Source organism: Rhamphochromis sp. 'chilingali', assembly GCF_963969265.1.
Source record: "Rhamphochromis sp. 'chilingali' genome assembly, chromosome: 14".
NCBI lineage: Eukaryota > Metazoa > Chordata > Actinopteri > Cichliformes > Cichlidae > Rhamphochromis > Rhamphochromis sp. 'chilingali'.
Window position 1 is genome coordinate 2,579,920 of NC_137941.1, and position 138,030 is coordinate 2,717,949.

The 138,030-nt window shown below is 42.8% G+C and overlaps 1 protein-coding gene and 1 long non-coding RNA gene across 5 annotated transcripts; one reads left to right on the plus strand and one right to left on the minus strand.

The window, feature by feature from the left end:
* The first annotated feature begins 10,782 nt into the window (after positions 1-10,782).
* On the plus strand, positions 10,783-104,447 carry LOC308409961 (neuropilin-2-like). Of its 4 annotated transcripts, XM_080902956.1 has the most exons (18): positions 10,793-11,638; positions 23,368-23,548; positions 35,394-35,575; positions 42,284-42,511; positions 44,519-44,674; positions 44,765-44,934; positions 48,311-48,466; positions 58,143-58,287; positions 63,321-63,496; positions 64,234-64,401; positions 65,441-65,585; positions 78,868-78,942; positions 81,205-81,369; positions 85,865-86,133; positions 86,236-86,332; positions 87,859-87,891; positions 100,047-100,109; positions 100,821-104,447. In XM_080902956.1, exons 1-18 carry the CDS (start codon positions 11,563-11,565, stop codon positions 101,144-101,146), a joined length of 2,811 nt encoding a protein of 936 aa, XP_080759082.1. In that variant the 5' UTR covers positions 10,793-11,562; the 3' UTR covers positions 101,147-104,447. The 4 variants fall into 4 exon arrangements, with proteins under 4 accessions (XP_080759083.1, XP_080759082.1, XP_080759084.1 ...); XM_080902957.1 differs by lacking the exons at positions 100,047-100,109; positions 100,821-104,447 and adding an exon at positions 92,872-100,021 and having other exon boundaries at positions 10,783-11,638; XM_080902958.1 differs by lacking the exon at positions 87,859-87,891.
* Positions 104,448-126,870: 22,423 nt separating this feature from the next.
* On the minus strand, positions 126,871-127,599 carry LOC308410080. The gene is made up of 3 exons (XR_013974122.1): positions 127,358-127,599; positions 126,975-127,042; positions 126,871-126,901 (listed from the first exon to the last, which is right to left on the minus strand). It is a non-coding gene; the product is annotated as an uncharacterized lncRNA (long non-coding RNA).
* Positions 127,600-138,030: the final 10,431 nt, after the last annotated feature.

Consider the following 138,030-nt stretch of genomic DNA (forward strand, 5'->3'; position numbering starts at 1 on the left):
TTGAAACAACAAAAAAAGAGAGAAACAGAAAAATAATGAGAAAACTGGAGAGAAGAATTTTAATTAGTAACAGATTTCTGTGACATGAGAAATGTGCGTGTGGTAAATTACACTGCAGCTCATTTCTTACACAAATGCATCAGGACATCTTCTTTATGAATAAAAGCAACTTTGTGGCCAATTTATGCACATTTTTCAGATTCCACTTAATGTGTGACTGTTATTTCCAACGAGCTTAGACAGCTCATAAATCTTTGAAGTCGTGTGATTTTGAGACAATCGAGTTGTCGTTCACGTGCGACTTTTATTGTCTGGCCTGCTGCTGGTCAGCAGTTTAATGACCTCTGAGCTTCTGACCCAGAATTCAGCGTGACGGTTTAATGATCACACACGATCACTCCAGATCTCTGTTATCAATCTAAAGGTGACCTGACACAGCACATGTTACGCTCCCATGGTCGAGTGTGTGTGTGTGTGTGTGTGTGTGTGTGTGTGCGTGTGTGTGTGTGTTGCCTTTTGTGTCCACTCAGAAACAGCACACGTGCTCAGTCAAGCTTGTATGATAGCATTATAGGAGTGCGCGTGTGTATCTGTCTTCAATCTGTGTCATCAAGCCATTCAGTGTGTCATTGTGCGTGTTTGGTGTCTGTTAACACACTTTAGTAGGTCTGGGAAATGAAACAGCTGTTGACCCACCACCACCACCACCACCACCACCACCCATCTCCTGCACTGATCTCAGATGCTGTCCATCAGCCAAACTCCTCAATCAATTAGTGTCCACTAATATCTGTATGTGTGTGTGTGTGTGTGTGTGTGTGTGTGTGTGTGTGTGTGTGTGTGTGTGTGTTTGTTGCACGGGGGTAACAGAGGATGCAGTCAACCATGTCAGTGAAGTGGCCCCAAATGACATTTGTGGGCCAGTATAGCAACCCTTCATTTCCCCTTCTCATCTATTCTTGCTCAGTACACACACACACACACACACACACACACACACACACACACACACACACACACACACACACACACACACACACACACACACACACATCCAGATCCACACAAACTGGTTTTTTTCTGCACAGCAGATTATTATTGTAATCTGACAATTCCAGGTGTTAAATCTACCAGCTGCAAGAAATAGGATTTTACAAGAAGCATCACATTCCATCCATCCGTCCGTTTTTTTTTTTGTTTTGTTTTTATCAGGTCTCATCAGCTGTCCCACCACCACAAATTCATCCATCCACCCATGCGTCCAGCTAGTCAGCTAGCCAGCCATCTGTCTATCCTCTCCTCTAAAGCAGACAGAAAAAATGGGATTTTCTCCAGGAACCAACTTTGTATTCCTCCTTTTCCCCCAATCCTCCTTCCATTCACTGTCTATCTCTGCCAGATTGCGAAAATAGGATTTTCCCTGGAAGTAACTCCAATTATTATATCACCTCCTCCCCCTTCTAGTCCTCGCTGCTCTCCCTCCCTCTGTCCTATAAATAGATACCCAGCTACAAAACTGCATTTGTTCGCTGGTAACTCCCTCTCTAATTGACATCATCACAGTCTTGATATTTAAGTTATTTTATTTTTTACATTTTAATTTAGTGTTTCTGGAGGTGGAGTTATTTTAAATCTGTGATTGCGAGCATATGTCATCCTCCCACTTTTTTTCATGTTTGTTCCAAAGAAATAGCTGCTAACTTGCTGCCTGCCAGAGTGAATCATCGTGTTATTATACTGTAGTGCATTAAAGGCACCCTATTATGAAATAAAAAGTTTTGACCTTGTTAGCATGCTTGTGTTTGTCTGTTTTTTGATATGCTGGAGCAGAGCAAGCAGCCGTGACAGCACCATGGTGTGTATGCATTTCATTTGGACTCACAAGTGTCTGTTGCTGTTTTGCTGCCCTGCTGTCTGTCCTCTAAAGCAGAGACAGGTGAAGGTAAGACTGCATTGCTCAAGCTGACACCAGGTCATTCCATTGCTGTCGATGTTAAGAAGTGTTAATCTGAGTAAATGCTTTGTTCTCCATTGTACTGCAGGTATTGTGGGATTCTTAAAGCACCCTGTGACCTTTTCTCAGCACCCTCTCTGTATTTTCTCCTCCTGTTAAGGTGTAGCGCTACAGATGCGCTTTTTTTGGCAGGAATGAATTATTTTCATGCCAAATATATAGTTTTGATAAGAGGAGTTGAGGTTTTAGTTGTTTAAACAATGACTGGATAAGAACTGTAACCCAGGAGTACTTCACTGGATTAAAAAGCCTGACTTCTGCCTTTACATGAACGCTTGTTAAAGTGATTCCTTGAAAATTATGTAAATGAGAATCCTGTTTCTGGAATTGGCGTGCACCCCCCTGAAAAAACCACACTGAATAATCTTGTTTCCCCTCTATAACCTGATTACTTAAATTCATGCAAATGCACCGTGACCACTGAATTTGGCACTGTGGAAATCTGGTGGCGCAAAATTCTAATCTGGCTCAGATTTTTCCTGCAATGCAACGTTTTGTGCACATTCCTCGAAGAAAACGGCGTAATTCGACCGACATCACTGCTGACTTGATGAAGGGTTTAATCGGCGCGACTGTTCAAACCTGAGCGTTATGTTTACCACAGTGTTTTGGGTTCTGTGCCGTGTTTTTGGCACTTTATGAACCATTAAGCTCACAGACGTATGACTAAAGAGAGTCCCTCGCATTTTTTAACACTGTTATTTTCAGTCTTAACACTGCTTTTGTCCAATATCCTTCTCCATCTCTCCTCGCCCTGCTCCGTCTGCTTTTAGCTTCTTATATTTCTGTATCAGATATGATAGTCGTGACATTTCTCTATCCCTCGGTTGTTCCAGCCTTCCCCATCATATTCCCCCAATCCTACAGGAGTGGCTGCATGAAGGTCAAAAAAGTATATATATATGTTTTTTAAATCACCTATAGGAGATGGAAATGTCACATGTACTGTATATGAGCTGGTTACAGCAGACTTAGTGCATGTTGTTCAAACATGCTCTTTCTAAGAACAAGTCCCCAGGTAAGAAAAAAGAGGCCCTATTGTGCTGTGAACCTTTTATCTGTTTGTGAGTGTGGACAACAGCTTGATGAGTTCAGGGTGTTAACAGTCAGGATTAGCACACAGAGGGTAGAGAGGACAGGAAGCACAGAGAGGTGCCACAAATACTGTAACGCACAAACAAACACACACTGATACAGTTTGTGTAATGAGCCTCTGAGGGGTTAGAGGCCACTTAATCAGCGTTAGGTTTCCTGACCCATCATTTATCATTATCAGGCTGCTCTCTCTCCACATTTGTGTGCGTGCATGTGTGCTTTTGTGAGTTCATGATTAAGCTATTAACCATAATCCTATCAGTGTGTGTCATCTAAGACAGACAAGAGTCACCCCACCAAGAAAACCACTGCTATTGTGCTTCACACAGCCAGAAGGCTCCACTCGTCAAACACAGACAGACTCACTAACAAATCCCCTAAGGCTGTTGTTACTGATGATGTCATTAGACAGAGAAGGATGCTGGGATCTCAGCATCCTGTCATGTGTGTGTTCGTTCTACATACTTGTGAGCAGTGACCCGTTCTTCTCTTTAATTCCAGGGTTACAGTTGAGCAGCTTGCCCATAAACAGGTCCGCCCTTTGTTTCCCTTTAACAATACCACCATACATATGAGTGCTCTGTCTGCAGATGGAAGGTGGTGGATCGTGCAAACGGTGCATGCGTGCATCTCTTCCCCATAAGTAAAAGCAGAGTTAGTTCTAATTACAGAAACTGTGTCGGCAGTGGCTTAAACAGAGAGGAATGGGGCGACCAATGAAGTGATCTAAAGTTAGAATAATAATAGAGTGAGGGGAACAATGGAGGGTGATGAAAAGGGGTGTAAAGAGCGTAAAGGGCTTTTTTCTTCCCCCCTCACTGTAAGCTGTCTCGTCAGACAGTGACTGATGCTGCTAAACACAGCGCCTCAGCTCTCACACGGAAACCACGTGACTGTAAAACTTCAGCTTCACAGGAAGGAGGCTGTGTTCAGACTGATGTCCCGAATTAGTGCCTTTATTTGGAAGTGCGGTATTTTTCTCTACCATCGGATAAAATTCGAATATTTAAGGCTGCAGCATGTTTATGAAAAAATTTTGGTTGTTTGCGACGGTTCTGTGATTACTTAGACATAATTCATCAAAGCAATCAAGAGGAAACAGACTTTAATGCCAAACGTATCATATCTGATATGAGTTTCTGTGAGTCATCAGTGTGATTTTTTTGCCCTGAAAAAAGGAAAAAAGTAACAAAAATGCCTTCTGTAGCAAAAATGACACAAACTAAACTCATATGTGCCAATTTATATTGGATTTATTTTTTCACATTTGTCAGAATGTTCAATAAAAACCTTTTTTTTTTAACATTTTATTTTCTCTCAGTTCTTTGATGCTTCACCCTTTAAAGGGTTGAAATCTGCATGACAACCAAGAAAAAATAAAAATGTGTTTTCATTTTCAACAACTCAGCAGATAAAAGTCATTTAGAGACTCACCTGTAGAGTCGACGAGCGTAAAACAAGTTATTAAAATAAAAACTCTAAAGCTGTGAGCTAGGATTTCTTGCTTGCCGTACAATTTATTCTTCTTAAACAATATGAATATCACTTTGATACCCACTCCACATGCCGACGAGTACTTACAGAGTCAGTTTGACATCTTAGCAGCACCTGCTTTTTCCCCACTGTGGAACGCTAAGCTACTAACTGCTGCTGCTGCCGTGCTACCAGCTGAGTCAAACATCCAGAGAGGACACTTATCTCCAAACCACACAGAGAGAAAGAGAGAAAAGAAATGGAGGGAGGGCAGTGGGTAAATAAATATATATATATAGCAAGAGAGAGGAGTAAATGAGAAAGTCAGGCAGAGTGGAAGAAAATGGTATAGGATGAAAGAGGCCTGCAGACAGAAAAAGTTCTACAAGGAAAGCAAAGAAATTGTAAAAGAGTGGAAATAAAGAAGAACGAGAGGGCAAAAGTTGCACGATGGAGAGAAAGAAGATAAAAGGGAGAAAGATGGAAGACATGAGACGCTTGTAAAGAAAGCCGGACAATACAATTTTTAGAAAGAGTGCAGGCATCATTCACAAACTCCCCGCAGCTCTGACGGCCGACTGTGATCAATGAATGTCTGTGTGTGGGGTTGTGCGTATATTAGTGTCTCTCTATCGTCTTTGTGTCCTTGCTAATAGCTGAGTGGACTCCCTGCAGTCTCCACAGGCTGTACTGTGATTATCGCTGCTTAGCTGCGCACCCACACAGAAACACACACGCATGCCGACACAGCTCCAGCTCTAAACGAGTATGTCAGTGTAGCGCGTGTTAACTGTTGACACACTAATTTACGGTGGCCTCCCATAAGATCTGCTCAGTAATATGGCTTATTGATGAGGCCGCGGGGAGTGTGTGTGTTTCCATTACTGAGAATTTTCAGCATGGGGCTAAATGGGTATTAGTGGCGTGTGTTACTGCAAATTTTGATATTAATCTGATACCAAATACATACTGAGCTAGTAACGCTGATAGCGTCATACTTTCAACAAAAGATAACTTTCAGCTTATAAGGGCAGCTTATGTAGGGGAGAGCAGCGTGCCACGATTGTGTCAGGGTTTATTACACCTGGATTCAGTTGCTGTGTGCGACCCCCAATCACAGCAGATGGCCCCGCCCCTCCCTGAGCCTGGTTCTGCTGGAGGTTTCTTCCTGTTAAAAGGGAGTTTTCCCTTCCCACTGTCGCCACAGTGCTTGCTCATAGGGGGTCGTATCATTGTTGGGGTTTTCTCTGTGTGTATTATTGTACAATATAAAGTGCCTTGAGGTGATGATTTGTATAAATAAAACTGATTTGACTCTGTGTGTTTATGAGACTCGCTGACAGATGTGGGTGAGGTATCATCATTTCGTGTGTGCCACATTGTTGTTACAGAGTCCCTTTTTCCTGTTATTCAGTTTTTCTGGCTTTGTGCTTGGACCATATTTATGACTGTTGATTTTAGGAGAGAAAATAAAAGAAGAGATGAGAGGTAACCTGATTCACGATGTGGGAGAGATCTTAGACAGGAAATTTCATTTTGGACTGCGGTGAAAACCTGGACGAAGTGCAGCCCTGCAGAGTCCCCGGAGCCTTCAGACGTCAACAGGTTGACACTACACACACTTACTCAGAGATAAAAAATATCTAGCACTCTGACAGCTTCCAAATATGCACTCAGAAATCTTTAAAGTCGTTGACATACAGACACTTGCCCAAACATTTACTCCCTGGCACGCTCACAGGCACAAATGAGGAGAGGTTGATGGACACAGTGCTGCTGATCCCTCTTTGGTGGCTTTTAGAAAAGCAGTTTCAGAGCGTTAATCAGAGGGGATCAAAAAATCTGGGGAGAGCGCTGCCCTGGGCCCTTGCAGGCAGGACTAGCTGAGTGTGTGAACAGTTTGTGTGATTTTCATTTGTTCCCAGCAGACCTGGCAGAGCTGAACTTGATTCCTGGGATCTAATTTCTTTGGAGGAGGGCTTTGAAAAAACATGGATATTGCTGATATTAGAAAGAGGAAAAAGCCAAGGAGCTGATCTACATCATTCACCTCCCAGGAAAATATGCCTTCCACTCCAGGTCCTGGGAAAACAGATTGGGGAGATGTGCTGTTTTGATGAAAAACCAGGAGTGAAAATTAGAAATAAATATTGAAAGAATAATATTTATAAAGTACAACGAACAAGAAAGAGAAGGACACGATTAATGTGCGAAAGGAAAAAAGTACAGAGCAGACGTGAATGGAAAAGAAAAGCCTAAAAATAAAGAGGTGGCAAAATAAGAGACGTGACGCTGCAGAGCGATGGTGCTGACGAAAACACAAATTGAGAAAGCAATGGAGTGAAAGACATGAATTCATGAAATCATTCGTCAGAATAAGTGAACTAGAAAGAGAGAATAGCAGAGGTGCAGCGTGTTGGCGAGGTGTGGACATTGCTTGTCGACAAGACCGCCGACAAGTTCTTCCCTCGACGCAGAGCAGGGATCGCCTTACCCTCGGCTGGCTTCACAGCTCTGCAGAAACACTGTTTATAAGGATGCGGTGATGTTTTACCCAGCAGGTCGGGTAAAAAGATCAGGACTGTGGAACGTGTAACAGTTACTAAATAGCAGTAAATGATTCATCGTGGCCACACTGTTGAAATGTAGCATCAGTGACTTCTTATACTTAAGACATCTGTGTTGTTACCTGCAGGACTAACTGACTCAGGAAACGTAGAGAGAGAAATGCAAACATGCTAACGTCATAGCTCAGTGTTGCGTTACAGTGTTTCCTCTGTTGTGATAAAAGTTACACAATTTATTTATTATAAATCAGAAGGAGGGAAACGTGTGCTCACTGTTCTGCTGCACTTTAATAATTTCATGTCTTTAAAAGATGTTTTCAAAGACAAACGTTCAGTCCACGCGATCTCTTTGCTGAACACACTGAGCACACACTTGGTTTCTTTCCCCACATTTACAATCAAACGCTGAAATCCTGTAAAGACACAGACTGTCTGTCACACTGATTTTCCGTCTCCATGAAGGATCAGGCTGAACAGTAAACTTCAGGTCTGGAAATCAAAGCCGATGTGGGGAAAACTGTGAGCTGGTGAAAATGTGTTAACTTTCAGTGCTGCTCTCTTCAAGGCGCAGGCCTTTGTTGTGGCTTTACACACTGAAGTAAACTTCTCATCTGCGTTTGAGGTGTTGGTGGCGTTTGGAGCCGCTGTAATATTTGCAGTTTACTGACAAATATTATGTCTTGCTGCGTTATTTGTAACAGCACACGATCAAAGAATCTGGACTATATTTTTCTGATGACATTTCTAGTTTACCGATCACTCAAACAATGTTCTGAACATGATTGCTATTCCCTCCAAAAATCCAAGATATCCGATCCAAGATGATATTTCTTTCCATCGAGTCTTTGGTGCAAACGGTCTGACCTATTCTAGCATCTTTGAACGTTTTCTTATTTCATTTTTATCTTAATTTATTTAACTGTTTTAAAGTTAAATAAGTTAAGATAAAACATTTTTAAAATCTTTTCTTCAAAACATTTTACAGTCTATTTAATTCATTCATTAAACACACAAACTAATGGCTGAACATCTGGATTTAGGAGCTCAGGAGTTCATACAGTCCAGACACTTTAACACCTGCTCCACAGCTGGCAGCTGTAAGGAAACAAATATTTATGGCAAATGCATCAATGAGAGAAATGCCAAAGCATCAGTGCATGGTAATGACTCTTTGTAAACTAAATAATAAACAATGGTAAGTGTCTTAGATATATTTGTACCCCCCAAATGTCACTTTATCGTGACTCCAAGTTGTGTTGTGCAATCAAATGTACCTTCATCACAGGCAGGTGGTTCTCTGAGGTGGAAACACTGGCACGGTTGGTGCTGTGAACAAACCAGCAACAAGTCTGTCAGTTTCCCCAAAACTGAGTCTCGATGATGTCATTGGTAACTTCTTGGAAACCCAGTCGACTGTTTGGCAGGCGGCAAAGGTGTCATGGATCAGCAGAGCCTAGTTTCACAACACTGTGTCAGTCATAAAGAAGAACGAGCGGAGGGGAAGTCCAGAAGGTTTGAGCTCGTGTGGCGCGGTGCTGTGGATAAGCTGAAGTTATTTTTCCCGAAGGATTCTCAGACTTCCAAAGATTTTCCTTTAGCATCCTCTGCTCCCGTCCTTTAAAAAAGAACTAAACTAAAATCCACTAAAAAAAAGACATTTTTCAGTCATATGCAAAAGCTGAAAAATGTTTAGGAATCAAGACTTAGAGTTAAAAACTGCTGCTGAACATCTTAGCTGCTGCCTGACTGCTCAGAGTAAATCATGTTTGCAAACCGTGACTCTGAGCGCTGGGACAGACGATACAGCGACATTACCACGTGACTGCAGTGCGCTTTCATCACCTGACAGATTCCAGGGGACCGGACCGGTTTCGGTTTCAGTGGAAAGACACAGCACGAAAAAGGCAAGACGGGTGAGAGTGGCAGGTTACAGAGGTCGTACACTAGAGGGACCCGAGCAATGAGAAGGGTGACAGTTACTCACTCTTTCCCTCACCCTCTCTCACACACACACTGAAATCTGTCATGGAAAAAGAACTCAATACCTTTAGGCCTCCGGAGATGTTAGAAAACATCTGAGTGACTGTATGCGTGTGGTGTGTCGCTGCTCTGAGCTGAGATCACTGATTTACCTTTATTTTGCTGATTGGAGGACAGGAAACATAAATATAGACTGAACATTTACCTGCTTCCCTACGCGACTTTGATTTGGGAAAACAAAATCCCCACATCCCCCTTTCAGGCTGCTTGTTCTCAGAAACTCTTGTGTCAGAAGAAATATAAATATTTGGCACATGATGTAAAACGCATCGGCAGCCGTGTGATTATCGTCTCTGTAATAAAGGAGTTTTGATGGGGTTTACTTCCCACATGAGTTTTTTCACTGAGTGGTCAGTGGTGAGCTCAGCTGCGTGGATCCGTGTGCGAATTTGTGTAGGGTGTGTCCTGGGAAGGCAATGCAAAGAGCTAAGATTGGATTGGTTTTTTAGACCACAGGCTTTGGTGTTGCTAAAACCAACACCTCCCACTGACATCTATTGCATACACTATTATATATTGTACATATATTTATTAGTTTCAGGTTGGCCATTCTTGTATTTTGCTCGTTTGTGTTGTTGTGTTTGCACATCTCTGTTGCTTGTGGGGCTCGCACACAAGAATTTCACTCGCATGTGCTGTGCCAGTGTGCCTGCACATGTGATGTGACAATAAAAAGTGATTTGATTTGATTTGATTTGATTTGAGTGAGCAAATGAGCGAGGGAGGGAGAGAGAGCGTGCACGTGGAAAGAGAGTGAAGTGGTTTTAAGTCTTAGTGCGTGTTCAGTAAGTAGACAGAAATCCAGTCACCTTTCCATTCAACTTCATTACCACTGCAAGTGTGTGTCAGCACATGTCCATGCTTGTGTGGTGAAAGCGTTTGTTTGCATGCGTCTGTATAGCTTTCCTGTCTGTCCTCCGCCCCTCGTTTAGATTCTGTTCAGCACTGACCCATGTGCCCTTGGTAAACAGCTTTTTGCCCTGGCTTGTAGACAAGGGCTTATGTGTTTGCATAAAGGTGTGTATGAATTTTTGCATCCCGGAATTCAGCCTTTAAACCACAACGGCCGCTCTGCATGACAAGTAAACCTCTCTCATAGTAATCCCGAGTCAAAGTTTACCGGAAGATTCCCCTTCGTTCTGATTGGTCTATACATGCAAACCATACATGGATCAATGTTTCCCCTGTAATGCTGTAAACCAGCACCAGGTACCTTAAATCTCCTGGTGCTATACTACAAAGCTCATAAAGCTGTGCTGTGGGCATCTTCTCTCCCAGTTTTCTGCCTCTCTTCTTTCAAACTCGATTCCCTTTAATACCAGGAGGACTGGAGGAAGACATGTGAGCAGAAAGGCGAAAGTATGAAGCCACAGAAAGAGAATGAAGTGGAACATTTTGGGGAGAAGGCAGAAAGAAATTTGGTAAAATGAAAGAAATGGTGAGAGTGGGAACGATATGTTGGAGGTAAGAGATGGTCAGAGAGAGAGGAGATGAAATTGCTCTTTAATCAGTGAGGGGCTATATGGAGGCGGGCCGAGGTGCCTACTGTAATCCGATACACGCGCACGCGCACTGCGTGCACGCGCACCAAGGCAGGGGACTGAGTGAGCGGTCCTGCTCGCTGCCACAAACCCGGCGGAGAGTGGAGGGAAAGGAGCGCGTGCTACCGGGAGAGAGAGAGAGGGAACAGGGCAGAGCGTCTGAGCGCAGACACGCACAGTTGTGGGAGGACAGCGGAGAGGCACCACGTTTCTTTCTGCCTACCAGCTTTACGCACGCAGATCGAGCTGCTCGGAGATCCTGCGTTGTCTTTTGCGCATGAACGGACCATTACCGGGAAACTAGATCGGAACACATTTAATTTCCTTACCAAGAAAATGCGCCTGAAGATATTTGCATAAAACAATTGGAAATATTTTTAATCCAAGGAGGAAAGACGCGAGTTACTTTTCCCCGTTTCCGTCGCAGTTAGCGCTCTCTGATGATCTTTTTGGTTTCTAGTTAATTTAAAACGCACAATTTTCTTTATTTACTCTGCTGATCTGTTTCCCTGCGCTGCCGACTGTGCGCACAGCAATGGATTGTAAACCGTGTTTAGAGTTCAAATTGCGTTTCTAGACAAGTTGCTCTGGTTGAGGAGAAGTGGCGGCACGCACTCACACTGCATGAACTGTTTATTTTCTCCGGCGTGTTATTCTTAGAGAGTCGGGTGAACGCTGTCCGGCTTTTGGATTTTGGACACAACCGTGTTGCACGTTAGAAAAACAGATAACTGTGGAAACGGTCAGGGAAGTGCGACTTGGAGCCGTGTGTCAGATAAAGCAAATAAAACCACACAGGAGGAGAAGACGTGTTTTATTCTGAGGGAGAAAGATGGATTTATTCGTTTGGCTCTGTGGATGTATTTTGGCTCTTCTGTTACCTTCAGCGGTAAAAGCCGGGGAAGGAGGTAAGTTTGATGCTGTTGCTGTCCGCCTAAATCCAAGCGTCACACAAGGTGTAAAAAGAGAAAATAAGAGCAGTTACACATCACAAAACGAATAAAAGTTGTTTTCTTTCAGTGCAGTGAAAGTAAATTCAGGGAAAGCATCATTGCGCAATTGGTGACTACGGGCTCGAGCCAAATCTCCGCTCCGTTCCAAGTAATGCGCTGAAACGGCGCACTGCTGAGGGACGTTGATTACTTTCATCACATTTAGGAGACAGACCCGCGCTGCTGGACGGCCTGTGAGCCAGCTCTCTCGGTCCGGTGCAGGGACAAACGTTAGGAAGTACGAACGGGCAACAGAAATTATTTTGTCACGATGACTTTACAGATGAAGTACCTTCGTCACCAGCCGTGTTTTTTTTTTTAAAAAAATTTAATCCAGGGCTGATTTCGAAGGGATGCTGGTTTAATCAGCGTTGATTTTATCGTCTTAAAAACATCAGTAACAACGTTCAGTAATAAAAAGATGACAGATCGAAATCTTCTGTAAATTCCTGTCGGGAGTAATTTTGTTGTCAGCAGTTCTTCTTCCAGCACGTTTCCATCTCTTGCGCTCTTCTAAAATTCCTCGAAACTGTTTTTACTAAAAGGAAAAAAGCTGAACGCATTTCTTTACGGTGACTTCCTGTCATTCCGGGAGCGCGGAGAGGTGGCGGCCGGTGTGACGGGACTGCTGCCTCCGTGTACCGGAGGTCAGGTCCGGCCCGGCGCTCCACGGAGGCTCGCGTTCGCTCCCGAGCCCGTGTGAGCGACGGGATTTGCGGCTGTGTAACCCGACCACGAGTTCACCTTCGAGTGCATAAGCGGGAATATGATGTGAGAAGGGAACACGCATTTGCTTTTTACTCTCTGTTAAATGTGGAGAGGCAGAATCTATCGCTGTGTGCGTTTTCGTCTCCAGACAACCTTTACGCACGAGGAGGATAGCCACAAAAATCTTTTTCCATATGAGAACTTGATGCACAGACGATGTTTTAAGTCTCTTTGGTTACAACGAACCTACTTGTCACCACATAAAACACTCGTTACCCAAAGTTTCTGTTACATCGTCACAGGCAGGGGTGTATGGGGAGTTCGACTCAGCTGATGGACACTCAGGACTCCGAGTGGTCTGACTCAGTTTACGTAAATTTAAGAGCTTAGCTACTGCGGCCTTTACCAGGAGACTGATGACTTTTGTTTTCGCTGCACACACTGATTGTTAGCACTGGTTTCTCATTGCTGCCTGTGCAAAGACCTGAATACTTGGAGATATACTTCTAGTCTCTCCTCGAGTTTCACTTTCTGCTTTGTGGTGAATGCATATGTGTAAATCTAGAGAGAGAGAGAGAGAGAACCGAAAGGGGGTGGTTGCAGGGAGGTTGGTGGCATTCGAGGTTTTACTGCCTTATTCCGGAGGGCTTTTGCAGATCTCATGACTTGGATTGAGTGGCCCTGATTGCCAAATGTTGTTTTGGAGAACCACAGAAGTACAGAAGGCACAGGGAGGACATTCTTTACATACAATTCACTTCTGATGTGAGAAACTGTACGGTGGAGCATCCTGCTATCTGTGGGCATTTTTACATTAGGTTAAATCTGAACTAGTAATTTAAGGCCTGTGTGAGGTGATGTGAATGTTCAGATTATTAATACTATAAATAATTAAAAACTGCTGACTTTGTGCAAAGCATGCAACGGTTCTGAGGCTTTCCTGTCCAGAAGAAAGAACAGCGGGTCATTTGATCAGCAGTTGTTTGTCTTAAAATTAGTCACATTTATATTCAACACCAAAGCAGGAAGTATGTGCTGCAGTCCAGCACAGGAAACATTCAGATGGAAACTCTGTGGCATTCAAGGAAGATGAATGAGGTGTTTAACTTCAATGCCACTGACTGGAGTTTGTTCTTTTTCCAGCTAAATGACGCTGACAGTGGGGTTAAATATGAGAACATGTTGATATTCTGTTCTTTTTTGACCTCTTACTTTATGTTTGCTGACAGCAGGTGAAGCCTGATTTTCCTGGGGACCCCCTCGAGCTCCCCTCGAGGTTTCCCTGCAGGTACACTGAGCATCTCTGGAACAAACACACACATTTTGAGCAGTAGGATATGCAGAATGGAGCTTTCTCAGCAGTTAACTTTTATAGATGCCTCTACTTTGTTCTCTCTGGAGAGATGAGCAAGGAAAGCATAGTGAGACTAAGAAGTGTATATATAGAGAGACGCGGGAGGGATGGAAGTACAGAGGGAGGAAGTAACAGAGACAGCAGAGACAGAAACAGGCAGAGGGAAGCAGCAAAAAGCAGTGAACGAAACGGAAGAATGATTTTTAGCCTCGCTGTTTGATCCTGTTTCTTCATTCCGTTTGATCACAGCTGTGCCTGGAAGGGAGATAAACGGACATAATTGGCCACTCAAGACCAGCTGTCTACCTCCATAGTGTCTCTGCTGAAATATGGTGGATGATGAAACAGGATCACCATGATACTAAGTGTAAGAAGTGTGCTAGCGGTGGTGGTGAATTGCCCACAGGTACGCATTAAGGTTTGGTTTATGTGATTGTTTTTGATGGCTCCAACCGGCCTGGTGTGATTTTAAAAGTCTGAGCAGTGGGAAGAATTTCCGGAGGTGAAGTTAACAGCTCCATTTACATGCAGGGGGATAAATAAGAACGTCTGGCAGACTTAAAGGCTTACCGTCTAGCAGGTGCTTCACCATCCACGTGAAGATGTTTTAGTTTGGTCGCTGAACATGAAACAGCTTCTCCTGTACGTGCACCGTGTGCTGTGAGTGTGAGTGGGTCTGTGTTTCCCGGTGGGGTCAGCTCGTAGTAATTAAATGTTACATCAATTTGGGTCATAATGCTTTGTAAGCGTCAGTTGGCCACCAATAAAACAAATCATCCATGTCATTCACATAATGGGGTTATAGCTCAGAACCTAATGAACTGACTCGCTGCCACAAACAGTCATTCCACGTAATTACAAATCCAGGTTTTAACCTGAAACACTGCAGATATTAGAGTACGCAAATATGAATTCAACAGTATTTTCTATAATTGCACAGGCCTTTATAGAGCTGTGGAAAAACTCAAACAGCCTGCTTATCATTAAGAGCAATTAACGATCCTTAAATCAGCTTCCTGGTGAATTTGTGTGCATTCTCCATAATCTGTTTGTTTTGAGTTATTCTTTTCTGTCATATTTGTCGACTGATCCACTGATTCTGAGGGTGTAACGTGCGAGCTTTCCCCAACATGAATTGGAAACTTTTCTCCCCATAAAGTACACGCAAAAAATGGAGCAATAAAAAAAATGAAAGAGATGCATTGAGCAAGAAATCAGGAGAGTTTGGACGTGTGCAAGAGAGAAAATGAAAGGGAGAAAGTATTACGGGGCATTAGTGAAATAAGAGGAAGGCAGCAGAGTGTGAAGCAGTAGTTGAGTGGAGCCACCTGCAGTAAACTAACCCAGATTTATTCTTCTCTGAAACGCACAAGAGAGTTTCTGGGCAACGTACTGCACATTTTATTAATAAATATGTACTCCTATTATGATACACTGAAGGTGAAGGATTTAATTTTCTTCATGTGATCTTGATAAGTATAAAATGACATTATAATAAAGGGATGTTTGACACTGAATATGAAATGTTGCTTTACAGATGTCAGGGAACAGATCGGACTAAGCGTTGCGTTGGCCTGTGATGGTCAGGTTTATTAAAACATTTTATCAGATAGCTGAGTTTGCCGAGCTGGTGCAGGTGACACCTTAGAGCTGATTTCATTTTAATCATCTTGCAGGCAGCAGGTGTTTTCCACCAGGCCTCAGGATTAAGCGTTACACGTATTCATCAGGGACTCAGATCACCACGGCGGCTTTTTTTCCAGTTTTTTAAAAGAAACAAACAAACAAAAACAAATGCATTACATGCCACTGAGCCGTGCAGCTAGAAGAGAAACAACAATCACATGCATCAAGCACGATGACATTAGTCTCTCAGTCATTAGAATAATGATAGCCTAAAAACAGAGTGGTTTTTCCATCGACATCAACAACCTAGCTGCAATGAGCGAATAAACATTAACCCAATTAACCTTTGGCACAGTCGCCCCTTCTCTTTCTCTCCTCTCATCTGTAAAAGGGAAAGGACAATTAGTGGGTCCAGCAGGATGTTCTAATTACAGTTATCATGCCATTAGTAAACTGTTAGTATTCTAGTGTCTTCATTGGCCACTGGTAATGACTGGAGTAATTAGAGAGGATGCTGGGAGCGAGTGGGTGTTCTTGTGTTTGCAGCCTTGTGAAGAACATTTGTCCTCAGAGGGAAAGGGAGATCATGGAAATCTTTCAAATGAGGATATTTGCCTGTTCCCACTTCTTTTAAAATCCTCGCACACAAAGAAAAACCTGTGTGTGTGTGTGTGTGTTTGTGAGAGAGTAAGCCAGGCCTTCTGTGTCTGCAGCAGTCCCTCCGGAGCGCTGTGGAACGAAGCCACAGGTTGTTTTCCTTTTTCTCTCCTCGTCACACCGAATCATCCTGTTGTTTTCTACTTTTCATGGCACTCCAGCTCTTCTTTAATAGTGCGCTCTGTGTCTTTCTCCACACCTCCCTCTGTCAGTGTTTTCCCTCACCCCGATTAAGAAACCTCCCTCACCTTCTTTTAGCCCCACTTTGCCACGGTGGAAAATCTCTTTACTGTTTCAGCCGCTCACTTTCTGTCTGGTCCCTGGAACTCTGTCAGTCTGTGTTTTCTCGTACTTTGGAGATCCATTCACACGACTCGCTAGAGACGCTCATTCATACGCTGTTTAAAAGGAGCTCTTTTCAGTGACTTAAAGGAATACGTCACATTTACGGCCCACCGATCAGCAAAAACATTCCTTACATAATCAATTTTTTTATATACAAGATACAGGATGATTGATAGCAGCCTTCACTACAATCATAATATCAAAGTTAGCAATTTTATTCAGCCACACAGCAGGGCTTAGATGTAGCTAAAGAGATTAAAGAAGATATTGACTAAAAAATGTCGAAATATATGAAAAGTCTGTGTTAAATGTGCAATACGTCAGATCACTGGCTTGGAAACACTAAATTTCTGATAAAAATGTAAAGAATGACCAGTTATGTGACGTGCATGCGATGTAATGCAGCGACAGCTCAAATCATTGCAGACTTCAGTCCAGCACACAAAAATGAAATGTGGTGCAGGCCAAAGACCAGTTTTGTATTTTCTAATCAGTCTTTAGTTTGACCTTTTGTTTTTTAATTCAGTGTAGTTTTTATTAATGCCGTCAGCGTTACTCTCGTTAACGCCAAATCTCCGTTAGCGAGTTAACGCGGATCCCCCCGTACGTGGGGCTGCACGGCGCTAACGCGTTGATGAGCTAACCACGCTAACGTGTTGATGCCGTGCAGCCCCACGCGTGGGGCGATCCGTGTTAACTCGCTAACGGAGATTTGGCGTGTTAATGCGGTTATGGCATTTTAAGGAGATTAACGCTGACAGCACTCGTTTTTATTGCTTTCAGTGTTAGTTTTGGTCTTTTTTAGTTGTTATTGTATTAAAAGTATATGTCAGAGGTGAGATTTAGGGAAACGAGTGCACGTATTACAATAAAAACACAACTTTTTGAAAGCAGTGACTCCAGAGTCTCACTAATCACAGCCATCATCACCTCATCAGGCAAACGAATTATATTTTCTCCACATTTGAGTTTAATTCTTGTTCATTATTTTGTTTTAGTTACTAACAACAACCATTTTTCTTTTTGCACAGTCATCGTCAGGTCGGTAAACACATGGATGGATTTGCATTTGCAGCCATTAGAGAGCCAGGGTTTATTTTTCACCTTGTACCGCCTCACCTGCACTTAGAACGTCTCCCACAGCCATCCATCAGCATCAGCTGACACTCCCAGCTCCAAACTCAGATCTTTAGCTTCTTCAGTGATAGCTGGCACGCTCACACTGATGTTTGTTTGCTTAGAGAACTTAAGGACTCGAGGAATTCTACTGACTGCACCTTTAACGGTCTCCTTCCCTCACGCTGCTCTGCCTCTGAGAGTTTTTCCAATTAGCCGCTGCTGCTCTGGTATTGATCTGAAGTCTTTCTCTGTGTCTTATTTTGTCTATTGTTAGATTCTGTGTCTACTGTCTAAAGCCCCGTAGATCAGGGTGTGCCTTTGCTCCTGAGCAGAGAAACTTGATCTGATGTCGGTGCTTTTTCTGTATCACACGCTCAGCTTTTTTTATGAGTCACTTTCTCCCTTCTCCTCATTCTCCGATCACGCTTTCCTTTCTTTCAGATCCTTTGTAGTCTTCCACTCATCCCTCCCTCTGCTTTACACAGATATAAACACACGCTCACTCTGTGGTTTTCCACTGAGTCTTAATGCAGGGCACCTGGAGAAAACAGCCCCACCTGTTTGTGTGTCTGTGTGAGTACAGTATGTGTGTGTAGGTTATAATTTTTTTGGTCCGGTGAGCTTTTTCTGAGCTGCTGACTTTCTCCTTTCAGCTGATGAGAGACAGATGTTCTTGCATTACTCTCCCTTTCTCACTTTCATCCAGCTCTGGCTTTTTCTCCTTTGCTCTCTTTTCTCTTTCTCCGTCCATTCCTGAGGTTTCCCAGGTTTGGGGGACTAAAAGCACCTGGGTATGATCCAAACAACACATTTCACTTTGTTATTTTCAGTGTCTGTCATATTCCCAGAGTCACACCAAAGGTTTTTAATTGTGTTTGTATCTCTAACGTTTAAGGATTCAGTGTCTGCAGCTTTTGTAGGCGTTTCACAATGTTTGTAAATAGTGAATGAAATGCAGAGAAAGATTGGAAAACTGCAGATGCAGATGGCCAGAACATACTGATAAATTTAAGGACCCGACTCTTTAAAGGTCACCGTAACGAGGTCGCAAGTCTCGAGCGAGAGCTGAAAAGTGTCTGTTTAGAGTCAAATCAGACTCCCTCAGAGGGAAAACGAATCAGTAAGAGCTTAAAAACAAGGTCAGAAAATTTGCATTTGGGGCCAACAAACAAGGATCTGGTTCAACTGTGCGAACCAGCTTCATGGAGAAGAGTGTGCACGAGTTTGGGTCTGTGGGAACTGTCATAGATTCCTCTGTGGGTACATCTGAGTGTATGTGTGTGCTGAGGTGGGAATGTGGGGAAAAGTTGCTGAATAGGTGTTATCAAGGATGCAATACTAAACGGCAGAGAGCCATAAATAATGCAATGACCTGTCTTATATCTGTGCTCGACTGCTTAGCACCATTTACTGCTGCTTATCGTGTGTGTGTGTGTGTGTGTGTGTGTGTGTGTGTGGTCTGTATTCAGAATGGGGATGTTCAGTGGTTGCATTTGTTGTGAATGTGTGGTGCAAATACAGCCTCTCCCTGAAGATCACACATGCTGATGCGGTTGAGAGAAAAGCTTTACTGTGTGAAAACGAGGGTCAAGAGGAGGAAAGTGTTTGGATAAGGCAAGGACACACTGCGCCAAAGAATACGCCGATGTTTTGATATGGCGCCTTGTGAAAGTACCCGCTCGGCGCTGTAGTATCGGCCAGAGCCTAGTTTGATGCTACGCTGTAGGATTAGACCAAATGATAAAAAACCAAGTCAGACAGGACTTAACGCTGATTCAGGTTTCCACGGTACTACAGTCACTGTAGCCTCTTTTCCACTAGCTAGCTTTTCCCTAGTTTTCCATTAGGTGGTAGCACTCCTTCACAGGAATCAAACGGCAACGACGCACATGGCCACACCCAAACCTGGAGTCCGACAGAAAGCTGCAGGCCGAGCAGCAGGCGCACCATCGCCTCGATGTCCTCCAATCTTGTGTTGTGTCGCATAGAAATGACATCACTGGACTTTCAATAAGTGCCCCTCAACTGTAATGGAAACCAACCATTACAGTTGAATCAAATCTAGTGGAAAATAAGCTTAAACCTATGAAGAGAACCTCTGCTGTTATAAACTCTACTCTCTGTGTTAGTGTAATAAAAGAAAAACGAGTAAAGCAAGCATTGCTGTCTCCCGTCTCCTGTCGCCGGCAGCTGCTGCACTCATCCTGTTTGCCCAGCCCCACTTCACCAGGATGGACCGTCACCTTTGCAGCTGCTCGCAGCAGGCTGCTCTGTGACGATTAAAGGATGATTCTGTCTTTAACCTATTTGGTAATTCTTGACGTGAAGTCAGGCATTTCCCCCACTCAGCATCTTCTCTGTTCTGACACACATTGCACTTTTTTCACAGCGTGCACGTCTGGGTGGGGAATACAAATTAGGATTATAGCAGGTTTGCTTTTGGAAGCTGTATTTATGCACCTCCCTGTTTTACAGACATAAACCCGGAGCCGTGTCCCTCCCTTTGCACGCTGGCCTGTCGCTGCAGGGGCCTGACGTTTCACCGGCTGTATATTTACATGTTTCGTGTGCAATATGAAATTCATCATGAATGGCACTTCATTCTAAAGGATCTGATGTCATCCGTGCCCTCATCGCCTCAATTTGTGTCACTCTCTGCTCTGTTTGGATGCAGTGTTTGTTGAACGACTTTGTGTATGTGTGCACGTCCGGAGATTAATAGACCCTTAAAGTAAAGCAGACACTATACTTCATGCACACACGGCACCTGCCTAAATATCACACCGGCCTTATTCATCAGACACTTGGAGGTGCTGTCTTTATCGGCCGTATGCCAGAGGTGAAACAGGGAGAGGAGAGGTAGCGAGACTCAGCCAGAATATATATATATGTATATTTAGCATTTAGCTTTAGCGGCTAACACCTGATACCAGAGCTAGCCTGTATCAGCTGACAGCTCAAAATCAGCTGATACCTTTATGCACATCCTATTGGAAAACCTCATATAGAGAATGTTATGCTACAACTGCTGCTACCTCTGCAAGCCACTTTGCAACCCACCTCTACTCCAGTTTCTCCTTTTCATGCCATTTTTGTCAGTGTCTTATGTCTTTTAGATGCCTGCTCTGTACCAAGAGTTTAGCCCCCCCGCCCACCTTAAGATCCCACATGTGGAAAACAGAAAACTATGGATTTCAAATAGGAATAACCTTATTTTAATCAAAGTGGTCCTAAAGGATACTATTACAATGACGGAGCGCAGCTCCTGAGGTAAATGCTGAAGTGTATAGTTGCACAGGTATTTGTTTAAAGCATCCAGCCAACTTTAACCACAAATGATTTATGTGTAGCTGAGTCAACGTCTGTGGAAAGAACAATTTGGTCAGCTATTAAAAACGAAAATTTAAAAAAACAACCTCTGGATGTGCCAGAGTCGATTTCCTTATCCTTCAGATAACATCCAAGCAGGAGTTCATTTATCAGTCAGATTTGAATCCGCAGTCATTGATTTTACACCCCTTGCATCACCTCTCCAAGAGTTTTCATTAGCTACGTTTAGCAAAGCAGCGTGTGCTAAAAGTGGTGTTTGGCTGATGTCGTTGTGAGATTCCAGAGTGGTTAAACACTAATCCAGGTGGTGCTGAGATGAAATCCATCTGGCTGGGTTACATCGCCCACGTAACCCTACTCCTGTACCACTGTATGTCAGGAGGACATAAACAGGACTCGTTGGTTCTCAGCGCCAGAGACCAAAGAGAGGCAGGCAGAAATGTTGAGATACGGAGCGGTTATCACTAATTGTTTGCAGACAGAGTGAGGTAGACACCAGATACAGATGCCAAAGTGTCACTCACGGTGTGCGCTGAGCGCTGAAGTCTTACCGGCTCTTTAATCCTCTCTTACTGACTGTCTGATACGCAGTCAGCCATGTGAGTGTGGCAACAAAGTGATATTTTCGACGTGCGTTTTTGTTTGACCTTTTCTTTTAATTAGTTTCGAAGATGGTGCCCGATAAAGTGTTTATGCGTGCGTGTATTAATGTTTGCATATGTTGACTCCACTCAGAGTAAGTTTACAGTAGCCACACTATTAATAGCTATGGCTTTAAAACATGCTGCATTCTGCCGAGCAGTTTGACTTGGCTATGTCATCCCTCTCAGCACAGTGGCGATAAATAAAACGTCACGGCCCAGCGGGTGAGATCGTAGCAAAGACAGCTCACCTAACCTCCTCCTGCTGCTCTTCCTCTGCTTTTTTTCTTTTGAGGCGAGTTTCTTGATGCATATTTAGTCACGGCTGAGAGAGCAATAAGCTGCTGACTATCAAGAGCTTGATTGTGAGTTTGTTTTTCCTTCTTTTGAAAACAGGAAATTATTTTTAGGGGCTGCTCACCGGCCAAATATTTCCCATCAAGCAGCCGGCGCTCACAGATGCTGTTTTCACTAGAATAACCTGGCCTATTGTAGCCATCTTTTCTTCCTCCAAAATATTTGCAGAAAATCCATCTGCTTTGTTGGAGATGCTCTGATTGATCACATTTTTGGTTGCTGAAATTCTTCCCTGGATATTTGAATTAATAGTCTCTTTTTTTTAAACAAAAAGCACTTACTATTAATTTTCTGCCAGTGCAGAAGAACAAGTTACTCGTGTTATATACTTTAACCCTAACCTGGATCACTTGGGTGGATGTTATTTTGGAGCAGACTAAAAAACGTGGCGGTTGACTGTTCTCTGTCTGTCGCTGGCTCAGACTGCGCCATTATATCGGACTCAACAAAGCTCGCATTCAGCACGTACTCGCCACGATGGTTTAACTTGTGTTTTGCAGATCTTAAACAATGAAGAAGCTCGGCATATTTAGCCTGTGCAGTCCATCAAACAGGAGAGCCAGCATTGTGCACAATAAGTGCCAAAGATTTCATACAGTGGAGTTGTGTGTGTTGTGCCGCTGGGTGTCACAGATATGTATGAGTTACCCATCTATGTCAGGGTACATCTGCGGCAGTGAACGAGGAGTATTGTTTATGATGTGACACAGACGTATGAGTGCTGACAAGTGGGTCCGCTCTGTGACAGTAACTGCTGCATCTGGAAGTGTGTGTCTGCGTGTGTGTTTGTGTGTCTGTGTGCGTGCATGGCAGTCCTTCCAGGCCAGAATGAAGTCTTTGTGCTTCACGATGCTGTGTTGACCTTTAACACCGCACACACAGAGACACACTCATATCCTGTCTCTGCACACACTGCTCTTATCTGCATTTTATCTGTTTTGCTTCATTTATTGTGAGAATTCATGCACAATGAACAAATATGCTCTGAAATAACTGGAAGTTCACTCGTACTCCTGGTCAGTATCGATAAGCAGACAGAACTGTAGCCCCGCCTGCTGCTGTGAAGGTTATTACAGATAAAAATTAATATGGAAGTTTATCTCTCGTCATTGTTTTATTATTTGTCTTTCAGTTGTATTTTATTTTTTCACCTTTAGTCTTCTGGGTCACGTAGCCTCTGCCCTCTTGCTCCTGAATTTCCCTGAAAACGTTAATCGGTGAAATGTGTCTGTGAAGGTTCTCAGTCATCCAGGTCATCGTAGTTAAAGGAGCTTGCAAAGAAAAGCGTCTGGACTTCTTTAAGTTACTTGAAGACGTTTCACCTCTCATCCGAGAAGTTAATCGGTGAACTTAATCTAACTGTGAACTCGTGTATTGACCTGTGTTAACGTTTCAAACACGCAGGATGATTTTGGTGACCAAAGCCTATAAGTAATCATATTATCCACTCGAGTTTCCAGACTTGTGTAAAACATGATTTCTCCTTATCTCTCTCTGTTTCCATCCAGCATCTGAACCATGCGGCGGCAATTTAGATGCAAGCGATGCGGGCTACATCACCACCCCCGGCTACCCTCTGGAGTATCCACCTCACCAGAACTGCCGCTGGGTCATCACGGCCCCTGAGTCTTCGCAGCGCATCGTCCTGAACTTTAACCCGCACTTTGAAATAGAGAAACTGGACTGCAGGTAAGCGAAAAATGCACAAAGGACTTGATATATCTTGCCAAAAAAAGGAGTAAAAACTAGCAGATTAAGAGATTTAAAGCTGCTCGCTAAGTTGCAGCTAAGGAAAGACGAGAAGTTTTGCAGACGGCTTTTTGTGTGAGCCAGCCTTTCTCTGTGTGAGAGTTGCAGAGTGTTTTCGGTGAACTTCAGCCCACTCTCCTCCTGTTTCTCTGGCTTTAGCTATCCCATAATAATCACTCTGGGACCTCCCTGGGTCCCCTGTCTCTAATTATCAGGGTCTAATTACAACACATTTACTGTTCCAGCATGGTTTTCACACTTTGGAAGAATTAACACAGATTAGAGGATTTGGTGTCCATCATTGTTTTTTGGCTGTTTGGCTTCGGTTGCACACCGAGGCTCACAGAACGAGGACATTTTGACAGTCTGAAATAAAAATACAGCAAGCAGTGATAAAGGCAGGCTGAGTAACAGGCTTCCACCAGGGTTTGAGTCTACTGTTACCTCCACTTTGGCTGCAAACAGCTGAGTACAGAGGGAATGATTTGCCAAAGTCATATAGAAAGTTCTCACTTCAAGTTATGAATGTATTAACTGTCCAATGCTTTGACTTAAAAGAAACTGCTTACTGTCACATCATGAGTGAATGCATCCTGCAAACAGCAGAGGAGACCCTTTGGGGCGTTACCGCCACTGTGAGCGCGCACGCACACACGTGCACGCTTTTCAGCCTACGCCTCCGTTCCCGTGCATTCCCATCCAGTTATTAACATTTCAGCCGTATCAATTATAGATAGGTGAATTTCCCCACTCAGATGTACCAAAATCATTCAGACATTCCTTTGTTGGAATTGAAGCATCAATATTTCAACCGGCTGCCTGTTTGTTGAGAGGCTGAAAGGTTGAAAAGCCCGCTGTGCTTTGCTCAGTTTTGCTTCTTTCGCGCTGTGCTGTGGAAATGAAAAGCATACTTCTCTCTCTTGTCTCCCTGCCCCCAACATTTTTTTTCCACTTTTACTCTGCATTCACTTTGATACATTAGATGCTCTTTCTCTCTCAGTTTTGTCTCTCTGACATATCTATCCTCCCTTCTTTGCTACATCTGCACTTCCTTTCCCCTTCCTCTCTGAGTTTCTCGCATCCATTTAAACCCCGGCCATTTCCCAGGAGGAGGAAATCTGCAAGAAACACCAGCAGCTGATTTATTTATTGTGGTGCATGCATTCTGATTGTGTACATGTGTGTTTGTACACTGCCTTTAAATAACTCCAGGTTGTTCCCAGTGATGACAAGCACCTTTTTTGCAAAGTCACCGTGCAGATTATGCCATTAAGAGGGAGACACTGTTGGTGGTAACATCTCAAGCTTACAAGTGCCCTACAACTCAGGGCTATTTAAGTCTGCAGGCACTGAGTACGTGCATGTGTGTGTGTGTGTGTGTGTGTGTGTGTGTGTGTGTGTGTGTTTGTGTAACGGTAGGCTGAAATTTAGCTGTTAGGTTCAGAGGGCAAAGAGGCCGAGGAGAAGAGGCTGCCGGTGTGCGTCTGTGTTTGTGGGGGGAGTGTACACACAAACACCAGCACAGCCCCCTGATGTCTCTGTCATTTAACACTGTTTGGTCATAAGGACGTTATAAATGTGTTTCTTTTCTTGGACGTGCAGATTTTCAGCTATGAGCAAGTGAAAACTGCCATTAATCTTTAGTTTGTGGGGACGAAAACACACACATTCACATTATTGGGACAAAGGAGTCATCTGTGTTAACAGACAAAGAGTACATTATGAACAAGCATATGCTTCCTCCCATACTTTTTATCATTAAAACAACCCCCTCGCCGTACAGTAGCATCTGTCTCTCCACCAACACTGAGCTGCGACAACAGCACGGTTATGAATCTGCATGCCCGGCCAGGCAGGACTTCTTTTATTATGTCACTACGATGAAGCAATCTCATCTATTATGGGCCTGATTGCAATTTAAGATGGGAATCTGTAATCTATAATGCATCACATTTTGTCAAGCACTCCGGTGGCTCTGCAGAGAAAATCGATGGAGTGGAAGCCAGAACAAAGAGAGATGTTTTCATTAAGATTCATGTACAGCAGTAATTTAAGTGCAGGGAAACAGCTGAGGGGACTCGGGGAGATGAAAAGGAACGACAGGAACATCGGGAACTCCGTGAATCAACATGGCTTCCCTTTTTGCATCACGTGACCATCACCGTGGTAACATGTATGTCCATGTAAGTCTGCTGTATTTGTTATACCTGTGTGTATTTTTAAGTCAGTCTGAACTCGATAATCTGACTGAAACTGTAGCTATTTGTGTCTCTTTATGTAGCTTGTATAGATGATGAAAGATATTTCATATTCAATTATTTAAGAAAGTCATTTCCAGTTTGTTACATTTACTCATTTATAACAATTCGAGACTTTATTGTCAAGTCTAAGCATACAGGAGATACTGTTTCTCTCTTACCTTCGCATAAAAAAGCAATTAGGAATATTTGAAAAAGATAAAAGGATACTCGAGGGAACATATAAGACACTTTTAAACGTTTGTGGTATGTTTAACCAAAATCACAGCTTTTTACCGAATCGTAGTCTCCCAGGTGACAAACCCACGATTTGCTCCGTCACCAGCACTGATGACGGATGGCCTCAGAGGCATTTCAAACGACTGCGGTCTTCATCTGCGTTGCCATCGACCTCTCATAGAACAACAGCACTCGCTGCCCTGAGATGAAAATGTTCTGCTTTATTTCACCTTAGAGGCACGCATGCTTGGTGTCGCTGTTATTCAGCACACCCAACAGTGCAGTATGAAGCACTCAGGAAATCAAATAGGTTTATAATTGCTCAAAACTGAAATGCCAGCTGTCCCAGAGGGCGATGGGAAACAATGCTGCTTGGATATGTGTCTCTCCTGGAAGACATTCTGAGCGTTGTGCTTGGTCGGACACAAAAATAGTTTTGTAATGAATGGAAAATATCTAGGAGGGAGTTCAAACCCAGCCTCAGAATATAGCATGAAGATGAGCGTGACCATCAGAAATCACCACACTAGGTTTTTCCTTCAGCTGAATGTTAGAAAATTTAGAGGGAAGTTTTTTAAAGCCTAACAGATTTATGAAAAAGTGTTGAGCACCAGGCAAACGATGGTACAGAAGTCCAGCTCTCTCCCAGGTTTTTGGCTCTAGTTCTTCAACCTGATTGTAACCTAAATATATTCTGTGTGAGTGTTCACAGTATTTGTGAAATCCAGGTAAAGCGCTTCTCTGGATTGATGTGAAACTTCTGGGATTGTCAGGTAGAGTTTCAAAGAGATGCTTCCTGAAGTTTACCGTATGAGACAACAGCTGGTTCACTGCTTCAGAGCTTCCTGTAAGCTCACTGCACTGCTCTGTCGCTGAAAGCAAGATCTCTATTTTGGAATGAACACACACACAGACACACACACACATACTGAAAAGTGCAGCGTCAGGGTCCATTGGGGGCAAACTCAAATCATCCTGACAGCTCCCTCCTCTCCTCTTCCCGTCTGGCCCTTTTCCCGTTCCCTTCGCACTATTTATCTCACCCTTCCTTGCCCCTCCCACCCTCACACTGCCGTCCAGTAGACCCCATCTATCATCTTTTATCCACCTCCATTTACCTATCCTCTTCTCTCCTTTTGGGTTCATCTTCTCCAGTCTCCTCTCTCTGTTTCCAGCTAATTTCTCCTCTTTTTGTCCCTCCTAAACCAAATCATTATTGAGCATCGCATATCAGAAAACATACACTTCCTTTAAATGCTTTAAATGCATCTGCTCTCTCTTATTCATGATTCGTGCCTATACATCACTTCAATTCCTTTTCTAAGTCAGCCTCCTCTTATTCAGCGGGACCACACCCTGTTAAGATGCTATCTGCTAATATTGAAATGACATGCAGCATGAGGCTTCCATAAACCTGCATAAGGAGCAGAAGCAGATGCTGGGAGTGGATTCTGGCTCTAGAATAAACCCTTATAGCGTGTAAAAGGCAGACAGTCACATCACCGTTTTCACGGCTGCATGGCTTAAACAATAAGCACGAAGTAAAGCAGTGAGTTAAAAAGTGATTTATATGACAGAGAAGCACCAGCCGACATTAATGCTTTCACTAATGATTTAGACCTTGTCTTTGTACTCTGCCTCAATCAATCATTTCACTTCACGCTAGCTTTTCTCTTCTCTTCTCTTCTCTTCTCTTCTCTTCTCTTCTCTTCTCTTCTCTTCAATCTGAGGTGTATCAAATACAAACATTGCTAAATCAGTAGTATTGTGATACTGTTATTTTGTCACACACACACCTGTCTGGTGAGCAAAAGTCCCAGCGACGCGACCAAGAGACGAAGTAAAGGGAGAGTGATGTGATGTGACACTAGCCTGAGGGCAGGATGGCAGAAAGAGAAAGGTGGGAAGAGAGATGAAAAGCCTATATGACAGAGGGAGGAAGAACATATGGAGTGACAGTGGCTGTTCAATTACCAGCTGTGGGCATTTAGCAGCTGCCTGCAAGTTTGAATTAACATCACAGTCACTACAAGCAGGAGAGTCAACGTCCAGACAAGTATCCCAACACAGACGAGCTGACGGTTCTTCTCCGAGCCTGAATCTGTGCCACGACACATAGTTTGAGTTTATTTACCTGCTTTTGAGACGGGAAAACTACCTTCAGGCGGATGCCTTCCTCCCCTGCAGGCTGGATCACGGCCATGCTGCCAATTTATTTGTAGAGAGAGGGGTCTCGTTGTTGTTGCTGCATAGTAGTTTGTTCATCCCTCATCTGCCACTCAACCAAATAACAACAGCTTCTATATGCTGAAGCAATAAACAACATCTGCAGTTACTTACAGCTCCTGTATAGGGCCCTATTTGTGCTAAAATGACGTTCACGTGCTGACTCGATGCAGGGCAGCACATCTGGATGGTGAGCAACGCAGCCAGTTGACGAGACCTACATAAATGTTTTGTCACGAGCTCAGTCCACACAGAGTGTGTGCAGCGTGAAGCCTCACAGTCACAAACTAATGAGACTTCCTCCGTTTAGTTTTGTCTCTTCAAATGTTTCCATGTGATCTTTTCTCGATTCTCAAACCTCAGATTCTATAAAAGTAAGAAACCAGAAACAACAATGATTTAAAGTGTCAAAGTGTTGCTTTCTCAGGTTATTCTTCTCCAAACTAGAGAAAATGCCTCGAGTACATAACCAGTGCAGAACTAATAAGCAGACACTTCAACCCCAGTGGAAGGTGGGATTAAGTTATCCTCCACTGCTTGAGTGACCTGATGTTACAGAAAGAGAAATTAGAAGATTTGTTGAGTGATTTTAGGAAACGCACATGAACACATGCACACACAAGCACGCACACACACATACACACGCCTCAAGGTAGGGTAGGTAATAATGATAATATCAGTGCTCTGATTTACAGACACTCCCCGGTGCCCTGAAGGTGTCCCTGCTAATCTTGTGTGTGTGTGTGTGTGTGTGTGTGTGTGTGTGTGTGTGTGTGTGTGTGTGTGTGTGTGTGTGTGTGTGTGTGTGTGTGTGTGTGTGTGTGTGTGCGTGTGCAGTAGTGAAGGACTGAGCCTGATCAATGTGTGTTAAAGCCATAATGAGGAATCGATTGGTTGTCGTGGAGACTACTGGTGGACACATACACATCCGCACTTATATATATACACACAAACTCACACTGTCCAGCTGTCTGCAGTAACAGTACTATTACATGATATCAGTGAAGTCAGTCATCCTCCTTACTCTCTGGTAACGGCTTTGGTGACAAACTCACTGCTGCTTTACGTTTCCACAGGTATACACACAGGTATGCACACAGGTATGCACACAGGTATGCACACAGCAGGGAGCCACAACAATCAGCTGTGAATATTTCGAATAAGAAATAAGTGGGAGCGCTACATGATCTTTTCCTTCGTTCTGTGAACGCTTTACAAATACTTCGTTTCGACATTTAGCCTCAGACTGTATAAAAAAGATGGGCGGAGCAGCTGCAGCACCACCTTTTGGTTTTTGCATTCACATTTTGAAGCCTTGACTTCGGGTGTGTAGGTGTTACAATACCTTACAGTGGTGAAAACCACAAGCGCACACACACACAGCTACTGAGTGCAGACCTGTGTGAACAAACAGGGTTTGAGTTTGTTTTTGAATGTTGGCACAGATGTAACTGATCTCAGGTCAGCGGGCAGCTGGTTCCAACGAACCGGACCTTCCTCGGCACGCTGGGATCTGATCCTGGGCCAGTTCACTGTCCTTCAATCTCATCTTTTTATTCCGGAGTAAACATATTTATTGGAAATGGTGGAGCATTAACTTATTAGCATGCTTGGTTAAAAAGGAACATCCATACACTGTATGAGTGCGTTACACAGCTGCTAATTCCTGCTGAGTATCATGGAAATGAAAGCATGGCACAGGTTTTATTGAAAGTCCGTTAGTACAATGAAACACACAACAAACTGCATTATTTAAGATTTGTGTTGAAAATGCTTTAAAAAGATAATAAACCACAAACGTGGCTGGAAGGTGCAGGTCAGCGAGGGTAAAGCACAGCAGACAGCTACTGTGTCAGCATCCAGCAGCCAGCCAAAGCAGCCATGCTCTTAACTTTACACAATAAAGTTTATGATAAAAGTACAGCCCATGGAGAGCTATTATGAAGGGGTAAAGTGGCTATAGAGAGCAAAACACTCTAAGCGTACCAGGCTGTGGACATGCGCTGTTGCAAGAAGCACTTGTGATTCCCAGGGGCTTGCTAAAACCACCAAACCTATAATTATTTCTTGTCTTGACAGTGAGTCGATAGTTTTATTCACTTCCTTTTGAACCACTTTAAAATATCACCGATATGTTTAGCTTAGCTTAAAGTCCGTTGCAATGTTCACATGACTAAAGCTGCAAAGTGTGTCTGCATGCATGCACGTGTGAATTGCTTGAATATGAAGTTAATGTCATTTCCCTTAAAAACTTTCTCAGAAGCCTATCAAGCTAACATATCATCCCCCCAAAAAACATTTAATAGATTGAATTTGCACCAACGCTTTAACAGGCGTTTGTCCTCTCTGTTCCCTCTCCGCGAAAATCCTGTCACACTTAAACGCCCACCTGGCCCGGCTTCAGCTCTCTTTGTTGTCACCGGCCGTGTGTGCTGCACAGACGCTCCGTCTGCCTGTAAGGGCGCCCCTGATGTTTGAAAGAAACGTGCAGGTGTAAGAAGACAACTCCCAACCCAAAAAGAGGGAATGTGTGGAAGGCAATTAAAAGAATCAGGGGTGGAAGTTCATCTGTATCCAAATCTTTCGCTTGCTTCCCGGCAGGCAGGCTTTGGAAAAGCCTTGGCTTCTCTCGTTTCTGAAACATCCCCAAAACACAAACAAGCGCAGGCACACAAATCTCTCAGAATGTCAAATGTTAGAGGTGGTTTAAGGCCTTCTTTCACAGCTCAATTTGTGCTCACAATCCTCACTTGTCCTGGTTTCCAGTGTTCCCTCCCATGTTATGCAAACAGCTCGTTAACAAATACATTTTAGGGAGAAGTGTGGGAGAAGCACATTTGGGGTTCGTGTTATTCCCCGTGGCAAGTCTCAGTACATCACTGATTGGCCTGCAGTGAAATGTATTGGGGTGATGGGGTAAGATTAAACAGTTTGTTAGAAGCTGTGAACCTCCTACACACAGAAAGATTGGGAACCCTTCTATAGATCAGTGTGCATGGCCACAGGCTCTGTGTGTGTACATGTGTTTACATGTGCATGGAAGCAGGTCTCATGCGAGCGTGTAGTAGTCGTGTAAGTACAGAGCTGGAGGGAGGACGGCTGGCACGAAGCACACCTGTCTCTGTCTGTCTTAGGTGTGGAGCTGGCAGAGTGAATGCAGTGTCATGTTCCCTCCCAGACTACATCCACGCTGCACCGGCTAAATCTCAAATCTTCTCCTCTTCGTTTTGACCCTGCTTCTACACCTGAAAACTGAGCTTTTTCCAAAATGCTTTCCAAAAGTGGATAATGCCGGCTCGAGGACAGCTGGGCCTCGGAAAAATTATCATCTTGTTTTTTTTGTTTTGTTTTTTTGCCACCTGCCTATGTATCTCGCTCGTAATCTCATGTTTTTCCCCTATAAGTACAATTAATGAAGCGGAGTTAAACATTAAAACATGTAAAAGCTCTCCTAATCCTTCTTCACCATCTCTGCTTCTTCTCTCTTACCCACACACTGGCTCTTAGCCACTGGTTATGTGCCTGACAACATTAAAACAAGCCACGCAGAGGAAGAGAGGAAAGAATGACAGTAGAAAGAAAAGAATAGAAATCACTAGAAACAGCGCAGGCCAGAACAAAGAGAGAAAAGGAGATCTTGTGCTGGTGTGAGTAACTGTTAGACAAAGTTGTCAGTGCTAGAGAGGGGAGGAGGAAACTGTCACCACAATGAGGCGTTCTCTTGGGGAAATATGACAGGAACTCTGACACGTACACGTGCGCGCGCATCCACACACACAGATGCGCGCACACATGCTCGCAGTGCGCTGACAGCTCGCGTCATAACTGTGTTAGTTCCTCACAAAGCATGATGGGAGAGTGGGAGGTGTGTGACCCTCATTATGTTGGGAGGTGGCTCACCTGTCAGACTGCACGCTCACACACTGCTCTTCATCGCTATTGTTCGTGGGGTTTATTGTACAAGGCAAATGTTATGGCGAATGAACATGTTGGAAAATGCTCGCTGAGAGTATAACATGCTGAAAATGTTACTCTGTAAAAAAATGTACCACCTATTACTATGGCAGGATGTGTCAAGTAATGAGAAGGAGCACAAACTAGAAGGCGCTGACTAGAGTTAAAGGCATAAACTGTACTTAAAAGATGGACACCGCCACCTTGACTTCACCTGTAGGCTAGCAAACCCCTGTTTGGAAGCTTTTAGCATTTATTTTAGTATTTGTTTTAAATTTGGAACCAGAAGTAATCATATTCGGATGAGGGAAGTGCTTATTTATCAGGTTCATTTATCACATTTATACATTGTATGAGTGCTAGCCCTAATTAACATTGTAGTTGTTAATTAGGGCTAAGTAACATAGTATTAAATCACTGGAATTGCAGTTTAAGAGATGAGTGGAAGAAAATGGATGGATGGGATTGCAGAGACTGTTTGGACATGCTGTGAGTACACTTAACCTCAGACACAGTCATGTTTTTGTATCAGTCTGTAGGCCTTTCTCCTCTAAAGTGGAGTATTTTAACATGGGAGTGCATGGAGCCGGCCCCGAGTGCCCATTTGGCGAACTGGAGTTTTTGTCACGTTGTCACACATTTTTCGACCACAGAGGTCGTGTCTCTCTTAAATCCTGGCACCTCATTATGAGGTTTAGAGTCTGGGCTGAATAGTTTTTGTAGAGTTATCACTATCCTTCTAAATGACAAAAAACATCTATCTGTGAATGTGTTTTGGCCTCTTTGTCCACAAACAGCAGCATTCATGGCCAGCATCGGAGTTTTTCTTAATAAAGCTTATGGATTTTTATTCCTGGAAAAAGTACTCTGTTACATTACGTGACATTACTCCATACCATGGCCTGTAATGCACTATAGCATATGAAGTTAACAATATAAACCTTAGGCTACAGTCCGACACACCAACACGAATCCCTATCCTTCTGAGGACATGAATTTTCTTCTAGTGTTTTCTTTTAGGGTCGTTGCATTTCTATTGCAGAAGCATTTACAGGCTGTAATGGAGGCTTCAGCGCTGAGTGTGGCGGCTCAGCACTGCCGTCGTTACCTGTTTAATTACAGGCTCTGGCTGCTATGCTGGGGTCTGCATACACTCTGCTTTAACACCAGTCTTTGGATGCAGTTTGCACTTTACCATCACACTCTTGTCCTTTCATACAATAAAAATAAAAATAATTCTCACGTCATGACCCCTTAAAAGTTGTAGACCACGCTGTAGTTTTCACTCCTCCCTGCACGGGAACTGAAATCAGCTGATCATAGCGCTAGTGCAGATGTGTGCGCATCCTGCAGAGCGCTGAGGAACGTTTGTAACAAAGTAACAACATGAGTGTAACTTTAATGCGCATTACTAATGCATGCTGACAAATACTGAAAAGACCAACTGGCCTTATATATGTTTTTAACTTTAATATGTCTGTACTGCATGTTTAATATGCAGTGGTAAATGATCCATTAATCCACTGTCTCACTGGGAGGTTTTCTGTTTCCACTGTAAAGTATTTAAATGTATAAACCTTTTAGACTCCAGGGTAAATGGAAGCGTGTCCATTTGATTACTTTAGAAAAATGTTGTAAGCTCAGTGTTGAAGCAATTCATGTGACTCATGTGGTCAGAAGTAGGCGATGTGATGGACAAACATCTACAGGGGGAGGTCAGCCAGAGTTTTGTTTTGCTGTAAGAAAATTAGCTGCTGGAGGAAATTCTATTGAGGAAGCTATTTTAGAGCCAGGCAGGTGTGTCTCTGGTATTCAGACACAGAGGCAACGCTCCTGCTGCCGCTCCGGAGATGGGCCGTAACATTTGTGCTCAGAAAACATGAAAGAAAAAAGAATAAAAATAGATGTGCAGTCAGTACTAGCGTTTTACAGAGGAAAAAACATTTGCTCGCACCCATCTGCTGATCTGTAGCAAATAAATGTGTAATATTGAAAATAACCGTGAAATTCGGAGACAGCGCTATTAAAAAGTACCAGATATGAAAAAACAAGGAAACTTTCATTTAGTTGTTGATCATCTTGATTATTTGTAGTTAATTGTGTATCGCAGTGCTTCCTGTCTTATTTAAACATAAACACAGCCGGAGGGAACAGCACAGACATGACCTAAATCCTTTTGAAAATGTGGATTTGTCTTTGAAAACAAGCCGAGCAACAAACACGATCCACTCACATTTCTGCGAGACGTAAACCAGAGTCATTCGGTCCACATTAGTCAATTTGTACCATCAAAGGGCCTCGTGTCCGTTCGCGGTTCAAACAGTTTGGCTTTTGTGTACGTTTGTGACTTTGACCCTTTAACCAGAAATCTTGTGATTTATGGGAAACAGATCGATCGCTGTTTAAGTGCTGCGTTGTTTTGTGCTTTGAAAGCCATCAAACTTGTAAATATATTGTGTGAAAGTGGGAATCTGTTTGTGGGGATTTCTAAACTGCATTGTGTGTGACATCATGCAGAATAAAAGAGTGCTCGCCATATTACTCACACGTTCCTTTTGTTTGTACTTATATTCTGCAAACCACGAAGCTCAGCTGTTGGAGTCTGTGATCAGTCGGTTACAGAATCTTAAAAAGGTTTCTTTTTCTATTTTGCTTCACGCAGGTGGTGCTTTTCATCTCGCACCATATGTGAACTGCCAGCTTCTTCTGCTGTATTTATTTGAATCGCGATGACACCCATGCCGCCGCTGATAGTAACTGTGCTTTCAGAAGTCCCTCTAGCCCCTTATAGATGCAAACAATCTGCTCTTTGCTTCCTTTTTACAGTCAAATCCAATGTGATGCCTGCCAAATAAAAAAGAAAGGAGAAGAAACTAATAAGATCAGAGTAAAAGCAGCTTGTGGGGAATTTAACAGTTTTCTCTTCCTGTAATTGAACCATCATTTCCTTTCCTCCTCTAAACACCTCATCAGTCTACTAATGTAATGCTTTCAGATGTTCTCGAATATACTCGTGTATTTTAGGCTGAACGTGATTGGTGAATGTGTGTTTCTGCCTGCGACCGAGCTCTGAATCGCCACTGGAAATTCTGCCCAGGTGTTTAGTGAGGTGTGTTTGTGTGTCGCAGGTATGACTATGTAGAGATCCATGACGGGAACTCAGAGTCAGCTGACCTACTGGGGAAGCACTGCAGCAACATCGCCCCCCCGCCGATCATATCCTCAGGGCCTGCGCTCCACATCAAGTTTGTGTCAGACTACGCCCACCAGGGGGCGGGGTTCTCGCTCCGCTATGAAATCTTCAAAACTGGTAAGTTTTCACTTACGCTGCTCTTTTTTTTAATATATATATATATATAAAGAGAATAAAGATCCTTTGATACTGAACAGTTTGTATTCAGTGGTTGAATCATGGGCGGATGTGGTTAGCACATTTGTGCTTCTGTGTGGAGTTTGCATGCTCTACCTAAGCCAGGCTGCTCCAGTTTCGTCCAGCAGCCCAAAGACATGATGACACGGACTGGTACTGATGGAGTCCCTGCAAGTACACCCCATCCCACAATGCATCGGGGCAACGTGGGGTTCAGTATTTTAACCAGCAGAGTGGAGGAGACAGGGGGCCACTGACCTGATTGGTGGGTGACCCGCTCTATCACCTGAGCCACAGTCACTCAACATACTTTTTTCTGACTTGTGTGGATGCCTGCCTTTGTCATCCTCCAGCCTCTCCCCCTGTGTTGGCTGCGATAGGCTCCAGCCCAGGTGACACGGATTGCAGACTCAAGCTTAATAACCTGTAATGACATTTATTAAATTAGAATTTAAACTGCCAGGACAACCCCAGTACGACACTGTTGTACGGCTGACAAAGCCCTCTTCATCGGCACCCATAAAGTCTATCCAGCACTCCCAAAAAGGACATTATCACTGTAAATGACCCGCACACGCGGGCAGCCTTAACAGTGAGTGAACAGGATTTTATAAGAACTGCACCCATGAATAGGCTATTAGTAACTGTATTACAAGCTAGCAGAGGATCGAACATGCTTCATTAGGCGACCAAGACTCGTTTATCTCCCTGGTGTCAATGGAGACAGAGCGAAAACCACAAGAGCCGCAGCCGAGGACCCTCGAGAGCTCTTTAGTCTGTCCAGGCAAGACATCTCTTCCTTTCATGGCACTTTGTGTGTGTGTAGAAGTGTGTGTATCCGACACGGCTCCCCTTCACGCTGCTACGGGTCAGCCAAAGCGAGACCAATTGAGATCAAGGGCATGCGAGACAGAGAGGCGCGTAGCGTCGGCCCCATGGCCATCTTGTCCCGTTCCCCCTGAAAGCATTCCACACATGCCTGCTTAATTGAGTCCTGAGCCCTGCTCCCCTGAGACACACAAACACACACATGCACACACACAGAGGGCTGAGGTTACTAACACAACACGTGTGCTTGTTGGTGTTTCTCACTTGCTGGCACCAGCGTTTTGGGATTTCTTGTCTTTCCCTCCGTGCGTGCGTGCATGTGTGTGTGTGTGTGTGTGTGACTGTTACACAAGACAGAGTCCACCTGATGAACATGAGTGTCAGCGTTCACACTCAAGCACCCGAGGGAGAAATAGAGAGCGACAAAAAAAAAGAGAAAGGCAGATTTGTGAATCAGTTACTTTGTTTTGAATTTATCATCAAGTCATTTCTCTTTTTCTTTGCGTGTAAACATTTGTTTGTGTCTCTTTTTAATCTTAACTCCATAATTCCAACACATTACTGTAGTTCATTCAGTAAAATGTATGTAATGTGCAGCTTAATGAGCAAGAAAAGCATTTTTTGTTCATCGCATTTCTCAGTTTCTGCCATTTGTGGTTTGGAAATGCTGATGATGTGTGCAGTTAGGCTGACATTAAAACATTACAAATACCTTGTTTGGGTATTTAGCCATAACTACAATCACACATTTATTGTGTTTAAATGGTCAAACGTTTTATTTGAGATATGAGAAATACTTTTAACTCATTCTACTTATCAAATTTTAATATGTAACCACTTAAATCCAACTCCTATGAATCCTCTGCAGGACTTTTCTTAGTTTGTGTGTGTGTGTGTGTGTCCAGCCTTTTCTGGCAGTAATGATGGAGCCATTTGGAAAATTCAAGCTGTTGTCATACGGCTAACAAGATCTTGTTATCCTGGAAGGTGCAACTGAGCGTCTGGTTGTGTGGATGACTCGATTTTGTGTGTGAGTGTATGCTAGACAATCTGTATACCCTCATGGAGAACCATCTAAATTTATATCTGTTTTTGGCACCTGCACATTCAGTTCTGTTCAATGAAAAAGAAAGATGAAAAAGCTTCTCTTCTCCTCTTTTCCTGCATTTTCACGGCCTCCACTTACGGGTAAATATAGTCTCACTGCTTGGCACAAAAATATGTGGAACAAAACAAGACAGAAACTTCTTGAGAAGAGCTTTAAGTTTATGCATTGTCCTCTTTTTTAAAAAAAACATTCACCACAGCTCTTCTTCTTTTAAATTGTTCCAAAATTTGAATTTATGACTATTTTTTGCTTTGATGTAATTCATCCGTTCACTTCGTTGACCTTTCTCTCATTTTATTTGATTTCTTCTGTCCTGTTTTTCCTCCAGTAGCAGTAAACATCGTTGCACCGAGACACTGTTTACTGGGGTGAGAGCCCTGCTGTTTCTTGGAAGAGGAAGGCTTGATTTCTCAGGAGCATAAAGTTTAAAATTAAATTAAACTGAATCTTTCCAATTCAAAAAAAAATTCTTTGTGAATCTGAAGCTCACACTGAAGTCTTTGTTATAAGAAAGTTCAGTGATTCGCTCAGTTTCAGTGCCCTGTGTTGTTGGATTGTTAGCATTTCAATGCCTTAACTCGCTTGGCTGAACATTTAGAAGACGCCTTGGCTGCAAACCCTTCCTGTTACTGGGGTGTGTTATGGAGTGAGGAGTAGGTTTGCATGGAGAACACAGGCACATGTAATGCATTCACACATACATGTACACGAACATGGAAGGCTCACGCGTGCACGCCAGTAGCCGCCATTAAAGTCGAAGCACATAAACAGACATAAAATATAAACAACGGAAATGTCAAAACAAAATGATGTGCTACTGTTGTTATTGTTTACAGCCCTGTTGCTATGGAGATTGTAGTAAAATTCCAGCCAATGGAAACACAGCCGACCAATCAAATTTCACTGTCTAGGCAGTGTGCCCCCAGCTGTTATTGTGACCCAGAACTCACCACACACACACGAATTCAGTGATGCAGGCTGAAGGGTTACTCACAAATGCAGGGCAGCTTGCGTGTCTGCATGGAGATGTTAATACACACACACACACACACACACACACACACTGCTTATCTTTGCATTAGTGGACATTTCACTAATTAATAGTGTAGACGCACCCTGGCCTGAACTTCAGCCGAGCCTAACCTTAAACCTTTAACACTAACCCAAAACCGAACGCTCACACTGAGTTAAAAACGCGACCTCGTGGGCAACAGTTTCTGACCTAAATGTGAAGTGATTGAAACTGAGCAAAACAATTTCTGTGAGTAATACAAGCACACCCACGCACACCTTCCCACACATGCGCACACTCAGCCACCTCTCTCTATACATGCACTAGGCGTGTAATGTGGAAGCTGTCGTGACGATCCTTCCGATTACCGCTGTTGTTTCCTTTCTGCCTAATGGCTTCAGGCACTTCCTCTCTGCCTCTGTCCAGCTACCCATCGAGTCAGTTCATTAGACTGTTAAACCAATCACGTTGCTCCCTCCTGCCGTCGCTGAATTTTATTGAAGAAAGTGGATCCAGATCTGACCTAGCAACAAGCAAAAGGTGCCCCGAGCTTAAAGGAGTGCAACAAAGAGCAGAATTGTCTTTAAAATATTCAATAAATTTACAGTTAATTAGGAATCTTTCACTTATCTGCAGAGTTTCAGCTCCAAAACAGATGCAAATATCAAATTTCCAATGTTTCACTCCGTTACACATCACTGAAGAATCACAGTGTTTTGAACTTTTAGTAAACTGGAGTGGGAGGACTACAGGGATGGCAGTTAGTTTTCATGTCAGAGTGAGTTTATAAAGAGAAATCCTCAGTGATGCAGTGACAGAGGCTCAAATGTAATGTCAGAGTTTCAGCGCCACCAGCCTCCAACTTAAACAACGCTGCAGTGGAATCCAAACACATATGGAAAGCAAGGCTGCGGGTGCGCTGGAGCTGTTAAACTGTGTGTGGTCGCCTTTCAGTGTGTGTATGTTACAGTAAATCTGCTCTGCATGTGGACGTGTGTGTGTTTGTTAGAGATTGATGAAAGGAGAGCCCGAGAGCCTGGTGAAGGCTTGGAAAGGAGCTTGAATAAAAGTAGAGCTTCACATAAACAAACCTGCAGATTTTTATGGGAATTATATTTTATGTTCACATTTTAGATAAAAGTGTTTACATGCACTCACAAGCTTATAATTTTAAAACACACACTGAGAAAGTTGGTCCCATCTCTCAGTGCCTTGCGAGCCTTAAGCACCATCAACAAATCTACCCAGCAACACACACACACCCTCATGCAGACACACACACGGCACGCTAACCGCAGTTCCCCAACCCTTACAAGTTAAACACGTGTTTCTTTCACACCTACCTGCTTCAAACAGATGGGAAGGAAGGTGAACACAAAAGGAAATCGGAGAAGGTGGAGGTAGAGAGCGAGACGGGACAGACTGGAGGAAGATGGGAGAAAGGAGGGCACAAGTGTTTTTGCAGAGTCCACTAACGTGAAGTAATGAAAGGGGAAAAAATCACTGCGGGCAGAAAACTGGTCAGGCGTTTACTCTACACATGCGCGGGCACTCGCACTAATAGTCACACGGGCTCGCGCTATTCAGTGATGGACTCTGCAGGGGGGCCAGACGCAACGAGCGACAGTGTTTGTCTCTGGGTGAGCGTGTGTTTGCTCGCATCTGAGGTCACCGCACGAGGGAAAAGGTCACAATAACAAGAAAAATAGACCAGGGAGGAAGAGGAAGAACTGGGATATATGCATGCAGGCCATCTTTATCAAACTAAAGATAGATGACGTTGTGGAAAATTAATGATGCCAGAAATAAAGGAGACAATCGGTAAACAAAGCAGAATGTGAGAAAAGTCCACAGACGATGCTTTGGTTTATCGGAGCTGGCATAAATCAGTCACATGTCCCGGCAGATTTATGCATTTGCTGAGTGAAATTCCACAGACTGAAAAAAAGCAGGGAGGAGACAGAGACATGTGTTGTATTTTGTTCATTCGCAAATATAGAAAGCTACGATGAGCGATCGTTGTGGCCATGTGGACGATGCTGTAAGAACAACTAAGCATCTGTGGTGTCTGAAGTGTTCGTGTGCGTGTCATCAGGGCCGAGTGTCGACTATGATCAGCAGAAACATTTGGTTAAAATGTCTACTCGTCTTTAGTCATTCAAATTTCCTTTACACGCTGACTTACGCTCACTATTAGCTGCAGTGATCCATTACAGCGGGTCTGTTTATCCACAGTACTTTGATACATTTAGAAACATTTTTGCAGCTTCCATGTAATTTTGTAACACAAGTACAAAGTAAAATGTCACCTTTAATGTCATTTGATCAGATAAAATATACATTCAGTTTATACCAAACACATTTTCCTTAAAGATTAAGCATTTAATCACATAAACCTTTGATTTTATATATTTATATATTTTGGATTTTACTCAAAAATGTTGCTTCATGTTTATTTAGGGTGAATTTTTTTTGAGTGCACGCCATCTGTTTAGTTATGCATGTAAGTCAGAATGAAACAGACTTAAAGCTGCAAAAACCCGTTGGGTTGCTGTGAAAAGCATAAAACACAAGCTGTTAGCACTAAAGAATTCAGCTGAAACGTGTCTATTGTACAGGTTGTTGCAAACACACGTAGTTTAGGTTCATTTTTACAGTGCCACAGAGCTCACAGTGTTTTAGTGTCTGCTAACTTCTCTTCATTAACTCATGAGAGACATGAGTTACCCTAAGAGGCTTAGACAGTGTTTGGTCTTATGGCTGGGTGGCCTGGAATAATGGTCCAGTTGGTGCAAGCACACTGTGTGCGTGCATTAATAGAGAGGGTAACACCGCCCTGTCACAGCATGTTTATGTGTGCGTGACTGTGTGCATGTATTATGATGTCTAAAGCTCCTCTTAACTGCTGGACCACCCATCCATGACACCGTCAGCAGACCGTCTGTCTCTCTCACTCCTCTTATTCTGTTTGTCTCGTAACATCTCCAGTGTTGCTAATTTTTCTTAAAGATTGCAGCGGGTTTGAAACTCTCTGTGCTTTTTCCCAGGAATTGTCAGCAATAGAAAGTCTGGCTTAAGTGCACTTAAAACGTGGGCCGATCCTTTTCTTTCTGCATACTGAAACTTGGCATTCGGTGCAGAATATTAGTGCTTTTTTTGTGGTCTTGCACAACGTGGAAAAGTTGGGGATTTACCACCTTAGAAAGGCAATATTTAATATGAGTTGACTTTTTGTGTTTGTTTTTTTGAGCTGGAAAAACAAACAAAGAAATTAGCCGTCTGTTATCTTACAGCTTTGTCCTCTGTGAAACCATCAGCCTGTGTCTGTCCATGAGATCGGCCTTTATGTGAACTCGAGCTACTTAAGCACACTCATTGACACTCTGTAGCCCCAATCATAGACATATATTATGTGAAGTGGATGTTTTAGTATCTAAATAAAACTGAGATAGCAGAGCTGGGAGTTATGAAACAGAGAAACTGATTTGAGTTTAAAGTGCTCGCCTCTAAAAACAGCACCTCTGGGTGCCTGCCCGGAGTAATGTCATTAGTTTGAAGTGTAATGAGCGTTGACATTCTTCTCTAAACAAATCTTGTTCCAAGATTTTTCCAGTTAATGATTTAAATCAACATTTAACCGCTATTAACATGAAGTTTTGATTAATGTACACAACGTTTTGTTTCTCTGTCTTCATCCCAGGTTCAGACTGTTCCCGTAACTTTACCAGTCCCTCGGGCCTCGTCGAGTCCCCGGGATTTCCCGACAAATACCCCCACAACCTCGAGTGTGCCTTCATCATCATTGTCCCGCCCAGAATGGATGTCACCCTCACCTTCCTCACCTTTGACCTGGAGAACGATCCCCTGCCAGGTGGAGATGGAGACTGCAAGTACGACTGGCTGGAAGTTTGGGACGGGCTCCCGGGAGGTACGACATTTATGCTTCGGATCTGTCGGATCGTGTGATCACTGCGTTATTGTCACGGCTGCTGCGATGATGCTGATGGAGATGTCAAACTATTTCTCAGCCTTGTCATGAGTCAGTGCAGAGAGCAAAGTGAGTAATATATGTGCTCTGCCCTGCCTACATCATTATTGACCGAGGTGGAGTAGCAGCTATTTTAGAAGCTATGCGTTGGTAGATGAAAGCTAAGCTTACAGGCAGGATGCTGGCACCCACTGTGGAGAAACAATGCAACTTTTCAAGGGAAAAAAATAGCAACTGTTGAGCAAAGGGAGAAAAGAAAGGGAGTGAGAGGAGGAACAGTGGAGGGTGGGATATTTCTGGTCTAACTGCTACAAGAACTGGAAGTTTAGAAGGACTCCAACTCTGAGGCGCGCAACCCTTGGACTGAGTTTCAAGCAATGGAAGAGGTAGAAAGAAACAGAAGGAGAAAGAGAAGTCATCGACTGCTGGGAACGCTGGAGCAAAGGAATGACCTCTGGTCTACCTTCGACAGGAGGAGTGGGAGAACAAAGCTGGGCTGGAAAGACGTCCAGAAAGAAGCATTTAAATATTTGGAAAACTTTGCCAATTTTATTTTAACTTTTAAAACTTTGCTTTAAAAACTGTCATAGTATAGACACAGAGGATATTAAACAAGTATTATAAAACCATTAAAAACATCAAGCAAAGACTGACTGGAATAACACAGCGCTTTCCTTTCTGTAAACATGAATTTCGCCTTAGGCACAATGGAAAAACAGAGACACGATGCACATTACGGAGGAAGCAGCTTGAAGGGATACTAAAAAAATCCCTTTCTTCAGGGGTCAGAGAGAAGAGAAGACTTCTGCTTTGAGTGATGGAGGGAGGCAACGGGAAATACAGTGAGATGAAGAGGGTTGGAAAGGGAAGGAAATTTACTGGGTGAGAGTCAGAGGTGAAGGACTTTTAGTGTCAGGAATAAAAAAATCCTCGACAGGAAGAGTGAAAAGGCAAGCGGAAAGAGTCTGTTTTTTTTAACAGCAAAAGGTGAAAGGAGTGGGAAGAGGGAGGAGACGCTGCGAGACAGCCAGCTGACCTAAAAATCGATTTATTCAAAATGTAAAGGGAACGAGAGCCTGATAATAAAACAGCGCTCACTCGATTAGCGGCAGAGACACCAAACGGTTGTTTTCAGTTTTTCCTCTGTGTACACATATGCACGAGTCATTTCTGTTGAGTTCGTTTTTATCTCCTAAAATCTAAACCCATCCATCCAAAATGGGAAGCCAAAAATGGAACGGCAAATATGTATAATCTTTAAAAATATTCAGTGTTTGCCTCCTCTCGTCTTCTCGTCTTCTTTTCCTGCTTTCCTTTTCTCTCTATTTCAAATATCCACCCATTCCAAAAGGGAAGGGGAGAAAATCAATAGCACTGATCGATCGCCGGCTATTTTCTCTCCTCCTCCACAAACCTTCTCATGTGTATATGTGTGTGTGTAAAAGAAGAAGGAGTAGCAGGATGAGTCAACTATTTGTGTAACACTCACACACACACACACACACACACACACAGACCCTTGGGCTTTAAATCACACTCATCTGTTTATGTTGACATATACAAGTTGTGGTATTAGAGAAGAAGACAGTAGAGGAATCACTTAGATCTGCACACACACACACACACACACACACACACACACACACACACACACACACACACACACACACACACACACACACAGATGTACAGTATGTGTGTATTTGTATATATTAGTGCACTTTCTCAAACCGTGTCCAGATGGATGAAAGGAGGGAGGTGAGGACATGAGGGGGTGGAGTGATGAGCAGATGCAGGAAAATCAGTGCAAGTCATGAAGGATACAAATAAACAAGCGTGAGGTTAAAAGATGAAAAACATAAGATTATAATCTCGACCGCTGGATGAGTGCGAGGTTCAGTAACACACAAACAAATAAATGATGACTAACTGCTGTTTGATTGACAGTGGGCCCTCTGATCGGTCGATACTGTGGGACCAGGGTGCCTCCCGAGATCCAGTCATCCACTGGGATCCTCTCTCTGTCCTTCCACACGGACATGGCCGTGGCTAAAGATGGCTTCTCGGCTCGCTATAACATGACGCACAAGGAAGTCAGCGAGAGTAAGCCGGAGTTTGTAGCGTGTTTTCTCTCAAAATAACGCAAACGAAACACGGATATTTGTCAAGATCTGCTCCCCCCTCCTCTTACAGCCTTCCACTGCAGTAACGCGTTCGGCATGGAGTCAGGAAAGATCACCGACGACCAGATCGCGGCGTCGTCGACCTTCGCCGACGAACGCTGGCTGCCGCGACAGGCCCGACTCAATTACAACGATAACGCGTGGACGCCCTCGGACGACAGCAACAAGGAGTACATACAGGTATGAGTGTGTCCATCCAGAAACCTCACACGGTTCAAAAAGCCGCTCCTCGAACACCTCGACCTCTGGAAAGATTATTTCACGGACGTTTCATTGTTTTATTTCCAGACCCTAATCCTTAAATGCAGAAGTTTACTCTGCCTAAACTAAAAACAGACTGCGCTCCCATCTTAACACCATATTTTTCCTCGTGTTGACATATCACACATAATAACTCTACCGCAGATATATTTGTCAGCGTATGTGGGAGAGCAAGTGAGAGAGAGAGAGCGAGTGGGAGGTGTGGCGCTATCAAGGTTTAGCAGCTCGATGCCCGGGTAAGGCATTGTTTCCTGTGTTCCAGCTCTGTGCCAACTTTGTGCCATCCCTGAGCTTGAGTTATGAGGCTGTCTGGGTGAGATGGGAAGGGAAGGCGAGGCCGACTCACCCCCTAAGACGGGGAAGACTCAGGCGGGTCAGAGGGCTGCTTTTCAGCCAGACACCTTTTGTAAACAACAGATTACCTTTTTGGTTGTCACGTAGGGATAGCCTCACAAAGCCAGCACGCAGATTTAGCGTTGCGCTTTGCAAAGGGACAAATACCTTTAGGGGGGATTGGTTTTGCTACAGGTGTGTTTTGTAGAAGAGGCTTTAACCTTTAATGTAACTAAGTAGTAAACATGGGATCTTTACTGGGGTTTCTTCCAGTTCTTTAAAAGGAGAAAGCATTTATAACTCACCAGTATGTTTAAAGCGACTCTGTTTTTAAAGCCATTTACTGGACTCATTTACACATGTTTCCACATACATATCCTCATAGAAGTCCTGAAAGCTTCCTTATCCCCCCATAAGGAAGCTTTCAGGACTTCTATCGATCAAAGAGCAGGCCGAACAGTGAGCCTCGACCCTGATATGGCTGTTTCAGCAGACGAGTGACTTTCGAGATTGATTATCACTTAAACCTGTTTGACCTACGACCCCTAAAGCATTGCCTATTGAACGTTCTTTACAGGTTGCATTTGTTAACTAGTTAGGATCAGCTCAAGCATGGATTGACTAACCGCTGCATACCTTCTGTGTTAATTTTAGTCCTTTAAGGGATACAACTTCCTGTTTCAGACGTATGACATTCACACTTTCCTTATTTATTTTATCTTTATCTTGGAACCTTTTTTGCAAGATGCTGCACGCCAGATTGCAAACTGCTGACCTTAACTTCTCCTACAGTTTTCTGACTTGCCTGGATGCCAGCTGCAAGGCTCAGTTTATTCCCAGGTTTCCTAAATTTACTACACAGTCAGAGTGCAATACGAGCGTGGCTTGCTATGAGAGCCTAGCATCCATTTGTTTGTTAGCAGTGTCAGTAACTCAGATATTTATGCATTAAATGTTTTTAGAGGAAAAAATTTATGTATCTTTAGTGGCGGGCTGCAGAGATTAAACATTATTAAGCACATATTGTCTATGACAGACAAACGTCTCCTTTATGTTAGCTGGACCAGTGTCACAAACACAGTAGTCACAGACGTGGATTAGAAGCAGCACTTCAGACCTCATAAAAACACAGGAAGAGATTGTGGCCAAGAGGAAGTGCACAACGCCTCTCACAGCTGAAACCTCACACCCTCAGGGCCACTCTCAAAAGTAGCTGACAGAAAACAATTTGTATAAAACACATTATTTCATTTCCATGTTTTTCCTGTTTTTCCTCGGACGCTCAGACAGACGATGTGATCTCTCCCGGTTTGCGTTGGGTTTGTGTCTCTGTGGTCGGGGCATCGTGTTCCACAGAGGCTCTCAGCTGTTCCTCTGCATTAACACCTAGCACAGAGCAATGCCTCTGCATGCATGCATGCATGCGTGTGTGTGTGTGTGTCTGCCTTGATGAGCAGCTGTCATAAATGCCAACGTGCCTCTCCTTCTTGTATCTTGCACCCTGTGGAGTCTTACAGCTTAGTGCTTGTGAGTGCAGGGCTGAGTTTTCAGATCAGGCGTGCTTTAATAAATTTAGGATAGCTCCTCTATTCTATTCTATTCTATTCTATTCTATTCTATTCTATTCTATTCTATTCTATTCTGGCCTGGCTCACTGAGGTGTGGTGCAGATTGATGATGCGAGTGCTGGTGGCTCTGTTATTCTAACAGCTCTGTGATTGATGAGGGACCTTCCTTCCTTCTTTGGGAAGTCTCACTTAGCCCTCAACCCCCCTGGATTTCATTCTCTTTTCTCCCTCTTCCTCCCATACTCACCCCGCCTTCTCCTCTCATCTGTTCCTCTCCTCGATTTCGTGTTATCGATTAGTTGTCTTGGTGGATCTCTGTCTGGCCCTGCCGGTGCACGCCTGTGTGTGTGTTTGGTGGAAGTAATCTGGAACACCTGTCTCTCTGACAGATAACAAACGCAGCATTTTACCTCCCCTGGTGTTTTGTACGATACCTCAGTGGGACATACAGCACACACTCGCACAGCAAACACACACAACAAGTTCTGATTAATCTGCAGGTTTCTGCAGCTCCAGTCGAGGAGAGCAAATGTTGTAATCTACACTCGAACTTTTCTCATCTGCTCCTCTGTGTGTGTGTCTTTAAAAATATGAAATACTCGGGTTAAAGAATCACAGGTGTGCTCTGATCCTGGCAGGTAACTCCACTAAAGCTTCAGTGATTTATATTAATACATTTTACTTCAGGTATTTTCAGACCAGCAGTGTTTGTTATAAATATGCAGCCGTTCATTAGCAGTGTTCAGTGTCTTCCCAAACACCATCACTTATTGTTTCGTTAGACTCCTTCCATATTGAGAGAATTTATAACAACGTCTTGTTATTTTCCGTTGTTATTTAAATACCTTCATCGCTCTGCTGTGTTTACTTGTTTTGGGCACTATGGAGCAAATAAATTCGAGTCTACTTCAGGGACCTTGAAATCCCGGAGTTTGAAGCTTCGCATCCTACACAGTGCTCCCCATGTATAATGCAACGCAGCGAGCAGCATGCCAGCCACGTAGCGTAGCATCCACAATCAGGACGGGGAGGTGATTATAGCTATTGTATGGGAGGAAATTAAAATGAGCCCCGGGTCATTACTATCGATCTGCCAGGAGAGAGCCGCAGAGTGGAAAGAAACCGAGAGGAGTAGATGAGGAGGGGAGGAGAGAGTGCCGAACGGGGGAGATGGATGCAGATAACTCCAGGTGTATATTTGTGGGATTATTTTTGTGTGTCTTCAACTGCTGTTGCACTTAAAAGGTCTTCAGACATTTCTTTGATCAACGATAGCTTTAGAATGAAATCTTACATCTTCAGTACATTTGAGTCTGAGGATTTCTGTGTTTTCTTTTACTTTGTCATCATTTTCTTATTAAGTAAAAGTTTAAAACCTTTCTCTCCCCAAACAGGTGGACCTCCATACTCTGAAGGTGCTTACCGGCATTGCCACACAGGGCGCCATTTCAAAGGAAACGCAGAAGAATTACTTTGTTACCTCCTTCAAGCTAGAGGTCAGCACGAACGGAGAAGACTGGATGATCTACAGACACGGCAAAAACCATAAGGTAGGTTCAAACACACGAGGCGGGAGCTGCTAACCGGCGTCGGGCTCCGCTGGCATCTTGATGGGAGAGGTGGACGGAAATATGAGATGGATTATATGCAGCAAGAGTTGACCTCAAGCCCAAAATTTAACTGGTGTCTGCAATTACAGCCTTTCCACTGCCATTCAGTTGGCCTCATTTAAGGCTTTATGACTGAGCCAGAACCAGCACGAGTCTCCAGGCTCTCGGTGATATCTGACATCATTGTATGCAACTGCATTTACACTGCACATTCTGCTTTCCCATCCCATCTGGTTTCTTTTAGTTTCTGGTCTGAGCTCTGCCTAACGTTGACCTGATTGGGGCCGGGTTCCAAGCTGTTTTTCTCTGAGGTGTTAAGGCATGATGTGTCATCAGTGTGCACGCTGCAGTCTGGCCAGCCAGGTAGAAATAAAGCAGACGGCATTAAGAGTCTTAATGGTTGAGACTGCAATTAAAGTAAAAGAACATTCCAGTGGTTTTGGCTGGTTTTTCCATCAGAGGCGTTCTCCCCCTGCCCGTGGTCACACATGTTTGTCCTGCGGTCTAACGCCACGTCTGACTTTGTGCTGTAAACCTTTATTTCTTCATGAATGCTAATGCATGCACGCAGTCACATATGCATGCGCTTTGCTATGAGAGGGAAACAGGAGCTCCAGTCTAACCATGTGGAATTCCTTAGTGGAGATCCCACAAGACTTACAGCAAATGTTAACTCCCACAGAAGTGATGGTGGGATAAAACAGCACATAATAAATGATGATGGATGATTGAGGAAATGAGGGAATTTCTTCAGTTATATTTACAACATATTAAGCTTAGTTAACTTTTATTTTTAAGGAAAAAAGCTAATATCTTTGGTCATTTGTGTTATGTGGTAATAAACGGCATCTGTTTTACAGTAAATGGAAGGAATAATCTTTTACATTTCCTGTGGAAATTTGGACTACAATAATAGGAGCTCAAACATGATGTCAAAGTCGATGGTCTCATTAACTGTCCACAAAAATCTAGGCAAAAATAAAAGTTTATAGCTTTTAGAAAACTTCTTTATATATATATTTGATTTTTCCCAGGCATGTGTAAGTGTAACCGATCATATTTTAGATTAATATCTCCATCATAAGTTACAGGCACTGGCCTAAATGCTCACAGCACACAGCAGTTTATCTAGGAACTTGGATAAATCAAGAGATGACAGGTTTGTGATATTCCTGGGAAGGGTGAGGCTGAAGCTGTGGGAGCGAGAGGGTTAATAGTGTTCTGCAATCATTGGTGAACATATGCATGGGTTTTTTGAGGACCTGCAACATGGCTTACCAAAAATGCAGTTCACTCTTTCTCCTACCAAAGCTGGAAAATAGTGTCATTTTCAGCAGTGAATGTCTCCCTGGGACTGCAGAAGCAAGCATGCTAGTGCAAAGAGCTGGGAGACACAGGGACGCCGCACAACTGTGCACTTTTTAGCTATTCTAATTTTTAATATAATGCTTCATTATTTCAAGTTTGGATTGGAGCGCATTTCTAATGCTTTTGCATGTTTTATGCATGCATCATTCTCAACTACAAAGGTATAACTCAACTGCAGATCTTCATTTTTAGTGGCGCTAAAGTAAATCCACCGAATAATGAGCCATGATACTGTCCATGCAGACACGCAGCAGCTACAGCCCAGTTTCACAGTGACATCGGGCAACGAGACAATAAAAACATCCAATATGCAAAACAGATTAATGTGTCGAGGCTAGTTGCTGGTGTCACCGCGCATAATCCTGCTTGTTTCAGCCACAACCCTGGAAAGCTGTTTGGAGCTGAATACCAAGGGAGACATTGAGTTGCACGTGTGTGTGTGTGTGTGTGTGTGTGTGTGTGTGTGTGTGTGTGTGTGTGTGTGTGTGTGTGTGTGTGTGTGTGTGTGTGTGTGAGACGAGGAGGGGATTGCCATAAATCAGCAGCACACACACACACACACACACACACACACACACACACACACACACACACACACACACACACACACACAGGCAGGGTCTTTCTAGCTGTTCGGCTCCCTGGTGTGCCAGTCTGTGCCGTAATCTGAGGCTTCGGCTCAGTGTTGTCCAGCACCCCTTTTAATCCACATCTACACACCACTGTCTCAGTGCCATAATAAGGATATTATGCAGATACGTACAAATATTGTGAATGTGTTGTGGCAGCATTATGTTAGATCAGAACAAAACGGCCGAGTGGATGATGGTCATTTATCTGATGATGAAACGATGATGTCAACATCTTGTCCTTTCTCGGTTGACACGCCTCAGACGGCCACTCAGCACTGGCCTTGCCCTGCTGACTTTCTCTATCGTCTTTCAGGGGTTGTTGTCGTGAGTTTGTGTGTGTCTGTGTTTTAAGCTAGAAAGATATAAATCACTCCACAGCAGTGGCCAAGACCTTTTTGGCAGTGTGTTTTATTCTGCAGTTTGTAAAATGCTGCGTCTGCATTAACAGGATAATTCAAGGAAATTGTATTTCATAATTGAAAGCAGATCCTGGATCAGTTTATGCGATAGATCACAGTTTTCCTTTTGTCTCGCGGAAGCCTTAAATCAACACGGCTAAGTTATTAATTTTGAGAAGTCGTAGCTGTTTTAGCCATCCAGGAAATAAACAGAAGTGCCCCGACTGTACACCTATCCATCCATCTCCCCTTCTTGACATTTTCATTCACTTGCCTCTTCACTAGTTCTCTCAGAAGCTCTTCATCCATCAATTGCTCCCTCCACGTCTCCTCGTTCACTCACTTCACATCTTCCTTCGGCCTCTCCTTACACTCTCTCCGCTCTCACAGCTCTCCATCATTCGCTCTCCCTCCTCCTCCTGTCTCTGAGAAAGTCATCAGGAAATACGCCGGCACGTTTGCGCCGCTTAAACAAATGCCTTTTGTGCTTGGCAGCAGCGATGCTTCGGTTTGTGTGCGTTAATTTGGAAGAATTATTGAGTTAGTGTTTTATGGGCAAGAGGCATTAAAGCAGGACAAAAAAATAATGGAAGCCACATGGATAGTTTGTTCTTGCAAAACCACCATGCATGAAATAATTAAACATATATAGTGGAGCACAAACACACCAAACAGCACACGCAGACATGTGACTAGATGCATTTACATCCTCTATCTTTTTGCATATTAACTAATCAGACACTTCTTGTGCACACATACACACACAGGTATGCGCACACACTGTGGCTTTAAACATCTGGGAGCCTGCCTGCAAGGGCGGTGCTGCTGTCACACAGCATCGTGATGATTTGTGTGATCTGTAATGTATTTGATAATGTCATTAAAGGCCTGTCGTGAACCAGATGGGGCATATGGAATACATGTTAACTTGGAGAAACTTTTCAGGCGCAAGCATGGAGTAATATCCAGACTTAATTTGTTCCTATTTGTACTTACAGACACTACCAGAGGAAAAGGGGAATGACAGACAGATGGGAAAATGTATTTGTTATTCTTATTGTGAAGCAGCGATTTGCCAAGGTTTAATCGAGAGGTCGTTGAATTTGCATTAGCCACAAAGAGATTTGTACCTGTAACTTTCTGTGTGGCGCGTTGTGCGCACGACAAGTAAGGCAGCAGTTTTCTGCAGCACGAGGCCTCGGCGTGAGAAATTATGTCGTCTCAGTTGCAGTTTTTATCTTTAGGAGCTTGAGAACTTCTCTATATATCTAGATTTGAGCTTGACGTGGGACAAGTGTCATTACGTAGCCCCACAGAATTGCTGCAGGCAGACCTGTCTGTGGCCATTACAGAACTGGACCTCGGCCAAGACCAAAACCTCCTATTCCCACTTTAATCTGTGGGAGGGAGGATGGATGGAGAGAGAGGGATGGAGGATGGAGACGTGGGTAGAATGAGCAGGAGAGAGAGGGATCGTGATGGGAGGAAAGTGTAGAAAAGTTGAAAAAAAAAATCAGGAAAAAAGCAAAAGGTTAGGCTGATAGAGAGAGGAGAGACCGAGCAGGAGGAGGAAGAGAGGTGGGAGCAATGCAGGTTCATAGGGGAACAAGTGAGTGAAGGAAAGAGGCAGGCGGGGGGAAAGAAGTGTTCATAGGGGAATCATGGAGCAAAAGAAACAGGGATAGATGGATGAAGCAGGAGAGGGGGAATAATGAGAATAGCAGACAGGGGTGTTGACCACAAATCCCTCTGGATAGTTCAGAGGTCTCAGCAACACAGCCTGGAAAGATGTCAGGAGAGAGAAGGAAAATAAAGCGACAGAGTAGAGGGAGGTGAGGGAAAAGCAGAAGGGAGGGCCGGGTCAGCGCAGAGCAGGAGAAAAGAGTTTGTGACAAATGAAGAAAGAAAAGCTCGGAGAAAAAGCGAGAAAAGGGACAACAGGGGATATTACGAAGGTGCCGTGTGTCGTTTGGTCTGTGAGATTTGTGCATTGTTCTGCCACACACACACACACACACAGACACACACAGACACACACACACACAGACACACACAGACACACACACACACACACACACACACACACACACACACACACACACACACACACACACACACACACACACACACACGTGCTCAGATTCAGCTGTCAAAGACAGGTTACCTCCCCGAAGTCTCCGTGTGCGCCAGCATGTGCCTGTGTTTGGCCTTCTTTGATGGAACGAGAGGAGATGGGGGGTGTTTTATTATTTTATAACTCAACGCATGCACATGCACACGACGCACACTCGGCACAGACATTTGAATAATTCAGCGCGTCTGTGCCGGCCCTCTCTGGCTGACTGACTGTGGCCTTGCGTGTTCTTTACTTTCCCGTGAGGTGAGCGCACTCGTTTGTCAGTCGCCTTTCCTGTAGTTACTCGCTAGATCTGATTCGCTGCCTTTTGCCTGCAAACCAGAATCTGCTACCCAGAACTCTATTGTTATTCAGCGGAGCAGGTGTGTGTAAATGAAGGAAAAATGGTATTCACTTCATGTCGGCCACCTTTGAGCTTCACTGAGAAATAAAAGTACTATTTGAAGTTTCTCATTATGTTATTTTGTTAAGAGTATTTCTGTTTGCTTTTGTGTGTGTGTGTGTGTGTGTGTGTGTGTGTGTGTGTGTGTGTGTGTGTGTGTGTTGGAGACAGACAAAGGGGGGAGGAGCATCTGTTCACCCTACTCTTTGCCAGTATCAGCTTCCCTTGTCTTCTTACCTTGGTGGAAACATCAGCCCATTTACAAATGCAGACAGACTCTCTCACACACACAAACACAGGCTTAATAACCTGAGCTGGGCTGCAGGTGTAGTCCATTAGCTGATTGTTATTGAAGCCTTTTAGACTGAGACTGTTAACAGTGTATTTAGTTTGGTTTAAGACCTCAGGGACGCTGCGTATCCCCTTACACCTCTCTGTGGAGTCTCGCTGCGGAGCCACGACCTGGGAGCCGTTACGGGAATGCGATATTTTTGTTTGCATGTGTGCGCAAACTCACGTGTGTGTGTCATCTTTGAGATGTTTCATTCTGAAGTGTCCCTGCTCTTAAATTCACTTTATTATGAGACTGATGTGCGGGCAGGCACCCGTCCACACAATCAAAAGTTCACATACTTTGACTTTTAACAAACGTGGCAGCATAAAATATGGCCTACGTGTAGAAAAACATATTAAATTTTTAACAAGCCGGTCAGGTTATAAATATTTATGGGGCTATTTCTTACCAGGAGAGGCGCCTGACAGCTAGAATGGCTGGCCTCTAAGGTCTCCCTGTGTCCGAGCAGGTTAAATCCAGGTGTTCTGGCTTTCTCCTGAATCATCTCCCGCATGATTCTGAACTGATTCTGCAGTGTGCATGGTTTGTGTCTTAACCCTGTGAAGGACGGGCAGCTGTATCCCATATTTTTCCCAATATCAGCCAGGATAGCCTCCAGCTGCCCCGTGACCCTGCAAGTGGTAAAGATATAAGTTCACAGTCCTGATGAAGACAGTGACAGCAGTAGCTCAGCTGCAGCATGCGCAGGTACAAGCTGCAGCACGCGCTGCAGCACGCGCTGCAGCACGCGATGCATCCCTGATGACCCTGAACGAAGCTGGTAACTGAAACAGTAACAGAACCAAGTTCGTGTCAAAGTTCTTGCTCACAGCTCCGCGGAGCCAAACACTGTTTGTGCAAACGTTAAGCTGCAAAAAAAGCTGCAGGTTAGACTTTCACGCAAACATACACGTGTGCAGAAGTATCCACACACACGTAAAAGTGTGTGTGATTGTATATGTGCCCACTGAAAATGTTTCAGTGGGCACCCTGGGAAATCAGAAAGCACCCGCCAGCCCCCAACTCCTCAGAGTGAGACTTCATAATTACACTTTTACACAGTGACACACACACCCTGACACACACACACACACACACACACACACTTGTAATTACAGTCTGCTACCACAATCCCATTAAGTCTTTGGGGCCTGTAGGCATTTTTCCATCATTTAACAGGTCACAGTTTCTAGTATGAATGCTTTTGTAAGGGCGTGAGTTCACAGAGGCCGACTTTGTGCTGTACACCCACTGGGTCACGGGTTCAATTCCCAGCTGGCCTGGTGGCCTGCTTCTGTTCTGTTCCAAGTCACAAACTCCTTTCATCCATATTTTGTCACCCCTGACGAGTCCTGCTGTTCAATGGATTGTAGACAGGAAGAAAAAAGTGATTTTTATCTTTCACACACACACACACACACACACACACACACACACACACACACACACACACACACACACACACACAGACGCTCACACGCACACACCTAAAACAAGGCAAACATCTATAAATGCGTAGCCAAGCAAGTAATTGCAATGCCTTTGGCTCTGTTGAACAAGGCTCACCGCTCTGTGTAATAAACACGCTATGATGTTTTCAGCATTAATGTAACATAATAGAAAGAGTGTTAAGGAAAAAGAGGCTTATTTGCTCCTGTAATGAAACAACAGCATGGATTATCTTCCTTGAATTTACAGCCGTTTATCATCAGCGAGAGACGAGATAGAGACATCGGAGAAAAAGACAGAAACGAAGGGAGAAAAGGAAATGAGAGAGCAGAACCCCAGCTGTTCTGTCCTGCTGGGAGACCAGCGGAGATGGCTGTTGGCGAGAGAGACTGTCAGATAGACAGAGATATAAAGCCTTGATGTCAAAGACAAAAAGGGTCCTTCTAGCTTGCATTCAGTTTCCTTTTATCTGAACTTGTGTGCTCAGAGCTCAGAGGGCACCGTGTGAGAGCAGAGACACATTACATGCATGTGGGGGGACAGTGGTGTCTGCACGCAGTGTGTTAGCGCATGCCGTGTGTGTGTTTGTGCATCGGGGGGTTACGATGTGTTTTTCTTCATGCTGTTTTCCTGCATGTGTGTGTGTGTGGTTGAGTCGAGAGGACGTGAGAAGAGGATGCTCTCCCACATACTTACGCCCGTGATTTATTGCACACTGCATGCCCTCAGAGTGTGTGTGAGTGTGTGAGTGAACCTTTGCACCCCTTCCCTCCTCGGTGAACAGTCACTTTATTAATTTTGTGGCTTTATGTAATCACGTAGAGGAGAAACATTAATCTGCTGCCTTTTCACCTCACATTAAGTTTCATTAAGTGTTGTCTTGAATCACAGCTGTGGACAGAGGCGTAAACTTAACTACAAAGCAAAAGATTATTGTTTTTCATCATGCCACGGTTTAAAGAAACTAGATGGTTGTATCATATGTGTCATCTTTCTACCACTTACAGTCAGGGGAAAAGAAAGTGCTCACACTTTCACTTTTTTTTTTTTTTTTTCCGCCTGTCCCATTTGGTTCTTTAGCCATCAGAATTGTTGTCTGAAGACCAACAAGGATACCCAATGGATTTACTTTGCCAAATGGATCATCGTGGCATTGCCGTATTGGTCCATTTGGTCGATCTTTGTTTTTATTATTTATTATATTTTATTTTCAGATGTTACAGACGGGACAGACATGAGTGAGGGATAGGAAAGGGAGAAAGAAAGAGGAAGGAAAGGAAAAACAGAAGGGGAGAGGGACAGTGAGAAAGGGGGGGAGAAAAAAAATAAAAATCTCCTGGATCACCTGTTGAGAGAAGAATAGAAAACAAGCAGAAAAAAAACAAAGCAACATACTAAACACAACACCATCGCATTAATCTAGCTAAGTGTAAACAGCAGTAAATACTAAATATTCAATGTTGTTGTGCAGCACGCAGGACAGATGTGCTTCGAAGTAGCAGCCAAGAAAGGTGTAATTTGGGTCTACGAGCAGTGAACACCCGTGTGTACACCTGTGTGGATCAGCGCGCTTGTATTCCAAAGGTTTCTCCATGTAATGATCTGCTAGGGAGTGTGTGGGGGGGCCACAGCCCCGTCCTCCGGGGTGTGAAGCGGGTATGGAGGAGATCAAAACTCCAGACATCCAGAGGCCCCTCTGTTGGTCTTCCATGGTCTCACACTTTCACTTCTAAGAGTTTACATATCAGGACACAAATGATCACGTGGTCCTCAGCAGGTCAAGTGCATACAGCATCGGATTAATATCAACAATATTAGATTGTGTCATTATTTATTTAACAGAAATTAACCAAAGAAGAGAAAAAACTCAACTCAAATATCTGTGAGCTGATAAAAGGACAATAATTTCAGTTTATTTGGCCAATGTGTAAAATTAAATTAACAGTTTAAAACATTTGAAGGTTAATCCTGCTGTACAGAATAGCTGGGATTTAAGATAAGATAAGATAAGATAACCTTTATTATTATCATGTGTATGCAGTACTGTGCACGAATATTAAGCCGCCCTCATTTTCTGTATATTTTGCAAACATACATGGAAATACAGCAACAACTGAGTTTGTGCAATTCTAAATAGTCTTCAGGAGTCGTTCTCCAGGCTTCTCGGAGGTCATTCAGAGCTCTTCTTTGGTTGTTTCTGCCTTTTGTACCTTTCTCTGATTCAACACTGCTTCAATGATGTTGATGTCCGAGCTCTGCAGAGACCAGTCCATGACTGATCATGTTCCACTGTGTTTGTTTTCACAGCACTGCCAGAGTATTGGGATCATTGTTGTGCTAAAAAAGGAAGCTGTTGGCATTCAGACACTCTTTACATGGTTTTGCATGTTGGATCAAAATCAGTTTTATCAAGATCTCCAACACCGGTGGCTAAAATGCAGCAGCAAATCACAAAAGAGCCTCCACCGCGCTCGAGAGATGGCTCTCGTAGCGTGCCGAAAGATACGACTTAAAACTAGTTCTTTGCTACATTGCCTCTTCTTGTTCATTCCCTGAAATAGACGACTTTTTCATGTGTCAATGATTCATAGGTCAGGATTAAGCAGCTTAAAAAACAAGCAAAAAAGCATTTCTCTGAAATTGGATCAGGCAAAAGGACGAGACTGAAAATGAGTGAAAAGCAGCCAATGTCCTTCAGGAAGCCGGAGAACTTTGGCTCAAGAGCATTTAAAAAAAAAGACAAAGTCTGGCTCATTGGAAGGAAATAAAAGAGAGATGACTTTTGCACATCGCTGTATGCAGCTCATAGAAGTGTGACTCAGCAATATCGGGCTGTCTCCCATTATCCTTACTGAGCTCCAGTTCTGCAGACGGACTCCAAACGTCGCACTTCTAAATGTTCCTTTCTGTCTGCAGGTTTTCCATGCCAACGCTGACGCCACGGAGGTGGTCCTCAATCGAATCCCACAGCCGGTCCTGGCCCGCTTCGTGCGGATTAAACCTCAGACGTGGAAGAACGGCATTGCGCTGCGGTTCGAGCTCTACGGCTGTCAGATCACGGGTAAGACAGATGGTGCTTTTTTTTCCTGCGGAGTTTCTCAGACTTTCTCGGGACAGGGGTCAACCTCCTCCTGGGATTCCAGCGAAAACACAGAAGTCAGTTTGTCAAGTGCAGGAATATGTGGAAGGTTTTTCTTTATTTGTATAATCTAATAATAAACAGGTTTGTAATTTGTCCATCCATTAACTCCTATTCATAATTCTGTTCATGCCGCCTTCTTGTCTTTTTCTCCTTTTCACATGTGTGCAACACACCCACCCTCGTGTGCACTCTTGCCCTTTCATATACATACACCCCTTCTCTGTCTCCCCCCCACACACACACACACACACACACTCAGCCCTAATAGAATAATACTAGAGTGTGATGTGTGGGTGATAACATCAGAGAGTAACAGGCTCTCAGCTTTCATCTGCAGCCCTGGCAAACAAACACGATTTCAACCAGCATAATCAGCTCAATACTATAAATAGATAAAACTTAATTAGACTGTCTGTGTTTGTGTGTGCGTCTGTGCGTATATGGTAAAAGACAGAGAGTTTCAATCCATTTGAGCATATCTGTGTGCATGTGTGTCCCGCTCCACTGTATCATTATTAGGTTAGGGCCTCTCTCTGCTGCCATCGTAGCGGCCATTGAGAGGGACAGATATGCTCTTATCCAGGAGGGCTATTTCAGCACCCACACAAATCACAATCACACCGAAACAATATGATACTGAGTGTGTGTGTGTGATAGATAGACAGGGATGTGGAATATATCAGGTATCTTGCCTGTGTTTTTATTTTTTTACTCTATTTTAACACCTGAAATTGCATTATATATCACTCTGCCTTTTTCACTGCTTTCAGGAGTGAGAGCATATATAACCCCCGTTTTTTGGGGCATCGCCCTGCCTTTTGCTCATCCCTGCCACCTTGCGATTCCTGTCATCCATCATGAGAAAAACATTGAGTTTATATGCAAAGTCTTGACACTTTCAAGGCTGGTTTTTGTAACGAGGGATGTCAGAGTTTGATATTTCCGAGGCTCGTGGCGAGAAGCAGAAACTGTTCTGCTGCAGTTTCAGGGAAAATGTCCATAACCTGCTGAAAAAGCCCAAACATACCTGCTAATGGCCATGCAGTATCTTTTCTGAGCACACAGACATGCAGGCAAACACACAGTCAAACACACTGCCAGGGGGAATGTGACAATGCCCTACACAAGCCTATAAAGGCAGACATAAAGCAGTCAGTCACTGACATGTCATTAACTTAAATCACACTTTTATGTCTTCTGCTCTACTTTTTCCTCCGTCTCTCTCTCGTCAGTATGTTTTTCTTCCTCTGTCCTTCTTTTACCTTTGCTGACAGCCACCATTCCTTCTTCCAGCATCCCTTCTTTAAATCTTCCCGTCCCTGCTCTTCCTCCCTCCATCGCTTCTCCCTTAATCTCATTTTATTTTAGCACCGCAGCACTTATCAATCATTTATTTTTAGCACCTTTTACTATTTTTCCCAGCAGGGCTTGTGTAGCGTGTGTATTTGTAGAAACTACACACGTGTGCGTCCAGCTGTGCGTATGCATCAGCTAAGTAGCGCCTCGGCGCCGTACTTGTGAGACCCCGTTATCAGAAACGGCACAGTGGGAGTTTGTGTTCACCTGTGTGTGGGCGAAACATCAGAGCATACGTGAGAGGAAGTGGGCTTCTGAGAGACCTTTACTGTCCGACTGCTGTGTGCATGTGCGTGCATTTGAGAGCTGAAACTATTTCTGCTATGCTATCTGTAGAGGTGATATGCTGCACTCCTACGTTAAAGGAGCTGCTAAAATACACTGATGCAGGAAATAAGAAACACAAAATAAATGACACGGGAACAGCGTTTCCTTCTAGCTAATCTGTTTTCATGTCTGCTGTAGAGCTCGAAGGAGCCATCCAGCCTGGCTGGAGCTGTTGTTGTTTATTGTTGATTCATTATTTACCATTCTGAGGCACAAACGTCACGGCATTAAACATTCATCTCCGTGAAGACCTGAAGAATGTCACCATCAATCACCGTCAACCTTCACTGTCAGCCGGCTCTCTCTCTTTCCCACTTGCATCTCCCTCGCTCCCTCTTTCTCACCCTTTCCTATTCACTTGCTGCCTTTTCAGTCCATCTCCCCGTTTGACCTTTTGTCTATCTCTTTATCGTCCCTTTGTCCTCTAACTCCTCCTCCTCACCTTTGTCTTCCTTTCCTCCATCGCTCTTGTCTTCATCCCAGATCAGAACTGGTCACTTTGGTTTTTTTGGTTCCTTTTGTGTTTCGTCATTATTCATGGCAGTACCATATTTTGATGCTTGTCGGACTAAAAACCATTTGTCAGTGTAATAGACAGTATCCCTTTGATCTCCAACATGCTTTCATTAAGTGCTCCCATTTGAGAGTTCTCTGGCTCAATTCCCCATGAAGAATCCCCCTTTGGTAGGCAGGTTAAAATTATGCATCAACTTTGCAGCAGCAGGAAGGCAAAATAATGAAATGGGCTGATGGAAAGCAGCTCAAAGGCACCGCGCCGCGTAACACACAAGTTGTTGTTTGTGTCACAAACACAAGATTTTGCTCCCAGATTAGATCAAACAGTGTCGCCAAAATATTCCAGACCTGAAAGCGACGTTCATTTATGAAGGATTGTTAAAAGACAGATGCTTTGGTGTAGCAGGAGCCTGCAGACGGAGAACAGTTTGGACAGTCCAGCATCGTTTGAAGAATCATGAAAATATCAGATTATGGCCCGTTATGTCCAAATTACTTACCAGATACAGTCCTGTGCAAATGTGTCTTTGTATTTTCTGTCTTTGTTACTTTGTTACTAGCAGCCTGTCCCAAAATTCAACTAAAGAAATGTCTTTAGTTGGCTCAATAAAAAATAACAAAGTTTGACAGACATGAAATTGGATTTTTGCACCAACAAGGTGATTCCCAAAGTGCGATTAGCTGTAAACTTGGCATATCTCAGCCTGGTGTGCAGTGTGTCCTTAAAAATTTAAGAAAACTGGACCAAAGTGGCGGACTGAAGAAGAAGTGGTGTGTCCTGGACTGGACTGACTGTGGCTACAGGTCTGATGGAGCGATGAATGCAAATTGGACATTTCCAGTTCAAGTCGTTGTCAGTATGTACGCAGGAGGTCAGGAGAGCGGTCCAACAGTGAGTGCCAGTGCAGTGAAGGCATATCCTAGCTGAAAAAACACACAGTGGAGCTTCAGTCATGGATGGGTCTCCCCAGGACTCGGACCTCAGCATTACTGAAGCAGTGTAGGATCATCCTGACAGAGGACACAAAGACAGAAACATCCAAAAAGAGCTTTAAATGTCCTTCAGGAAGCCTGGAGAACCGTTCCTGAAGATCCTCAGGGAAATTAGAAGAAAGCCTTTTTAACGAGGAAGGTGGTCGACATGTGCTGTACCTTTATCCCCAACAATACTGCTCCAGATGGCTCAGTAACCCGAGCTCTGGAGGGCCGGAAAATTTGTCTAAAACGATGCATGAGCACTCAGGTATCAGAAACCCAGTGGAGTCCTGGGTGGCATCCGTGTTTGGACGGGTGGATTCAATCTACCTGAGGAACTTAGATGCCATAGAGTGGGCCGAGGAGTGATACAACACGAGGTGTGGTGTCCTTTTGGAATGTCAAAAGAGGGATGTGGAGATACAGAAATTCTTTTATTGCTGCCATATAATCTGCATCATTATAACTGCATTAATAACATTCTTTACAGCATCATTGCATTTAATAATATTTCTTACAGATACTGCATTACAGTTGTTTATTGAAGATGTCCATTTGAGGATCCTTCCATTATGTTAACTTTTATTACAAGTACGGTTAGAAGTATTTTATGCACATTGCATATCTGTGCCTATTTTGAGTTGATGTTCGGTTCATTAAGGGTCTTAAGCTTCACTGCCGTGACTGTCCAGGTGATCCATGCTGAGGGAAACTAGAACATAGAAGGATAACTGCATGCTTACAGTACATATAATACATATAATCTAGGAATAGGCCTGAGCAGAGGCCCAAATGTTTCCAGCTTCTTGTTGCAAACCTGTTGCATTTTATTCTACTTGGTAACAGATGAGCAGAGTCAAGAATTAGCCTCAGAGACCCTGAGGGCTTAAGATTTTCACCTTGTATGGAAGGTGTTATCAAAATGAGAAGTTCTATGTCTGTTTATAGCTATTAAAGATGTACAAGATGTACGATTAACTGTGACTAATGTCAGGAACCTATTTTAATCTGTCATTGACGCCATGGGGGGGGGGCGTGTACCCCACTGCTTTATAAGTGTCCACAACATGTATTTTGGTCAGAAGACATATGTTGATGTTTTCTCCGGGCTGTTAATAAACTCAACGTTTGATTGCACTTTTCTGGGGCCTCCGTGGTTTGTGACACTGCTCTGCATTGATCGATTTTGCGACATACCAAATATTGATTTTCAAGCGTTGTGCAAACTCCGTTGTTGCCCTATAGACTCTATTTCCATGTATGTTTGCATATCGTTCAATAAGTTGCTGCAGTTGTTTCTTACGAGCGACATATAAAGAACCGAGTGCTGTATATTACTCCAGAGGATTTCAGATTTTTAGCTTCCGGGCAGCCTCTAATATTACATAACTAGTTTCATATGCAGCATGAAATTCCCAGCGGTAAACATACAGTGAGCTGTAACAGCAGAGGACAGGAGAGCACATCACTGCATCAAACTTTAAATTCATAAAATCAACCATTTAGCACCAGTGTTGTTGCTGCTTTAATGTTTTTAGCTGCTGACTGATGTTTGAGGCACTGAGTCAGAGGACGGGAATGTTTTCCAAAACGTTCCCAAACTGCTTTTCTTTTATTAACAAAACGAAAAGAAATGAGGGGTATCAATGTTTGTTTTGTGCACTGATTGTAATAAGCTGGCAGAATAAATAGAAATCATCTTTCCTGCCTTAAACTTGATAAAAAATCCTCAGCGGTAGCATTAAGCACTCCTTCCTCTCTGTGTTCTGATCTATCAGATGCCCCCTGCTCAGAGCTGCAGGGCATGTTGTCTGGGTTGCTTCCTGACTCGCAAATCACTGCGTCCTCCATGAGGGACATCCACGGCTCCATGGGGGCCGCCAGGCTGGTGGCCAGTCGATCAGGCTGGTTTCCCAACCCAACGCAACCCATAGTTGGAGAAGAGTGGCTGCAGGTATGTCGCTATAGCCTAGCATCATTCATCTGCTCTGTCTTTTGATTTTTTTAAACTGTGTGTGAGCGGCGAGGGGTGAGCTGTCAATCACAAGGAAGCCACGACGTTGACCAAAACCTGCTTTGTCATAAATTTTACTCTTAATGGCAGCACAGTATAGGAACGCACTTCAGTTTATAACGGAGAACACTTGAAACCAGACACTGAGACCATAAACGTCAGAACATCAGAAAAGGTCGTCTGAAGTGATAAATCAAGCGGGGGTGGGGTCAGTTTCCCAGAGACTTGTTTTTGCAACTAAAGGAGCCATAAAAAAGCATCCACATCTTTTTTTTATAATGTAATCTACGGTTTGGTCAATCAAATACTGCAGGCCGGGCTTTTCCACACCTGCACTGGCGATCACAACATCCACCGAACCCACAAAATTACTGTAAAATGACACACGTGACAACAGCAGGGTCTCTAAACACTGATGGAGTTTTCAGCCATCGTTTAGATTGCATTTGTGAACTGACCTTGGTCATGAACTGCTATTGAATAGAAAGAAGAACCCATTTCCAAAGGCTGAATCTTATTAAAAGTTCCCCAATGGAAAACCAACGTTTGATTGATTATATGCTCGGGAAAGTCACAGTTGCCACAATGGGCAGGGGATCTGGAAATTGATCGGTTCCATGGCGCAGAGGGCGAGCGAGCAATAATAACTTTGTTTAACTTTGTTTTGTGTGCTGCAGGTGGACCTCGGTGTGCCCAAGATGGTGCGTGGCATTATTACCCAAGGTGCACGAGGCCTGGAGGGCAGTGCGGAGAACAGAGCATTTGTCAGGAAGTACAAACTGGCTCACAGCTCGAATGGCAAAGACTGGACCTACATCACTGACAGCAAGACTGGGTTTGCTAAGGTAGAGGAGAACACACACTCTCTCCTTGTTTTTGACACAAACGGGGGCCCCCTCTGTCCTCTGGTCCGCCGTCACTTCTCACTCATTTGCAGTTATTTATAGCCGTCTCTCAGCCGAGCCTTTCCCCCTGTCTCCCTCTCTTTCTCCTCGTCTTTGTCTTTTTCATTCTTGTCATTTTTCGCGAAAACGCCGCTTTATTACAGCCTCGGCTCCGATAATAATTCAATTTAATCACCTCGCTCGTCATTCTTCGTGCTTCTGTGTCTTCCTCTCCCCGAGTCCTGCGCTCTCCCTCTCTTCGTCTTTCATCCTCTATTTGTCTCTCATGGGTGTTAATTAAAAATGTCTTTCCTGCATCACCACTCAGCACTGCTGGCGTCTAACGCACTGCGAGACGGGCACTTTAAACTTTGTTCTGCTTTCTGAGTCTATGTCTTAAAACGCTTTAATAGTACTACTGAGTGCCTGGATTTTCTCCTGATGCTAAAATCCTGTTTTCTCTCATCTGCCTGTCTTTTTAAATGAGCGTCCTGGGAAATTCATCTTACGGTTTTTAAAATTTCAGAAATGGGGAACACAGAGGATACAGTTCAATTAATGAAACCAATAGTACAACTTTCACGGCCCACGTTTTTTGAAAGGATCGCTGTAGTCTTGTCTGTATGAAGCTTGTAATAAATCTTGTGCTTTTGCCAGAGGCTTCTTCTGCCTCAAAGACGATTTGGAAATCAAAGGAAACATCTTCTGTCTGTTGTTTTTTTGACACATGTCGCTCTGGGCGGGGAAACAATGCTAGTTAGTGTCTTATTTATCAAGACTTCCATTTTTTTATTGGTTTCTCATCAGGCGGGATAGTGAAATACCAACACTTGACTGCCTCCACTGGATTTTCTGTTGTTTTAGGAATTTTTTAAAATGGTCAAACAGATTTGGGCACCAGGCAAAAATGTATTGCTGACTGCCTTTGAAACGATGTCAAAGAATTTAGCATCAAATGCAGTGAAACTGTTTCGTGCTCACCTTTCACATTCTTCCTCAGATCTTTGAGGGCAACGGCCACTACGATACTCCCGAGGTGCGGAGGTTTGACGAGATAGTGACTCAGCACATCCGAGTCTTTCCAGAGAGATGGTCGCCCGCCGGGATCGGCATGAGGATGGAGGTTCTCGGCTGTGACCTGCCCGGTAGGAGCGCACACACGTGGATGATAGGACAAACTACACACAGATGAAATAAAGTTGCATGCGTGGATAATGCAGGAATGAAAGTGGAATACATCTGCACATATACGATAAATTAAACGATCATATTTCAAAACCAAACACGTGCTCTTTAAATCAGAGATTTTTGTCTTTGTCCTCGTCGTCTTTTTATCTGCCCTGTGTGTGGCTTTGTGCTCTGATATGTACGCACGCTACAGCGACACAGTTTTCCTGGTGCTGGACTTGGATTTTTTCACTACAATGCCAGAATCTCAGCTTTAATTCAAGGATTCAAGCGTGTCATATGAAACCAGATGTTACATTTTAAATACTTGATGGCACATTCTTTGTCCAGAACCTGTGGACCTGCAAAAATGTGTCAGTTGCTTTCACTGTATTTGTGGGTTATCATCCATCTGTACTGCCTGTCCAGGCAACTTTGCTGTATTTGGTGGAATATGAGCAGGAAGTTTGTCCCTACACTTGAGAATTCATCCCAGTGGTTCTTTCTTCTTATGCATCATCAGTAAAGACTGGTGGCCCATCATTATGAAGGGTGCTTCCAGATGGGGTTTGTCTTGCTTTTGATACTGAACACTGGTTTGCACCTTGTGCTGAGCCTTCTGCATTTCCCTCTTCAAGTCCTCTCTGCATGATGCACTTGGATAATAACACGCTGACCTCCAGGAGAGTACTCTTTACCCGGCAGTGTTTCTTTATCTATCCTGAGATCATTTGCTGAGCTTTACATGTAGCTGAAATGACTATTGAACCCTTTATGTTTCCCAAAGCAGCTCTTAGGCTCTGAAACTCTTAAACTTAATAATAGCTGCACTGTGATCTTTGGTTCTTCCCTCTGTTTGCTTGTGAAGAGCTCTGTGATTTTCAGAGCAACTAAGATAACAAACCTGTGTGTGTGTCCAAACAAACGTACATATATATGAATAACTGTAGTATTTGTGCTTCTGTCATGGATTCTCCAACATATCGGTTAAAGTTAATCATCTTGCTCTGCGGGAGGGTTTTCCACATGTCTGGACAGGGATTAACATGTCTAGGTCATGGGACTTTTACTAATAGTGGCCAGCTGTGGACTATATTGTGTTCCCAGCCCATTATGTTAGCAGCATGTTGCTAGTGTGTCGTGAAGGATTAGGTGAACTTTGGTGTTTTCCTTTTCCTGTTGTGTTTTTTAATATTTTAGCGGAAGCCGTTGTTTATCAGGAGTGCTTCTTAGTGTGCAGTGTGTGTAAAGTGATGAATGTGGACCATTACTCTGTGTGCCACTTTACCGAGCTGTGTAACTACAATTTATTATAATATGCTAGCGTTGCATGGACCTTGTTAGCTGTGGCAAGCATTTTTTTTTCAGCTCGACAATAATTTAAGCATTAAAGCAATCCATTGTACAAACCTGACACTTTTTTTCTTCTGCTTAACTTGAGCAGTAATAATGAGCTGTTTAAATTTCCACTAGATGAAGCAGAGACAATGGATCCAATGTTATTAAAGCTGGGATGTTTGAATGCATGATAATATGATCGTGTCCTTTAGATAGCCAGTTATTACACAGTAATACACAGTAACAGCAGTTGAGTTGTGTTTTCATAACCAGACCTCTATACCTGCTGCTGTTACGACCAGTCCTCTCCTTCCCCGTGCTCTCTGCTTCCAGCGTTTTCAGATTTTACTGCTTCAGTCAGGTTGTGACAGGTGAAGACGAGAACAGGAAATGACACGTACCTGTTCCCAGTGGACACGAAGGGGGTTGTTGCTGCGACCGATGGCTCCAACTCTGTGTCTCTGAGCACGTGTGTGTCCATTTGGGTTTCCAACAGAGAGAGAGGGGGGAACCCGAGGGGAACGTTATATCCCAGATGTGTCAGGCCTAACCAGGAGGCCGGTGATGATGGGGACAGAAGGGCAGCCTCTTCTGTTCTTAATACAGCTTCTAACAAGTGACCGTGGACGGAGAATAATGCAGATTATACAGGAAAATCACGGCGTTTCAGGAGGTGTTGAGTCCTGACATGACACCATCGATGTGCTGTAGCATGTGGTGATTTACGTCTTTGCACTCGATATTTTCAAACTCTTCATGAAGCCTCTTTAAACTTTTAGTCTCTCCTTCAATGAAACAAGAACAGAGATGTCACTGGACATCGTGGGCCACATAAGTGTAAAAAGTTTAACGACACAGTTAATCTCTGACATAATACAACAAAGTGCAAGTTCAACAGTCTCAGTTATTCTGCATGATAAAGAAATGCTGCTGTAGGAAATGAAAGAAACCAGTCAGCACGACTGTTTCAGCTGAAGTGTGAAACTACAGAAAAAGTTCTGGGAGCTCGTTACCCAGACAGTCCTGTGATTATAAAGCACAAAGTTTTTTAAATGCACAGAAAATGTTTTTTCTCTGTGTAAAAAACAACAAAACAAGTGCATTTCTATAGTAGATGGTGAAAACTAGGATTTTTTCTGGCGTTTATTGGTTATCTGTTAGTTAATTACCTTTGTGTAGTATGAAAGGCCATGGGGGACTTTACTGACTCTTTATCAGCAGGGAAAGCTGTGACAATACAATTAAAAGTCTAAAATTTATGGCCTTGGTGGGCCGATTTTGGCTCCCGGGCCTTATGTTTGACTCACCTATACTACATTAAATATGCAGTCAAAGCCATTAAACTCCATCTGCTTATATTTAACAGTTTTTCCAGTTAAACCTTTTGGTTCAAGCGTAACACAAACCTAACAACGAGGACCCGGGGAGGACCCGGGGAGAGCTGCTTTTTCTGGCCATAAGAAAAAGTAAAATATGCATAAACAGAAGTAACGTCTGACACGAGCGCACTGGTTATCCTGTTCATAAACTACGCGTGTGATAATCGTGCACTCCATATCTGCACCACCATCTCCATGACTGTAGTGCAGATGCACATCACTGCGGTTGTGCTTGCCCTGGTTGTCTGCTGGTCTGGCTTTCGATGTGTGCGCGCCAGATGTTTGCCTTCTGGTTGTAATCCGTGCATTACACACGATAACAGTTCACTTCCACTTCACGTGTGCAGCACAGTAACCATCCAAACTACAACACACAACCACACACTAAGATAATTGTACGTCTTTAGTGGCTTAGAGAAAGTGAGCATTATTAAATTTCACTTTGTGCGCGTCTTAAACGGCCTCCATCCTAACTGATGTGAGGATAACGATCCAAAAACGATCCAGTCATTCCGACCTGTTTCCTCCTTGCTCCTGTGTGTTTTTGTTCTACCGGTTGTTGTAAAAGAAGATTAAATATTAAATATTCAACGGTGCATCAAATCAAATCAAATCAAATCACTTTTTATTGTCACATCACATGTGCAGGCACACTGGCACAGCACATGCGAGTGAAATTCTTGTGTGCGAGCCCCACAAGCAACAGAGATGTGCAAACACAACAACACAAACGAGCAAAATACAAGAATGGCCAACCTGAAACTAATAAATATATGTACAATATATAATAGTGTATGCATTTCTGGATGTGTATACTAAATATTTTCCTACGTGTGTGTGTGTGTGTGTGTGTGTGTGTGTGTGTGTGTGTGTGTGTGTGTGTGTGTGTGTGTGTGTGTGTGTGTATACACATTTTTACAAATTAAATAGTAAAAAAATAAAATAAAATAATAATAATAATAAAATATATAAAATATACAGAGTTGAATATGTGCAAAACAAGTGGCATTTATATACAGTGTGGAGTGCATAATGTTGAAGTTCCAGTAGTGAAGCTGAGGTGTCTATGACGTGTTCAGCAGTCTGATGGCCTGATGGAAGAAGCTGTCTCTCAGTCTGCTGGTACGGGACCGGATGCTGCAGAACCTCCTTCCTGATGGAAGCAGTCTGAACAGTTTATGGCTGGGGTGACTGGAGTCCTTGATGATCCTCCCCGCTTTCCTCAGGCAGCGCTTCCTGTAGATGTCTTGGAGGGAGGGAAGCTCACCTCCAATTATCCGTTCAGAGCACCGCACTACTCGCTGGAGAGCTTTGCAGTTGTAGGCGGTGCTGTTGCCATACCAGGTGGTGATGCATCCAGTGAGGATGCTCTCAATGGCACAGCGATAGAAGGTCCTGAGGATGCGGGGGCTCATGCCGAATCTTTTCAGTCTCCTGAGAAAGAAGAGGCGCTGCTGCGCCTTCTTCACTGTTTTGTTTGTGTGTACTGACCACGTAAGATCCTCAGCCAGGTGTACGCCAAGGAACCGGAAGCTGCTCACTCTCTCCACAGCAGCGCCGTTGATGGTGATGGGGGTGTGTACTTCTCTGCACCTCCGGAAGTCCATCAGTTTCAGTCCAGTGAACACAGCTGTTTACACCTAAGTCAGAGAGTCGCAGACATTCACGTTCGTCCTTCTCACCGAGCTGACGTGCACACAGTTACACGTTTTAAAAAAGGATCCTTAATCTTCTTTTGTTTAGCGAAACACGGAGATGCACACTGACATCCTCACACTCCAAAGCTTTGCATTGTTGTGACCTTTTCAGGAACATTTCCACATCAGCAAAACTCTAGATTCAGCAAATATAAACAGAGACAGCTGCACCTATAATTAGGATTCCCCCTTTTTTCTTCACACTTTAGCACAAATAGTCGAATCGCATCCCGCCTGTCTCGCCGCTCAGGAAATAGTGGGCTTGCATTAATGAATTCATTAATAAATAAGCAGCGTATCGCCGTCATACGCTCTCCAACACAGTCGCAAACATTTACACTTATTCCCGGGAACGCATCGATCCAAGCAGCCAGTTTAACATGCAGCTAACACTGTTCTCTTTTTCTGGGGACTGAACTTCGTCTATACTGAGCCTGTTCAAGCTCAGCTCACAGTTTTTTATTGAGTGAATCGAGTTTGCTTCCTGGTAGTTTTTGATATAAATAGAAACTTTTCAGCCTTCGTCCTCACTGAGATGCTTCACAACAGTGCATACAGTGTACTCACAATTACTATAAGACAAAGACAGTGTAACACACTGTCAGTCATAGCAGCAGCTTTAACGAATTTAAAAGGAAACTGCTTTTCCATTACTGCCCCTGCGTTGTTTTCCTTTTACAGTGAAGCACGCTGACCTGGCCACAGGGCTGTAAAACAATTTCCTCACATGAGAGAGACAATCTCAGTGCACAATTGCAATGAAGAAATCCAAAATTACACATCCGAGGCTCTTAGGGGGAACGCAATCATGTCGTTTACCATCTCATTATTGTGCCAAACTTTCGGTGCAAAAACAGAAACAAAAGCCAGAATATTATTGCGGGACTCGTTCTAATCATTCACGCTAGCTACGGAGGCAACGTGTAATTTAGGTCTCGTAACCCCGACTGTTGGATCTGAACTCTGAGCTCGCACGCTGCCAGTTTTGTTCATGTTTTAAATGAGTGAGCTATCAGAACATCTGCTACACTCTCATCTCTTTCACTCCACACCTAGCTGTTGGCAGGCACGTATGTACACACACACACACACACACACACACACACACACACACACACACACACACACACACACACACACACACACACACACACACACACACACACCACCTGTTTGGCACAAAGATGTGAGTTTGGTTTTAGTTGTGTAAATACATGCTTAGTTTCTCATCACATTTGATAACTACATTGTTATGGGCGGGGTGCTTGAGGAAAATAATGGAGACAATGACAAACACAGACACGGAGTGAAAGCGGCCTTTGTCCGGAGCCTCCGAGTGCTTAATAACAGCGTTATTTTTATTCAGCTGCTGCTGCTGCTCTCGGGATCACGGAAGTCTTAAAATACCGCCAACCAGATTGCGACACAAATTATGCTTCCTTATTATTATGTTCCAACAAAACGGCAATGATTAGCACGATAGGAGCCTCACTCGTGGCTGATGAATGCTGCTTTTCACCGCAGACTGTAAATGAAGGATAAGCATGGCTTGCAGCTCTGCAAGAAGAGCCACAAACATGCACTCTTTCTCATGGTCAGCAGGGGGCGACTCATCAGAAGTCAATGGGCTCAGATCTCGATGAGTGTCTGCACAGTGTTCATTTTGCAAATTATGATCCCCATTCGATTAAAAAAGGAGGAAAGAGCAGCGTGTGGCTGATTTGCTGTGACCGTGAACTTCTCCTGCAGTTTCTTGGCCTGATCGCCACCGCCTGCCTATCATGTCACCAAGACGACGACGGCATAAATGGCTTTGCTCGCGGCTTCACAGAATAATGTTACATTGGCCTCATGTATCTTTTATGTACGGTTTATGTCTTTTTATTAAAAATATGGACTCTAAAAGAGTGCTGTGTGAAATTCTGCAGGATGTGGGGAAGTACGTCGAGCAGGGAGGGTTTGACGGACTGTCCAAAGAACAGAGCACGTCGTCCTGAGTGAGAAATCCCGGTGCAAATGTGGATTGAATGTTGGCAAAGCGTACAGCATTAAATTTCCATGTAGGAAGCTTTAACTCTGGCTGTGACTTTATGACGAGTGTTGCAATATGCACAGGCGACTAATGGCCAAGAACTTTTCCTTTGTCAGTCACTGACACGCGGAGAAGTTGGACCAGGAAAACATACGTCAGTCGTTACAGTGGCACCCTGGAGGGGAACGCTGCTGATCGTCCTTGTTAAAGACATTCTGGAGGTGTTTTCCAGCAAGTCATTCAGATTTAGCCAAGTCTGTGTGTGTGTGTGTGTGTGTGTGTGTGTGTGTGTGTGTGTGTGTGTGTGTGTGTGTGTGTGTGTGTGTGTGTGTGCTAGGTCCAGCTTTGCTGATTGCATTCACATGTGGGCCATGGCCTGAGTCCAGACACTTTCATGTGATCTGCAGGATGTGTCCTCAGTTACACCCACTGTTCTCTCTCCCTGCTCCTCTTGCCTTTTCTCATTTCACTGAAGAAATGAAAGTGGTTATGAATGCAATGCCGCTTCCAGTAACAATAACTAGTATGCAGATTGGGTAATTTTATGTTTTAATAGTATTCAGATACTGGGAAAGAGCTGCACACGTCACTGTGATTTTTGTTTTTCTAACCAGGTTGTCCAAAGTCTTTTTTTTTTTATGGAAAAGCAGAAATGGAAAAAAGGTTTGCGAGAGGTTTTGTTCATGTTTGTGGCTTCTGCAGGTTTCACTGTGTCCTGCCAAGGCTCCTGCAACAAGACACAGACACACTCCATCTCTCCAGAGTCCCCACCTTCTCTTCTCTGTTTTTATACTTGTGATTTCTTCCTCTCTCATCTTTAAAAACTCAAACTTGTGTCCATCTAATCAGTGCACAACAGACTCAGGTAGTGCACAACGTCTACAGAAGAACCGGGATGTAAAAATAAACAGCAATCAGTTTTAAGATCCTGCAGGGATAGCTGTTCTAAATGTTTGCACCACACCATGTTCCAGAGTGTCTGATAACACAATGCACCAGGCTGAGCGACAAAAAATCAATTGTCCACCACGGCGGAGAAGCCGAATGCCCTGCAGCTGTGCTCTCGGTTCGGGGTTATGCTTTAGCAGAGACAAAAGGCCAAGTTTGCAGCTCACAGTGATGTTCTACTGTTAAGTGTTGAGCAATCTAAACTATTTTAACCACACAACAGGGATTTGTTTACTTCAGGACAGCTCAGTTTATCTGTTCCTTCCCTTCTCTCTGAGATATCACACATGGAAACACTTAGGATGCGGTCCAGGTTGGTTGCGGATGCCTGTGTGTATATGCAGGTAGGGCTCAGTGTGCAATGAAAGCTCGTCTTTTTCCAATATAAATATTTAAGTTTGGCTCAGCATGCCTTTCAGTGTTCCTCAAATATGCCTTTCTCTTTTTCCCCTCTGTTTCCTCATCCTTCCATCCATCAAACTATGCAAAAGCCCAACTGGAGGGCTACACGAATACTGCCCTCGCTCTCAATCGCTATGCTTAAAAATGATTTCATTTCTTTTTAGCCATAAACCTCTGTGCTCACGTAAGACAACATGTTGCCCTTGTCCCAAACCGTACGTCCAGCCTATCATGTGCCTCACCTGAGGCTTAATCCGACCACGCCCGAGTCTTGGAAGGAGACAACAGCTTATTAGTGCTTGGTGAGCGAGAAAGCTGTCCTTCTCTTCTCCATAGATCCTAATGGCCTACTTAGCTTAATGATTTTTTCCGCACTTAAATTCATTTTCTCTGTAGCTCACCATGTTTCACTGATGTAGTTACACATTCACTGCCAGCAGCTTCTTTTTATCATCTCAGTTGTTGTCGTACTTGTCTTGACACTTAAGGCAACAATTACAGTCGTATACCTTGTGGTGCTTTGTTGCACAATGGGCTAATGAGCAATTTACTGTCTGTAGTTTCCTGACATGAAGAGTGCTTTTGCTTCTCAGCTGCACAGCTCATGGCTCTGCCTTTTAACCAGAAGTTTGATTGTTGGCAGCTCTTTAACCACAGTCATGTGCTCAGTTTTTGCAGAAACTCCCCTTCCCTGTCTACTAATGTGAAACCTTGTGGTCCACTGTAGCACTTATCATTAAAAAATAATTTAAAAATATTATATAATTGGTAGCTTTCTGTACAATTTAGTCTGGAAATCATACGCTGCTGTAAAGACCTCATTTTCCAAACCACTCATTTACAGATGGAGTCATAATGAGCTTAAGTCACATACAGTACAAACAAGCCACAGCTCTGGGTTTAAGAACAGTTGTCTGATTTGGCCTTCAGATGTTTTCCAACATCACCTGAGATGTGATGTCATATTTTAGCATTTAACAGCCCCCTGCTTTAGACTCATTGCACAGCACTAGGATCAGATTTTCTACTTTTATCTGCTTCCAAGTATAATGCTGTCATCACCAAGTGCTTTGAGAAACTGGTTCTGGAGCGCATCAGAACTAGAGATGGACCGATCCGATATTACGTATGGGTATCGGTCCGATACTGACCCAAATTACTGGATCGGATATCGGCGAGAAATAAAAAATGTAATCCGATCCATTAAATATCAAAAAAGCACCTCACAAAACTTGCTACACGGCGTAACTCGGCTCATAACCGTAGCACGTCGCAGCAGTATGCATCACGTGATGGAGCGGCTGTGTGTATTTGTAGCCTCCCAGCATTTCATCTCCGAGGAAGTTATCCCAGAGAGAAGTAAAGCAAGTGTGTAAGTTCATCTCTGAATGTTTGTAAAGCATTCCCACGTAAAGCTTAACAACAGATATATGGAGCGACTGCCTCTCTCTCTCCCTCCTGCTGCTACTTCAATCATGAAACTGATCAATGATCAGCTGATCGGCTCTCTTCTTTGTTTTTGGCCCACTTTGCACCAGAAAGAGGAAACCAGCAGCTGAACAACAGCAGCACGTTTAAGCTTGATTAGCTGTTGTTAGAATGTATTTATTATTACTTTCTACTCCAGGATCTTTTTCTACGTAGCTGACGGCTGGTAACTGTGCAGGGGCGGATCTAGCAAAGTTTAGCCAGGGGGGCCGATAGGGCATGAACAGGGAAAAGGGGGCACAAAGACATACTTTTCTTTCTTATTCTCATTTAAAATGTCGAGCGTTTAATAAATAATTATCTGACTCTTACACCCAAAGTTTTAATCTGATGTAAAATATATAGAAGGCCATTACTGTATATATAACTGTTAAGTCTAATATACCCTACTAAGCTATAGTACTTTTTCCTTTGGGAAGGTACCATCTGTGAATTCTGCAGTTCTGTTGAAGAAAGATGTTGAATCTATTTAATATTTCTTGAAAAATAATTTATTTCTGTGCATTTCCCCCCCTGCATCAAATTAAATTTGATTACATCGATTAAGCATCATGAGGTGGGGGGTGGTTCCCTATTTTCTTTTGCTGGGAGTTTGCAACCCTATTAGTTAGGTTGCTTAATATTTCTGCTAACTACTCTTTAAAATACCAGAATAGGGAGGATGGTGCAGGTTTAAGTTTATTAGATTGACCAGTGTTGCTGAACTATGAAATATTTTGGGCGCAGTGTATTTTTTACATACAGGTATAACAGAATAGCTTTAGTGTTGTTATTTATTTAAACTTGAGTATAAACTTATACAAAATGCAGCAAGATATTAAAAAAACGTTTTATTGATTAAAAAACACACTATATCGGATTCATATCGGTATCAGCAGCTATCCAAATTTATGATATCGGTATCGGTATCGGACATAAAAAAGTGGTATCGTGCCATCTCTAATCAGAACCTGTTTCCCCCCGGCTCTGGACCCACACCAATTTGCATATCGGACTAACAGCATAGGGCGGTCGTGGCTCAAAGAGTTGGCAGTTTGTCGTGTAACCGGAAGGTTGCCGGTTCGAGCCCCGGCTCGGACAGTCTCGGTCGTTGCAAGACACTTCACTTGCCACCTACTTCTGTCAGTCGGCCCCAGGGCAGCTGTGGCTACAACTGTAGCTGCCTCCACCAGTGTATGAATGTGAGAGTGAATGAATAGTGGTATTGTAAAGTGCTTTGAGGGCCCCGAAAAGCACTATATAAATGCAATCCATTATTATTATTATTAACAGATCCACCGAAGACGCCATTGCTCTCCACACAGCTTCTTCCCCAAAGCGATCACCATACTCATAAGTGGCTGATGGGCCCCACAAGTATAGTAGCACGCCAATTTTCTGTCCTCACAAACATGCACACACACACACACACAAACACACACACACACAGGTTAGCAAGTTCCGTCTGTAAGGAAGGCATGCCTTTCAGTCTTTCAGTCATTAAGTGGAGGAAATCCCCTCCATACTTACACACGTGCACCATGTCACCAATAATTGAGTAGCAACAGCTTTCTCTGTCTCTTAGACACACACACACACACACACACACACACACACACACACACACACACACACACACACACACACACAGTGTCAGTAGTCATTATTTAGGCTGACAGAGGTAGATTTATACCCAGAGCTCTTTCCATAATTGAACAGTTTTCGTCTCTGTGTTTCCGCTTTGCCTTGCTCAGTCAGCAGCTTTACAATGAGCCCTTGGGCCTGTGACACCTTCTGTTCTTCAGTTTAGAAAGTGTGCGTCTGTGTGTGGAAAAGATCGAGTCGGAGGGTCTCTGCAGGTTTCTGTAAGTCAGCTCTGGTGGACCCATCTGCAGAATATGTACGTCAGGATTGGTTTTTCTCATGCACGTCAGTTTCAATCTTCCCACGAGTGACTGAACTCTGCCACCTTGTATTTGTCCTGCCATTTATTTCCATTCAGCAAGTAAGAGTTCAAGTTCCTGCAACAACATTTTTAAAAATATTATTAAATTAAGTTGTTTAAATTATTTCTGATCTTTACAGCTGATCCAGAGAGGAACCTGGTGGATTGAAGAAGAGGATGAGGAGTAGGAGGAGTTAAGAAGAGGGGAGGAAAGGAGAGCCAAATTGAATTAGGCAGGTGGAGAGGAGATGGAGATCGAAATAGGAGGCTGACTGGAGCTGTGTGTGGTCACTAATTAGGAAATTGGTGGTGCGAGGTGGAAAGGGTTATGTTCCCTTTTCGGTGTCTCCCTCTCATCTCCTATTCCTCCCTCTCTCCCCTCAACATGGGGGGCTAATTACAGTGGTAAAGGGCACCAAATTAAAACAGCTTAATGTCAGCAGCTGGGAGCTGCTTATTAAATGTTAATATCTAATTTTGAGCGTGCGCGTGTGTCTGTGCTGAAAGAGCAATATGAGTGTTTGGGCTTACATAATAATCGTGCATACTTTGACTGTGAGTGGACTGTGTAAACAACTCAAAGTAACGCACACACACACACATTAGAGTGGATGAACCCCAACACTGCAGTGCACTCAAAGCTATTAGCAGAGGCTTGCAAAGGTTACCAGTTAACACTAAACAAGACACACACACAGAGAAAGATCACCGCGTGAGTCATGGAAATATCTACAACAATTACACTCGAAGCAAATCTGCAGCAGTCTGAGATTCAACTGAATGATTAGAATCTACATCAAATAACAGTGGACAGAGTTACAGCACAGAGAAAAGTGCTGAAAGGTGGAGGAGAGTGAGAAAGAGCAACAGGAAGAGACGAAGAAAGAGCTGCAAAGAGAAATCGAAATATACCTCAGGGAGAGACGACAGAGAGAGAGAGCGAGGGAAAGAGTTATGGAGACGAAAATTGCGGTTGTGGTAAAACAGAAACAAGACTGGGTACGATTTCACTTCTGTGCAGGAGAGTCGAGAGAGAGAGGGAGCATGTGTGTTTATGTGTGTTTAGAGCTTTTTGTGGTGGCAATAGTGGTTTTGCGAAGCAGAGCCGATTCTGGTCCGATTTATTGTGACAAACGAGAGACAGAAGATGGAAAGAAGGAAAGAAATATGAAGGGAGGAAAGAAAGAAAAGCCACGAAACGAACAGAAGAAAAAAGTAGCTTCTGAGAATAATTTGGTGAGAGGTTTGTGGTGTCTGGCTTGTGCCACGCAAGCCAATCTTCTGTTCCCTTACGTCAACACGCAGACACACACTTACTTTCACCAGTGTGTGTGTGTGTGTGCGTGTGAGGGAGAGAGATGGGAAAGCATTCATTGCCATTTAAGGAATCTTAACCAGCAGTAGAAAAACTGCTTATTAAGACCAGAAGGTTTCGGGGTTACACTGTCATACCCGAATGCTGACGTCTTTGCTCTGCAGGTCTGTGAGTGTGTGTGTGTTTGATCTATCATACACTCGATGCACACTGCTGTGCTCCAAGGTCAGTGTGAGTGCAGCATCTATCATCATAGCATTGAGTGAGCGTGCATGCCAGCTTGCAGTGGATAAACAGAGCGGTGTGGCACAGTCCTGAGCTGAGTGCCAGCTCACTGCATCAGCTCGCTCTGTCCCTGCCTGGATCCCGACAAACGTCAGCCCCCGAAAACGGCGAAGAGAATTTAAAGCATCGTCAGTTAGCGCCGTGTCTAAAGCCTGGCTTTGCTCAAACATCACAGCTGCACTGTTAAAATATTACTCTTTTCCACTGTGCAGCGAAGCAGTCGCAGAGCAAACTGTGAATATTTAACAAGACGAGCTCAGATTTAGTTATTCCAAGCCCAGCGTTGTCTCTGCTTATTATGGCCTGTATTTGTATAGCGCTTTACTACTCCCTAAGGACCCCAAAGCGTTTGACTGTCTTGGAGAGAAAACAATAAAACAAATTATCTATTGCCTATTCTATTCTATTCTATTCTATTCTAACCTTTTGTGTTTATTTTTTTGTGTTGATAGAAACCACCACTGTACCTGACACTGTGACCCCCACCACACCTAGAGTGGAACAGACAACCTCTGTGATGAGATCTGGTAAACACACACACACACACACACACACACACACACACACACACACACACACACACACACACACACACACACACACACACACACACACACACACACAGTTTGTGAAACCGTCACAACCTGATCTATTGGTTTGTGTTTCTAGACACAAATTTTCACCTTTTTCGCCTCCTCGACGTGAATTTCTCACCTCTTATTTTCTTAAAAGCGTGTTTTCATCTGTCCGGTGTCACGTCCACTTGTTTGTGCCAGGCACACAAAACTGATGTTTTTCACATATAAAGTATGAAAAATCTGTTATGAAACGGCTGTGTGCAGGCAGGAAAAGGACCCAAAGTGCAGACTCCGGACACAAACGTGAACTTAAACAGCTTTAATGCTGAACTCAAATGGGTAACAAAACTGAGAACACAAAATACGCTTACACAGCAAGATAAGGGTAGATGAGGGTAGATCGCGACACAGAGAAACACAGGGCTTAAATACACAGAGGGGGCAATCAGGGAACGGTAACAGGAGGGAAACACAGTTGGGGCAAATCAGGCGTAAAGAAACAGGGGAAGCAAAACCAGATACATTAACATAAGACATGGACCTTCAAAGTAAAACAGACTGAACTTAAAGACACAGACTCAAAGACTAGAAATGATAAATAATATAATAAACTCAAAACTCAACGACCCAGGCATCCTAACAAAATCCACGTTGGAGGCATTGGTGGTGTGACCGAGTTCACATCATATCGGCACAGGTTCAGGGTCGCAGGGTGGGTGGAGTCTATCCCTGCTGTCATAGGGCAAGATGTAGAGCAGGGGTGGGCAATTCCAGGCCTCGAGGGCCGGTGTCCTGCAGGTTTTAAATCTCACCTTGGATCAACACACCTGAATCACATGATTAGTTCGTTACCAGGCCTCTGGAGAACTTCAGGACATGTTGAGGAGCTAATTTAGCCATTTAAATCAGCTGTGTTGGTTCAAGGACACATCTAAAACCTGCAGGGACACCGGCCCTCGAGGCCTGGAGTTGCCCACCCCTGATGTAGAGGGTCTATTTTAAAACACATTCATAATGTATCATTAAAGGCAAATTAAGAAGATGTACCCACACAAAACAGCTCGGTTTATAAAAAGACCATGCTGTGACTTAAAATGCAGCGGTCGCCACTTCTTTTCAGCTCTGTTTTCTTGGTTGCCGGGGTGAAGTGTCCTCACTCTGGACAGAATATGCGCCACACGTGCTAACTAAAGTTCCTGCTGAAATACGTCAGTTTCAAAGTTCTGCTGACTGTCAGGAAAAAAGTTTTAAATCAACATATGCAAACAAACCGGTTATTTTTCATGACTATTTCACATTTTGCTGTAACACACACACACGCTCAAGCTTTCTTCATTCAAGTGCATGCTATCTGCGCTCTCACATATGCAGATTTCTTGCATGCACGCATGCATTTATTTCTGCTCGTCTCTCATCCGCACACACACACACTTGTGCACACACTCGAGCTCTTAAGGTCAAACTCATGATGTCAGTGTGCACCGTGGGGCCTCTGGGCTTTGAAGTCTGTTAGATTCAATAGTCCCACAGGAAGCTCTGTTTGAGTGAAAATAAGCTCGCACAGCCAGAGGATCTTCATACAAACACAGGCTCACATATTGGGAATATGATTTCACAGCTATAGGTCACCGACTGCCTCACTGGAGTTTATGCAGAGCGTATTGTGATGTAGTTTAAGGAAGCGCCTTTGCTTTTTTGTTTCAGCACAACTGAAGGTAGCAGCTTATTGCAGTCTAATTACAGCATCATTTTTGCTTCTCATTTGTGCTCATCTTATTACTTTCATGTCACCCCTTGAGTTTTGTATCATTCACCTTTTGCTCCGCTGTTTTCTTTCTGTCCATTTTCTGTCTGTGTTTGCTTTCTGTTATCTCTGCTGCAATTACTCTTTCTTTCAGTCTGGCTTTTATTCTCCGTTACTCTAATATTTGTATTCAGTATGATTTTCAAGATGTCATATTGCATTGAGCGCTATTGCAAAACGTCTCAACACAATGCGAATGTCGCTCACGGCACTATCAAAATAAAGACCCTGCCATTACAGGACTGAGTCTCACAAAAGAAAACTGAGAAAAAAAGAATTTGTTTAAATCCAACACAATACTAAAAGCACTCAGAAGAAGCTGTCGGGTGGTAATCAGTAGTATTTTAGCCCAAACAGACACTTTTAAAACCTTTATTTGTAATCTGTTTTTCTTTCTCGATTCACAGCCACCACTCCGCCCCTGTCGGCCGTGTGTGGCTTTGAGCAGAGCCTGTGCGGGTGGTCGGCTGATCCCCAGTCAGGTGTGAGCTGGACCCTGCACACAGCCAGCAGCAGCTCCACTGTGCATGGCGCTCATGGAACAAGGCAGGACCTGGCACTGGGATCAGAAAGTGAGTACGCACGTACTTTGGAGACTGGAGGGGATAAAATGTGTGATTTTTGGAATGTGTTGCTTTAATTCTAACATGAGCCCGTCTCTTAAAGTTTCTCACCACGATGTCCTCTCACTGTATTTCTTGGCTGCTTGACAAAGATTTTGTCTTTTGCCACAAAAAAAAAATTCTGACATTTCCTCAGTGAGACAAAGCAAATTTCACATCATGTGAGAATAACCTCGCTAGCCCATTTAGCTACAAACAACCCATAATGCCTTCCTCTAAACTAAGAGGCACAATCTGTAGAGGACATTTGGTTCTGCAGACACACAAATGTCTAAATCAAAGAACAAATGCTCATTTTTAGACAGAATTTTGAATAAATCTTGAATCTGGTCGGGTTAACCTGAGCATTATGTAAGCTGCTTTAAACCCCAGTCACACAGGTGTGGAGACCGGCGGGAGCCACCGGTTGATAAGGGAAAAACCGAGATTCCTCATCCAGTTGGAAGGTGATGGCAGGAAGTTGCTTTGGTTGGTACGAGACTGTCGTGGTCGATCATAGTTTGCATAGGAGACGCCAACTACTCGCTAGGCGCTAGCAAAATCCAAATTCAAACCTAGTAAAATAAGATATACCCCATGTACACACATGCCCTTCTCTCAGAAGTGCTCCTTCTGAGTTTCCCTTTAGAAACATGCAAGGTTAGCATGGAGCTTACACGTCTTCCATGAAAGCTACAGGCAACCACAGCAGTCTCCTGGCAACCAAACAAGTCGCAATCAGTTTTTTGGTGGAGCGCCGTCTTTACGACTAATTTCACCCAGAAACCCCTCACCAACCGATCGAGGAATACACGTTCAGGCCTGTGTGACTGAGGCCTACATGCTCCTCTGCAAGCCACTTTGCAACCCACCTGTGTGTTGTCACTGATGCCTTCTGTGTTCTGTACTCTTATTGTGATAATGTCATATATCCGTAATCACTTAACAATCTTCACGCGAAAAAATCTGATCTTAAGATTTTCAAAATAAAACTGCTTACAAGTGGAGAATAATAATTAATAGCTACAGCTCTGCTGGCTTTCTCAAGCACACACTGTAGAAATTCACCAAGCAGACCTTCCATCTTCTGAAATCTCCACAGGGTTAGAACCCATTAAAAGGATTTATGGGTGGGCCTCCTCCTCTAATTAAACACTCAAACTTTCTGAAAACTCCACAGGCCCAGCAGAAAAACATTACTTATTATCTGGGCATTTCTCATTTCACAATATCTCTGTTTTTTTAAAGACATAAAAGAAAGCATCGTCACGCTGAAATGTCTGACCTTCCTCAGCACAAAGACTTCTTGAGCTAATTAAGAGCAAAGCGGTCGTCCTGTGGTGGAATATGATGCATCCCAGTGCTGGGAGGAACCACTGACAGCAACCATGATGCAAGGATTTCACTCTTATCTGTAAAAAGTGTGCACAACGTCTTAATTGGAGTTTTAAAAAAACCGTTAGGTTTAACAGTTTCACTTTCCTTACCCTAGTTTGTTACTTTCTCATCCTGTTTGTCGGGTCTTTTCTATTTTTTCTCGTTTTCAGATCTAATCCACGACAGTTCTTCTTCGCTTATCTCTTTTATTTTGTGCTTGAAGCGTCTTTGAATGCTGTAATTATCTGACTTCGGGCTTTGTGTTTCTTCTTTTTCTAATTTCTTTTCCTTTAATCTTTCTTTACAAATGTCTTTTTGTTCTCAATCCTTATTATCTCGTGTTTTCGTCTTCAACATACAGCTGAATTATTCTTTTATTAAAAGTCATTCATTTCCTTTTGAGGTTGATTCATACTGATATATCATATATTCTCGCTGGCTTCACCTCCGTTTCCCTCAGTGGTACTTGCAATTTTCCGTCCATTTTTAACAAGAGAGCAGGAGGACTGTTTTATCAATCGCACACACACTTACTGTACCTACACACCCATAAGGTGCACACACACGGCCCAGAGCGGTCAGATAAGTCAGATGATGGCTTTGACAGAAGTGCTGCCTTAGCTCTTCAGCTCTCCCCGGGGCTCCACACACACACTTACACCCACAACTCAAGGTGGAACTGTCTGTATATTAAACACCCAAGGCATAAGCCCCCCCCAACACACACATACACACACACATACACACACACATATATATATGACCTTGCCATCCACCAACGCTTTCTTTGAATCTGCTGAAACCATCCAGTTCATGGTTGAACGAGCAGCAGCTTTATAAACAGACAGGGCCGTGACATAAGGCAAAACTCTACAGCTCACTAGGATCTCGTGAATGTGCGCACGTATATGTATGCACCCTTATGGGTGTGCGCCTGTGAGTGTATGTAATTGACTTAGCAGCGTCCCTGTCTCCATGTTTGACAGCAACATGACATTAAGTCTTGTTCTACAGCAACATTAGCGTGGCACCCTGTCTGGAAGCTGTCTCGATATGCAAATCAAATCCCCAGCCCTTGTCATTAAGAGCCCATTAAGGTTTTTTTAAGAGAGGAAAATCCAACCAGAACAGAGCTCATAAGTTATTCTTTTGATCTCAGATATGACACGACTGAAATTCTTCACCCTGGAGATTTTCATCGAAAGAGTTGTTGTTGGAGATGGAACAGTTATTGATAAGGAAGGGCTGAATGGAGACAAAAAGAGATAACTGACAAGCGCTGTCTCGCTTTCGTTCTCTTCATAGCGCTGCATCCAATTATCTTGGTGTTTAAATGTGATGGGAAATATATTGATCAGCTGTCTGTGTCCCGTGAAACCTAATCACACACATACAGGCCTATTGTACAAGTGTGAGGATGGCACATGAAGAAACACCACCACAAGAACTCATGCACACACGAGCACAAAGACTCAACACACAGATATAAACAAAGATACCTAAAAGTGAACAAACACTCTTGTAAACAGACTGCAACACACACACACACACACGCACACACACACACACACACACACACACGCACACACACACACACACACACACACGCACACACACACACACTTCCCTCCCTCCCTCAGAGCCAATTCTACATCCCTGTCTATCCCTCCCATGGAGAGTTGTTAATTAATTCCCTCCCCTTGTACGTTCGCCAAGATCAAACGCAGAACGACAGAAAAACACTTCAACTTTTCTCTAACTGTACTTAATGAGCAACGGTAATTTAGCTCTTTTTTTGCATTGCCTCCAAGTGAGGAACTGAGTTACAAATCCATTATTCATTACGATGAACGGCAAAAGCTGTCAAATGTTTTTCTTCCTGTCTTAGCCAACGATGGATGGACGGATGGACGGATGGATGGACGGACGGACGGATGGATGGATGGATAGATGGACAGATGGATAGATGGATAGATGGACAGATGGACGGCTAGATGGATGGATAGATGGACAGATAGATGGATGATGGATGGATGGATGGACAGATGGATGGCTAGATGGATGGATAGATGGACAGATAGATGGATGATGGATGGATAGATGGACAGATGGACGGATAGATGGATGGATAGATGGACAGATAGATGGATGATGGATGGATGGATGGATGGATGGATGGACAGATGGATGGACAGATGGATGGATAGATGGGCAGATAGATAGATATTATTTTAGGGGTTTTACCCTTTTTTCTTCTCCGTCTCTCCTCGAGAAGTGTCACACACAGTGTCGGGCTGTCGATAAAAAGGCTATTTGCAGCTCCACCGAAGCTTTTACTCTCCAGCCATAGTAGACAAACAGCCAAACACAGCAGCAAGCTAATGATTGTGCTTGTGTTCAGAATGGGAGGAAAACACTGTAGTGCAGCCTTTTTTCTCTCACTCTTTGTTATTTTCTTATTCTCTCTTCCCTTCAGCCTCTTTGCTTTCTCCTCGTCTTTCTATCCCGTCTTTGGGTCGAGTGCAGAGAAAGAAGGTGAATTTGAAAAAAAACAAACCCTGAGTGAGTGATTGTGTGTAGAGGAAGCAGTCACACAGGCATCGTGACGGCGTCGGTACGATGGCTGTGCTGACTAAGTGTAGCAAAAACATGGAGAGCAGCAGAATGAGGTGTCAGCATTCAGAATGATTAGGGCTGTTTAGTCTAGAGCTGTGTGCATGTGTGTGTGTGTTCATTTGTATCCATAGCCATTAGCAGCCATGATGAAATGGCAGTCTCATTTGCAGTTAAGCCCCATACCACAGAATGATGGCAGTAATGCCTTAAACTGTAAACAACCACATCCTGCTGCATTACTACACAGCACTGTCACAAATCATAAAATACATTAAACTGGGATCCAGTTAATGAATAAAATGCAAATAGCACGCAGAAAGCCATACATGTGGTGTCATGTTGTGGTAAGAAGAGTAATGATGTGTCAGTTTAAAGGCTGCTAATTTATCTTTTATTACAACCCATTAGTGTGAAATGAATCACAGAGTTTACATCGGTATCATAACCAGCACAACTTTTTGGCCTCTTTCAGATTTTTCAGGGAACTACCTTCATCTCGATGCCGGAAGCCACACCCTGCGCAAGAAAGCCCGGCTGCTGAGCCCCGAAGTGGGGCCAGAGCAAGGCCCGCTCTGCCTCCAGTTCTACTACCAGCTCCAGGGAGAGGCACAGGGCAGCCTGAGGGTCCTGCTGAGGGACAGCGACCAGGGAGAGACCCTGTTATGGGCATTAAAAGGTGACCAAGGCAGTCACTGGAAAGAGGGGCGCACCATCCTTCCTCGAAGCCCCAGAGAATATCAGGTAGATAACCGCTGAGTGTTAGCGTGTTTATGAATCCCTGAATTAAGAAGCTAACACATAAGCTGAGCTGTAATCACCTGTATGTCACTTTCTCTGGTGTAGGTGGTGTTTGAGGGGTTTTTTGAACACCCGACAAGAGGACATATCAGAATAGACAACATCCACATGAGCAGCAGCGCTGACCTGGAGCAGTGTGCACGTAAGTCCCATTCACCTGTTGGCACCTTCATTAATATGCTGGTCAGTGTTTCCGTCTGTCAGCTATCACTCTCTCCCTGCTTCACACCGGAACATTTATTCTGTGTTTTCGCCAGAGAGCGAGAGTGATGGGGGAGAAAAAAAAAATCATAATATTTCTCATTTACACACACACACATCAAAAAAGTGAAGCGCAAAAAAAAGAAAGTAGGTCACAACTGCCCTTTGGGCATGGATCCTTCACTATCTTTTATTATATCTCCCACTATCTCCTAGTCTTTCCCTGTACCACCCCATCCTGCTGTTTCCTTATTTGCTCTCGTTTATCCATCTCCAGCATTATCTTCCATTCAGTCTCTGCAGTCGAGCACTGAAAATAACGTGCGTGCTTGTGCTTGATTACTGGAGAGACTCTCTACTCTGGAGCAGAGAGACAGTAGTTAACCAATGAGGCTGCTATCAGCGACTGCTGTCGGCTCACTTGTAACAATTTGCTTTGCAGAGAAAAAAGGGCAAATTTCCATGCACTCCACACGCTGGGTTAAGTTTGAAGTCCTTCATATTTCCTGATTTCACAAAAATGTATGTGAGTCTTGGTTCAGAAACAACTTTGTTTTTATTGTAAAAAGATTTAAAGGCAGAAATGAGTCGTATTATGGACTTTAGGACCAGTCAGAATATATTTGCCTTTAGTGCTGTAGTGCATTAGTACACCTTTAAGTCAAATGTTTCTGTGAGTCAAAGACGCTAGTTTTCTCACTACCGCTTCTTTATCTGTGCTGTAACTAGTTTTCCCTTCTTTTTTCTGTTCTGTCACTCTTTCTCACTTCCATAAAAGATGCCACGTCCTCCAGCAAATAATAAACAGCAGTAAAATTCAGTCCGTCTTCCCACGACCCCTTAACTTACCTCCACCCTTCCTCTTCATTCCTCAATTTCCCTTCTCGTCACTCTGCCCCTCACCCTTTTCACCCTGTTTTCCGTCTGTCTTTTTCTTCTGCCGTTAAAATCCCAAAGGAAAGAAAGAGGATGAAAACGCTGTAGAAAAAAACTTTTAAAAAAAGCGCAATCGGGGAGAGAGGGAGAATGACAAAGCAAAGAGAAGGTGAGAAATGACAGACATAACAAGAGCCACTTTCCCTCTTCCCTCCCTCTTGTCTGGCTCTCTTTATTTTCTTTCCATTTTGTAAAAATAACTGTCATCCTGGAGGATATATGGGCCTTTGGAGTCTTAAACTACCTCTGAACTCGACAAAGCTTTATTGAGTTACAAACGCCTTAACCAGGACTGCGGTGCAATTTTGCAACTCTATTAAAAAACATTTGTGTTGACATTCATTAAAACTATCAGCACCATATAAATGTAATCATCTATAATATAAGCTGAGGACATCTGTTGTTATTTTATTGCATTTCATATTGTGAAGGAAGCTTCCAACGCCATGGGCGACACATATCCTTTCACATTTACTCTTGCTCCTCGTCTAACTTAGCTTCACTAACATTTGTTTTTCCTTTCTTTTCCAGAGCCTTTGCATGCTTTACTTCCTGGCCTGAAAAGTAAGTTCTACTTCACGTGCATTTGTACTTCCTGTGCCAACATGTCTGTGCTTCCTGCTTTGTTGCTTAGCTCAGCTTGCAGCACTGCAAACCCTGTTAGTGCCTTATTACCATACAGGCTTCCACAGCACACACTGTTAACTAGATAGGGGGTAAAGGTATTACTGTGCATCACTGCACATGTGCAGTACTTCTTGTAGTAGCACATGTACAAAACCAGAGTGGAGTGGGCTTTGTGAGGGGACAGGTTTGCAGGATGGATCCACTGCATTTTTCTGGCACGACTCCTTGCATGCTGGGCTGAAACACTTGATTTTGTAGTTTTTTTTGAGTAAAAATAGATTTTTTTGCCTTCACACAAACAAACACGCACATGAATACATACTGCAACAGTAACACTTGACTAGCAACAATGTGCAGCTGTAACAGAGGGTGTTTCAAATATGAGCAGTGCACTGAACCATATTTGTTACAGTTTTTAATTCTTACTCAGGTTGTGTTTCATTTTATACCATAAACAATTTCTCAGATGATGTAGGGATGAAGGTTAAATCACAGGGTCAGGGTTAAATTGCTGCTTCTGGTCTGTTTCTTTGGTGTCAGTGAAATTGCAGAGCTTTTTATCAGTCCATCCATATTTGTCTTTATAATCAGTCTTTCCCATCATAGTTTCCTTTATCCTGATTCAATTTCAACAGCTTAGCATCCTCTTTCCCTGCACATCCAGCTGCTCCTGGTCCACACTCATTTACGCCTCATTTTGTCTTTCCTTCTCCTTTCCCTGGCGTCCCCTCTCCTCTGGTCCCTGATCCCCCTTACATGAAATGCAGAGCACATCACACCCAACTTTCCTTTTTTCTCTCTCATTCATCCAGAAATAGGCTAGTCTGAAAAACGATAAAAAGTCTTAGAGCGATTGTGCTACTGGATCTCTTGTTTTCGAAGTCTGGGTTGGGACCTAAACCACGAGCTGTTTGTGCTTTTGTTTAGACGCCCACAAAATACACATACTGGTCTCTTTGAAGACTTGCATATAGAAACTGGACTTCAGATTCTACCTCATGCTAACAAAACTTTTGACCACTTGGAGAATATAAAGGCTTTTTGGTGATTTGGTTCATGGAAGGCTGAGGCTTAAACCAGAGGACTCTGCTTTTATTTTGCTAGTTTCCTCAAATATTTCTGTTTGTGTGTGCGTGCGTGTGCGTGTGTGAAAACTATGAACACATAGTGTGAACTCTCAGAAGCACTTCTTATTGTCCGGCACATTAAGCTGAATGAAAACACAAAGCCATCCAAGCACCAGTGAAACCCAGGAGACAAGTTCAGAAAACTCACATCACCTGACTCATACCCCGAGTATTTGACCTAATCCTCGCTTTATCTTAAACTGTCATGTGACTCCCAGCACGACAACGCTGCTGGTTCTGACAAACACCATATTTCTTGATCCTGACCCCCAGAAAGAAGGATTAAATTTCTCCTTTTAAGAAGTGATCTCAGCCCCTTTAGGGTTTCTCTCTGGGTGAGCAGATAAAGTTACACCTCAGGTGTTGTTTATTCTTCTTAGTGTCTCGATGTGAGACAAACAAAGCGTAGTTGTTTTTGACAGTTTTAAAGTTGACCGTGAGAAATATTCATGCTGTCACAGAAAGCTTCTGTTAAAAGGAAGCAGTGACGAAGGCTTAATCTGAATTTCTAAATTGATTTTAAGGAAAACAGGAAACCCCGGCACAACCAAAATGATTGCACTATATGAACTTACAGTCTTGTTACCTTCGAAACTGTTGCAGCTCTGAGACCACCAGCAGTCAGATGCCATCTTCAAAGAAACTTTGGTGCATGGAGATGGTGAAAAAACGATAATAAGACTGAGTCGGCAATTACATTAAAGCTGTTTGTGATAATACAGATGATCACAGTGATTACCTGTGACGACATAAGCTGTTGTTGTTTACATATACAGCATCCAGACAGAAACTCAAAAACAGAAATTCCTCCATGCGCAGTGGCGTAGTTGCTGCAGGGCGGCATCGGCAACCTTTTAAAAAGATATACAAGTAGAATAAAACCAGATGGCAGCCAGTGGAGTCGAGTCCCTAATGCAAAGACACAAACTGCAGACAACTTGTGCTCATCAGTGGAGGCTGACCTGGATTGCAATGTGTTGGCAATATGTCTGCACTCATAAATAAGACAGCAAATATCAGCAAACATTTACCAGTCATTCGCAGAGTGACTGCAGTCGCTACAAGTCAGTGATTGTTTGATTGGTTGCCCCCTGCCAGGTGACCTGTGGGTACTGCTGCAAGCAGTCGCCAGATGCAAAAACACTCAGTGCACTCATAAGCAACCAGCCATTTTCCTAAACGCCTCAGTCAGCTCCGTGAAGGCGACGCCGCGGTGTCAGGCGCTGTCAGGCGCTGTCAGGCGCTGTCAGGTTGTCCATCTGTGCCAGTCCGGTGATTTGATACCTCAAATTTGTGTCTTGAACTCAAAGGTTAACTGATTATATGTTGGTGGTCAAAGGTCAAGATCACCTTACAAACCAAGCTTTTGGCCATGACTTCAGAGGTCACACGCTAATTATTACAAAATGTCACACAAAGGTCTAATGGGATAAAATGACAAAGTGGCGATACTTTATATCCAAAAGGACAAAGGTCAGCTTCACTGCGACATCATAATGTTGTGCAAAAACACTTTTGTGGTCATTACATGGCAACCATAACTCAGGAACAGAAGGGGAGATGGTGACAAATCGCATTTGGTCAGACGCTGATTTGGCAGCACTCATATTTAATTCGTAGAGCGTTCACTACACATTATAGTCCAGACAGACGGCAAGTTTTTTACTATAAAATCTTCCCGGTGGATTAAAATGTACAGTAAAAATATACATACATATATTTAGAAAAAGTTTGATGTTAAGAAGACGCTCGCAGAAACATTTGAAAGTGTCTGTTGGAAGCTATCGGTTGATTATTGCACACACACTCGTGCGTCTACACAGAGAAAAGGGGCTTACTCTGGTTTTCTGTTTTGTTTGTGAAGTGAGAGGCCGGCTTTGATGCTAATTAAGTGATTCAGAAGCTGTAGTTACCAAGCATCCCTTGAAAGCTACACGTTTTAGCTTTAGCAGCCGTTCCCCTTTGCTACCTCAAAAAGCAAAGTAACGGTCAACTTTTTCAGCCCTGGAAATTATTTGTCAGTTAATCCACCGGTGGGAAGACTCTCCGTGCAGCGCAGCTTTACAATCACAGCCAATTTTAAACCCTTAAAGAGTGCGTCTGAACTTCAAAAAAAGACTAAATTAAGCTTACTGGTTCCGTGAGGTTTTGTATCCTGCTTTGCAACTCTCCTCCATCTCTTATTTCAGCTCTTTTTTTCTCCTTCTCTCTCATCCCATCTAGTCCTCGCTCGCCTCAGTTCTATTTCCTCTTTTTTCCTTCCTGTCTTTCTTGCTCATGCACCGTCTTTCCTTTATTCTCCCCCTTTCCTTTCTCTCTCTCTCTTCTATAACCTCTCTCTCAGCGGGTTTCTTTCACTGCGAGTTGACAGAGTATTGAACTTTCAGACAAACCCTTTAATGCAGGATTAAAGATATCATGGCAGGATTAGCGCCCTGCCTTCTCTTCCCCACCCTTGCACCCTCTCTCCTTTCACTTTCTACCACCCCTCTCTATTTCACTCCATTCTTTCCTCCAATAATGCCTTCTTTCTTATCCTTTCTCTGCCCCTGTAATTTCCCCCTCTCCCTCTCCATCTCTTTCTCTCCGCACTCAACTTCGGTCTGATCTTGCCCCGATAAAAATGCCGCATCCCAGCAAATACACCCACTTAACACTCCCCGCCCTTTGTTCAAGTCGCCCAAGCACTGCATAATCAAGGCTTTGCATTCTCTGATCCAATCTGAACGCATGGCATGGGCCTTTGCGTGTCAATGTGCAGCTAATGCTTGTGATGTTTGCATAAATCAAAAAAAGAGAGAGAAGAGTTACAGTAAGTTAAATATTTTATAAGAAATTAAGCCTTTAATTGGTTGTTTAAATATTAACACACAGCAAAATGTTAAAGCTAAAGTGGTTTTTGCCTGATTTATTTTCTTACCTTTAAATAGCGGCGAGCACGAGAGTTTCGGCACACTGCCCTGTAGAGTAAATGACCCCTGCTTCTGTTGTTAGGTCTGTCAAGCTCTTTGTTCTCTCCAAGTTTACAATGATTTTAGGCAAACGCTATAATAAATTAGCTCTAATTAAAGCTGAATAAGCAAAAATGTTCTGCTTCTGTCCTCAGAAGACTTTGAACGCTCCTAGTTTTCGTAATGAATTCTTTTAAAGTGCTGCAAAACACATTTTAAATATGGATATAATAAGCTAAATTTCCCCTTACAAACAGTCTGGATTCTCACACCTTAATTATAGATGTGAAAGATGTGCAAATAAAGAAGATATCAAATGCTGCCATCTTTTTTAAGAAGGTATTTCGGCCACATTCAGAAGCCTTTTCAGGCTCCAGGTGGAAAATTCTGTCCAAGTAGAATTAGGAACGAAACCACAAATTAGAGTCCAACTAAACAGTCATTCTAGTTTTAATATTGTTAATTATGATAAGGAGGCTTTTCTAACATAAACGACTATTAGCATACGTGAGCTGATAGCCAAACTAATATATTTAGTTTATTACCAGAACAAAGTGTGTTTGCCTTAAATAAAACTCATTATTATTAATAGGAAAGTTAGCCAAGCATGTTAGTGTTGCAGTTTGAAGTTATAATGTTTGAAAAAGTGTCACTTTTACTGCAGCAGCATGCTTCAGTGTGTGGAGATGCTCAGAGTTTGACAGACCTGCCATGCTCACTCACACTCTGACAGGGGTGAAGTGAACATAGATCTCTAAATCTGAACTCTTTAATGCAGTCTGCATGCCTGCCTTGCTCATCTACTGAGCCAACCAGTAATGTGTCCTCCTGCCCTCCAGGGGGTGCCATATCTGGAATGGAGCCCACAGTAGACACAGTGGTGGTGCAGCCAGTCCCTGCCTTCTGGTACTATGTGTTGGCGGGAGGCGGTGCCCTCTTGGTGCTGGTCAGTATAACCGTGCTGGTGATACTGTGCTGCCACCGGTACCACTGGGCGACCAAGAAGACCAGCAGTAGTCATCATCATTCGGTGACGTACCGCAACAACCAACTGCCATATCAGCAAGGTCGCCAAAACTGGTACCAGAGCCAAAACCCAGGCTGTAATCTGATCCATAGCCCTAACCAAAACAACCTGAACCCAAGCACCGGGCCGAGTCTGGAACCCATGCTCACCATATCACTGGAGAAAGAGGACAGCTACGATTCCCAGTGTTGAAAAGGCCCATCTGATTTAATAGTATGTTTTTTAAATGAAGCGATCAAGGGGTGTGAAAAGAAGCCGTATTCAGCATAATCACTGCTCTTCACTGATGAGGATCTGCACAGAGGCACTCCAGTGCACGTTGCTGACGGCTGATCTAATTAACTGATCGGCGTACACTAAACTGGTAGAAAGAAGTCCTGACATTAAACTGTACCCCTGAAGAGCAGATGACAGAGCTTCGGTTGTATTTCTGATGGCTGAAGAGGGCCTGATAACGACACTGTGGGGCAATTTTTTTTATGTCGAGCGTAGACTGGCTTCTATACCTGAACCCTGAAAGCGAGCTGGATTATGACCACAGTAAATCACAGTAAAGGTAGTATGAATAACAGGCTGTGGATGACACACACTGCATTTACATGCAGCGTACAATGTCAGGGTTGTAACAGCATATCCCCCACCTTCAGTAAATGTCAGAGCAGGATCTGTCTGTCTGCCCCGCTCTGATCTGCAGCTTGGACATTGCCTGTCTCCAGATACCCGTCAGACAGAGGAAGGATTTACACACAGGTAGAAAAGACACGCTGTGTTTGTGTGCAGCATTAAGAGTGATGGCTGCTTCTCCGGGACTGAATGAAGCCCAATTTTATTTGCCCACGTGTGTTTGCGAGACTGAGATAGTGACAGAGACAGATTAATAACAAAAAAACAGGAAGAATTAGTGTTGCCGGTCCAGCTGTGACAGATAGACAGCTGCACATGCACCCTGCAGCTCTGAGACGGCTCACGTCGCATCACATCAGCTGAAACACGCGCACCAATATATGCACGGACACTTCTGAGATTTTCAAGTCTCACATGTTACTTTGAGTGTTTTTCATTACATTCTGGATATGCCTTTTTAAAAAACGTGCTTTAAACCTATAACCTCCGATATGAGGTAGTGCCTCTGTGTCCAGTAAGAGTCTGAATGGATGCAGTTTGACTCTACAGTTTGTTGCCTGGATCTTGTGGATAATCTGATGCCTGTGTCTGTCAATGTTCAAACTAAACACCCGTGTATGTCTTGCACACATTAGGTTGGGTGAATGAAACAAAAAGAAAAGAAGTACTATCGTGCATCATTTGAATGTGGAATATTGTTTTTCTTAAATCTCTGCAAATACAACAATCTACAAACAGTCTTTACTTTCTGCACATAATTGCCAAGGCCTTTTTTGTTTCTAACACATCCAACACTGGTATCCAGTCCGATAAATGAGACCAAACTTGCTTTGATAAAGAGCATTTTACAACTGAAGCCTTTTGGAAAATCATTTATCTGCTTAAAGACTGCCGACTGATTCTAGAGCAGCAACAATGTAACTTTTTCTTTATGTATTTTCTGTTAGGGGTGTAACGATTCTCCAGATCCACGGTACAGTCCATGTTTCTTTTGAATTAACGAGAAAAAGCAGCAAACAGGTTTTTGACACGATTACCTACCTTCACAGGACATCACTGGATGGGAGGATTAGGGCCACTGAGGAAAATATTTTTGAGTCGTCACTTTTTCATCTTCAGTGGCCCTAATCCTCTCCTGTAGGCAACAGCTGCCTTTAATCAGCTCCACATGACCAGCTATCATAAGCAATACAAAGTCATGTCTATTTAGCACATCATTACAGGACGCAAAATCTGTCTGTCAGCTGCTAATATTCATCCCATATTTGCAAACGCATGCTGTTTATACTAACACAAAAATGCTCCAGTAAACAGACGCTCATTTAAACTGGATTTTACAGCAAAGCTTGGCTAATGTACCAGACGTGACCCTGCAGTTAGTCTGCCATGGCTGTCACGTATGGTCTGTCTGTATTTACAGTCTTGCACTGAGTTGATGCACTTAACTTTTACATCATCTCCATATCGTATCAATAACAAGATGAGAGCGCAGCGGCGGTGAGGTCTAACGAACGAGGCCGTGGATGTATCGCAAATTTAGTGTCTGCTTCTGAACTGTTACACCCCTAATCGGCATCTGTCACTCACTGCAATGATGGTCTGTGTAGTGGATAGAAAAAGTCGACACACCTGTTAAAATGTCAGGTTTTATTGAGACCGAGATAAATAATTTCCAACATTTTCCATCTTTAATGTGACCGACAGTTTATCCTGTACAGTTCACATGGAAAACAAACTAAAATCCTTAAAAGGAGGGAAATCTCACATTTAAAGTAAGCTGGTTGCATTACACAGCATTTTGGAGGTAGTACTCTGTCAGCATGGCACATCGTAAATTAACATTAGTGACCCTCTCCAAACTGGTTGTGAGGGTGTCGCCTGTGCACAGCCCTCCTCAGGTCACCCCACAGGTTTTCTTTTGGGTTCAGCTTTTCTGGTGATGATATTTTTGATGACTTGGTGAAATTCATATCGATCTAGAACTTTCTAGCAGACACCTGAAGGTTTTGCACCAACGTTGGTTGGTATTTGAGACTTGTTCCCTGCACCTTGACTACTATTTATTTAAGTTCCCCAGTGCCAGCTGAAGAAAAACAGCTCCAAACCATGATGCTGCCATCACCGTGCTTCACAGTGGGTCTGGTGGTGTTTTGGTGATGGGCACTTTCTGGACTGTGGCCACAGAATTCAGACCGTAGAACATTTTCCCACATGCTTATGAAAGAAGTGAAGGATGCAGAAATTGTTGTCACGTGTGGTTAACGTCGCGGTCAGCCTCTTGGCAACCTCCCTGACCACTTTGGAGGGGCACCCGGTCTCTTTTAGTCAGTAACAAAGTGTTAACTAAGCAAGTGTCAGAAAAGTCGTGTTAGACCAGCTGAACTTTATTTGATTGTAGTCAGAATCTCTTTAACCGATGGCAGGTGTGTGCTGACTACTGTTTGGCATGATTTTGAATGTCATTGGTTAATTTTCTATGCAAACCAGTTATAAAAGGACGTGCAACCACATTATTTCATTATTTCATTATTTATTTATTCCCTCCGAAACGTTAACAGTTTGTTTTTAAATTGAACTATACAAGTTACAAGTCATATTAAAGAAAGCTCTCACCCCCCAACCGGTCACGGCAGATGGCCCCGCCCCTCCCCGAGCCTGGTTCTGCCGGAGGTAACTTCCTGTTAAAAGGGAGTTTTTCCTTCCCATTGTCGCCAGGTGCTTGGTTATAAGGGGTGTCTGATTGTTGGGGTTTTCTCTGTAGGTCTTTATTTTTGACTATAAAGACCTTGATGTGACTATTGTTTGAATACTAACAACATTGAAATGAATTGAATGTTTCGTCTTGGTCTTACTTGGCATTTTAACAGGACTGCTTTCATAAGTTTGATTGTGTATTTAATCAGCAAGTGTAACATGATGCATTTCTGATTAGCGGGTTCATATTTTTGCAGTGTAGAGAACATGAGCACTTTTCTTCTTAATTTACTTACATCTACTGTGAATCTTTTCATAAATTGATTAATGTTCTTTCTGTCTTTCTGTGTTGCTGGTGCACACTAGTCACACTATAGTTGTTTTTATACTTGCTGACTAAAAATTATATTGATTCTGCACACTGGGATGAAAAAAACTATTCGGTGTCATTTAGTGTTTTGAAAGCTTTGAAAGCTCTTTTAAAGCTTCTAGTTTGAATAAGATAGGAGCTCATAATAAAGCAAATCTAAAGTGTTAACGTGTTTTATGAAGAATGCTCACATGATGTCAGAAAAAATCTATCTAGATTGTGAAGCTGACGGTGTATCAGAGTGGACTTCACAGCATCTCTACCCCCTACATCATTTTGTTCATGCCCAAATCCCTGAGCCTTTTTATCAAAACCCACTTGTTCCTGTTCTTCTCCTTCCCTTCATTGCAAATCCTCCCAGTGAAAAACACAGGAGAGAAAATGAGAGGCAGAAATGGAGGGGAGCAAAATCTCTCAGAGGAGAAGGGCCCATTAAGCGAGCCCCCTTTTTCTCCAATGAATGTGCCCAGAGATGGAGGGAGATGAAAGAAGTAAAAGGAAAAAAATGCTCTCTATACTTTCTAAAGATAGATCTTTCTTTTACTCTAAGAGGGAGGCTAACAGGGAGGCAGGTTGTGGTTTGGATTGAAGGAAAGAGAGAATAGATGGAGGAGGGCAGGTTGTTTCAAACACAAAAGCAGATGAAAGAAGTCTTTTGGCAGAATAGACAGCGTGATGAAGCCTCACTGCACTGCACACACACACAGACGAGCAAACGCCATCTAACCACCGCAGACCTCTATTAGCCAAGAACCCAGATTTGCAGCAAGCTCTCAAAACACCGTTATCAAAATCATTGTTTCAGGCATTTTTTCCACACTGCAGATATTCCCCATATTGGCTTATTTCATCATGCTGCATCTTATAAAATGCTGTTTTGTGCCTTAGTCAACAAGTATTTTAGTTATTTTGTGCTTGCATATCCATTTTCAGTGTGCCGAGCCCCTCTCCCTTCCATATCAATCGACTCGCGTATGATTTACACATTATATGACTCATTCTAGCAGCCTTGTGCCATAACCCAATCAATGTGGGGCTGGATTCAAATAGAGGAGTGATATACGGGTGTATTTATGTTGTGCTACCCGTGCACTTTTCCCCTGCACTCTCTCTCACTCTCTATCGAACTTTTGCAAGTTTCTGGCGTCTTTTCATGCGGCCCTTATAAATCAGCCTCCCTCCCTCCCTCTCCCTTCTCCATCACAGACTACTTTGAAGCCTTTTAATAATTCTAATTAGATAATGGAGCTGATTGCATTCATAAAGCCCTGCGGTAAGCATTTCTAGCCCTGAGGCCATCTCTATTTTTTCTCTCTTTCCTCCTCCTCCTGTGGAAATATTATCGTACAAGCACTCTAACAGGTCCTCGGGCCCCTCTGGAACAGCGAATGGTGCCAAAGAGCCATCCCTGTCTCTTCCTGAATAAAAAAGATCCTTTTTTATTTTTCTCTTTACTAATTGGAGAAGGGAGATAAAATGGGGCTACGGGGAGTTTTAATCTCCTTTCAGATCCATGCGATGATTCTTCTCAGGATCCTCGCCCGAGGGCTTTCAGCCAGGATCATTAGAAAGCGTTCAGCAGTCATCCAAAGAGCGTCCAAACCTCTGGTTTTTATCCTGATTTTTTTCTTCTTATCTTTCTTTAAGTGATTTAATGTTTTGTCAATGCTTGCAGTGAAAAAGGAGAATTTAGAGCGTGGAGGGTCTGTAGTCAGGCAGCAGATTTACAGACGTGTCGTCTTTTGCATTTCAGTAGGAACCTTTAAAACATAATTACAGCACGGCTACCAGGTTCATTAACTTCTGAATAACTGCACTGTTTTTACATCTAATTACACGAGAGTATTAATTCATTAAAGTCTGCTGCTGACGCTCTCTTTAATCACTTTTTAGTTTTGCAACCTTTCATGCTTTCAGCTTGATTGTAAATTTAGATACAACCACGCGTTGAGATTTTATCTTACTTTAGCGTATAGCTTTGTTTTTTATTTCTTAATGAATTAAATGTTTCTTCTGTAAATCTGTTGGAAGCAGAGAGGCTTGATGATTTTGAAACACGGCCTCAGATGAAGCTGAGTTTAGTTCACTCGCTCCGCCTGAGTAAAATCAGCCTTGAGGCTGTAAACTTCTTCATCCCCAGCCACATTGCTGTTATATTGCTTTTGTGCACTTTCTCTGCCTCTGTCAAGATTTGATGGTTGTCTTTCAATGTCATGCACTTTGAGGACATTAAATATTGATGTCAGTCAAATAACTACATTTAGAAACGCTCCACTGTTTGCTTAATTGAATGCACTCAATTAGCATAGGATTTGTTTGTCGTTTTAATATTTGAAATGAAATTAAAATTTGGTTAATTCCTTTAGTTTGTTCTCTAATTGGGTTTGAAAATCAATTTTTAGAAAACAGTCTTTCATTTAAACTCAGTTCTACGACATTCATGAGCGAATAGTGCAGCAGGTGTCATTTAAAGGAATTCATCTGTAAGCTTTGAAGAAAATATGCAAAGTTTGTAAATGCAGTTTATTGAAGGTGTAATCGCAAGATGCCAAAACTGTCTCACAGACGAACAACTTTATCTAATTGAGGAAATGAAGCTTTTTTCATATGTTCTAAATGAGTTTTTCACCTTTTATCTTCTGAATATCTATTACAGTTTCACTTCATAATGTGTTTTTGATTCCTCTGCTCTGGCAGTAAATGATTATCAGCTGCTCAGATATTGCTCCATTTATTTCTGGGGACTGTAACGTCAATTTCCTTGAATAAAACTGAAGAAGAATCGAGCCCTCAAAACCTCCAAAGCCTTGCACTCTGGCCTGCCTCGAACATTTAAAGTGGTATTTTAGCTTGTTGAATTTCACGGTCTTGGAATAAAAAGAAAATAAACTGTGGTGAATGTGAAGGTAATAAAGGTAATATTTTTCTATGAAACTGTTTTGTGTGCTTTCATTTTTTTAAATTCAGCCTCCACTCGCGTCTTTCTTTTCATTTCTAAGCAAATAAAAAAAGAGCACTGATGCTTATCACATAATGGAAGTTGCTGGCTTTACGCAGGTAGTCTGGGAGAAGAGTTCAGTAAGACTGGATGTTGTTTTTCGCCGATAGACCGAGCGCGGAACAAAACAGTTTGGAGGAGCTTTCTTCCCTGATCTCTTCAGAAAGTTTAAACTCTTTGAGCTGTTTGATACCCATCTACAAATGCAGCGTAGACACGGAGCGACGTTATCGCGGCGGGACTCTCGAGTAGCTCCAGACGGTTTAGATTAATACTGTTATTCTTTCTGTCTCTTTAACAGATCCCAGGCCAATAGATTTTGAAAAAGATCCTGTTTTCAACCACAAGCCCCCCATCAACGAAGGTGAGGTTATCCTCCTCTCTCCTCGCAGCCTCGGGCTATACTGGCTGTTTTACAAGTCTCACCCAAAGACAAGTGAAATTGCTCTTTAAGGACAGGCGTGCCTATGGCTCCTCCAGAAAAGAGCCCGTGGCAACGGTGACAGACAATCTCTGCTGTGTGCAAAGAAAGGAGACGAGTGTGAGCGAGCTGGCAAAAGCGCATGTCTGCGTGTGCATACGGTGTGCGTTCTTCCTCGTCCTCCTCCTCTTTCATGTTCCACGGCAGACAAAGTGAGACAGACAGCTTCCTTCTGGGCACCGAGAAAAACATCTGTCTGTAACAATCACAGATTACATGTGTGTGTGTGCCCACTGCTCCTTGTTTCTTTCAGCCCCTTGACAGAAACAAGACGAGAGTACTCAGCTTTTAGCTCGCTAAACAAGTCTGTTTACTGTCTGTTTACAGCTTTCCTGCTTGTCTGCAGTGTGTGCTTCCATAAAACACTCCAAATGCAGCACTTAATTGTGGATTGGCTCGTTTGTGTGTACACATTCATTATTCGGATTAGCCCGATTGCCTTACTAAGTAGGAGTGCACACTTCAGCCCTCACCACATGCACCAGATCGTACCTTTAGAGTAATTAATTGCATTACGTTTTCCAAAGTTGCTAATCAATAACAACTGTGGTCTTGAATACATCAGCTTGCTAAGATTTCCTATTTTCTCTCCAGACTATGTGTTCCCAGGGTGGCCATCCTCCTTCTCCACCCCCTCCTCCAACATGGACCCCCCCTCCGTCACCTTGGTGTCAGAGAAGGACAAGGACAACGCCTGGCTGTACACGCTCGACCCGATCCTCCTCACCATCATCGTGATGAGCTCGTTAGGCGTCCTGCTGGGAGCGGTGTGCGCGGGATTCCTCCTCTACTGCACGTGCTCCTACAGCGGGCTCTCCTCGCGCTCCTCCACGACACTGGAGAACTACAACTTTGAGCTGTACGACGGGATCAAGCATAAAGTTAAGATGAACCAGCAGAGGTGCTGCTCAGAGGCATGAGAACTCAGAGGGGAACTCTGGAGAGTGATGGTGGGGGAAGACGCGAGCCCCCGCAAGTCATCTTGTTCTCAGACAATTTGAAAACGAAGCACTATCTGTAATCTCGACCCCCGTGTCCCCTACCTAATGCCCCGCTAACCCCTTGCTCTGATGTCTAACGGGGTGAACCCGGAGTTTCCCCGATTGTCTATGTGCCAGTGGGAACTTGTGATCTTTATCTCCCCTACATGCTACGAGGCCTAAACTAGGGGAACATGTGACCCCCGTCTCCCCCCGCCTATAGTCCATTTTCTCCTCTGCCTGCAGGAGACAGCCTGCTCGATTCTAAAAGCCTGTGATTGAATGAAGGAATGAAAAAAAAAGAGTATTAATGATTGATCTACCATTGAATATTACCCACGAGCCACTGGGATGACATCGAGAAGAATGGACTACAGCACCTGTGACAGTCTGGACATTTGGACTACAAATGGCAGCACAGTCTGGGCTAAAATGTTGGGATTCTTGATGAAGAAAGGAATTTGATGATCCGCCCTCGTGACTGACGCAGACGTGAAACTTCAGCGCGAACAGCAGAAGCATGTTCCACAGGGCACCAGTGGGTGGGTTCAGTGGGTCATTTTTGACTGAAATCAACACATATCAAGTGAATGCCTAACCCCCCCCCCCCTCCAAAAAAAGTTAAAAAAGATATTGAACCACACAACTCAAATGATCTAGATTTCTAATGGCAAAGAAGGAAAGGAGTATGAAAAAGGACATTTTCTTTTTTTTGGTTTGTTTCTGAAAGTGTTGGATATGAGTTCTGTGAGTTTTTAACGTCCATTAGCCTGCCATGTGGCGCTCGCTCGCTCCTTTGTCTGCCCCGGTCTGCGCTTCGTGAAACCAGTGGCATAGAAGAGTAATGGTGACTGTTTTTGTTCTGTTTTAGACTTGTGTCTCTTTGGGAAAAAAAGGTAAAGAAAAGCCAGCTTCAGTTCGTAGCCGCCCTGTAGAGCTCTTATGCCATTTTTTTAGCCTTTTATTTTAGCATTGTGTTGGACTCCACGGTCTTACGTGTTCTTTCAGTCCTTTACTAGCTATTTTGGCCTATTTTCCATTACAGATTATGAGTCTTTACAAAGAGTAGAGGAAAGATAAAGTAAGGCAGAAAATCAGAGGTTTATCAAAATCTAACATGCTGTTATGGAGTCGTGCTTTAGATTCAGTATTCTAGAGTTTGTTTTTGGTATATATCTCTATTTTTTTGCTTTCCAAACTGTACGATGCCCAAATGATGGACAGACACTGTGTGAAGAAAATGTCAGTGATTGTTTTATTGCAACCTATGGATTGCCAAAGAGCCTTGTATGTGCACGGTAGGGCTGCGGGGATTAAGAGCGATGAGTCGTCACGCCGCTTATCCACCACTTTACCCTTCTAAACAAAGGCCGCTCAAAGATGAAAGGCGAAAGAAAGACTACAGGAGGAGAACGGAAATCGCACTGTCGACTTTTTTGGACACACAATCGAGCCTTAAGCTAACTACAGTATACGCTGTATCGGAGGACAGCCATCGAGGAGGGCCAGTGCTGCTGGAGAGACTGATAAACAGGAGGAGGCACACACACACACACACACACAGGTAGAGAGGAAGACAGAGGCAAAGACAAATAAATGGTTGTGTTTACATGCAAGTGCCAAATGTGTTATTCAAAAAAAATACCAAGCAATCGATCATTTAGCCTAAACTGAGCCTTTACCTTTCTTAAAGGTATCTTCGACAGCTGATAGCATCCCAGGTGTGTTTCTGCTGTTGTGTTTCTATTTTGTTTGTATTTCATGCACGCAATTGAGTCACAAAATAAAGAAATGTTATTGGTGGCAAAACATTTAGTGAGACTGCAAAAGAAAAAGCAGGTAAACGTGCAAATTTGACAAAAAACACAGGTTTTACTTTGTGATGCAACACGTGAAAAGCAGGATAAAGATGCAGCTTCTATCACAGGTTTAATCATTTATGAAAGTGCTGCAAATGAATATCTAACCGAATCAACGCCCAGTAATTTGTTTGACATTTCTAAAAAGAAACCATGTTTGGTTGGAGTCCTGCCGACTCGAGGTCGGCTTTAATATTCCCCGAAGTGCTCTAACAAAAAAACACTGATGTTAAAAATATCTGCAAACCTTGTGTTCTGACAGAGAAAAGTTTGGGGAAATATAGATTTTTCTAATGCAAACTTCACTTGTGTTATTTAAGAAATTACTGAGCATAATTAATATTTTTTAATAGAAGAAAATCCATCCAAAAAGTTTCAACTGGGAACATTAAATCAACTTTGATCAAATTAATATCCAATCCAGTTATTCTGTGCATGTGAGCGTATCCAAAGACTGCGAAAGTAAAGAGCAAACAAAATAAAAGATAGAAGATGAGCGTGAGGAGGACAGGTGGACGATGAGAGACACACACGACTTCAGACTGGAGGACTAAACGTTGAACTCCGCCTCTTTCTTTTACAGATGAAACCTTAATCCTAGGAAGTAGGTTTTGATTTTATTTTGAACCTGTGAAATATCACGTTGTTATCTTCTACGGTGTAAACTCAAAGAGCAGAGGAAACGGGGGGAATTTGGAGGAGAACGTGTCGCGCTCGGTGCATCTTTGCCTGCAGCCCCCGTTCTTTCTCTCTGTCTTCCTCTCTCCTCTTTCAAGGGCACGCATCGATATAGCCAGGAGGCCTATTAAGGAAACAAAGAAGATGAAGGGAATAGTAAAAGGTGTTGAAAGAGAGATGAAGGAAGGGAACAATGGAGGGAGACGGAGAGTTTTCTGTCCATCTAACTGTGTTTTCATTGGACTGTTTTCCAAGTGCCTTGGAGCTCTCATTATGTCTCTCTTGCTTGCTCTCTCTCACTCTTTCTCTCTCCCAACTGATATCTTACTCTCTCTGTCTCACACACACACACACACACACACACACACACACACACTGTAAACATGACTAGAGAATATATTGCAACAGTTCTATAGAAACAATGAGACACACACACTCATGAAGTTGTCTCTCCTCCTGCGTGACTTTACTCACTCATTCCTTCTGGAAGTCCACATAGTATTACCTCTTCTGTCTCGATGGACACACACACACACTAATGACAGACACACATATGTACACTACATCAACACAAACCTACGGCACTGGCCAGATTATTCAAACTGTTGTTTGTAGACTTTGTACAGAAAAATTTCTTTTTTTAATGTTATTATTATTATTATGATTATTATTATTATTATTTAATAAAGGCTAAACAACATGTAGTCTGGTGTTTTGTGTTTATTTATATTCATATGTATACATTCATATATACATACATACATAAAAGAAATTTCCATCACATGTGCAAAAGTCTTGAGCCAGCGTCTCTATATTCTCTGTATTTTGCTTTTTCCAAGGATGCAGACTCATTTAAACTGGTCTTGATGGTCCAGGCTCTCTGGAGGGCTGTTAAAGTTTTTCTGTGGGCACTGGCTTTCCCCCCACTCATGTTTAGTCTAGTCCTCCTGCCTGAGCATTTTCAAAAGAATGTCTACTTGCTTGTTAAGACAATTAACTCTGGACTATGAATCATTCAGGGATTTAAAAAACACACCTACGAGATGGGATGAACTGGTGTTTTGTCTACACATAAAACCCAGAAATCTTAGCAAAGAACAAATTTGAAATCATATTTTCAGGCACCTAAAAACCTAAAAGTCACGTCCTTAAGAAGCAGGAAAAAACCAGCAAGGACCTGAGATCTGCATTTGGACCTTCAGCTGATCCATCTGCTGTTCACTGAAGCCTCATCAGAAATCATCTGAGCGGAAAGGCAGCTGTCAAGAAGCCAAGTTACACAAAAACTGAACTCAACTAGTTTGTCATGATTTGCTGGGCAGCTAGTTTTATATTACAAGATCATTCAGAGATTATTAGCATTGCAGCTGACGGCCTGGCTCTCCATCCTTCTCTCCAAATGTAGTTACTCCTGGTGTAAAAACAATAATAATAATGTCTCTATTTTGACATTATTAAAGCTTAATTTTGCATATTATGCTAACATTTGTTCATTGTTATTAGGCCCAGCTGCAGCTGATAGGACGTTCACTAGCTCACATGCATTTTATTATTGGGTATTACATCACTGAGGGGTCTCCATGAACAGATCAGAGCTATGCTGGCTGTATGAACACCTCCACTTGTTGGACATGTGCTGCAGCAGGATGAGTGGAACAAAAGCAGGGCTGAGCTTCACCAAATGTAACTGAGCTGCTGAGAAGTGAAGAGGACGCAGAGGTCAGAAGGTGTTATGAACCACAGACGTCTGTGAGCACGTGAACGAGCCAGCAGACAGAGAAACCAGCGCTGCCTCTCCTGGTTCCTACGCTCCCTCTCTCCTTCACCTCCACTCGCTCCTCCACCCTCACACTTTGTGTCCTAAGGCTGTTTTGGAGTTTGTACCCGTGAGAGGGCAAAGAAGGAACGATCAAAGATTCTCTTCATTTAATCGAGTCGTGAAAGCTTGCTCCTAATTAACACGCACCCATGAAAACACACCAAAGCACACACGCCTGATGGAGACTAGCTGGAAGATCACAGCAGGAAATTTGTCACCCACTCAAATAATTTATCTTAACAGTGAGAGTACTGATGGGCCCAAAGTGACAACAGTTTTGGATAACTGCCTTACAGTTGGGCACGGCATGCATTGTGTGCAATTACAAGAGTGTGTGTGTGTGTGTGCATCATAAAGCACCAGATTTAAGACGGAGGCAGCACACCAGCAGTTTATATGAAACCACAGTGAGAGAAGGTCCAATATAGGAAAACCATTTCTCCTGCACTGCTCCTGCACTATACTGTTTTTAATTGGCTGTAACTCTGTGCAGTACGACTGAAGTTTGCTCTTAGCCTCGTGTAATTAGCTCAGAGAGCCGTTACCACTGACCTGTCGGCATCAGCATTTCTTTCTCTTCTTTCTTCTCATCGCTCCTGCCCTCATTTATTCATCACTCCATCGTTTCACTGTTTTTCTTCTTCTCGGGAGACCGACCTGGTTCTCACGCTTTCTGCTGACATAAAAACACACAACAGCACACGCATGAACACAAGTCAAAGTTTCTGCACGAGCACTGAGCCAACGCTCTTGAACAGAGGCTCATGCAAACTCAAGTGTACCAGTGTGAACGTCTGCAAGCCTGTAGATTCACACACACACACTTTGTACTCACACTTCAGGCGTGTCTCTTGTGGTTGGCATTTGCTGAGAGTGTAACCTACTAACACAGATTTTAACTCTGCTCAGAAGCACGAATCACTGATCACACACACAGGACATATTCCATGTTTCATCGTTTTGTTTCTCTTGATCAAAACCAAAAGTTTCTGGATGGAACTGGAGCTGTTCTGGTGATTGATAGCAAGGCAATAAATCAGACAAAGAAATGGGGAACAAAGAATGTTTTAAATAGTAATAATATGTTCATATGATATTGTTTGATAGTGCTGAAATTGTTTTCTAAAAAATAAAGAAAAAAGCCAATTTGTCTTGGACTAATTGGACCTTTACAATAGATGCTTTTTTAAAGTTTGGTGCTATTACCGAGTAAAGCTCAGTCTGGATGTCCTTCTCTGGCTTTGATAAGTTTGCATTTAGATATCATGGAGGCAGATGCCCCACAACTGGTACCTAACTTCTACTTTTTTCTCCTCTGTGCTGAATAGCGTGCATCAGCAACTGGCAGCCCTGTGCATACAGTAAGTCTGTGTTTTTACTAGAAGACAGTAAAACCGAGCTGCTAGGTGAACCGACTCTGCATTGCATAAAACTGTTCCAGCTGTTGGCTCGGGTTGCTTACGTGCATAAATCCATACTCAAGGATCAAATGGACGAGCAGAAATCCAGCGGCTTTGGGAACATTTTTCTTTAACCCAACACGGCAGCAACAACCCCAATAAACAAAATCATATCAGTAAAAGGAAGGTGCATTAAATAGTTCAATTTTTGGCCGTATTACGACCTCACACATCACCCCGTGAGCTTGCATTCTTATGTGTGTGCAGAGCAGCGATGTGCACTGTGCAGAAGGACATTTATCCTTTTCAGCTTTGTTGGAAGTGTAGATAAAAACATGTATTATAACTGTTCCCTTAATAGCCTACAATAACTTCTCATTTATAGACATAATCATTTCCATTGCACTTTATATGATTATCATATCGACTGAATAAAGCTGCAATGATATTTTAGAGGAGTGGACAGAACAGAAAAGGATATTTAAAACAATGCAGTAGAAATCTGATTTGCGTGCTTTAGTCTCTCTTGCTAAATCAGATTTTGGCATTTTGTAGTGGACAGAAAGGAAGTTAAGTGCAAAATATTTTCTTTACCATATAAAATCAATTCCTCCCCACCTGGGTGGGCGCCTGGTGAGACGGTCTTGGCAGCTTCCAGCACCCTGCTCTGCTAATGTCCCAAACTCACTGGCTGCACGCTGCTAAATCAAATTATGTTTCATCAGACAAAAGCTTTTCTTTTTTTTCCTCGCTACACATGTCCAAATAAGATTGCTGTAAATCTAATCACAGCATAAGGTTTATTGCTTTCTGATTTCTGGCTTTTTATTTGTTTGGCCTCCTGCCAGGTGCTGGCAAGTGTGCCTGAAAAAGTAGCCAAATTAAAAAGTTGCAGTAAACTGAGGGACTCACCTGAGTGAATTGTTGTGTGAAATAAAATGGTTTTTGTCTTTATGTCTCTTTGATAACAAAAACTAAGCCAAATTGCAGAAGCAGTGAGTCAAAAACAAAGTACACCTGGACTGCAACCAGGTGATGCTATTCACATGCACTAATTAATCATCATCAGTAAGTGTGGGCACCTGGATGAAAGCAGATGTTTTGGCAGTTTGGAAAGACATCTGAGAGAAGCAACTGTTGCTGTTCATCAAGCTTATCAGGGTTATAAGGTCATTTATAAACCGTTAAAGTCCATCGTTGTGCAGTAAGAAAGATTATTGCCAAGTGGAAACCATTCAAAACAGCTGCTAATCCGGTCTTTAAGTGATGACGTGTGAACTCTGCTTTCTGGTCCAAATAGGGTTGCCAACCGTCCCTTAAAAAACGGAATCGTCCCGTATTTAGAAACAAAAGTACACGTCCCGTGTTGAGCTAATAAGGGACGCACTTTGTCCCGTAATACAGTGAGAATCAAAAGTAGTCTATAACTTTTAATGGAATTAACGCTTTGTTTGAAAGCATAACTCCCAGCCCCTCTCCTGCTTTGTGACCAATGAGCTGACAGCACACTTATGACAATTCGAGTATGACAATTCAGATTACCGCTCATCTCATTGGTCGAGGAAAGGTCGCTTACGGAGAAAATACCGGAAGACAACAGATGACCACAACAAGAAGCATGGCCAACAGGGAAACAAACGCCGACACTGCGGTGCAAGTCTCGGACGACAGTACACCTAAAGCTGGGCAGACACTGTGCGATTTTTTTCAGTCACGTTATTCAGCTCCTGCTCAAACTGCACGATTGACTCACAGGGGTTAGAAGTTCATAGGTCACGATGCAGGTCTCACACTATACGGCCCGATGCTCTGATGCGACCTGAGTGCTCACACTGTGCCTCCATAACATGAAGGTTATAACAGAAAATCTGTCGCTCCCTCTGTCTTTCACTCACACAGACACACACACCACCACCATCAACTTTGCTAAATTGCTAATGAAAAACATTGATCAGGCAGCTGTGATTGAGCAGCAGTGTAGATCCAACTATTTTCACGGTTGTTGTGGTCGTGATAATTTTGTGATGCCACATCGAAAATGCTCGGATGAGCTTTCCAAAGTTCTACAAGTTGTGCCTCCATCGCTTGTGTCCAGATCACACGCTGCACAGCCGTGCTGCTCCGTCTTTTTCACCGACGTTTACGTGTTTGCGCGCGAGCAGTGTGAGCGGCTCACGAGCGATTGATGATCGGGAGCTGCTCGAGGTGTTAATCGCTTCTCATTACCCCACGTATACTACACGACGCACGATGAAGGCCAAAATTGGGCCGATCACCAAATCGGTCGCACGACTCAAAAATCGTCTCAAAATGGGCCAGAAATCGCACAGTGTGAGCCCAGCATTAGAGCAGCAATGTTTGTTCGCTCAGAGAAAGAAAAAAAGGCTGCAAAAGTACAGGGAGGAATGGGAAAAGGGAAACACCTGGCTGGAAAAGGTCACCATAACACCTATAAAGCGCACTGCACTGTGTGCCGGCGCACTTTTTCCATAGGCATGCTTCTAATGGTGGGCACATGAAGAACATGAGGGGCGTGAAAGCTCAGGGAACCCTTAACCAATTTCTTGTCCACCAGGTCACGGCAGAAGCAGATATGGTATGTAAACACTGGTTTGTTTTTTAAACCCTCTGGTTAAGGTTAATATGGGCATGTGCAGTGAATATCAGCGCTATGTGGCCAGAAGTGTAATAATATAATTTATTTTGTGTAATAAACAACTGCAAGGATAGATGATTACAACAAATAGATGACTAATACATAAAAGTAATACATAGATGAATAATGATGATGAGTTATGATGCATAATCATGGGAACAAGCGGGTTTACAAACAGGAGCAGCTGATTAGCATTAGAAAAGCTGAAATAATACCTCAACTGAAGCCAGTTGTACTAAATGCACTAAATGTGCACAGTTACAAGAATATTTTTCGTTCTATTGCTTTCTATTAATTTATATAATTTTAAGTTAAGCAGGACAGAGTTCTTTTAAAGAAAGATTTACTTATATTCTCAAAAGTTAAGCATGACAGGCTTCTGTTTAAGAAAGAGACCTGTTTTACTGTGTTAATGTTGTCATTTTGAGCTAAAAATAAATGGCTAAATGATCATTTGTTTCCTATATGGTCATATCACAAAGAATATGCATCTGCTTAAATCAAATTCAAGTCAAATGGTTAAAAAATAATTTCACACACACAAAAATGAGCTACCACACTGGGAAGGGTGAAGACAACTAGGTTGCCCGGCCCTGGCCACGAGGTGTCCCTTATTTATTTTTCAGGGAGTTGGCAACCCTAGGTCCAAACTACAAGGCTGTTGTTTTTTTAACATGTTTTAATGTTTTGTGTTTAATCTGAACAAGCCCCTAAAAACAGTCAGTGATCACTGTCGGCCTCTCTCAGTTTTTATTACCACTGTTCATTTTAAAGCTCAGTTTTTAAACCCTTACAATGAAACTACAGCCCAGCCCATGCAGCAGTATATTAATGACTAACCTTGTATTGTGGATGGATTATCTCAGTGTTCTCCTGACTGAAGTTTGGTACGTTTACAGCAGCGGTCCCCAACCTTTTTTGCGCCATATGTCCGACAATATTTTCACAGACCGGCCTTTAAGGTGTCGCGGATGAATACAAAAAAATAAACCCACTCACAAAATGACTCACGGACCTGCCCGGGTGTTGGTGACCGCTGGTTTACAGCATCCTGCCATGCAACTGCATTTGTCCCTAACCATTGGGAACCCTCACGTTAACTTTTATCAAGTGGAAAAAAGTTAGCATTCGTCCTCCAGCTTCACTGTGTTTATGCTATGCTAACATAGCTGTGTAGCTAGCCACCACGTAGCACATAATTATATACCAGCTAGCCCAACTTCAGCAACCCTACAAACGTCACTGCTGTTTAGTTTTCTGTCTTCATCTATGTTGGAAGTGATAGCAGAGCTGTACGTTTGAATTTTTCAGAAATCTCTCAGTCAAAACATGCTATATCATGTTTAGGTGGAAGCTAGCGAGCTAACTTCCTGCTAACTTCTAACTCTGTTAAACTTCATAAATTCTGTTTTCATGGATGTTAAACTTAATAGTTAAACCTAGTAAAGCAGCAACGCTGATCATTTTATTAAAGATGAAAGAATTTAGACAGTTTTTAACTCTCAGTGATGCCACAGTGTTTGTTTGACTTTGGGACCTGAAGCGGAGTTTGGTCCCGGAAACAGCTAATGACGTCAGACTTAAAGATCCCAGGATTGGACGTCCCATCCAATTCAGCCGGAAGTCACACCGTGCACTGCTCAGAGAAACTGAGAAAAAACCCCAGAGCTCCATCTCAGACTCTACAGACCTCAGTTAGCATGTTAAAGGTCAAAGACAGCACAAGTAAAAAAAAGACTGAACTTGTTTAGAAGGGCTTCCAGTTGACCAATAAACTGTTTCATCAAAACAAGATGATAACTAAACAAAAACTAACGCACGAGGACAGAAAACTATGATGAAATGTGCACACACTTTCATTAACAAATGAAAATGAGATGAAAATACTCTGGAGCGATAAGTCCAATCAGAAGTAGCCTCCTTGTGCAGAAAAGTCAGATGCGCACATTCGATGAATTAGATCCCCGTTTCTCACGACAGCATGACAGAGCGTCAGTGCTTGGGAGAAAGAAAGAGCAGACACATTGACACATTTCATAAATGCTCTCAAGAAAACTTTGCAGACTGTGTGGAGCGCCACACTGGTAAAAACACGACAGTCTGAGTTTATATTTAGTCTACTATGATCTCATGATATTTAGTCAACTAAAACTAAAATACTTAGAAGCCCAAATCATGACTAACACCATGATTCGCTGTTAAAATGAAGCCTCTGCTCTTTGTGTAATTTCTTGTCTCCGTGACTGCAGATCGCATCATTCATTGCATCATTCTTCTTCTTCCTTTACCACCTGTGCTTTTTCCCCAACATGTCTTCTCTCTTACTGTAAATCATCTCAAACATGCCTCCCTCGTTCCTGCATCGCTTCTCTTATGAAACATTTTATCACAAGTGTCTTCTTCACCTGCTGCTTCCATATTTCATTTTTTACCCCTCTTGATTAATTCGTGAACGTGCCATCAGTCACCATTACAGCAAGCACATTCTGCTGCGATGATATCAGTCTTTCCGTTCAGTAGCCTTCGGCTTATCTTAAACTGCTGCTCAGCCACAAACACTTGTGCTTTTAGAGGCAGTTGTTGACATTAAGACTCTTCAGCAATCCGAGGCTGTGGTTTCTCCCCTCGGAGGACTGTGTGTGTGTCTGTGTGTGTGTTTACTTAATAATGAAGCTCAAGCCTCAGTATGATTGCAGCAGGAGTCACTCGCACACATTCTCTTCAGATATGGAACATACTCCAATGCCTGCGAAATAACATGCTGTACAATGCACACAGGCCTGCCTGCTGACTCCTTATCCCAGAAATAGCAGCAGTAACCCTCAAGAGGGCCGCGCAGTGGTCTGCCACAGAGCCAACTCTTTCATCTGGGTAGGTGGCACAAGTGTGAGCGCACACGTGTGTGTGTCTGTGTTTCTGTGTGTGCGTTTCAGGGGGTGTTGTTGGCACCAGCAGCCTGTGTTTTGTACTTCCTCTCCTAACCCACACAACCAACTTTACCTCACTGCAAAGGCTCGTACCCACACATACCTGTCAATATGTGTTGGATCAAACTCGATCTGCCTACTGAGCAGCCTCGCACTGCGTGTTCGCTTCAATGTTGCACAAAATTAGACTCCGGTTTAGCTCTGGCTCTCAGTATCGTGGGGAAGGGTGCCCCCACTGGACACTCACCTGTTTGTCTCTGATTATGTTTGTTAAAATAAACACTTGGAGGAAGTCTGCACAGCTCTATGTATGGAAAACTGCATAGAAACAGTATATAATTTCACTGATGTGAGGCAAAAAGCTCTCGAGGTTATGCTTAAGTAATGTGCAGAGACGGATGTTTAAGTATGTCATCCATTAAATCTGTTATTGAGCTTTCATGCTCAGATTTAAAATGATGTACAGAAAAAACACAAACCATTCTCTGCCTTTAGACATAACTTATCCTACAAAGCTTTAATTCTAGAGTATCGACATATAAACCGGAGACAGAGTTTGCAGGAAATGTAGCGACCTGTTTTCAAGGCACCAAATGTAATTGGACAGTGATCAAAAGCTGCTTCATGGACAGGTGTGGGCTATTTATTCATCAATAAAGCAGCTAAACTGTCTCGAAACCATTCCAAGTTTGGCATCTGCATTTGGAAGCTGTTGCTGTCACAACGTGTGGTCAAATAAGATCCCAGCACACAAAAAACACCAAAAAACAGGAAAGGCAGGCCATCCTTAGGCTGCAGAAACAAAACAATAATTTGGTGAGATAACAGGGAACATTAAGGGTGGCCAAAAATATTCAAACAATTACTGCACCGGGGAGTTCTGCAGCACAAACACAAACGTGTCTGAAACACGATGATATGTGATCACAGCATCATAAAGAAGACCACTTCACAACATCCAGTCACATGAAGAGCACTCTCCATGAGGCAGACATATAATTCATTACAACAAGGTCCAGCCAATCATCAGTGTCAATAACAGACTGAATGTATGAGGAGCTTAGATACAAAAACCTCAGTCCAGCATTTTTTTTATCAGGTTCCTAATATTCAGGTTCAGTAAGTTCACTTTAACTGCAATAAAAACGTTTTACACTGAATGACGTGTTTGGATTTTAAAATGTAACTTATTGTTTATTCAAAATTAAACACTTGACAAACTGATCTGCAGTTAACACCACAAAGATGCAAAATTACACCAAATTTTATCGCTAAATAATAATTCAATTCAATTTTATTTATACAGCGCCAAATCACAACAACAGTTTCCTCAAGGTGCTTTATATTGTAAGGTAGACCCTACAATAATACATACAGAGACCAACCCAACAATCACATGAAAAACTCCCTTTTAACAGGAAGAAACCTCCAGCAGAACCAGGGAGGGGCGGGGCCATCTGCTGCGACCGGTTGGGGTGAGAGAAGGAAGATGCGATAAAGACATGCTGTGGAAGAGAGACAGAGGTTAATAATAATTAATGGTTAAGTGCAGAGAGGTCTATTAACACACAGTGACTGAAGAAGAAAGACTCAGTGCATCATGGGAGTCCCCCAGCAGCCTACACCTATTGCAGCATAACTAAGGGAGGATTCAGGGTCACCTGGTCCAGCCCTAACTATATGCTTTAGCAAAAAGGAAAGTTTGAAGCCTAATCTTGAAAGTAGAGATAGTGTCTGTCTCCTGAATCCAAACTGGAAGCTGGTTCCACAGAAGAGGGGCCTGAAAACTGAAGGCTCTGCCTCCCATTCTACTTTTAAATACTCTAGGAACAACAAGTAGGCCTGCAGAGCGAGAGCGAAGTGCTCTAATAGGGTGATATGGTACTACAAGGTCATTAAGATGAGATGGGGCCTGATTATTTAAGACCTTGTATGTGAGGAGCAGGATTTTAAATTCAATAACACCATTAAGAAAATACACAGAGATTATGTGTGAGCTTTCACTCATTCTTTCATTTTCTGTCAGATTTAGAGCTCTTCATTCAGTTTCCAGTACAGATGGAGAATAACCCAAAGAGACACAGTGAGAGGGGAAACCTGGGCATTTGTCAAATATTTTGCAACTGTTCACAGAAATTTCACTTCCTAAAGAGAAAGCTAAAGGGGAAAACAAACAGCTGAACACAGCTGCAGTGGAGGCTTGCCAAAGGAGGAAACCCATTCTTTACTCACATCCATCAGTTTCAGGCTTTAGATGTTTGTTGCTTGCAAAGGACTTTCTAACAAAGGGTTTTTAAAAAAGGCATTTAATGTATCCAGTTACTACACACTCATCCCTGTGGTACGCAGTTTGAATGGTATGATTATTAGTAAATGATAGTAGGGATTAAGGAAGCTTGAATGTTGTCCAAGAGGAAATAAAACCAATATAAGTCGGGTCAGGGACAATTTGTTCAGCTGGAATGATTACAGACATATTACAGGAAGATCTACAAATGTGTTCCTGATGGACTCTGCAAGTTATTGTGATCAATTTGCATACAGGCCTGAAACTACTGTTACCACCTGCCAGCAACAATGTGATTTAATAGCTGCCTTTGTTCTCTTTGCAGCATTTCGTGTCATTCTTTAGAGGGAAAAGAGGCTTCCGGTGCTCTGTGATGTTTTTTAATGAAAAATGTCACATAATGATGCCAAAGGAAAGAAAAATAATGATGTATGATGTAGGCCAGTTCTGTCTTCACCAGGCTTCCTTTGTGTGCGTGTTTCCTTTTACCTCTCAAGGGGATGAAAGTCCACTATCAATAATTTCATAATAATGCCCCCATGGCTTCACATGTATACAGAGCCTCGAAGCATCAATCATGACTCACAGTGTGTGTGTACAGTATGTGGGGTTTTGTCTATGTGTGTGATGCAGGGTTATTTGTTCTTGTGTGGTTTTCTTTGTGTGTTTGAGAAAGTTTTTGTGTTTCACTGTGTTGTGCATTTATCAGCAGCTCAGGGAAGCGTGTGCTTATTGGACTGCTGAACGATGGGTGTATTATTCACTGCTTGATGGAGAGTGACAGATGAATGCCTTTAAGAGCGCATGTATGTGTATCGACATGTTTGGATGTGTGGTTTTATTTTATTTTGTGGTACCTTTGTGCGCCTGTGTGCATTTGTACAAGGTACAAAAACAGAGGATGTTACTGTGGTTGAGTGAAAGGAGCTCCAATGCAAAAGAGACTAAAAATGTGCCTTAATATATGTGACTGTTAATCCATAAAAATGCAACAACATCATCTGTGTTGATATAAGTAAGATATCCAGTGAGCCACATAAGGAAAATGTTGATAGGCAGTCTATTTTATCTGTATTCCTGCTAACGGCTGGTCTTAGAAACTGAAGCAAGATGAACTTTTTCTGTTTAAGGTTAGAAGAAGATCATAACCTTGGTTAAATATTAAAAAAAAAAAAAAGTCAAAGACTTTATTAAAGTTTTAATCAAAGCTTGATCTTTTCTCAGTCTTTACTCAAAGCACCTTTATTTTCACACCCGTCCACAGATCAGAACCTGGATGCAAACACCGGTGTTTGGGGTCACGGTGCTACCCGTGCCTTTTCATCGCAGGGAGTCAAATACTGCCATTTTCTCCAAAGCCAGAGGCAGCCACCGGAGTTTAATGATGTCTTTTAAATGTTAAACAGACGACTGATCGTGAGGTCTTTTTTTAAATCCAGGAGGCTGTAGTTACTTTATCTTTTTCACTCACGTTTTCTTTTGCTTGGAGAAAAATCTGGGGATTTTTACAGGATGGCGTGTTGGAGGATCAGGTTATAAAAGAAGGCAACTGTCTGCTTTTTATTTCCAGAAAATAAAAGTTAGTAAGTAAGTTTTTTTCAATCATGACGATAATTGTTTTGTAAACCTTAACCATGTGTTAATTAGCGTAACCATGACAACAAACCTCCCTCACCTTATCAAAGTACTTATTTAACTGAAAACATTTTCTTTGCCTAGAGCTGACCCGGCGATGAGCACTGATTGTTGATGATTGGTCCTCTCGGGTGCCTTGTCACACAGGCTGAGGAGCATTTTCTCTGATGTGAACACAACAACCAACTAAAGTCTGCACTATGAGACAGATGGAGCGCCTGATGGCACATTCACATGACTGCCAACCAGACAAGTCTGAGTAATGAGATTATTTTTACACCAAAACTGCACGGTTAGCCTTAGACAACAAAACTACTTGTTTAGGTTTAATCACTAAAATTTCGGGAAATACATGGTTTTGGTTAAAATTCACCCTTTTACCACAGAGCACTGTGACACTCAGTCCCACAGCGTCTATGTCAGATGTTAAGAGACTCATGCTGAACTTTATTAGACTACTTTCTTGAAAATGGCACTCATGGGGCTCTAGATCCCGACCAAACATCGGTATCCGATGGAGCAAGGAGCGAGACCGTGCCGGTGCATGAGAACGGAAAACTTCAGATGTCCACTTTTGGTTTAAAATTAATTTCATGCCTGATTAATAATGCATAGAGGTTTAAGATTTCCATAATTTTAACATTTGTGTTAAGGTGAACCACCTCAGGTGATGATGCTGCACTGTGTGAGATCAGGCTTGAGAGGATGAGAACCTCTGCGATTCAGGGAGTTGGGGGACAAGTCCATTCTTCACAATGTCTTATTTTGAAATGTTCGTGCTTACTGTATTTTTCGGACCATAAGGTGCACCAGATTATAAGGCGCATTAAGCGAAACAAAACAGTTAGATAGGTCAAACTTTACTCAACTCGTTCTTCTTGCTTCCTCCACTTCCGTACCATTGATTCATTACTGTTGAATTCTCTCACAGCTGCTCTATTCCCATGTTGTTGCAGTATATTAATGACTAGCTTCATATTGTGGATGGATTATCTCAGTTGTTCTTCTGACTGAAGTTTGGTCTGTTTACAGCATCCTGCCATGCGATTGCATTTGTCCCTGACCATCAGGAACCCTCAAGTTAACTTTTATTAAGTGGAAAAAAGTTAGCGTTCATCCTCCAGCTTCACTATGTGTATGTTATGCTAACAAGCTGTGTTGCTGGCGATCACTCTTTGGTATATAATGATGATCATATCATCATCATATACCAGCTAGTCCAACTTCAGTAACCCTACAAACGTCACTTCTGTCTAGTTTTCTGTCTTCATTTATGGTGGAAGTGATAGCAGAGCTGTACGTTTGAATTTTTAACAAATCTCTCAGTCAGAACGTGCTATATCATGTTTAGGTGGAAACTAGCGAGCTAATTTCCTGCTAACTTCCTGCTAACTTCTAACTCCGTTAAATGTAATAAATTCTGTTTTCATGGATGCCTGGATGTTAAACTTAATTGTTACACCTGGTAAAGCAGCAACACTGATCATTTTATTAAAGATGAAAGACTTTAGACAGTTTTTAACTCTCAGTGATGCCGCAGTGTTTGTTTGACTTTGGGACCTGAATCAGACGGAGTTTAGGACCCAGATTACTCCGCCAGGCCCCTTGACTACAGTTGCCGTAGTCAAGGGGCCTGACAACTCTCTGACAATCCATCAAGCGGTGCAGCTTCGTAGCTTACCAAAGTCGGACTAAAGCATTTTTGACAGGGTCGTGTACCACATAAAATCGGTTCGAGGTCAGTAAGCACAACCAGAATTCATACATAAGACGCACTGTCGATTTTTGAGAAAATTAAAGGATTTTAAGTGCGCCTTATAGTGCGGAAAATACGGTATGTTTACATGGGATTCATTGTTACTGCTTTAGTTTGTATAAGAGAAATAAATCTTCAGTCATAATGCAAGTGGAAGATATTTCTTCCTCCTCCTTTTTTCACATTGTTTGTTGGAAATTACCCTACCTATTTGTTGTTTATTTGAAACAACCGAGAGCTCCCGATGTGGCTGGAAATGAGAAGTACTGAAGGCCATAAAGGCACAAGCATGTTGCACAGATGGTAATGGTACAGCTCCTTTCTAGCACTCAGCCACAGCCCTCATTCACTCAATCATACAGCACTGTTTTCTATCCCTTAAAGCACTTTTCTAATCAGCACACACTCACACTCTGACGGATGCACTTGGGGCAGTTTGGGATTCAGTACCTTCCCCGAGGACTCTTCAACATGTGGACACTGGAGTATCCAGAACCTTGGTGCACAATTCACTCTACCTCCTGAGTCAAAGTCACCCTGCACGAGTACATAAAAAATTGTGAAATGCCATTAGAAAGAAATCAAACACAGCAGAGTAGAGGCAGTAATCTGGGTAGCTCCTAATACATTTACAGTATTGATCCTTGCACAGGTTGTTCTCCACATAAGACCAGTTTGAGCCATTTATCAACTTGCTAAAGTGAAGAAAGAGAGCAAGAATGGAGGAGGTTCTTCTGCTTCCTGCTGAGTTAAGAGAAGGTTACCAGACCCAGAACAACCCCTGCACAGCATGGTGCATGAGTACATGTGTGACAAATAATGCAATTTGTGTGCTTTCACTTGTGTGCCTTTGTGTGTCCTTCCCTGGTCTCCTCTCAGCGTGTTGTGAGTGACAGCTGGTGATTTTGAGCAACAACCGCTCAGACCCGAGAAACCCCGGCGTGAAGCTGTAAATAAGTGCTCGTTCCTGATTTAAGCAGCGGCTTCCTAATACCTTGTGTCATGCTCTGCAGGCATATGTTTTTAGTGAGGAAGCTTTGATAAGCCCACTGTGTGCTACCTGCCCAGCACCAAACAACAGACAAAGTTTAGCAACAACCCGAGCTGCTGAACATGCAGCATGTCACTCAGGTGGTCTGATCTGTGGATTTAAAAGAAATGTTGGCTTTTATGTTGCATCTTAGACCAGCAAACCTGCACACATTCATGCAAACTGCTGAATGTTACCAGAGCTGCTAACACCTAAATGTAACTAGACGGACCAGGATAAACCTTCCAAACACTCGTGTTTTTGAAACGTTCCATCTTCCACTTTATATTCTGTTCACTGGTGTTGTGCTCCACTTCTACATTTCCAGTCTCGCCAACATCTAACACAGAGCAGTCTCAGATTTTCCTCTTTGTTTCATTTTTTGTGTTAGGCATCTAATGCAAACTGACAAACTACATGAAAGCTTTGATTTTTCACCAAAGTCAGCAAACTCTTTCCAACTCGACAAAAAGACTAAAATCAGAGGATGTGCAAAAGATAAGTCAGTGTGCAGGAGACAGAAGCTTAATGCAAAAACGGCATCTTTACACTCCAGCATGCATAACGACATGGGCTGCGTTCTTTCAGGAAATGGACATCGTTCCTCATCTAAATGCTTTTGGATGACCGTGAACCCCTGTGGGGATCTGTGTGTGCGTGTCATTACTGGTGAAAGCAGAGCCACCTGTGTTTCCCTAAGTAGTCTGGACACTGCAGCTAACACTGTGTGTGTGTGTGTGTGTGTGTGTGTGTGTGTGTGTGTGTGTGTGTGTGTGTGTGTGTGTGTGTGTGTGTGTGTGTGTGTGTGTGTGTGTGTGTGTAATGAAGAGGCAAAGAATCGGACACACACACACAGAGCACACAGGTCACGTACGTCTGTTTCTTTAACTTGGTGTTTGCTGATGGTTCAAAGACGATGAACGTTTTTTGTTTCCCTCACATCTTATCGCTAAAGCCACTTCCTCCTTGATCCAATAAAACCTCCAAAATTCTCTTATCCTCCCGGATCAAAGGGAAGACACCGATCCCACTAATTTCTTTCTAATTTGATTTGTTCTGTCTCAGATCAAACCTTTATTGTCCTTTGTTGTTGTTCTCTTTTCATGTTTTATTCTCTCTATATGTTGAATACTTTCACCCACCTGAAGAACAAAAGGCTTTTAAAAAGAGGAATCACAGGTTTGGTTTGTTTTGGTGATCCTGACTCTTTATGTTGTTTTTGTTCATAATTTCTGATAAGAATTTCATTATATCTCAAAATTAGACCTTAATGTTGTGTTGTAGTATAAAGGAGTGTTGGGAAGGTTAGTTTTAAAATGTATTCCACTACAGATTACAGAATACGTGCCCCAAACTGTAGTAGTTTGTAACGTATTCTGAACACTTTGGATTACTTGATATATTGTCATGCTTTTTACAGCTACGTGAATGTAGTATTACTGTGTGATTTATTATTATTACTGAAGGCTACTCGCCACTGAGCTAACATTATTAGCTGGCGTTAGCTGAGGTTAGTTCTGTTAGACTTGATGTATAGCATTAACAACCTGCTAGCTGCAAATAATCATGTGCAGTTCTGAAGGCAATACCAACTAGATTATTAAATCTTAATATAAAATGAGTAACAGTAGGGTGCACATTAGGTCAGGCTGCACTTTTTGCAGTGATTTCGTGTAGAAAACTATTTCTGTAACAGTAATATGTTTTCTTTCTCTCTGCTTTCAACTGTACATGATTATTCGTAATGCAGCCTTCAGTAATCGTGATGAATCACACTGCAATACTCCATCAAAGATACTGAAGTGACACCTAACCCAGGTAGCTACTACAACTAAAACAAGGTACCCGCAGTAGGCTAACGTTAGTTTTTTTTTTAAAAAAGAACTTATTTCCAGATGTTTCTTTAGGGGGGAGTCTTTTGATGCTGAGAGCAGCTTGGTTGGTTGCAAACAGGTGTTTGCATTGCACGATCAGATTTCGCCCCTTTCTTCTTCTTCCAGGTAAGAAATGCATTGCTGCCCGTGCACTGCTGGCTCGGTTGTGCTGGCTCTGGGTCCATTGTGTAACTGACACCACCAACATTAACAGGATGCTTACATTAGAGCACAGGTGTCGAACTCCAGGCCTCGAGGGCCGGTGTCCTGCAGGTTTTAGATGTGTCCTTGATCCAACACAGCTGATTTAAATGTCTAAATTACCTCCTCAACATGTCTTGAAGTTCTCCAGAGGCCTGGTAATGAACTGATCACTTGATTCAGGTGTGTTGACCCAGGGTGAGATTTAAAACCTGCAGGACACCGGCCCTCGAGGCCTGGAGTTCGACACCCCTGCATTAGAGCCTCTTAATGCGTGTTTTGTTTGGGTTTCCAGCAATGCGTGGAATTACCAAAAACAGAGAGAGCATAGCCTAACATATGAAACAGGAAAAGACTGCCATGTAATCCATTTATTTCAACAAAGTAACTGTATTCTAATTATCACCTATTTAAGCAGTAACTGTAACAGAATACAGTTACTTATATTTTGTATCTTAAATATGCAACACCGGTACATGTATTCCGTTATTCCCCAAGTATAGTTTAGGAAAATATACTACAGTATAAGAATACTCTATAAGAAGAGTACTCTTCCTTTACTCTCTCGCAAGGTGCTGCATGAACACATATAGGTAAGTCTTTAAATTATCTGACAAAGACTTCTGCAGTTTTCTCACTGTGGATTTCCAACAATCAATATGCCACACAAAAGATGCCTTTATGAGTGCAAATACAACAAGCACAAACCACTGGTTACACTTTGATTGGCAGAAGGCTTCTAAATATGTGTGCATTAGTCTGAAAAAGATGTTTGTGCAGATGAAACCAACATGAAGTTGCAGCAGAATAATCGGAGGAGAGAAACAGCTCGTGATCCGAAGAACACCACGCCATCTATCAAGCACGGTGGAGGTAATGTTGATGAGGCAGGTACTCGTGCCTGATTTGTCCTCTACAAAGATGGATGCTTGGGCATCTTCTCCTGTCTTGTTCTGATTAATTGCCCTAGCATCTGCAGTGTGCTTGATCTCCACCAGCATAGCAATATGGCCACCCTTCAACTAGAGATGGACCGATCCGATATTACGTATCGGTATCGGTCCGATACTGACCTAAATTACTGGATCGGATATCGGAGAAAAATAAAAAATGTAATCCGATCCATTAAATATCACGAAAGCACCTCACAAAACTTGCAACACGCCGTAACTCACCTCAGAACGTTAGCATGTCGAGCAGTATGCATCACGTGATAGAGCGGCTGTGGCATGCGGGACCTGTCGGTGGTCTGGATAGCATGTGGAGCTTCGCTAGCAACCCGGCATTTCATCTCCGACAAAGTTATCCCCGAGAGAAGTAAAGCAAGTGTGTAAGTCCATCTCTGAATGTTTGTAAAGCATTCCTGCGTTAAGCTTAACAAGCGATATATGGAGCGACTGCCTCTTCTTGCTGCTACTTCAATCATGAAACTGCTTAACGATCAGCTGATCGGCTTTTCTGTCGGGAGTCCGTCTCTCTAGTTTGCTTTTGGCCCACTTTGCACCAGAAAGAGGAAACCAGCGGCTGAACAACAGCAGCACGTTTAAGCTTGATCAGCTGTTGTTAGAATTTATTTATTATTACTTTCTACTCGAGGATCTTTTTCTACGTAGCTGACGGCTGGTAACTGTGCAGGGGCGGATCTAGCAAAGTTTAGCCAGGGGGGCCGATAGGGCATTAACAGGGAAAAGGGGGCACAAAGACATACTTTTCTTTCTTATTCTCATTTAAAATGTCTAGCGTTTAATAAATAATTATCCGAATCTTACACCCAAAGTTTTAATTTGATGTAAAATGAATAGAAGTCAATTACTGTATATAGTGACTATTAAGTCTAATATATATACCCTAGTAAGCTATAGTACTTTTTCCTTTGAGAAGGTACCATCTGTGCAGTCTGCAATTTTGTTGAAGAAAGATGTTGAATCTATTTAATATTTCTTGAAAAATAATTGATTTCTGTGCATTTTTTTTTCACACTGCATCAAATTAAGGTTGATTATGTTGATTAAGCATCATGAGGTGGCGCGTGAGGGGTGGTTCCCTATTTTTTATTTATTTTTGTTGTTGCTGGGAGTTGGAACCCTATTAGTTAGGTTGCTTAATATTTACGCTAAGTACTCTTTAAAATACCAGAATAGGGAGGATGGTGCAGGTTTAAGTTTATTAGATTGATCAGTATTGCTGAACTATGAAATATTTTTTTTTTGCATATAGGTATAACAGAATAGCTTTAGTGTAGTTGTTGTTTTAAACTTGAGTATGAACTTATACAAAATGCAGCAAGATATTTTTAAAAAAACAGTTTTGTTGATTAAAAAACACTATATCGGATTCATATCGGTATCGGCAGATATCCAAATTTATGATATCGGTATCGGTATCGGACATAAAAAAGTGGTATCGTGCCATCTCTACCTTCAACATGAGTTTCATTCTGGAGGAGAAGACGAAGGTCTCCCTCTGATGTCTCAGGAAGCTACAGTAGAGCAGTGCATTTACTATCTGACCCTGAGTGATCATTTCAGAGTGAAAGCTGAGAAGAAGCATCCTCCTGACCTTGTCCTTTCCTCATGTGGCACCTTTATCTTGGAGCCTGCAGATTCTTTGACTTTGAACTGCTCTTTGGTCTTTCAGTCACAGCCAGCGACCCCGTTCCCGTCACAAGCCACGAGTACAACAGGACTTCCAAGGACTAATGGAAAAATAGAGCTGTACTCAATAAGATGCATTGAGAGACATGCATGAAAGGTGGGAAACCTCAATTTAAACCACTTCTTATGAGCAGAGTCATGAAACTATATTTATTGAGACACTTCATGTTGCAAAGTGAAACCCCGTCTTTAACCGTCAGCTTGATAAAATTAAAAGTGTTTATCATAGAGGAGTCCTGCTCTGTAAGAAGGAGCACATGAAATGTTCACTTTAGGTGTTTCATGCTCTTCAATTTTTCTGCCCTAAGCGTTTCTGTATATATGTAAGTAATAACTGATTTTGCATTGTAGAATAGACTATACCTCTTTCATTAGCCAGGGCACCTAAATCATTCACGACCACAGTTACCAGTGCGCTGTATTTGTGCCAGTCACCCTTGCTTTTTTACTCTCTCTTGCTCTGTATATATTATTTCAGTCTTGCTCGTCTCTTCCTCATTTCTGCTCCTCTTTCTCTTTTGCTCTCACGTACATCTGTCTGCTCTCCCTCCTCCCTGTATTTCTCTCCCTACAGGCTACGCGAGCCTTTCTCTTATGAGAACCCTAGATCTCAGTCGCAGCTTTACAGTGGCTCAATATTGTATCATCTATCACTCTGCATAGGGCTGCAGGCAGCATCAGCCTCAGAGAACGGGGAACAAGATTTACTACAGAGGACGACGCCCTGCGTAGGTGGTGGGAGGATAGACGGAGGGAGATGGAGATGCTTTTGGACGGAAATAGAGACTGAAATGTGACACAGAGATACAGAGGGGGAGAAACGATGGGGAATATTTAACGGAAAGAGTAAAAAAAAAAGGAGGGAGAGGTGTGTTTGGCAGAAAAAAGTGCAGGGAAGAGATGGAAGCGAAGAGAAATGAATGTAAGAGGGAAGGAAATAAGCAGAAAGACAGATGAAGTGAAAGAGAGGGCTAATGAGCTTCGGTGATTGAGAGCATAGTGTGTGTGTGCATGATAGACGTAGTGCTTAAAGGCCAATGCCTAGCTGCGTGTCCATTAGGTGTTTAGTAATGACTGAGGTTGTGTGCGCGTGTGCACGTGTGTGTTCGGTAATCATCTGTGTCAGCGTGATTGATGACTGACCGCAGTCGCTGTTTAAACATTTAAAATCTTCGAGGACGGAGAAGCACAGAGGAGATACTTTTTGAAAAAAGAAGGGTAGAAGCGGAGCGTCTTAATCATCAAATTTAACGTTACATAAACAGGACAAAATTGCACATCAACGCCATTGCTGTCAAACCTTTCTTTCATCCCACATGTATCCATCCTTAAAGTGCTATGTTAGTTATATTCTGGGTTATATTATGAGTCACCACGATGAAAAGTAGGAAAGGCTCTGATAAAAGGCACTTTAAACTAGCTGGTGCATGTTCTAACTCCCGGTGTTTTAAATCGCCGTCCCCTTTTTGCTGAAAGAAAGATGTGATATTATAATGTGGGCGTATGAAAAGCCGTCGCCACACGGTTTGGAATCTGAATAAAACTGTTTTTACAGCGCGAAACTTCAGTTCATGAAACCGGACACATGGTGCTCACAGGGTTGTCATGTTGAAGGGTAGCTTTCTTTTTCTTTTCGTGTCTCCTTCCACGATTGCTTTCTGTTCTTTTCCCTCCTTTGTGATCATCTTGCTCCGCCCTAACCTGTCATTGATTGCTTTCACCTGGACTTTGGCTCCTCCCGTGTCCTTCAATCAAACCTCTGTATGTATATGCACATGTATACAGACATGGGTCGGCTGGCATATTGAATCTAGACAACGTCCAAGTTTGATGTATAACTGGTGACCCAGTGTTTATGTTTTTGATTATATTCTGTGAGTTAGTGGTTTTCTCATGGTTTAGTCTTTTGTATTTTCTAGCTTTCTAAGTTTTTCAGTGTTTTGCGATTTGTAGTTCTTATATTTTGTTCCTGTGCCTCCCATGCTTAGTGTGTCACGTCTCTAGTGTAGGTTTAGTTCTGTCTCCATGTTTAATCATCTGTCTTCCCTGATAGCCATGTCTTCTTAAGTCTGCATCTCCGTGTCTGTCTTATAGTTAATGTTTTACTTTGACTTGATGGTATCCTGTGTTCAGTGTTTTCAGTTTTGCTTCCTCCTGCCTTGTTATGTCAGATTAGTCCCAGCTGTTTCCCTCCTGGGGCCCGTTCTTCGTACCTCGCTAAGTAAGTTAGCCGGATTTGAATGTTGACGATTTCGCGTGATCTTGGATCGTTCGGTTCTTCAAAGCACATCTGGGACTTGCTGTCATAGCAACAGAGCCGTAAGCGTAAACCTGCTGGGGAGCAGGTTTACTTTATGTAAACAGGATTAGATCGCGGCCACTCAGGTATGTCCGCTTCATTTATACGAAAGCAACAGCGATATTCCACCACTGTTTCACCATAAATAAATATTATCAATGTAACTAAAGATAATGCAGCACTTGATCCTTTTATTGATTTCACACAGATACATACAGGTCATTTCCTAAAAAAGGGAAATGTACTATTAACATTCTATTACATGTATGTGATTATTTCAGATGTCATTCATATTTCAGAGTAGTAATTGCAAATTACTTCGTGTAATCAAGATGAGAGACCACGGCTATAAAAGCGAAGGTGGATTTGGGAAGTCTGTCGCAGTCATATCCTGTCCGTATACGCGAGCAACCCATTGCGGAAGGTGCAAGATTGATAAGGAGAGTCCTCAGAATCCAGTGTATATTGCGGGATAGACAGAATCCTTTAGCTCAGCACGACAGTGTGCTCATTGCGAGATATCGATTTTCCCGTGAGGGTATTATTCACTTAACCAACTTGTTGACGAGGGAGTGCAGGACCACCACCTGTCTTTTTTTGCTCTGCCCTTTTCTTGGTTGCTGTTATGAACAAACAGATTATTCCAGGGTCTCTTTCCAAGAGACGAAAAGCAATATAAGTGATAAATATTACCATTCTGTAGAACATTCTTATATTTCACTTTTACTTGTTCCCATGTTCTAGTGGGTCCTGTTGTGGCTCTAATGTGTAAGGGGATATGATATAATATAACATATTATAATATAATATAATGCCATATAATATTGGACAATATAGTGTCATATGATAGATCTACCCTACCGCCTACTGGTGTTGGCCAGAGGGGCCGATGGCGCGATATGGCAGCCTGGCTTCTGTCAGTCTGCCCCAGGGCAGCTGTGGCTACAACCGTAGCTGCCTCCACCAGTGTGTGAATGTGAGAGTGAATGAATAGTGGCATTGTAAAGCGCTTTGGGTGCCTTGAAAAGCGCTATATAAATCCACTCCATTATTATTTTTATTATTAACTTACTTACGAGTTTAATTTGTCAGCAACTTTCTGCCAGCCCTCTCTCCTTGCTTTTGCAGCCTTTGCAGTGTTCCCTTGCGTTTTAATTAAACTCTGAAACTCCTGAAATCCCTCACTCAAGAGTTCTTGCTCTGCTGCCGGAAAATACCGAGCGCGCTCCTTCGACATTTTCGCCGACCAATCAGCGGGTTGCCGATCAATGTTTCTACTATCGATGCGTAGCCCCTTTTACGACACCCAGTGATGTCACATTACTGCGTCCAGCTGTACTAATCGTCAACGGAAGGTGTGTTCGGAGAACCGGATTAGCGAGCTCACGGTTAGGGCGATGATTTGATCTTGGATGTGTCATTTGATCTTGGATGTAGTGAGCGACGTACGAAGAACGGGCCCCTGTTTCCCATTCCCTCGTTACTCCTGTGTGTATTTAATCTCTGTCCATTTTCACGTTGTACACCCTCTTTGCTGAGCTCCTGATAATGTCTTAGTTCTACATTTCCTACCTTGGTTTTTCTAGCTTCCTACGTTTCCTAGTTTGAGTTCTGTGTTCCTAGTTTCTGAGGTTTTTGTATGAGTTCTTTGATACAGGAATAAAGCTGACTCCCTTGATTCATTGCTTTGTTTTTGAGACCTGCATTTGGGTCCAACTTCCTGCCTCCCACAGCAACACACATGGCACCCCGGCAAGGATTCGATCTATTGTTGGCAGTCTTATTGCTACACTATCCAGCTGCTGGTAATAGAAGCATAAAGAGAAAAAACACTGAAAAAAGCCAAACAGTAATATTTTTAAGTTATCTAAGTGACTTATATATCATGTTTAACCCGAGTAACGAAAGACCGCGGGGGTCTGAAAATGATGTGCAGGGAGTTCGCTGTTATCACCCCGCTTTGGGGTCCTTAGGGACTAGTAAGGCGCTATATAAATACAGGCCATTTAATAGGAGTAATATTAAAACTTAATAGCGGCCGCCATTGTTGGAAAGTGAAATTGGCTCGCTATGAATTCTGGGATATGATGGATCACGTAGGACACACTCGACCCCAATGTTCCCTCTAAGCTGTGCGTGTGCGCAATTGCGCACTGCTGGCACGGTCTCTGCACACAGAAAATCTGTGTTGTGCACAAAAAATAATCTAACCTGAATTGAAATTAAAATTTAAACTTTAACAATTCTGTTTTGTAGTGTTAGTCAGTGAGTGACTGGCTGCTCCAGTATGGGATTAGAACGATGCCACCTTATCCCATAGTCCAGCCAATAATGCGATTCACATTCGTATATACGCAGCTAATCAATGTCATTGACAGGCTATGACAGCGTCCTTATGTGCCGACACCGGTGTTTTAGCGAGCAAAGCGGCTGATGTGGAGTGAAGCCACGTTAATGACAACCTGTACAACCATTGGAGATGTGAGCAGGACAGACGGAACAATTGACATAAAAAGTGTGGACTTTATACCAGTTTTTAAATTGTGTTGATCGGCCACGTAAAACCAGAGTTATGATAAAATATCTGCAATGTTTGGTTTCCTTCCTGAATACCGTCGTTGTTTATATTTACTGCGGGAAGAAACGGTAAAAACGGCGTTTTATAAGGAAAACGCTCGAAAGCCTGTGAACAAAAACAACACCAAAAAAACCCCACCCTTTCCTATTGGTGGAAAAATGTACCATGTCGACCAATCAAAAAATGATATGGCAACATGGCCTTTAGTTGTTTAGGAAGGGGGAAGTTTTAGGAGTGACGGCGGTGTTTTGAGATGTGAGAGATTTGAGATGTTTAGCGCAAATCTTGTGTAGTTAGTGTGTAGTTAGCGTGTAGTTAGTGTGTAGTTAGTGTGTAGTCAGTGTGTAGTGTAGTCAATAGTTTTGTTGTGTGTCAGAACAATGAGGCGCCTGCTGAGTGTTACAGGTGTTACAGCAGTGATACATCTGCTGCTGTCAGGCCTGCAGGTATCAGGCTGTTGTTCTCCTTCATCTCATAGTGGACAGAAGTTATTTTTGGAGTGGCACAAATAATTTGTGTGGCATCAGATTTGATGCAGAACAGCTGATTGTTCTGTAAATAGTTTGAAATGTTTATTTTAAAAAATGCCTTGGCTGCATTAAAAAAAAATAGCTGCAAAAAACGTTGTTGTTTGCCAAACTCAGTTACTTTTTTTGAAGAAGAGCTTATATTATATTTTTACATGCTGTAGTGCCATTTTTGGGAGCATTTCAAGTTGATATACATCAATACAACCATTATAGCCCAAATTTTAATAATATGTATGCATTACGTCCATAGTCATTACATAAAAATTGAAAATCTTTAACATATATTTCTAGTTAGAGAAATTTAAGAGGCATATCCCTCAAAACTGTAAATACAAAAAAGTTGCACAAAATAGTTTCCCACCACAGGAAATTTATTTTGAGTGTCTTCATAGTTTTATTTTTGAAATACACCAATTTTTATACACTGCGGGAAAAATGAAAATAAATATTATAATGCAAATTTGCAAAAAAGCAGCATATGCATCAAAATAAACTATTTCCAGCAGTGCAATTTTAGTTCTAAGCATCCCAGAAACGACACAGAAAGTCATGAAGTCAAACATAACTTTTAAAACCACCAGTATAGGCTCATGAGGCCCTGATGGTAAAAAAAAAAAAACTACATTTCTGCGAAAATGACGTCACTTCCGGTTTCGGGCAGGACATGGCGGACATGCGATAGTTCGCGCTGATGGACGTAGGAAGTGTTACAAACAGCTGATCGGATCGGCAAACTGTTTCTGGAATATTATGTTTTTGTTGCTGCAAGCGCTTTTTATGCAATTTTTGCAAAGCTATATGTGGAAGGAAATCGTGACCTAGGACAAGATGATGGCATAAGATGTAAGTACAACTCCTCCAGTTTCATATGCAAAAAAAATTATTGCGCTAGCTCACGTGGTTGCAGTTCTACAGGGATTTAAAAATAGTTACACAAAACGGAGCGTGCTGCTCCGACCGGTTTTAAAGGGTTAATAAACCATGTAACTTGGATGGATTCGATGCTGCCGTGACCACATTGCACATGTCTGCTGTTGCTCACAGTGGTCCGAGGGACCGCTCAGGGAGTTTGTGTGTTCGCTCAGACACATGAAAAATTAGCGGGAACATTGCCCGACCCATCCTTCAAATTCGGGGAAAAAGAGGACGCATTTGTCGGCTGCATTCGGAGGAGTGTCACTGTGAAGTAATCAGTCTACAAATGCGGCCTCAGGAGGATGCATCCCATGAATTTGGACACCGCCATTGTCAGAGAACCCAAGCTTGAACATCGCACACATTTTAAACATTGACGGCTGGTGGTAAAAATCTGGGGGGGGGGGAACAGCAGACAAAGGCATTGCTCACCCCACATCCAGTTAGCCATCTCTGCTTGTCGTATATCGTGCTAGAGAAGGTCCGTGCATATGCTGTCCCACGATCCGTGGACTGTTGGATCCAAGCTCTGTAATTCTTTTTTCTTCAACCGATTACCTTGTAAATAAGCCACTGAGTTTAACTTTACTGTTGCAGCAGTACTTGAAGTCAGCATCCTCAGTCACGAGTGAGCTAACGAATGAGTGCTGGGACGACGGGTGAATGGTGTCAAACTGTCCAATCAAAATCCTAAATGAGGCAGGTAATCTAAGCTGATTGGTCAGGGACGCACAAAATTGCATCCCGAGGGCTGAATTCTGAGCTCCAGTTGAAACTCGGCGTCAGACCCTCGTGACTGAAAAACCTACGGTCTGTCCACAGATCAAAGTTGGCCGGCATCCACACAAGGATACATAATGATATCATTCGTAATTTAAGGATTTTTTTCCTCGCAGTGTTTTCACTGGGGCAGCGCCCTCTATTGATGAGCCTGCACAGACACCACGCGTTAGCAGGTAAAAGGGAGATTTAAAAAAATAAAATAAAATCTGCTCTTGCCATTTGTCAGATTATCTGCTTGTTTACCGCAGCTTGTCTAGCTCTTCGTTTCATTCCCTGCTCGTTTGTTTCCTTACACCTCATTTTCGTTTAGCTCTTTGTGCTGGATTACCCAATTCTCTTGTGCGGTGCTTTCTGTTTACATGTTGTTAGTAATAAAGTTCGTTTTTTGTATCCACAACATCCTGTATTTGGTTGCTGCCAGATGGTTAAACAGTTTTTGGCTCATCCAAATGAACAAATGTCACTCGTAGATGCAATCCTCAGTTTTTACAGCTAAAAAAAACTGCAGTGATTCAATCAGGCCCGTCACAGACTGAAGATACACCACTGAGGCGCAGAGCAGAGGCCAATACAGCTTGCATTAACTCAGAGTACAGAGAAAATTGGAGGAGCAGCAGATAATAAGTCTTCAACAGGTCACACATTTCTAGTTCTTCACATTAAAGAACACTTGGTAGGAAATCTCTCCAGTTACTGAATAAAGTGAAAATGTTGTTCCTTCTGGAACAAACAGAACAATTATTTATATTATATTTTACATGTTTAACATACTTTGTTGACGAGCACAAGAAAAATAATCAGCATGAACTGAAATGAGGCCTAACCCTCCTACGACAGCTCAGAGGTTACAAACATTAAGCATGTACAGAATGACTGCTGTCCTGAATTACCCTGATGACCGTTACGCTCCATCTTTGATTAAGATGTATTTGCTCGATGTGTAAACTTCTCTGTGTGTAACTAATATATATGTCGTATGAAGCCCACCCTCAAAGTGAGTTTGGTCTTTTTAGGTTTAGGTTTCTTTTTTCTTATCAATCACCATCGCTGGTGGCGATATAATAGCACCTTCATCAAAAAGAGATAAAGGCACAAAACCTTTAGCTGCAAGCCAGAATTTCGTCTTCCTTCCTTAAACACAAAAGTGGAGCTTCTGAAAATCAGTTTTCAGGAACTTAAAGAGCGTTTACGTGAGACGAACACACAAACCGAGTCTTTCTTCAGTTCCTGAAACTGGCTTCGTGTAGACAAACTGTCGGATAGCTGCTCGCTGTGATGCACTCGGTTTGTTCACAGTTGCTTGTAAAGTGCAGAGTATGGCTCTGCAGGTAAAGTATTAGTAAAGTGCAAAAGATTTCAGACAAGCGCAGAGAAAAATCACTCCAATCCCTTCTTGTTGCAGATTCACACACTGATACTGGGAATACATTTAGATCACATTTACATTTACAAGCCTCATATTTATTCAGATATTTCTTTTTTCCTTTGAGAGTTTTTCCAGTCATCTAATAGATGAAATCACCATTGGCCAGCATGTTGGGATGGTGTGTTGATCGCGTTTCTTTGGCATTTATTTGACTAAAAAGTATGAATAGATAGGGGCTCTTTGTTTCACTGCACCGAATTTCCCAGAGGAACCCACCCGAGGGATTAATAAAGTTCTATCTTATCTTATCTTATCTTATCTTATATGGGAGTGAAAGTCTTTTGAGAAAAGGTAATAAATCTGTTAAGCCAAATCATTGCTGATGTGATTCCACTTGATCCCAAAATATGTATTTTAAATATATATCCGAACAATTTTGACCTGCTGCAAACATCAGAGCTCTGTTAACGATCGGACTTTTGGAAGCCAAGCAATGTCTTGCTAAGTGTTGGAAAGATCAAAAAAATATGTGGCTTAATGGACTGACGTCTATACTAACTCTGGAGAAAATAACTTATGTATTAAGAAACCAACTGGACAAGTTTTGGGCCACATGGTCAAAATTCTCCAACTTTTTGGAGAACTGCAACGTACACACTGTGGACTTGACGGCTTGAAGTGCTAATTTGATGTCTGTCTGCCCTTCCCTCCCCTTCTGTTATGGTTTGCACTATTTTTGTTTCTATTATTATGTCTTTTGTCATTATTTTATCTTATGTTCACTGTGTTTTATGTAAAACCTGTTAAAACCAATAAACAAATGTGTGTGTGTTTTTTTAAAGTATGAATATACCAAAATATGGATGCACCAAATGTTCCTTAAAAGCTGTCACAATCTGTAAACCATCAAACTTCAGTTTTAAGACTGAAAAAGAAGGAGGGATCTTTTCTGAGACTGATAGTCGTGTGTGGACTAAAATAACAAGAAGAGAAATTTCACATGTTTCTATCAGTCTGCAAGGACACTGAGCAATGCCCAAGTATCACTAAAACATGCTCTTTCATGGGGACTTGGACACAGGTGTTACAGCTGCAAAGGTAAAAAAAAACAAGAGACGATTGAAACCAATTCCTTAAACGTTCATGGCACAGAAAACAGGAATAGGTACATGCTGGCATTTCACAAAATCCCCGGCATTTTCACTGGGACCAGCTGGTGGTAGGAAGTAAGAAAAAGAATACGGTGTGGGTAAAATGCTCTTCGGCAAACTGTTTGGATTTTTGGATTTCTTAGCTGATGTTAGCCAGCACTAGGTGATTTCACGCAACACGTGGAAAGCCAAGTGTGTGCTGCAGGATCAGGGGGTGTTTTTAGCCGACGTTGGTGGAAAACACTGGAGGTTACACAGAAAACTAACAGGTGTGAAACACCAAGGTTTAAGCAGTGGGAGGACAGGAGGAAGAGAAGTCACAAATAAAAGAATAAAGGAAGCTAAAGTTGGCGTGGATGACAGATGGGATTAAAAAAATCAGCGTTTTAAAAAGAACAGGCATGAAGGACAGAGGCATGAAGACGGGGAAACGGAAAGAGGACAGACAAGCATATTGTGTGTGTGTGTGTGTGTGTGTGTGTGTGTGTGTGTGTGTGTGTGTGTGTGTGTGTGTGTGTGTGTGTGTGGGGGAGTATGCCAGCCTCAGACAGACAGTCATCCCACTCCAGCAGTCTGGATGCTGAACTGTTCTCAGGGTTTCCAATATAATTCACCCGTTCCGCCATGTCAAGTTCCCCATCGTGGCCCTGTAGGGCTCGCCACGCCTCCCTTTCTCCTCGCTTCCTAATATGGGCATCTCGTCCCCCCATGGCGCTCAAAGGGATTATTATGTTTATGTCTGCGCTGCTCCAGTGACCCTGTGACAGAAAAGAAGAGAGATTGTTCATGCTATTTTCACAATGCTTTCTGCGCTGGCAAAGCGTCTCCAGGACGTCGGACAGATGTGTGTGTGCGTGTTCCTATTATTATGTCACAGTGGGGATTGAATGCACTTGTATCCATGGGGACTTTTACTGTGAAGCCAAAGATGGAGGTGCTCACAGTTAGACTGCTTTTTCAGGATTTAACAGGATTTAACATTTGGTTTTAGTGTTAGAATCAGGTTTAGGTTAGGATTAGTGTCAAGATTAAGCTGCTTGTTTGGCTGAGAGGAAAGAAGGACTGTGGGATTTAACCAATGAAAAGGCTCAGTTGCATGCAGGTCAAAAAAGCCACGGGACTTATTATATATTTATCCATTAATACTCACGCAATGTGGACCAAAACTGTTAACATATCCATAATATGCGAACTTTACAAAAACAACTCATAGATTTAATTTAAATCTTTGGACCTGTTTTAAGACTTGAGGTTTTTTTTTTTTATTTGACCTCTGTAAAGCACCACAGTGGATTTTAAATGAGACGAACAACATGTGGCTGAAGTGCAGACTTCCAGGTTTCATTCAAGGGGTTTTACAAAAGTAGACCAAAGAAGACAACTGAAGCAGATGATCGCAGAATTCTTGCTTTGATTAAAACTTTCAAAACATTTAATCATGACATGGTGGAGTGTTTGAACCAGGCTGCAGGTGTTTACTGATGTGACTGCTAGCAAAAGGAGCAGGAAGGTGGCTGCAATAAAAGCCCAGAGATCATCTCAAGGGCGGAAACACAGCCCATTCACCACAAAGGATCTTCATCCAAGTACTAGAAACAATCCTTATATTTAAAATTATATTTGTTTGTCCAATTACTTTTGAGATCCTGAAAATGGGTCATTATTCAAAAACCTTATGTACCCATGTGTCACTGAACGTAGCATCCTCTGAATATAAAGTAAATATGTGATGCGGGAAAGCTAGCTTAACTCTTCACACGTTGGAAAAAAAAAAAAACCAGATTCGCTGCAGTTTTACGAGCAGACGGATAAACTCACGAGTCTTCCAACGAAACAATCGTATGTTCTGTGAAATCTCCTGAGAGGACACCAGGCTGTCACTGAACTAAAAGAGCTAAAAATGAGTCTGCGTTAGGAGGCAGGTGGTGTGGTTGTGCATGTGAAGTTTCCACATTAACATGTTGACTATAAGACATAATAACAGCTTACACATATAACAAACAGGGAGAGGAGTCAGGAAGTTAGGCAGTTACTGCCTACACCAAGTAATAAAGTAAATATACATCATGATAATCAGAGAGCCTGAGGCGTGCTGGTAGGCAGGTTTCGCCTCTAGCCTCACGTTCACCACACTGATAGGATCAGTTATCAGTTTTCCAATCAAAATAGAAACACACTTTAGCCAAAACATTAAACTTGAAAATCCGCCAAATCTTTTCCTTTTCAGTAGCTTGTTTTTAAATCAAGTTAAATCTAAAGTTGAATTGTGGTAAATGGTTCAGAGTGCTTTTATGACCGACCGAAGAAAGGGAGGCTGAGCAGGAGGGGAAGAAACAGAGAGAGAAGACCGGGCGGGGGGAGGCGGAGGGGAGGCAGGAAAAACCCACAACAGGGTCTTTAAATGAGTTTATAGAAAAGCGTCCTGGCATTGGAACAGACACGCCCCATCACACAACGGTCGAGACATTAACTTCTCCGCTCTGTGTTTCCCTCTCTGCCATCACTCTCTCTCCCTCCCTCTCCTCCTTCTCTCCATCTGCTCTGACGCTGCACCTGGCCTCTTCACTTTCTCTCACTCCATTTCCTCCCTTTTACTCCTTTTCTCTCTCCTCTCTCATCATTTCTCTTTCTTCTCACTTTGCCAGATCTCACCCTCGTCCTCTTCCTCTCTCTCCTTTTTTGCAGATGAATAGTTCTTTTTCTTTTGTGCGTCTTCCTCAATCTGTCTCTTCTCCCGACAGCGTTTGCGTCTCTGCTATTGGAGCCTTTTACGTCTCCGTTTCCTCCCTCTCCTTCCGTTTGATTTTTCTTTTAATGGCTTCAAAGATAATGCAGGGATCTGTTTTGTTCAGTCTATAATATCCATTTCTCATCCCTCCAAGTACTATTTCTTCCTTTCCTTTATACAGCAGTTTTTCTGTTTCCACCCTCCCCCCTTTCCTCCCATCCAGGGGGCTCGCTGTCACTCTGTCTTGGCCTAGCATGAGTGGACCACGTCTGGGCACAGAGAGTCGGGGCTCTCCTAAATATTCCTGGAGTGGTCTGACAGAGTGGCCATATGGCAGAGCACGGAGCTAAAAGCTCCAAAGACAGAGAGGGACAGCACAGACTCCAACAGGCGCCCACAGTGTGAAGGAATGGATTGTGTCCCCCTGTGACCAGTGGGCATGTCCACCACTCATTAGTTTCCCATGGAGAATTGATATTATTCTCAAATCTGCTCAGTTTGCCACAGAGCACAGCCCTGACCTCATGAATATGTGAATGACATGTGTTTGGGCAGAGAGGTAGGAGGAGGTTTTGGTGAAGCACTTGCAAATCTGATGTCAGTCTCTTAAAGGCACAATTGTACAGACTTGGGCATCACAAAAACAACTAAAATGGACCCTTAAATTCAATTTTACTGCCATGAATAAAGAATAAAGTACACGAGGTAAGAGATTTGTGTAACGGTGCAGTTGTGAAACAGAAAAAGAGACAAGAAAGCAAAACAGTGATGCTAGCTGCTTTGTGAGGCTCACTTGGCTTTCACGTGGTCCTCAGATGGTCCCGTTTCCTGAGTTGGGTAACAGCTTTTCAGACTTTGATTTGTTTGTGTGCTGTAAAGTCAAACTGTGGAAACAACACAAAGCATAAACACCTCTCTGATAAATGTTACTGCTAATAAAAGCTTTTCTGCATAACTTCACAGTCATGTGAAAAACTATGTGCTCCCTTACTGCTTCCATAGGAATAAAAGTGTCAGCCAGGTATCGCTAATCACTTGATTAGCTGATTATCAGCAAGTGTGACCACGTCTATGAAAGCAGAAGTCCTGGCGGTTTGCTAGTCTGGAGCAAATGGCAAATGTGAGAGACTGATGTAGTCCTACAGAAAATAATTCCTTCAGGATTCTGCTGCTAAATTTTCCTACTCAGTTGTATATAGTATTTGTATTTCTATTTTATTCTATTGTATATAGTATTTTATTTTATTGCATTCCAGTGTTTTCTAATTTCTGCTACATAACTTTGCACTTTTGCTGTAACAAAACAAATTTCCCACCTGTGGGACTAATAAAGGTCATCTTATCTTATCTTAAATCACGGGGTGCACTTTTTCCACAGGACTGCAAAGATTTTTCACGATTGTACAACCTGATGCCATGCTATGATTTACCTGTTAACAAAAAAGTTTGTCATGTCTATTTGTACTGAAAAAAATAAAATAAAATAAAATAAATGTGAGCTAAAAATGTAATCTTTTCTGCCACTTTTCTTCTCGCATGACCTCGACAGCTTGGTAAACTGTGTGCTAAATTTTTGTTGACTTTCCAAAGATTTTCAGGAGAATTTTCATGTATTAGACATTACATGGTGTTTTAGCTAGATGGATGAAGTTTCATGCTAACAAGCTAACACTGTTTTGGTTTTTCAGGGAATATATA

Coding starts and splice junctions, on each gene's coding strand:
- LOC308409961 (XM_080902956.1), top strand. CDS start 11,563: ATGGATTTATTCGTTTGGCTCTGTGGATGTATTTTGGCTCTTCTGTTA. Junction 78,943..81,204: donor AACCTCTGTGATGAGATCTG/GTAAACACACAC, acceptor CTCGATTCACAG/CCACCACTCCGCCCCTGTCG. Junction 81,370..85,864: donor CCTGGCACTGGGATCAGAAA/GTGAGTACGCAC, acceptor GGCCTCTTTCAG/ATTTTTCAGGGAACTACCTT.